Source organism: Nomascus leucogenys, chromosome 10, assembly GCF_006542625.1.
Source record: "Nomascus leucogenys isolate Asia chromosome 10, Asia_NLE_v1, whole genome shotgun sequence".
Lineage (NCBI taxonomy): Eukaryota > Metazoa > Chordata > Mammalia > Primates > Hylobatidae > Nomascus > Nomascus leucogenys.
The window spans coordinates 3,750,048-3,891,134 of NC_044390.1; the positions used below are offsets into that span (position 1 = coordinate 3,750,048).

Genomic DNA, 141,087 nt, shown 5'->3' on the forward strand with positions numbered 1-141,087 from the left:
TGGGATTACAGGTGCCCACCACCATGCCTGGATAATTTTTGTATTTTTAGTGGAAACGGGGTTTCACCATGTTGGCCAGGCTGGTCTTGAACTCCTCACTTCAAGTGATCTTACCTGCCTCGGCCTCCCAAAGTGCTGGGATTACAAGCGTGAGCCACTGCACCCAGCTGCAACTGGGGTTTCTGCAGAGGCAACACTGAAGCCATGGGGACCTCCACAGGCCTTGACCCCAGAGCAGTCCAGTGCCATTACCACAGCCCCAGCAGAGGCCACAGGCACCTGCCCTCACTCCACAAGGCTCAAGGCCAGTTTCCAGCACAGTGGCCCAGCTTCTGCCTGAACTCTGCTGGGGGCCGTGGCTCCATGCTTCCCTGGAAAGCACCCAGATGGTGAAGTGAGTGACCCCACCCACCCCTGCCACTTGCAGCCAGAGGGGCCAGGCTTGCTGGGTCTTCCAGCACTGCAGACCCCCTTCTGCCTCAACTCTGTGGGGTGTGCAGCTCTGTGTTTTTCTTTTCTTTTCGTTCTTTTTTTTTTTTTTTTTTTTTGAGATGAAGTCTCACTTTGTTGCCCAGGCTGGAGGGCAGTGGCATGATCTCGGCTCACTGCAAGCTCTGCCTCCCGGGTTCACGCCATTCTTCTGCCTCAGCCTCCCGAGTAGCTGGGACTACAGGTGCCTGCCGCCACGCCCTGCTAATTTTTTTTTGTATTTTTAGTAGAGACGGGGTTTCACCATGTTATCCAGGATGGTCTCAGTCTCCTGACTTCGTGATCTGCCCGCCTCGTTCTCCCAAAGTGCTGGGATTACAGGTGTGAGCCACCGTGTCCCGCAGCTCTGTGTTCCCCTGGGAAGCACTGAGATGGCAGATCAGGTGGCTGCAACCACCTTTGCTGAGAAGGACTCACCATGTTAGCTGGTGACCGAGCCGTGAGAAGCCCTCATACTCAGAACGCTCAGAGGGGCTGAAACACCTGATTCCATCAGCTTGCGGAGGAGCGCGGTGCTCCTCCCTCCATAGGGCTGGCTGGGGAAGGGTACAGCCTGTCTGCCCACCATGCCCTGCCTGAGGGAGCCCCGTGGGCAGAACAATCCTAACAAAGGAAACGGTGGGTGCAGAGCCAGTGACTGTAGGAGGCTCCTCCAAGGCCCAAGAATGGACCAGGTGAGGGAGTCACCCCTCCCCACAACCACAGAGCACTACTGCCGACGTTGTCCAAATAGAAGAGTTAGAGAGCCAAGGCAGGCAGATCGCTCGGGCCCAGGAGTTTGAGACCAGCCTGGTAAACATGGTGAAACCCCATCTCTACAAAAAAAAAAAAGAAAAAAATTACAAAAATTTTCTCTTTATGGTGGCGTGTGCTTGTAGTCCCAGCTACTCAGGAGGCTGAGGCAGGAGAATCACTTAGCCTGATAGGTAGAGGCTGCAGTGAGCCGAGATTGTGCCACTGCGCTCCAGCCTGGGCGACAGAGCAAGACCCTGTGTCAAAAAACAAAACAGAAAACAAAACGAAACTACAAAAGAGGCTTGTGGCTAAGATCCTGTATGCTGGCCACCCCTTTTAAGTGCCACCTACTGGATCACACTTCAAAATACAACACTGAAATATTTTGCCAGTATACAACGAAGGGAAAAATCCAGCCACAAATAAAGACTTTGTGCAGAGTCCTGGCATCTGAAAACACCCAGAAATGAAGCCAAGTGACTGTACTCAACTGACATCACAGTTAAAGGAACACCAGCCCTCACACAAGAGAAAGAATCAACACCAAGCCCGGGCGCGGTGGCTCACACCTGTAATCCCAGCACTTTGGGAGGCCAAGGTGGGTGGATCACCGGAGATCAAGAGCTCAAGACCAGCCTGACCAACGTGACAAAACCCGGGCTCTACTAAACATACAAAAATTAGCTGGGTGTGGTGGCACACACCTGTAATCCCAGCTACTCGGGAGGCTGAGACAGGAGAATCGCTTGAACCTGGGAGGTGAAGGTTGCAGCAGTGAGCTGAGATCACGCCACTGCACTCCAGCTGGGGCGATGGAGTAAGACTCTGTCACAAAAAAGAAAAAAAAAGAAAAAAAAATCAACGCAAGAACTCTGGCAACTCGATAGTCCCCCGGAAATCTGTTTCTTAGCTACATTGAGATGAATGAAATGAGGAATATAGAATTCAGAATCTGGATGGCCGGGAAGCTCATCGAAATTGAGGAGAAATTTGAAACGCAATCCAAGGAGTCCGTGGTGGGGACAAACTGGCTTTTTGGGTTTCCAGAATTCTTTTCCATGTGTGGGGGCCTGGTCATTATGCCACAGCCATCAGACAGAGAGGAGTCCAGTCTCTCTTCCCTGTGAGCCCCACCCCCACTTTACCAGGCACAGCCCCCAGCTCGGGACTGTAGAGCAGCTGCCCTGCCCTCAGCATACTCACTGGTGGTGGCTTCGTGTTTCCCTGCGGAGTGGCTCCCAGAGGCAACTGACAGCCCCTCTGCCACTGCCATGGCAAGGGTTCTGCTGCCCATGATCTGGGGAAGAAGCAAGGAGCCTGGGGGCTTCATTCATGCTTCTATTTATTTATTTATATTTATTTATTTGAGACGGAGTCTCGCTCGTCGCCCAGGCTGGAGTGCAGTGGCACGATCTCCGCTCACTGCAAGCTCCGCCTCCCGGGTTCACGCCATTCTCCTGCCTCAGCCTCCCAAGTAGCTGAGACTACAGGCACCCGCCACCACGCCCAGCTAACTTTTTGTGTTTTTAGTAGAGACGGGGTTTCACCGTGTTATCCAGGATGGCCTCAATCTCCTGACCTCGTGATCCGCCCTCCTCGGCCTCCCAAAGTGCTGTAATTACAGGCATGAGCCACCGCGCCCGGCCAATATACATGAATCTTAAATGTGATTCATCACATAAACAGAACAACCCCCCCGCCCCACCACATAATTATCTCAATAGAACTTTTGAAAAATTAAACATCCCTTTATGCTAAAAAACCTTGACAAACTAGGCATTGAAGAAACATATTTCAAAATAATCAGAATGATGTATGACAAACTCACAGTCAGCATCATACTGAATGGGCAAAAGCTGGAAGTATTCCCCTTGAAAACTGGCACAAGACGTGGCTGCCGTCTCTCACTACTTCTGTTCAACATAGTACTGGAGGTCCTAGCCAGAGCAATCAGGCAAGAGAAAGAAATCAAAGGCATCCAAAGAGGAAGAAAGGAAGTCAAACTATCCCTGTTTGCAGATGATATGATTCTATACCTAGAAAACCACAGTCTCTGCCCAAATACTTCTTAATCTGATAAACAACTTTGGCAAAGTTCCAGGATGCAAAATCAATATACAAAAATCAGTAGCATTCCTGTACACCAAAAACATCTAAGCTGAGAGCCAAATCAAGAACAGAATCCATTCACAATTATCACAAAAAGAATAAAGTACCTGGGAATACAGCTAACCAGGGAGGTGAAAGATCTCTGCAAGGATAACTACAAAACACTGCTCAAAGAAATCACAGACGACACAAACAAATGGAAAGACATTCCATGCTCATGGATAGGAAGAATGAATATTGTTCAACACACAAATAATTCCGGCATTAGAAGGAGCTGGAAGAGAGAAGACATGGATGGATATGGGGCTCACACCCACTAGGAGGCTAAGGCAGTAGTAGTTGGGGTGGCAGAATATTCAGTAGTACACTAAGACTACTTCGTGCTTAGTACTGCAGTAGTACTATAGAATGCTAGAGTGTTCAGTAGAGTTAGACTATGGCAGCGTCCTTTAAAATGAAGTGACGGGAGGAAGTAGTTGCTAAAACAAAATAGAATCAGCATAAGGAAAGATGTTGGGCAGATGACTCCTGACTTCCTTATTCTTGCAGTTTTGAGCATTCAGTAAATTACAGATCCTTCATGGACAGTCTAACACAGGCAAGGACTAACTATAAATCCAGGCCTGAGTGTTAATGAGTCTGAAGGGTTTGGAGATAACAAAGTGAGCTAGAAATTATGCAAGAGAAGCACAGCAGAAACAGCTAGAATGGGGACTAAAATAACAATCTGTGTTTCAGGCTATTCCTCAATTTCTTTATCCTAGAGCTTCTAAGAGGGTCTAAAGGGGCTGGGAGAGATTTACAGGACACTTACCTTCCTGTGCCTGAATCCTCTGGCCCAAACAGAGCACTGGAAGAGAGAGATTTATGAAAAATCAAGCTTCCATTTCCAACCTTTATGACAAATCACCCTCTGTAATGACAGACCAGAAAAAGACCAGTACCAGATGGATTCACAGCTCAATCCCACCAGATATAAAAAGAAGAGCTAGTATTTTTTTTTTTTTTTTTTTTTGAGACAGAGTCTCGCTCTGTTGCTCAGCCTGGAGAGCAGTGGCATGATCTTGGCTCACTGCAAGCTCCACCTCCCAGGTTCATGCCATTCTCCTGCCTCAGCCTCCTGAGTAGCTGGGACTACAGGCACCTGCCACCACACCTGGCTAATTTTTTTGTATTTTTAGTAGAGACAGTGTTTCACCGTGTTAGCCAGGATGGTTTTGATCTCCTGGCCTCATGATCCGCCCGCCTCGGCCTCCCAAAGTGCTGGGATTACAGGCGTGAGCCACTGCACCTGGCCAAGAAGAGCTAGTAATATTCCTACTGAAACTATTGAAAAAAATCCAGGAGGAGGGACTCCTCCCCAACTCATTCTATGAGGCCAACATCATCCTGATAACAAAATGTGGCAGAGATACAACAAAAACAGAAAACTTCGGGATAATATCTTTGTTGAACATAAATGCAAAAATCTTCAACAAAATACTAGTAACCATATTTCTATATGGGGTTCAATCATGTTTTCCTTCCATAACAATCCCAGTTTTGAGGCTCATTCTTTATTTTTACCTTTCAGATGCCAGCCTCTAAGTCTCTCCTTGATAGGAACCTTGGAACCATCGTGAATCCCAGATAACACACGATAGGTTTAATAAAAATATTAAGCCTTGAGCCCCACAGGCTAGCTTGGGCTTGGGTAGAGACAAAGTTATAGATATATTGACAAAGACGGCCTTTCCACTAAGGAGATCAGAATCTCCTTGGCAGCCACTAAAATCTCCTAGTCACACTGTTAAGAGACACCCTGATTATTTTGGGATTTCCCTATCTTCCCCTCTAACCCACTTTTACTCTGAAACTCACCAAGACACAGGAGGGTGGTCTCTTTGGGGTCCATCGTGCTGACACGGCCTCAGCCCCGTTGGTCTCCTTTTGATGCACATTAGTAGGATGACAGATACTCTTACGACAATAAGCTCCACAGGAAGTATGAGGACAGAGCCCCTCGTCAGGGAATTTCCACATCTATTGCCTCACAGCAAAGTGGAACAGTTCGTTCCCTAATAACTTAGTTCCAGGTTGCTCTTGGGTGGAGCCCAAGAGAAGACATATATATGTATATTTTTTTAAATAGAGATGGGGTCTTGCTATGTTGGCCAGGGTAGTCTCTAACTTTTGGCCTCAAGAAATCCTCCTTCCTAAGACCTACATTTCTATTTATGTTTCAAACGAGAAGCGAATGAGAAGTGAATTTTCATCAAGCCAGTGTCTAATGGTGTTCAAATCCATCTTTAAACCAGATCCTACATCCAAATGGAAGGGCTTGGGACAGAATATAAGGTGGTGGATAGCATACAGGCAGAGATTGTCTTCACTGGGCCATTAGTCAAAAGCTCTATGGCTTTGTCTGTTTGGAACCTATGTTTCATCTCTGAGATTCATGGTCTGAGTATATTTACTTGGGCTTGACCAGGCATGCAGTACACCCTTATCCTGGACATGATCTCAATGCCAGAATGTGGAGGCATTTTCTCTGGCGCTTTTTGTCATCTCTAAAGAAAGAATCTACTATTTTATTATACTTTTTAAAAAATTTGTATAAATTTAAGGAGCGCAAGTGAAATTTTGTTACATGGATATTTTGTGTAGTGGTGAAGTCTGGGCTTTTAATGTAATTATCCTCAAATAATGTACATTGTCACTCATTAAGTATTTTTTAACTTTTATTTTCGGTTCAAGAGTACATGTGAAGGTTTGTTATACAGATAAACTTGTGTCATGGGGGTTTGTTGTACAGATTATTTCATCACCTAGGTAATAAGCTTGGTACCTAATAGTTACTTTTCCTGCTCCTTTCCTGCCTCCCACCCTCCACCCTAAAGGAGACCCCATTGTCTGTTGTTCCCTTTTTTTGTGTTCATGAGTTCATTATTTAGCTTCCACTTATAAGTGAGAACATGCTGTATTTGGTTTTCTATTCTTGTATAGTTTGCTAAGGATAATGGCCTCCAGCTCCATCCATGTTTCCACAAAAGATATGAACTCATTCTTTTTTATGGCTTCAAATTAATTTTATTTTTATCTTATTATTTATGTTATTTTGATTGTAGACTCCTGGTTATCACGAATTCTTCAAGTATGGAGAGCGAAATATTCCAAATTAAACCTTCTACTATTTTATTTTATTTTATTTATTCTTTTTTTTTTTTGAGACGGAGTCTTGCTCTATCGCCCAGGCTGGAGTGCAGTGGTGGGATCTCGGCTCACTGCAAGCTCCACCTCCTGGGTTCACGCCATTCTCCTGCCTCAGCCTCCTGAGTAGCTGGGACTACAGGCGCCCGCCACCACGCCCGGCTAATTTTTTTGTATTTTCAGTAGAAACCGGGTTTCACCGTGTTAGCCAGGATGGTCTGGATCTCCTGACCTCGTGATCCATCCACTTCGGCCTCCCAAAGTGCTGGGATTACAGGCGTGAGCCACCGTGCCCAGCCTTTATTTTCATTTTAATATATCATAACTTAGGCCTTCCAATGCCGAAGTATTTTGAAGTCCTGAGCTTGTCCTATATTTCAGAAAGCAGATCAACTTCCATGTTGGCTGTTTCATTTGTGCAAATTTAAGTGACCTTTTGTTTCGCCACATTTTGTTAATTTCCACATGCATATTTACGTTCAGGAAATTTGGAAATATTACGTTCTGGAAATTTGGTGTTGATGATTGCATGAAATTGACCACATTCTAATTTTCTTTTTTTGTTGCTGTTGTTACTTATGCCTTATTTATTTATTCCTTTGTTCTCACTTGAATGGGACTTTGGGTGAAAGACAAATAATGGCTGTACTCTTAGTTGAGTTTTTAAAATGCAGAGATTGTAAAGGCAGGATGACCTAATTAAAAATACTATTGTTGGCTGGGTGCAGTAGCTCACGCCTGTAATCCCAGCACTTTGGGAGGCCAAGGCAGGTGAATCACTTGAGGTCAGGAATTTAAGACCAGCCTGGTCAACGTGGTGAAACCCAGTCTCTACTAAAAATACAAAAAATTAGCTAGGTGTGGTGGCGGGTGCCTGTCATTCCAACTACTCGGAAGGCTGAGGCAGGAGAACCGCCTGAACCCGGGAGGCAGAGGTTGCAGTGAGCCAAGATCACTGCACTCCAGCCTGGGACACACAGAGCGAGACTATGTCTCAAAAAAAACAAAAAAACTATTGTTATGGTTTACAAATGACATGGCTTTCTATTGGGAGAGGAGATACTTACTAATCGGTTGAATTTCAGGAACTTCAGTGGCCAATATTTACTAATGGGCCGGAACAGATTGTGTCAACTTACCACAACGTTTGGTGTGGTTTTGTTCTTTCGTTTCCTCCTTTTGTGGAACAGGAATGGTAACGTAGCCGTGGGGTGCTGAGATATTTGGTTCAATATTATTCTGTGTGTGTCTGTGGGGGTGTTGCTGAATGAGATTATCGTTGGAATTAGTGTAATTTATAAAGCAGATTGCACTCCCTCATGTGAGTCGGCCTCATTCAGTCAGGTGAGACCTGAATAGAACAAAAAACTGAACTGGTAATGTAAGATGGAGTTCCTTTTGCCTGGACGTCGGTCTTTTCTGGCTCTTGAACTCTCACTGAAACATTGACTCTTTAGATGTTGAGCCTGGCAGCTTTTTTTTTTTTTTTTTTTTTTTTGAGATAGAGTCTCACTCTGTCGCCCAGGCTGGAGTGCTGTGGTGCGATCTCGGCTCACCGCAACCTTCACCTCTTGGGTTCAAGCAATTCTCGTACCTCAGCCCCTGAGTAGCTGGGATTACAAGCGAGCGCCACTATGCCCGGCTAATTTTTGTATTTTTAGTAAAGGTGGGGTTTCGCCATGTTGGCCAGGCTGGTCTTGAACTCTGACCTCAGGTGATCTGCCTGCCTTGGTCTCCCAAAGCCATCCCAAAGATGGCTCACAGGTGTGAGCCGTCGTGCCCCGCATGAGTCTGCCAGCTTTTGGACTGTTATGTATACCACTGACTCTCCTGGTTCTCAGACTTTTGCACGTAGACCGGAACTACACGTGGACTCCCCTGGGTCTCCAGCTTGCAGATGGCAGATCATAGGGGCAGATCATGGGACCTGTCAGTCTACATAGTTGCATAAGCCAATATATAAATACCCTATCTGGGTATCAATCATTATATATCTGTCATTAGCCATCTATCTGTCTATCATTATTTGTGATATATTATATATCTATCATTATTTGTCTATCAATCAGTATCTATATATCTATCATTATTAGTATTGATTTTTTTTTTCTGGAGAACCCTGACTACTGTAGCTTCCATGTTCCTATCTCAACTGTCACCAGTCCCCTTAGCAGAGGGCCTATCATAGCCATTCTACGGCCCAAGGAATTACAAACCACATAACTACAGGAGTCACAGTGACCCAAGGATTTAGATGGAAACACAGAAGAACTGAGGCATCTATTGGTCTCTGCATGTTTTGGGATTTGGGATTTCCCAGTAGGGAAATTTGCCTTGAATCTGTCTAACTGGTCACTAAGAGTTGATTGGTAAGTTCCATTCTCCGTGCACAGCATAAACCCTAATAAGCCCAAACTGTGACTGGCATTGGAGGCCCTCAACCCTCATGGGACTGAACTGTGACTGGCAGTGGAGACCCTCAACCCTCAGTGGGAATAAACTGTGACTGGCAGTGGACACCCTCAACCCTCAGTGGGAATAAACTGTGACTGGCAGTGGACACCCTCAACCCTCAGTGGGAATAAACTGACTGGCATTGGAGACCCTCAACCCTCAGTGGCACTAAACTGTGACTGGCAGTGGAGACCCTCAACCCTCAGTGGGAATAAACTGACTGGCATTGGAGACCCTCAACCCTCAGTGGCACTAAACTGTGACTGGCAGTGGAGACCCTCAACCCTCAGTGGGAATAAACTGACTGGCAGTGGAGACCCTCAACCCTCAGTGGGAATAAACTGTGACTGGCGATGGGGACCCTCAACCCTTAATGGGACTTTACAGTGCTCAGCTGCACCTGTGTGGAGAATTTGTCCCAAACGCCTCAGAAGGAAGGAGGCCTTGGTTTCGAGGAAGAAGAAGGGGAGCTGCTTCTCTATCCACTGACCTCAGAGGTACCGGAGAGTGGCCAGCGAGCGCCTTAACTCTCTGCGGTTTTTTTTTTTTTTTTTTTTTTTGAGATAGAGTCTCACCCTGGCACCCAGGCTGGAGTGCAATGGCACGATCTCGGCTCACTGCAACCTCTGCCTCCTGGGTTCAAGCAATTCTCCTGTCTCAGCCTCCTGAGTATCTCAGACTTACAGGTGCTTGCCACCATGCCCAGCTATTTTTTGTATTTTTAGTAGAGACGGAGTTTCACCATGTTGGCCAGGCTGATCTCGAACTCTTGACTTCATGATTCACCTGCCTCCGATTCCCAAAGTGCTGGGATTATAGGTGTGAGCCACTGCACCCAGCTACTCTCTGCAGTTTTAAAGGCCATTTCCATGAATTAGAGTATACTTAGGCACTGAGGTAAGCATGGCACAGCTTTCTGAAAATAAAGTTGAAACTTAGAGGTTTCTTTCAGCTGTATTGAGATATGATTGACAAATGGAAATTGTATATATTTAAGGTGTATTACACTTGATGTTTTGATGTATGTATACATGGTGACATGGTCATCGCAGTTAAGCTAGTTTTTTTTTGTTTGAGACGGAGTCTCGCTTTTTCACCCAGGCTGGAGTGCAGTGGCTCAATCTCGGCTCACTGCAAGCTCTGCCTCCCGGGTTCACGCCATTCTCCTGCCTCAGCCTCTCCGAGTAGCTGGGACCACAGGCGCCCGCCACCACGCCCGGCTAATTTTTTGTATTTTTAGCAGAGACGGGGTTTCACCGTGGTCTCGATCTCCTGACCTCGTGATCCGCCTGCCTCGGCCTCCCAAAGTGCTGGGATTACAAGCGTGAGCCACCGCGCCCGGCCAAGCTAGTTAACATATCCATCATTTGGCAGGGTTATTGTTTCATTTCTTTTTCTTTTTTGTTTTGTTTTCGAGAGGGAGTCTCACTCTGTCTCCCAGGCTGGAGTGCAGTGGTGCGATCTTGGCTCACTGCAACCTCCGCTCCCAGGTTCAAGCGATTCTCGTGCCTCAGCCTCCTGAGTAGCTGGGATTACAGGCTTGTGTCACCATGCCCGGCTAATGTTTGTATTTTTAGTAGAGACAGGGTTTCACCATGTTGGCCATGCTGGTCTTGAACTCCTGACCTCAAGTGATCTGCCCGTCTTGGCCTCCCAAAGTGCCGGGATTACAGGTGTGAGCCAGCGCGCCAGGCCTATTGTTTATTTCTTTTTTTTTTTTTTTTTGTGGTGAGGACCCTTAAGATCTACTCTCCCATGCTCGCCTTGGCAGCACATATACTAAAATTGGAACGATACAGAAAAGACTAGCATGGCCCCTGCACAAGAATGACAGGCAAATTCGTGAAGTGTTCCATATTTTAAAAAAACTACTCTCCGGGTAAATTTCAAGTATAGAGTACGGTATTGTCAACTATAGTGGCAAAGCTGTACGAGCGATCTTCAGACCCGTTCCTCCTGAATACCTAAAACTTTGTATCCTTTGATCAACATCTCCCAGTTCCCTCCCCCACACTGTCCCTCTAGTTCTAGTGAGTTCCCCAAACTCTGAGGTCTCAATTTCATTTAGTCATTTTCCTCCAGAAACATCTACCCATTCCTACTGCATCTTATCATCCTGAGCCTTGGGGGCAGTTTCTGTGCCTAGTGGAAATGTGGAAATGAGATACTACGAAGAAAAATCTTTGCCCACCTAGACATGGATCTGATATTTTCCAAGATGAAACATGATTACATGTTGAAATGATAATATTGTGAGTCTATTTGGATAATAAATAATATTTTGGATCTATTAGGTTAATATTTTGGGTCTATTGGGTTAATAATATTTTGGGTCTATTGGGTTAACTTAAATCAATTTTATCTGTTTCTTGTTAGCTTTTTAATTTGGATACTAGCAAATTTAAAAGAACGTATGTGGTTTGCATTATGTTCTATAGGACAGAACTTATCTGTAGATTTAACGGAGTCACAACAAAATTACAAGCATTGTTTTTGGTGGAAATGAGAAAAATGATTACAAATTTACATGGAAAAGCAGGTAGCCAATAATAATAATAATGGCAATCTTAAAGAGGAAGGAGAAATTTGAGGATTCAGGCTACCAAATTGTAAGGGGTTCTATAAGGCTACATAAAGTGCAGCATCCTCATGAGAGTGGACACAGACAGCCACTGAGCAGAAAACAGTGTGTAAAATACATCTGTGCACACACAGTCCCTTTGTAGTTGACAGAGGCTGCCGTGTGGATTAAGGTGGAATAGAATGTCTTCTCAATAAATGACACTGGACCAGAGGGTTACACATAGGAAAAAATAAATCTAAGCTTATTTTCACACCGTAAAAACACTGCTTATTTTTTATCTTATTATTTTGATGATTTATTTCTAAAATTGATGAATAAAAATTATATACAGTTGTCCTTCACTATTCATGGGTGATTGGTTCCATGAAAACCCCCTCCCTACCAGACACCAAAATCGGCAGGTGTTCAAGCATCTTGCATGAAATGGCACAGCGTTTGCATATAACCCATGCACATCCTCCTGTATACATGAAATCATCTCTTGATTACTTGTAATTCCTGATACAGCCTACACACCACCTCACTTGTGTCCATACAATATAGTTTTGCTTTTTGGAACTTTGTGGATTTTTTCTTTGACTATTTTTGATTTATACTTGGTTCAATAAACACCTGTAAACCCCACAGATATGGAGGAGCGACTGTATATTTCTAGTATGAAAGATGATGTGTTGATATGTGTCCCCGTGGAGATGAGACTAACAAGGCCTGTGACTCTACAAATGTTTCATGGTGGAATGACTCTGCCAGCTTTCCAGGTCTGCAGAGAGTAAGAATATCACTTGTTCATCTGATTCACGATCCTTGGAACCTCCTATGTGCTGCATCTTTGGAAGGAAATTGGAGTCCCAGAGACAAATCAGGCTCCACCCTGCTTCCAGAGGCTCAGAGTCCAGGGGTGAGAACCCAGTGGAGAACATATCGGGTTATATGGACATAGTAATGATAACACCGGTTTCTTTCAGCCAAAAAAGAGTCCCATTACCGAAACCATGAGGGCAGACATGTTTATTTGAAGAGGAGAGAGCTACATTGAAATTATAAAAAAATTTATAAATTTTACTGATGACAGAAGACTGAAAGATAGTCTGAGGAAAGGTGGAACAGCATGAGGGAAGGTGGAACAGCACGTGTCTAAGTGCCATGTTAAGAGGGAGCCTCTTGTGTGTTTGGAATTGTGAGTTCCTCAGTGTGATCGCAGCCTCAAGTAGGACTAGGAAGTAAGCCAGTTAGGTTGGAGAGGTGGGCAGGGGTCAAGTGAAATAGAGAATTGTGGGCTAAGCAAAGGAGTGTGTTTTCTCTGCAGCAGGCAGTGGGAACCATAGACATTTGTAAGCAAGAGAGAGACACCAGATTTGTGGTGTGAGGAAGAGCAATCCCCTAAGATGAAGACTGATGCCTTCAGATTCCAGCTGCTGGTACATGGGAGCTGGCAAGCTGGGTTTGAGACAGGGCTGTTGTCTCCCTAGAAAACCCCCTCAAGGCCTGACTGTGGTGCTTGTGGGCAGGAGACAACTTTGGATCTGGGATCAGCATTTGGAAGTTCCGTGTACACGATGGTATCTGTTGGGGGTGTCTTGGGCCTCTGAGAAGGGCGAGTGATTTTTCTCTGTGTGAAAACGCAGTGATCCAACTGTGCGTATGTCACCTCCTGAGGGTCTTGTTCATCAGAATCCTGGAGAGAGGGAAATGCTGAGTGAGGGAGGGTGCTCACATTTTTCAGGACTATTAGGGAATAAGACTGTATCCATGAGGCTGGGCTGAGGAGGACCTACCCCTGTGTTCACTGTTCTGTCCCCCGCAGGCTCTTGGTCCATTACAGCAGCATCTGTAGGAGACAGAAGTCATCAAAACAGCTTGGAGGGCACTTCTGGGTCCCCATTTCATGAACAGATACCAACACACAGGGGGAGGCTGTAGGTGCCTGATGTCCCTCAGCTGCCAACAGCCAGACTCAGACATGCCATCTCTCTGAGTGTAAGACCCCATTCCATGAATAGCTGTCAGTTCCCATCCCATTGATTCTGTCTCCCACTTTCTGCCTGTCATGGAACCTTCTTCTGGATGTGAGTGGCTGCAGGGGACATGAGGATACAATTCAGAACCAGGCAATGGTCTGTGAGTTGAAGGCAGGGGCAGGGTGTCTGGTGCTCTCTCTGGAAAGCCCCGCCTCTGTGGCTCCTGCTATGGGCCAGGGACCATCGTGCTAGTGAGGAACTCACACCTGCCTGCTCCTATCCTGCTTCCCCAGGCAGCCCTGAGGTCTCTGGCCTCTGCTTCGTGAAACTTACTGTTTTTGTTGGAGCACCAGCGATGAAGGAGAAAGAAGAGGAGGAGGATGAAGAGGATGATGACCACCGAGGTCCCAGTCAGAACGTGCAGGTGTCTGTGGATACCTGGAGGAAGATGGGAATCCCATAAGAAGCTAATCATAGCAATTCCTCTTTATGGATTGTCTCTCATTTCTTGATTGTCAGGTAACCACATGGAATGTCTCCTTAGGACGAGCAGCCTGATGGCGGGAGACCCAGCTTTCTCCTGCTTTCTCAGTTATAGCTCTCATAGAAACCATAGAATGTGCTGAAGATACAACTGCTTTAGTTTAGATGTTTGACCCCTTCAAACCTCATGTTGAAATTTAACCCCCAGTGTGGGAGGTTGGGCCTATGCGAAGGTGTTTGGGTCATGGAGGTGGATCCATCATGAACAGATCAATGCTGCCCCACACGACGGGGTTAGCAAGTTCTCCCTCTATTAGTTCCTGGAGAGCTGGTTGTTAAAAAGAGCTTGGAAGCTCCATTGCTCCCCCTCCCCCTTGCTCCCTCTCTTGCCCTGTGATCTCTGTGGTCTCTGCACAGACAGACCCTCCTTCCCTTCTGCCAGAGTGGGAGCAGCCTGAGGCCGTCACAGGAAATAGATGCCGGTTCCATGCTTCCCGTACAGCCTGCAGAACTGTAAGGCAAACAAATCTCTTTTCTTTAGACGTTACCCAGGCTCAAGTGTTCCTTTATAGCAACACAATTGGACTAAGACAGCAATGTCCTGAGATCAGGAGGAATGTCCCAGAACAGCCTGGGCTGTCTTCCTATTCTTCCTAGAGGAGGATGTCATGCAATGCTTTAGCTGAGTGCTTCCTGCGGCTCCAGGGTACAAAACCCAGGCTGGGCTGCTTTTTGTGTTCCCCCAGATACACTGCAAATTGGGTGAGTCCATATGTCCCGAGCAGCTTTTCTGAGCCTTGGGGGACTGGCTCACATTGAAATGTAGGCTTCTGTTGTCACCTGCTGCTTATCTGTTAGTAATGAACCTGCCTATGTCATGTATTCCCTGTGTGTTCTGTCTCCCTGGAGTGACGGTGAGTGATAGGAATTGGCATAGCCCTGGGTGCAGTACAGGAGGTGTTTAGAGTCTTCTCTGGGAAGACTGGACTGGGATTGATACACAGCGAATGTGCTTTACAGTTTCTACATCCACAACCCTCTTGACTCAGACAATTTACATTCTCTAAGAAAAGGACACAAAAGTGAAATCAAGATCAAAAAAGCAAAGTTGAATTCTCTTATGTCAGACAGCCAGGAAATAGTGTTGAAGCCCGTGTGAAACGTGCTACTCTTTGTGATCTCGGGAGACACATGTGAGGCTGCTGTTCTACCCGAAAGGCCGGGGAAAGGACAACCCCCTCCATTATCTATTGCTTCAATGCCACCTGTCCTCCTGTGAATTAGTAGGAAAGGGGAGCAGGAGCTAGTGCTGGCGCTGATCTCTGATTCCAACATCTGAACTCACTCCAAGGAGTATTAGTGTTTACCTCCCCATGGTCTATCTGAATCTCCACAGGGGATTGGAAGTAGGGGTGAGGTGGGGGATTTGGGTGAAGGGGCAAGTTTTATGCCATGAACAGAGCACTTTCTCTATTCCAGGACCTGTGCCGGTGGGTTCACGGGGCTTTCATATTTTCCACATGATCTCATGTTCACAGAAAGCCAAATAGGGAAGAGGTTTTAGGCTGATTTTCTAATGGATAAGATAAAGGATCAAAGAAGCGATTATAGAGAAATAGAAAAATGATGACTGGAATTCAGGTGCCTGCATCATTTGTGTTTGTTATGTTTATGTATTCTTTATTTTTATTTTTTGAGATGGAGTGTCCCTGTGTCACCCAGGCTGGAGTGCAGTGACGCACTCTCAACTCACTGCAACCTCTGCCTCCAGGGCTGAGGTCATTCTCCTGCTTCCTCCTCCAAAGCAGCTGGGATTACAGTCAGGCACCACCACCACACCGGCTTAATTTTTGTATTTTTAGTACAGATAGGGTTTCCGCATGTTGGCCAGGCTGGTCTCGAACTCCTGACTTCATGTGATCCACCCGCCTTGGCCTCCTGCAGTGCCGGGTTACAGGCGTGAGCCACCATTCACAGCCTTGTATATTATGCTATAATAGGTCCCTTCATTTGCACCACCCCTCATCTATCTCTCACTCCTCTGCCAGGTATTGATTTAGATGCAAGAGAAATAAATCTCAGAAATAAGTTAATGAAGCAAGGATTAAACTACCAGGAAAAATCAAACCCAGCAAGCCTTTCCAGCCAATGATTCTATCTCATGAACATATCTTGTATCCATCTACTTCATTCATTTAGTGTCTAAATCAGCACCACATTTCACCAGTGGGGCGGGAATTGCCTTTTCCACGGTCTCCTAGATTCCAGTTACGCACCTGGGCCTCCCTTATTTTCATGTCAGTCACTATTAATCATGTAGGGATTCCTGGTTACCCCGAGGTGAGTCCAATGGCTGTGAGTATAAAACACACACTCCTTGTTCCTCCTTAGTTTCCTGTGTACCCAGTGTGCTCTCCGTCTCTCTACAGTCAACTTGCCATTCTCCCCATCTCATTCCCAGCATTTCAGGCAGAGCCTCTTCCTTCAACATCAGATTGTTTTCACCTTTGTGCCTTCACGGCTGACAGCTGTGTGGAAAATCCTTCCACCAGTCTTCCAAGGGTTCAATCCATTTTTTTCATTAACATCACAAGTATGTGATTAGTGAGAACTTCTCTGTCACCTGAAATTATACACTCAGCATTATCTATTATTGATTTGAAAATTTGGCTCGGCCCTGTGGCTCATGCCTCTTATCCCAGCGCGTTGGGAGGCACAGGCTGTTTGATCACTTGAGGTTGGGAGTTTGAGACCAGCCCGGCCAACATGGTGAAACATCCTCTCTACAGAAAATATGCAAAAAGAGTTAGCAGGGCATGGTGGTGGTTGGCTGTAATCCCAGCTACTGGAGAGGCTGAGGGAGGAGATCACTTCAGCCTAGGAGGTGGAGGTTGCAGTGAGCCGAGATCATGCCACTGCACTCTAGCCTGGATGACAGAGCAAGACTCCGTCTCAATAAATAAGTAAGTAAGTAAACAAATGAATAAACTAATAGATTTCATGCACAGATGCTTCTCAATGGATCATTTATTTATGGGTCCACTTGTGCATACATTTTCTGTCCTCCCATTTAACCATCTGCAATATCAGTGTCCCAAGAACAGAGGCCAAATGCATCTCGTTTACTATTTGTGGAAGAAGAATGCCACCCCACCCCAAAAATGTCCATGTCCTCGTCTCCATAGCTTGTGAATATGTTATTTTACATGAAAGGGGGGATGAAGATTGCAGATGGAATTACGGTTGCTAATCAGCTGAACTTAAAACAAGGGTATCCTGGATGATTTCCAGGAGATTATGATGGATTTTTATCTTGGTGAACCCAATAGAATCCCCAAGTTTTCAAAAGAAGGGGAAGAAGGGAGAGCAGCATTCCGAGAAAGAGGTGTGGTAAGGAAGAAGGGTCTGAGTGATGCCATGTGAGTTGTGACCAGCCTTTTTGGGCTTTGAGGAAGGAGGAAGGGGACCAGGAGCCAAGGAATGTGGGAGCTTCTAGAAGCTGGGAAAAGTGACAAGCAGATTCTTGCCTGGAACCCTCAGTGGGAAGGCAGCCTTGCTGTCACCTTGATTTTAGCCCAGTGAGATGCACTTCATACTTTGAGCTACCCCACTGTAAGATAATTAAATAACTGTTTTGTTTTCACCCACGAATCTTGTGGAAATTTGTTATGGCAACAATAGGAAAAGGTTCCACACTGCACAGTCTGAGCATGGGGCCGTGGCTGAATGAGTCAGTGAGTCGAAGTGTGTGTGCATGAGCTCTGTTCTCTGTTACGTCAAGGCTCTTGCTCTGCTGAGTCAGCCAGGGTTGCCTCATGACCAACAGTAATTCATTCCTTGGCAAGTGGAACTTCTCTAAAACACCTCACCCTCATCAGATGTTCCCTTCCCTTCCCTCTCTAAGCCCCCAGGAATTTATCCTCCAGTTAGGAATGCAGGCTGAAAAAACACTGCATTTTTCCTGAGAAGGATGTCAGATTTGCAATTATTCTTCTAGCTTGTAGGAGGTCTCAGCTGCAGAAAATGAAAGATTAAGAGACTTCAATGAGCCCTTTGGTGGCCCCAGATCCCTTTCACCGTTGGAGTGTCTGGAGTTCAGAGATGATGGAAGACAGGCCCTCATTCACAGAGCTGGGAGGTTTGAGCCAACGCTTTCATCCAAGGCTTCCACCTCCCCAGGTTTCCAAAAGCAGAGATAAGAGGAGTCCTTTACTCACCAGATTTGGAGCTTGGTTCTGTGGGTGAAGGCCAACTACTTGAAGGGTTTCCTAGAACATGGGACAGGAGAGATATGAGGAAATGAGGGTGCTTGTCCTCTACTCAATGGAAATCTTTGAGGTTGGTTCATGGCCAACACTCTGTTTTCTAATGTTGGACCCTGGGAGTCTTGGGATCCTCTTCTCCATAATTTTTGTGTGTGATGCCCACTGTCTTGAGACTTCAAGGTATAAAGAGAAAACAGGAGCATCACACTAACTGACTTAGAAATATGTTACAGAGCTGTAGTAAGCAAAACACCATGACATTGGCATAGAGAAAGGCACATAAAAAATGGAACAGAATGCAGAACACAGATATAATCCATGCGTTTACATCCAATGGCATTTTGTGTGTGTGTGTGTGTGATGGAATCTTGCTCTGTCATGCAGGCTGGAGTGCAGAGGTGCAATCTCAGCTCAATGCAACCTCCACCTCCTGGATTCAAGCAATTCTCTTGCCTCAAACTCTCAAGTAGTTGTATTACAGGCACTGATCACCATGCTCAGCTAATTTTTGTATTTTTATTAGAGACGAGGTTTCTCTCTGTTGGCCAGCCTGGTCTTGAACTCCTGGCCTCAGGTGATCCACCCGCCTCGGCCTCCCAAAGTGCTGGAATTGAAGGTGTGAGCCACCATGCCCAGTCCATTTAATGGACTTTGACAAAGGTGCCAAGAACTTACAATCAGGAAAGGACAGTCTTTTCAATAAACAGTGCAGGGAAAACTGGATATCTACATGCAGAGGAATAAAACTGCACCTCTACCTGTCACCATACAGAAAAATCAAATGAAAATAGATTAAAAACACGAGTCTAAGGCCTGAACCTATGAAACACATAGAAGAAAATATTGGGGAAGACATTTGTCTGAGGAAAGATATTTTGTTTGAAACCTTCAAAACACAAGTGATCAAAGCAAAAAATAGACCACTGGGATTACATCAAACTAAGCAACTTCTGCACCACAAAAGAGAAACCAACAAAGTGATAAGACAACCCACAAAATGGGAGCAAATATTTGCAAACTATTCATCTGAGATGGGATTAATAACTAGAAATATAAGAAGCTCAAACAACTCAGTAAAACAAATAATTTAATTAAAAAATGAGCAAAAGACATGAGGAGACATTTCTCCACAAACAAAACATACAAATGGCAATCACGTATATGAAAAAGTGCTCAGCATCACTCATCATCACAGAAATGCAAATTAAAATCGCGATGAGTTTTCATCTCATCCCATTAAAATGCCTTTTAGGCCAGTGGCTCACGCCTGTAATCCCAGCACTTTGGGAGGCGGAGGTGGGCAGATCACCTGAGGTCGGGAGACCAGCCTGACCAACATGGAGAAACTCCGTCTCTACTAAACATACAAAAATGAGCCAGGTGTGGTGGCGCATGCCTGTAATCCCAGCTACTTGGGAGGCTGAGGCAGGAGAATCACTTGAACCTGGGAGGTGGAGGTTGCAGTGAGCCGAGATCACACCATTGCACTCCAGCCTGGGCGACTATGAGCGAAACTCCATCTCAACATAAATAAATAAAATAAAATAAAATAAAGTAAAATAAAATGGCTTTTATGTGCAAGACAGGCAAAACAAGTGCTGGCAAGGTGGTAGAGAAAGGAGAACCCTGGTTCCCTGTTGGTAGGAATGTAAATTAGTACAACTATTATGGAGAAAATTATGGAAATTCTTTAAAAAACTAAAAGAGGCTGGGCATAGTGGCTTACGCCTGTAATTTCAGCACTTTGGGAAACCGAGGCAGGCACCTCACTTGAGGTCAGGAGTTTGAGAGCAGCCTGGCCAAAATTGGGAAATTCTGTCTGTGCTAAAAAATACAAAAATTAGCCAGGCATGGTGGCGTGCACCTGGAATCACAGCTACTAGGGAGGCTGAGTCAGGAGAATCATTTGAACCTGGGAGGCAGAGGTTGCAATGAGCCAAGGTCGCACAACTTTGACTCCAGCTTCGGCTAAGGAGGGAAACTCCTTCTCAAAAAAAAAAAAAAAAAAAAAAAAAAAAGCTAAAAAGAGAACTTGCATAGTATCCAGCAATTTCACTACTGGGTTTATATCCAAAGGAAAGGACATCAGTGTATCGAAGTGATATCTGCACTCCCATGATTGGTGCAGCACTGTTCACAGTAACCAAGATGTGGAGTCAACCTACCTGCCCGTCAGTGGGTGAATGGATAGAGAGAATGTAGTACACACACAGTGGAGACTACTCATCCATAGAAACAATAACACCCTGTCATCTGCAGCCACATGGATGGAACTGGAGGTCATTGCAAAGATTCCCATTTCTCACCCATATGCAGGAGCTAAAAGGTGGATCTCATGAAGGTAGACAATAGAATGGTGGCTACCAGAGGCCAGGAAGGGAAGGGTGGAGGGTAACAAAAAAAAGGAATATAGGTGTATTTATTTATTTAGAGACAGAGTCTCTCTCTGTCTCCCAGGCTGCAGTGCAGTGGCATGATCTCGGCTCAGCACAACCTCTGCCTCCTGGGCTTAAGTGCTTCTCCTGCCTCAGCCTCCCAAGTAGCTAGGACTACAGGTGCATGCCAGCAGGCTTGGCTAATGTTTCTTGTCTTTTTAGTAATGATGAATTTCCCACATGTTGGCCAGGCTGATCTCGAGTCCCTGATTTAGAGGGACTCTAAATCAGTCCCTGATTAGAGGCCACTTTCCTTGGCCTCTCAAAGCGCCGAGATTACAACCGTGAACCACCTCACCCAGCATATAAAGGTATTTATGACCACTGGATTTTACTTTTAAAAATGGTAAAGGTGGTAAATTATATAGTTACATTTAACCTCAATAAATATTTTTGAAAATGAAAAGAAAAGGGTGTAGGGGTTGCTGGTGATGACATCTCTGTGCGGGTGAGAGACCAGGATGGGCTTCTGGGAAATGGGTAAGATTGAGGGGCTGAGGGAAACTCTGATCTCCCCAAACTGAGCCCAGTCTCCCCTCCTCTGGGTCTGTCCTGACTGGTTTGTCCATCTGCCTGGGTGCATGGAGCCCTGACCGCGGGCATCCATGCAGGCCATGCAGGAGGGTTTGGAGGTGCCTTGTCTGCCATCCTGTGCCCTGACCCCACCCTCACACCCAGGCTGCGTGTTCTCTCTGCATCTGTCCATGCTTCTCCCATCATCAGCAGGAAGCTCCTGAGCTAAGGCTCTAGGATCATAAGACATGGGACAGGTATGGGGTTTCTCACCTGTGACAGAAACAAGCAGTGGGTCACTCGAGTTTGACCATTCGTAGGGAGAGACACGGAAAGAGCCGAAGCATCTGTAGGTCCCTCCTTGGGTGGCAGGGCCCAGAGGAAAGTCGGCCTGGAATGTTCCGTTGACCTTGGTCACTGCAAGGAAGCTAAGTTCACGTTCACGGGCCTCCCCCTCCCTGGATAGATGGTAGATGTCGTAGGAGCTCCTGGAGCTGCAGGACAAGGTCACATTCTCTCCTGCCTGAACCGTGGGGCCCGGCTGGGCTGAGAGAGAAGGTTTCTCATATAGACCTGGAAGCAGAAGAGGCAGTTTCCTCAGGGAGGTTCTTCCTTGTCACAGCTGCCTTCACCTGAGCTGAGAACTCACTCCCCTGCTCTATGGCCTAATGCTCTCTGTCTCTCTCTCACCCTCCACCCCATCTCTCTTCATGTCTATTTCCTCCTTCCACCTTGTCTGTCTCTCTAGGTCTCTGACCACACTTTCCCACCACGAGGTATGTTTTCCCTTTTTGGATTGTTTTATTCTCTCTGACCCTCCTTGGATTGGTTGACTTGATCTTCCTTTTTCTTTAATTTTGAGTCTCTCACTTTCTGTGTTGTTCATAACTTTCTGCACATTTCTATCTATTATCTATCAATCTATCTATTTATCTATTTTGTGTCTATCTACAAATTATCTATCACCTATATTTATGTATCATTTATCTATCTCTCTATCAGTTGTCTGTCTATCCATCAATCATCTCTTATCTATATATGTATCATCTCTCTCTCTATTACCTCTTTATCTGCCTCTCTGTCTCTGTCTATGTATCTATGTATATATCAATGTGTCTATCATCATCATCATCATCATCATCATCATCATCTCTAGGTATCGTCTATCAATCATCATCTATGTATCTATAACCAATACATTATCTATCATCTACCTATTTATCATCTATCTATATCTATCTATCCATCTATCATCTCTCTCTCTCCACCTCCTTGTCTTTCTCTGCCTCTCAGTCTCTCTAGTTCTATTTGGAATCTCTGCAATCCATCCCCATATCTTTATCTTTCTCTGTCTTTGTGTCCCTCCCTCAGCGTTCTGATTTTGGGGCTTTTCTCTCCTCCTTTCCATCATTCTCTCCACTCCTCTGCCCTCTTTTCTTTCTTTTTATGTGTCTGTGGATCTCTTAATCTCCTTCTTCTGGCTCATTTTGTGTGTGTTTATGTCTTTGCTTTTTGGTGTCCCTGATTTTTCTCTGTGTCTCTCAGAGATCCTATCGTATGTGGGATTATTTGGAATATGAGCCTCAGAATCCAGTCTGGGGACCCCAAGTTCACACGGCATACAGGGGTTGGTGTTCTGGGGCCATGATATCCTGGGACGATTACTTTCCATTGCATGGAAGGTGGAGGTGTCAGTATAAACATGGCATCTGTAGGTGCCACAAGGCTGAGGCCACAGGGCCCAACTCAGGTCAGAAATATGAGTGTCCTTGGGTTCTCCTGGTAGACAACACTTTGTGGAGGTAAAACAGAAATGAACCTTCTAACCTGTGCCAGGTGTCTGAGCAAAGTCAGCATGGAAGGACACCTCTCTCTGGAACACGTCTGTCTGTCTGTCTCCTTTACCTCTTTCTCTCTTTTCTACCTCCCTGTATGGCCCCTGTGTCTGTCCTCTGTTATGACACCTGGTCTGTACTTGTGTCTCCTGTTTCTCTGTCTCTGTTGGTACAGACCTCACCAAGTCAGTCTCTCTCCATAAGAATCCCACGCTCATCTTCCTCATGACCACCTGGGGGTTCCAAGTCCTGGATCATTCACTCTGTGTCCCAGTGACAATGAGAAGAATGTCCGGACACTCTCACCTGTGATCACGATGTCCAGGGGGTCACTGGGAGCTGACAACTCATAGGGGGAGTGAGGAAGAGAACCGTAGCATCTGTAGGTCCCTGCAAGGTCTTGCGTCATGGGACCGATGGAGAAGTTGGCCTTGGAGACCCCATCATGGAGCTCTCCAATGAGATGCAAGGGATCCTCAGAGATCCCCTTTCTGTGCAGAAGAAAGTGCTCAGACATGACATCTGACCAACATTGTAGGATGACTGTCTCATTTGATTTCACCAGGGGACCTGGGAGGGCCAGGAGGGAAGGTTTTCTGTGGACTCCTAGAAAGAGAGGTTGTGAGTTTAGAAGGCGTCTCTCTTTATCATCCCATCCATGGCACCTGGAATGAGGGAGGGTTCCCCTCTCAGGTGTGTGTCTCTCTCCTCCCTCTCTGGGCCTCCGTGTCTTTTCTGTGCCCATATCCCCGGTGGAGGTCCTTCCATCTGTCTTCCTCCCTCTTCTCTGTCCCTCTGTCTCCAGTAGCCCCTGACTCCCTTCCCACTGTGAAGACAGCCTCATCTCTTGGGCTGTTGTATCTGTTTCCCACGAATCTCTTTCCTGCTCTCTATGTGGGGGTGGAAGAAGACAGGCTGCATGTCCAGGCTCTTAGCAGCCTGAATCAATCTCTTTTGAACAAATTGGAGTCTGTGGCAGGAGGTATAAACTCATCAGTAAGGCAGACATCAGTGTCCACACACCCTGTTCCTGATGGGGATGGGGAGACTCTCCTGCCATGTCTGTGCCTTCTCCGTGGCCCCAGCTTCCATAGGGTGGCCCCTGGTGCTGGTTCCAGGAGCATCAAGCCCTTCCTATGTGGATGGAGCCTGGTGGTGGCATCAGCATCCCGCTCTTGCTGATCTCAGGGTAGCCAACCTTCTCCTTGCTTGGTTTCTTTAATTAATTGATTAATTAATTTATTTTTCAGACAGTCACTTTTTCACCCAGGCTGGAGTGTAGTGGTGTGGTCTTGGCTCACTGAAACCTCTGCCTCCCCGGTTCAAATGATTCTCTTGCCTCAGCCTCCCCAGTCGTTAGATTTCTCGCGCCCACCACCACGCCCGGCTATCCTTGTTTGGTTTCCTAACTTGTCCTTGACCTGGGTTCCTGTGTTGGTTTCCTGTTGCTGCTGCAGAAAATTATCACAAACACAGCAGCAGGAGAGAACACACTGACCCCTTCCACTTCTGGAGACAGAAATTGGATCCAGTTCTCCCTGCACTAATATCAAGGCGTCTACAGGGCTGCGTTCCCTTTGGAGACTCAGCGAATCAGTCTCTTGACTTCTCCAGCCCTTAGAGACCACCTGCATTCTGTGACTAGTGGCCTTCCTCCACCTTCAAAGCCTGCAGTGGCTGGTGGAGTCTCCCTCCCACTAGGCTGCTCTAACCCACACTCCCCTCTTCCTCCTCTTCTCATGTGGACCCTTGTGATTACACTGAGCCCAGCGGGACAGTCCAGGCCGTCTCCCCATCTCAAGGTCAACTCATCAACAACCTGAGTTCCACCTTCCCCTTCAGTCCCCTGTCCTATAACATAAATAGTCACAGGCTCCAGGGATTACAATGTAGCCATCGTTGGGGACAGTTATTCTTTCCACCACAGTGCCCATATCCCCTGTATTCAATCCCCCTTTATCCCAAATACAGTCAGGGCCTGGGTGATGGGACCCTGATGGACACCCTGACCAGAAGCTCTGGGATTCAGGAGGTGGGACAGTGAGAAGCCCAGACAGAAAGCCTCTGACCTGTGACCATGATCACCACGGGGTTGCTGGGTGCCGACCACCCAGTGGGGGAGTGCGGGTGTGAACCCTGACATCTGTAGGTCCCTGCATGTGCTGGGGTCACAGGGCCCATGATGAAGCTCTTCTGGAATATTTTGCCGTGGAAGATGGGAACGTGGATTTCGTCTTCTTTGTACAGCGTGAAATTGTTAAACCCACCACGATAGTGACACCGAAGAGTCACGTGTCCTCCTTGAGGCACCACAGTGCTGGGCCAGGCAGACAGGAAGGGTTCGTCCTGACCACCTGGGGGAGAAGGAGGCACCGCCTTAGAAAGGAGGACGTGGAGCTGCCCCTCACTCCCAGTGCTCAGAAGATTCACCGCCTTCCACGTTTCTAAGCCTCCTAACACACCTGGGTGCCCAGGACTACGGGAAGGACCCATCCCGCATAGACATGGTGTCTCCCTACAACAAAAGTGTCAGCTGAGAACTTTGAGCAAGTGACAATTAAGTGACTCTTACTAGATCTTAATACTGCAAGATTACTCACATAAAACAACTCAAAGTAGACATGGCATGGAGGGCAAGTCCTATGTGAATGGAATATCAGCCAGCTCATGAAGTGACCCCCCATCAGAGGATTTGGAATGTCAGGGCCATGGCTGTGGTTTCCCCACCTCTTAGGTAGAATGACAGCAGCCACACTGCAGCCCCTACCGCCACGGAAACGCTGGAGGGTGTGAGTTACACCTTTGTCCTCAGAGGACCTGCTGTTCCTAGCACTGCTTCCCTCTCTTTCTCTGCTGCTGACACCACTTCCTCACTGCACACCCCAGCTTGCAGCACCCCAATCTTACCCCGGTCTTCATAGAGCTTGACTCAGGAAAGGGAAAGAGAGACTGGAGAGGGCGAGGTCAGAACTGTGGGCCGCGCATCTGAGGGTCCCCTCTTCCTAGCTTATGTGAGACTCCCCGACAGGACTGCCCTCCCGTTTCAGGAAAATCCTCTTATGTGGGGAGATGACACCCTAAGGTTTGGGGAAGGACTCACCCATGTGTGGACAGGCCCTCTGGACCAAGAAGAACCCTGGAAAGAGAGATCATGGTGGACCATCCATCTGCGCGCAAACCAGGGCACCCAGCTCCCCCACTGGGCTGTGCGTCTTGGTAGCGAGGCCCTTGCTGGGCTGAAGTTAACCTCACCCTCGCTGCCTACCTGCCCCCAGGAACAAGGATCTCGGCTGTGCAGGGACTCAGCCTCCCGGCCCAGATCTACACAACAGGCCCAGATCTCCACCTCCAGGCTTGTATCTCTGCTCCGGGTCTGTATCTCCACCCCAGGCCCATATCTCCACCTCTAGGCCCATATCTTTACCTCCAGGTCCGGATCCCCATCCCCGCACTCCCTCCCTCGATTCCCTTCCAGGACTCACCAACACACGCCATGCTGACGACCAGGAGCGACATGGTGCTGCCAGTGCAGACAGGCGGCCGCGCCCCAGCTCAGCTCAGCAGCGCACAGGATGTTATCTGGCGCCCTGCCCATGCAGTTTACATGCTGACCACATCATGGGAGGGTGACGTACGCAGGCTCTTTCTACCTTGCATGAGGCCCAGTGGGTGCTCGCTCAAGTGCGGAAAATGGCTTCCTGGAAATTGTTCTCACTAGAATTGACATCTAGTGTCCTTCACTATGACCAACTCAAAACACGTCTCAGATCCAACCTCGCGAACACGAGATGCGTAAAATCCGTGCTGACTTGAAAGACTTCTCATGTATTTTTATTGTTTTTATCTGAGATTCAAACGTTTCTTCATATGTAATATGCAAACTATCTAATAGGTATTATTAAGGTTTTCAGAGTAATTGTGACTAATAAACCATTAGAATGTTTCATGCTTGTATTTCTAGTATTACAGCAGAACCAGTTTAAATGATTTAAATTCCCAGGGAAGGATTATGCAATTGTTGACAATCTTAGAATTGTACTTTATCAGCAAAAATCACAACATGTAAATTCTGGATTTTTGTAGTTTTATCTAGAATTTGTCTCATGACCCAAGATTCCAGAGTCCCAACTCATGGTTTGCTCTCTCTCTGTCTCTCTGCCTCCCTCATTTTAAATTTTACAGAAATATCCAGTAACATAATGCTATAGAAAATCAATTTCCCCAGCACTTTGGAAGCCGTGGTGGGCGATCCACCGAGGTCAGGAGTTTGAGACCAGCCTGGCCAATATAGTGAAACCACGTCTCTGCTAAAAATACAAAAATTAGCCATGCCTGGTAGCAGGCACCTGTAATGCCAGCTATTCAAGAGGCTGAGGCACGGAATCCCTTGAACCTGGGAGGCTGAAGTTGCAGTGAGCTGAGATCATGCCACTGCACTCCAGCCTGGGCAACAGAGCAAGACTCTGCCTCAAGAAAAATAAAAAAAGCATAGCAAGCAGCCTATAATAAAAAACTAGAGGACTCCAGCTACCAGATTTAAGGGGTTGTATAAGGCTGCATAAAATGCAGCATTCTCAAGAGAGTGGACACAGAGAGAGCCATTGAGCAGAAAACAGTGTCTAAAATACATCCGTGTACACACAGTCCCTTTAGGGTTGACAAAGGCTGCTGTGTGGTTTAAGGTGTAATAGAATGTCTTCTCAATAAATAACATGGGCCCAAGGGTTACACATAGAGAAAAATAAATCTAAACGTATTCTTACACTATAAAACACTTGTTTCTTTACCTTGTTATTGTAATTTTTTATGATTTATATTTAAAATTGAGAAATAAAAGCTATATGCAGTCATCCTTCACTATTCGTGGGTGATTGCTTTCAGGATCTCCACTCAGAAACCACCATCTGCAGATGCTCAAGCCTCTTACATGAAATGTCACAGCGTTTGCAAATAACCCACGCACATCCTCCTGTGTACGCGAAATCGTCTCTTGATTACTTATAATTCCTGATACAGCCTACACACAGCTTCATTTGTGTCCATTCAACATAGTTTTGCTTTTTGAAACTTTGTGGATGTTTTCTCTGAATATTTTTGATTTATAGTTGGTTCAATAAACACCTGCAAACCTCACAGATATGGAGGAGCGACTGTATATTTCTAGTATGAAAGATGATGCTTTGATATGTGTCCCCGTGGAGATGAGACTAACAAGGCCTGTGACTCTACAAATGTTTCATGGTGGAATGACTCTGCCAGCTTTCCAGGTCTGCAGAGAGTAAGAATATCACTTGTTCATCTGATTCACGATCCTTGGAACCTCCTATGTGCTGCATCTTTGGAAGGAAATTGGAGTCCCAGAGAAAATCAGCCTCCACCCTGCTTCCAGAAGCTCAGAGTCCAGGGGTGAGAACCCAGTGGAGAACAGATGGGGTTATGTGGACATGGTAATGATAACAACGGAAACTTTCGGCAAAAAAAGAGTCACCTAAGGAATGAGGGCAGACACGTTTATTTGAAGAGGAGAGAAATACATTGAAATCATAACAAATTTTTGTAAGGTTTGCTGATGACAGAAGGCTGAAAAATAGTCTGAGGAAAGGTGGAACAGCACGTGTCTAAGTGCCGTGTTAAGAGGGAGCCTCTTGAATGTTTGTGAATCCTCAGTGTGATCGCAGCCTCAAGTAGGACTAGGAAGTAAGCCAGTTAGGTTGGAGAGGTGGGCAGGGGTCAAGGGAAATAGAGAATTGTGGGTTAAGCAAAGGAGTGTGTTTTCTCTGCAGCAGGCAGTGGGAACCTTAGACATTTGTAAGCAAGAGAGAGCCATGTTCACATTCGTGGTGTGAGGAAGAGCGATGCCCTAAGATGAAGACTGACGCCTTCAGATTCCAGCTGCTGGTACATGGGAGCTGGCAAGCCGGGTTTGAGACAGGGCTGTTGTCTCCCTAGAGGGGCCCCTCAAGGCCTGACTGTGCTGCTCGTGGGCAGGAGACAACTTTGGATCTGGGCTCAGCATCTGGAAGTTCCGTGTACACGCTGGTATCTGTTGGGGGTGTCTTGGGCCTCGGAGAAGGGCGAGTGATTTTTCTCTGTGTGAAAACGCAGTGATCCAACTGTGCGTATGTCACCTCCGGAGGGTCTTGATCATCAGAGTCCTGGAGAGAGGGAAATGCTGAGTGAAGGAGGGTGCTCACATTTTTCACATTTCACTATTAGGGAATAAGACTGTATCCATGAGGCTGGGCTGAGGAGGACCTACCTCCCTGTTCACTGTTCTGTCCCCCGCAGGCTCTTGGTCCATTACAGCAGCATCTGTAGGAGACGGAAGTCATCAAAACAGCTTGGAGGGCACTTCTGGGTCCCCATTTCATGAACAGATACCAACACACAGGGGGAGGCTGTAGGTGCCTGAGGTCCCTCAGTTGCCAACAGCCAGACTCAGACATGCCATCTCTCTGAGTGTAAGACCCCATTCCATGAAGAGCTCTCAGTTCCCATCCCAGTGATTCTGTCTCCCACTTTCTGCCTGTCATGGAACCTTCTCCTGGATGTGAGTGGCTGCAGGGGTTGTGAGGATACAGTTCACAATCAGGCAATGGTCTGTGAGCTGAAGGCAGGGGCAGGGTGTCTGGTGCTCTCTCTAGAAAGCCCTGCTTCTGGCTCCTTCCTTGGGCCAGAGACCTTCCTGCCAGTGAGGAACACACACCTGCGTGCTCCTATCCTGCTTCCCCACATGGCCCTGAGTTCTCTGGCCTCTGCTTCATGAGGCTTACTCTTTTTTTCTGGAGCAGCAGTGATGAAGGAGAAGGAAGAGGAGGATGGCGAAGAGGATGATGGCCACTGAGTTCCTAATCACAGTATGCAGGTGTCTGGCGATACCTGGAGGAAGACGGAAATCCAATAAGAAGCTAACCATAGCAGTTCCTCTTTGTGGATTGGCTCTCATTTCTTGGTTGCCAGGCAACCATAAAACACCTCTTTAGGACAAGCACCCACGTGGCGGGAGACCCAGCTTTGTCAGTTATAGTTTTCATAATGACAATAGAATGTGCTGATGATACAACTGCTATAGTTTCAATGTTTGACCCCTCCAAACTCCACTTTGAAATTTAATCCCCAGTGTGGGAGGTTGTGCCTATTGGGAGGTGTTTGGGTCATGGAGGTGGATCCATCATGAATAGATTAAATGCTCTCCCCAGAGGACGGGGTTAGCAAGTTCTCCCTCTATGAGTACCCTGGAGAGTTGATTCTTAAGAAGAGCCTGGAAGCTCCTTCACACCCGCTTTCTCCCTCTCTTGCCATGTGATCTCCTTGGTCTCTGCACACGCAGGCCCCCCTTCTCCTCTGTCAGAGTGGGAGCAGCCTGTGGCCGCAGCCAGAAATAGATGCTGGTGTCCTGCTTCTAGTACAGCCTGCAGATCAGTGAACCAAACACATCTCTTTTCTTTAGAAGATACCCAGGCTCAAGTGTTCTTTTATAGCAACAAAAATAGACTAAGACAGCAACATCCTGAGATCAGGAGGGACGTCCCAGAACAGCCTGGGCTGCCTTCTTGTTCTCCCGGAGGAGGACGTCATGCAGTGCTTTAGCTGAGTGCTTCCTGTGGCTCCAGGGTACAAAACCCAGGCTGGGCTGCTTTCTGGGTTCCCCCAGCTACAGTGCACATGAGGTGACTCCATGCGTCCTGAGCAGCTTTTCTGAGCCTTGGGGAACTGGCTCACCCTGAAAGGAAGGTTTCTGTTGTCACTTGCTGCTTATCTATAAGTAATGAACGTGTGTATGTCATGTGTTCTGTGTGTGTTCTGTCTCCCTGGAGTGACGGCGAGTGACAGAAATTGGCCCAGCCCCAGGTGCAGTCAGGAGGTGTTTAGAGTCTTCTCTGGGAAGACTGGACTGGGATTGATACACAGTGAATGTGCTTTACAGTTTCTACATCCACAACCCTCTTGACTCAGACAAAATACCTTCTCCAAGAAAAGGAAAAAACAGTGACATTGAAATCAACAGAAGTGAGGTTGAACTGTCTGATATCAAACAGCGAGGAAATAATGATGAAGCCCGTGGGCAACGTGCTACTTTTGTGATCTTGGGAGTCGGATATTAGGCTGCTGTTCCACCCAAGGGTCTGGGGAATCGACCACCCCCTCCCTTATCTCTTGCTTCACTATAGTCTGTCTTTCTGTGAATTAGTACAAAAGGTGACCAGGAGATAGTGCTGGCACTGGTCTCTGAGTCCAAGATCTTAACGCCAAAGAATATTAGTTTTTACCTCCCCATGATCTATCTGTATCACTTAATGTGATTGAAAGTAGGGGTGAGGTGGGGGATTTGGGTGAAGGGGCAAGTTTTATGCCATGAACAGATCATGTTCTCTATTTCAGGAGCTGTGCTGGTGAGTTTCACATTTTCCATATGATCTCATGCTCACAGAAAGCCAAATAAGGAAAATGTTTTCACCTGATTTTCTTATGGATAAGATAAAGGATCAAAGAAGTCATTATAGAGAAATAGAAAAATGATGATTGGAATTGGTGTGCCTTTGTCATTCGTGTATGTTATATTATATTTATGTATTTTTTATTTTTATTTTTTGAGATGGAGTCTCACTCTGTCACCTAGGGTGTAGTCCAATGACACAATCTTGGCTCACTGAAACCTCTCCCTCCCTGGTTGAAACCATTCTCCTGCTTCAGCTTCCCGAATAGCTTGTATTACAGGCATGAGCCACCACGCCCAGCTAGTTTTTGTATATTTAGTAGAGATGGGGTTTGACCATGTTGTCCAGGCTGATCTGGAACTCCTGACCTCACTTGATCCAGCCTCCTCAGCATCCCAAAATGTTGGGTTACAGATGTGAGCCACCGTTCAGAACCTTGTGTGTTACATGATAATAGGTTTTTTTCTTTGCACCACCCCTCATGTATCTATCACTCCTCTGCCAAGTATTGATTTACATGTAGGAAAAATCAATCTCAGAAAGAAATTAATGAAGTGAAGGTTAAACAGTTAGGAAAAATCAAACTAGACAAGCCCTCCCTGCAAATTACTCTATCTCACAAACACATCTTGTGTCCATCTTTCATTCATTTAATGTCTAAATCAGCACCACATTTCACCAGTGGGTCAGGAATTGCCTTTTCCACGGTCTCCTAGATTCCAGTTACGCACCTGGGCCTCCCTGATTTTCATGTCAGTCACTATTAATCATGTAGGGATTCCCAGTTAGCCCCGAGGTGTGTCCAACGGCTGAGTATAAAACACACACTCCTTGTTCCTCCTTAGTTTCCTATGTACCCAGTGTGCTCTCCATCTCTCTACAGTCAACTTGCCATTCTCCCCATCTCATTCCCAGCATTTCAGGCAGAGCCTCTTCCTTCAACATCAGATTGTTTTCACCTTTGTGCCTTCACGGCTGACAGCTGTGTGGAAAATCCTTCCACCAGTCTTCCATGGGTTGAATCCATTTTTTTCATTAACATCACAAATATGTGATTAGTGAGACCCTCTCTGTCACCTAAAATTATACACTCAACATTATCTATTATTGATTTGAAAATTTGGCTCGGCCCTGTGGCTCATGCCTCTTATCCCAGTGCGTTGGGAGGCAGAGGCTGTTTGATCACTTGAGATTGGGAGTTTGAGACCAGCCCGGACAACATGGTGAAACATCCTCTCTACAGAAACTATGCAAAAAGAGTTAGCAGGGCATGGTGGTGGTTGTCTGTAATCCCAGCTACTGGAGAGGCTGAGGGAGGAGATCACTTCCACCTAGGAGGTGGAGGTTGCAGTGAGCTGAGATCATGCCACTGCACTCTAGCCTGGATGACAGAGCAAGACTCCGTCTCAATAAATAAGTTAGTAAGTAAGTAAACAAATAAATAAACAAATAGATTTCATGCACAGATGCTTCTCAATGGATCATTTGTTTATTGGTCCACTTGTGCATACATTTTCTGTCCTCCCATTTAACCACCCGCAATAGCAGTGTCCCAAAAACAGAGGCCAAATGCATCTTGTTTACTATTTGTGGAAGAAGAATGCCACCCAACCCCAAAAATGTCCATGTCCTCATCTCCATAGCTTGTGAATATGTTATTTTACATGAAAGGGGGAATGAAGATTGCAGATGGAATTACGGTTGCTAATCAGCTGAACTTAAAATAAGGGTATCCTGGATGATTTCCAGGAGATTATGATGGATTTTTATCTTGGTGAACCCAATAGAATCCCCAAGTTTTCAAAAGAAGGGGAAGAAGGGAGAGCAGCATTCCGAGAAAGAGGTGTGGTAAGGAAGAAGGGTCTGAGTGATGCCATGTGAGTTGTGACCAGCCTTTTTGGGCTTTGAGGAAGGAGGAAGGGGACCAGGAGCCAAGGAATGTGGGAGCTTCTAGAAGCTGGGACAAGTGAGAAGCAGATTCTCGCCTGGAACCCTCAATGGGAAGGCAGCCTTGCTGTCACCTTGATTTTAGCCCAGTGAGATGCACTTCATACTTTGAGCTACCCCACTGTAAGATAATTAAATAACTGTTTTGTTTTCACCCATGAATCTTGTGGAAATTTGTTATGGCAACAATAGGAAAAGGTTCCCTACTGCACAGCCTGAGCATGGGGCCGAGGCCGAATGAATCAGTGAGTCGAAGTGTGTGTGCATGAGCTCTGTTTTGTGTTACGTCAAGGCTCTTGCTCTGCTGAGTCAGCCAGGGTTGCCTCATGACCAACAGGAGCTCATTCCTTGGCAAGTGGAACTTCTCTAAAACACCCACTCTCATCTGATGTTCCCTTCCCTTCCCTCTCTCAAGCCCCCAGGAATTTATCCTCCAGTTAGGAACGAAGGCGGAACAAACATTGCATTTTTCCTGAGAAGGATGTCAGATTGGCAATCATTCTTCTAGCTTGTAGGAGGTCTCAGCTCCATAAAATGAGAGATTAAGAGATTTCACTGAGCCCTGTGTTGGGCCCAGATCCCTTTCGCTGTTGGAGTATCTGGAGTTCAGAGATGGTTGAAGACAGGCGCATGATGTCAGAGCTGTGAGATGCTGAGTCAATGCCTGAATCCAAGGCTTCCACCTCCCCAGGTTTCCAAAAGCGGATATAAGAGGGTTCTGTACTCACTGGTTTTGGAGCTTGGTTCAGTGGGTGAAGGCCAACTGTTTGAAGGGTTTCCTAGAACATGAGACAGGAGAGATGTGAGGAAATGAGGGTGTCTGTCCTCTACTCAATGGAAATCTTTGAGGTTGGTTCATGGCCAACACTCTGTTATCTAATATTGGGCCCTGGGAGTCCTGGGATCCTTTTTTCCATAGCTTTTATATGTGATGCCCACTGTCTTGAGACTTCAAGGTATAAAGAGAAAACAGGAGCATCACACTACCTGATCTAAAAATATGTTACAGAACTGTAGTAAGCAAAACAGCATGACATTGGCCTAAAGAAAGGCACATAGAACAACGGAGCAGAATGAATAACACAGATATAATCCATGCATTTACATCTAATGGTTTTTTATTTTTTCTTTTGAGATAGAGTCTCGCTCTGTCACCCAGGCTGGAGTGCAGAGGTGCAATCTCGGTTCACTGTAAACTCAGCCTCCTGGGTTCAATCAATTCTCTCGCCTCAAACTCCCGAGTAGTGGTATTACAGGTGCTGACCACCATGCTCAGCTAATTTTTGTATTTTTAGTAGAGACAGTATTTCACCATGTTGGCCAGGCTGATCTTGAACTCCTGGCCTCAGGTGATCCACCCGCCTCGGCCTCCCAAAGTGCTGGAATTGCAGGTGTTAGCCACCATGCCCAGCCCATCCAATGGACTTTGACAAAGGTGCCAAGAACTTACAATCAGGAAAGGACAGTCTTTTCAATAAACAGTGCAGGGAAAACTGGATATCTACATGCAGAGGAATGAAACTGCACCTCTACCTGTCACCATACACAAAAAATCAAATGAAAATGGATTAAAGATGTGAGTCTAAGGCCTGAACCTATGAGACACGTAGAAGAAAATATTGGGGAAATGTTCCAGGACATTTGTCTGAAGAAAGACATTTTGTTTTAAACCTTCAAAACACAAGTAATCAAAGCAAAAAATAGACCGTTGGGGTTACATCAAACTAAGCAACTTCTGCACTGCTAAAGATAAACCAACAAAGTGAAGAGACAACCCACAGATTGGGAGCAAATATGTGCAAACTATGCATCTGAGACAAGATTAATAACTAGAAATATAACAAGCTCAAAGAACTCAATAAAACAAATGATTTAATTGAAAAAGGAGCAAAAGACATGAAATTTCCCTGCATATGAAAAAGTGCTCAGTATCACTCATCATCAGAGAAATGCAAATTAAAATCAAAGTGAGTTTTCATCTCACCCCATTAAAATGGCTTTTAGGCCGGGCGTGGTGGCTCACATCTGTCATCCTAGATCTTTGAGAGCCGAGGTGGGCAAATCTCCTGAGGTCGGGAGTTTGAGACCAGCCTGACCCACATGGAGAAACACTGTCTCTACTAAAAATACAAAAATTAGCCGCGCGTGGTGGCCTGTGCCTGTAATTCCAGCTACTTGGGAGGCTAAGGCAGGAGAATCACTTGAACCTGGGAGATGGAGGTTGCGGTGAGCCAAGATCGCGCCACTGCACTCCAGCCTGGGTGACAAGAGCAAAACTCCATCTTAAAATAAATAAAATAAAATAAAATAAAATAAAATAAAATGGCTTTTAGCTGCAAGACAGGCAAAACAAATGCTGGCAAGGTGGTAGAGAAAGGAGAACCCTGGTACCCTGTTGGAAGGAGTGTAAATCAGTACAGCCATTACGGAGAAAAGCATGGAAGTCCTTTAAATAACTAAAAAGAGGTTGGGCGCGGTGGATCATGCCTGTAATCCCAGCACTTTGCGAGACCGAGGCGGGCACCTCAGTTGAGGTCATGAGTTTGAGAGCAGCCCAGCCAACATGGGGAAACCCCATCTATACTAAAAAATACAAAAAGTAGCCAAGGATGGTGGCGTGCACCTGTAATGCCTGCTTCTAGGGAGGGTGAGGCAGGAAAATCATTTGAACACAGGAGGCGGAGGCTGCAATGAGCCAAGATCACATCACTTTTACTCCAGCCTGGGCACAGAGGGAAACTGTCTCAAAAATAAAAAGAAAACAACAAACGAAAAACTAAAAAGAGAACTTTCATAGTATCCAGCAATTTCACTACTGGGTTTATATCCAAAGGAAAGGAAATCAATATATCGAAGTGATATCTGCACTCGTATGACTGTTCCAGCACTGTTCACAGTAGCCAAGATGTGGAGTCAACCTACCTGCCCGTCAGTGGGTGAATGGATAGAGAGAATGTAGTACACACACAGTGGAGACTACTCATCCATAGAAACAATAACATCCTGTCATTTGCACCCACATGGATGGAACTGGATTCCCATTTCTCACCCATACACAAGAGCTAAAAGGTGGATCTCATGAAAGGAGAGAGTAGAATGGTGGCTACCAGAGGCCAGGGAGAAAAGGGTGGAGGGTAAAACAAACAAACAAACAAACAAACAAACAAACAAACAAACAAATGTATGTATTTATGACCACTAGGCTTTACACTTAAAAATGGTAAACGTGGCCGGGCGCGTTGGCTCATGCCTATAATCCCAGCACTTTGGGAGGTGGGTGGATCACCTGGTCAGGAGTTCGAGACCAGCTTGAACAACAGGGTGAAACCCCCCCTACTAAAAATAAGAAAGTAAGCTGGCATGGTGGTGTGCACCTGTGGTACCAGCTACTCAGGTGGCTGAGGCAGGAGAATCGCTTGAACCCAGGAGGCAGAGGTTGCAGTGAGCTGAGATTGTGCCACTGCACTCCAGCGTAGGGGACAGAGCTAGACTCCACCTCAAAAAAAAATGTTAAAGGTGGTAAGCTATATAGGTATATTTAATCACAATAAATATTTTTTCAAACAAAAAGAAAAGGGTGTAAGGGTTGCTGGTGATGACATCTCCGTGTGGGTGAGAGGCCACGATGGGCTTCTGGGAAATGGGTAAGGTTGAGGGGCTGAGGGAACCTCTGATCTCCCCAAACTGAGCCCAGTCTCCCCTCCTCTGGGTCTCTCCTGACCGCTTTCTCCATCTGCCTGGGTGCCTGGAGCCCTGACTGCGGGCATCCATGCAGGCCGTGCAGGAGGGTTTGGAGGTGCCGTGTCTGCCATCCTGTGCCCTGACCCCGCCCTCACACACAAGCTTCGTCTTCTCTCTGCATCTGTCCATCCTTCTCTCCATCATCAGCAGGAAGCTCCTCAGCTAAGGCTCTAGGATCGTAGGACATGGGACAGATATGGGGTTTCTCACCTGTGACAGAAATAAGCAGTGGGTCACTTGGGTCTGACCACTCGTAGGGAGAGTCACGGAAAGAGCCGAAGCATTTGTAGGCCTCTCCGTGAGTGGCAGGGCCCAGAGGAAAGTCTGCCTGGAATGTTCCGTTGACCTTGGGCACTGCAGAGAGCCTACGTTCATGGCCCCCCTCCTCTCTGGATAGATGGTACACGTCATAGGAGCTCCTGGAGCTGCAGGACAAGGTCACATTCTCTCCTGCCTGAACCGTGGGGCCCGGCTGGGCTGAGAGAGAAGGTTTCCCATATAGACCTGGAAGGAGAAGAGGCAGTTTCCTCAGGGAGGTTCTTCCTTGTCACAGCTGCCTTCACCTGAGCTGAGAACTCACTCCCCTGCTCTATGACGTAATGCTCTCTCTCTCACCCTCCACCCCCATCTCTCTTCGTGTCTATTTCCTCCTTCCACCTTGTCTGTCTCTCTAGGTCTCTGACCTCACTTCCCCACCTCTAGATATGTTTTCCCTTTTTGGATTGTTTTATTCTCTCTGACTCCCCTTGGATTGGTTGACTTGATGTTACTTTTTTAAATTCTGAGTTTCTCACTTTGTGTCCTGTTCATAACTTTCTGCATATTTCTATCTATTATCTATCAAGCTATCTATTTATCTATTTGGTGCCTATCTACAAATTCTCTACCTCTCATCTGTATCTATATATCATCTATTTATCTATCAATTGTCTATCCATCCATCAATCATCTATTATCTATATCTATGTATCATCTCCCTCTCTCTATGATTCTCTCTTTGTCTGCCTCTCTATCTCTATGTATTATCTATCTATCTTCATCATCATCCTCTCTATGTATCATCCGTTAATGAATCCATCAATCATCATCTATGTATCTACAACCTATTATCTATCATCTACCTGCCTATCATCTATCTATATCTATCCATCTATCATCTGTCTTGCTCTGTCTCTCGGTCTCTCTAGTTCTCTTTGGAATCGCTGCAATTCGTCCCCACATCTCCATCTTTCTATGTCCTTGTGCCTCTCCCTCAGGGCTCTAATTTTAGGGCTTTTCTCTGCTCCCTTCCATCATTCTCTCCACTTCTCTGCCCTCTTTTCTCTCTCTTTGTGTGTCTGTGAGTCTCTCAATCTCCTTCCTCTGGCTCATTCTCTGTCTGTTTATGTCTTTGCTTTTTGGTGTCCCTGATTTCTCTCTGTGTCTCTCAGTGATCCTCTCATATGTGGGATTATTTTGAATATGAGCCTCAGAATCCAGTGTGGGGACCGCAAGTTGACACGGCATACAGGGGTTGGTGTTCTGGGGCCACGATATCCTGGGAAGATTACTCTCCATTGCATGGAAGGCAGAGGTGTCAGAATAAACACGGTATCTGTAAGTTCCACAAGGCTGAGGCCACAGGGCCCAACTCAGGTCAGAAATATGAGTGTCCTTGGGTTCTCCTGGTAGAGAACACTTTGTGGAGGTAAAACAGAAATGAAACTGCTAACTTGTGCCAGGTCTCTGAGCAAAGTCAGCATGGAAGGACACCTCTCTCTGGGACATGGCTGTCTGTCTGTCTCCTTTAACTCTTTCTGTCTTTTCTAACCCCCGGTATGGCCCCTGTGTCTGTCCTCTGTTATGACACCTGGTCTGTACTTGTGTCTCCTGTTTTTCTGTCTCTGTTGGTACAGACCTCACCAAGTCAGTCTCTCTTCATAAGAACCCCACGCTCATCTTCCTTACAACCACCTGGGCCTCCAAGTCCTGGATCATTCACTCTGTGTCCCAATGACAATGAGAAGAATGTCCGGACACTCTCACCTGTGATCACGATGTCCAGAGGGTCACTGGGAGCTGACCACTCATAGGGGGAGTGAGTAACAGAACCGTAGCATCTGTAGGTCCCTGCAAGGTCGTGCCTCATGGGACCGATGGAGAAGTTGGCCTTGGAGACCCCATCATGGAGCTCTCCAGTGAGGTTCAAAGTGCCCTCAAACTTCCCCTCTCTGTGCAGAAGGAAGTGCTCAAACATGACATTTGACCAACATTGCAGGATGACTGTCTCTTCTGATTTCACCAGGGGACCTGGGAGGGCCAGGAGGGAAGGTTTTCTGTGGACTCCTAGGAAGAGAGGTTGTGAGTTTAGAAGGCGTCTCTCTTTATCATCCCATCCATGGCACCTGGAATGAGGGAGGCTTCCCCTCTCTGGTGTCTGTCTCTCTCCTTCCTCTCTGTGTCTTCATGTTCTTTTCTGTGCCCATAACTCCCAGTGCAGGTCCTTCCATCTGTCTCCCTCCCTCTTCTCTGTCCCTCTGTCTCTAGTAGCCTCTGATTTCCTTCCCACTGGGCTCAGCCTCATCTCTTGGGCTGTTGTATCTATTTGGCACTAATGTCTTTCCTGCTGTCTATGTGGGGGTGGAAGAGGAACCAGGATAGGCTGCACGTCCAGGCTCTTAGCAGCCTGGTTCAATCTCTTTTGGATGAACTGGAATCCTTGGCAGGAGGTATGAACTGATCAGCAAGGCAGGCACCAGTGTCCACACACCCTGTTCCTGGCGGGGACTGGGAGCCACTCTCGCCATGTCGGTGCCTTCTCCATGGTGCCAGCTTCCATAGGCTGGCTCCTGGTGCTGGTTTGAGGAGGATCAACCCCTCCCTATGTGGATGGAGCCTGGTGGTGGCATCATCACCCCACCCTTGCTGATCTCAGGGTAGCCAACCTTCTCCTTGTTTGGTTTCTTTAATTAATTAATTAACTTTGGAGACAGAGTCTCACTCCGTCGCCCAGGCTGGAGTGAAGTGGTGTGGTCTCGGCTCACTGCAACCTCTGTCTCCTGGGTTCAAGTGATTCCCCTGCCCTCAGCCTCCTGAGTCGCTAGGATTACATGTGCCTGCCATTACGCCCGGCTATCCTTGTGTCGTTTCTTAACTTGTCCTTGACCTGGGTTCCAGTGTTGGTTTCCTGTTGCTGCTGTAGAAAATTATCAGAAGCATGGCAGCAGGAGAGAACACACTGACCCCTTCCACTTCTGGAGACACAAATCGGACCCTGTTTTTCCTGGGCTAAAATCAAGGCATCTGCAGGGCTGCGTTCCCTCTGGAGACTCAGGAGAATCAGTTCCTTGACTTTTCCAGCCTCTACAGGCCACCTGCATTCATGGCTCGTGGCCTTCCTCCACCTTCAAAGCTGATGGAGACTCCCATTGCGCTGCTCTAATCCCCACTCCCCTCTTCCTCCTCCTTTCATGTGGACCCTTGTGATTACACTGTGCCCAGAGGGACAGTCCAGGTTGTCTCCCCATCTCAAGGTCAACTCATCAACCACCTGAGCTCCATCTTCCCCTTCAGTCCCTTCCCCTATAACATAAATAGTCACAGGTTCCAGGGATTAGAATGTAGTCATCACTGGGGACAATTATTCTTCCCACCACAGCACCTCTTTCCCTGTATTCAATGCCCCTTTCCCCCAAATACAGTCAGGGCCTGCGTGATGGGACCCTCAAGGACACGCCCACCAGGAGCTCTGGGACTTAGGAGGTGGGACAAGGAGAATCCCAGACAGGAGCCCTCTGACCTGTGACCATGATCACCAGGGGGTTGCTGGGTGCAGACCACACAGTGGGGGAGTGTGGGTGTGAACCCCAACATCTGTAGGTCCCTGCGTGTGCTGGGGTCACAGGGCCCATTAAAAGGCTGTTCCAGAATATTCAGTTGTAGAGCTCAGGGACAGGCACCCCGTCTTCCTTGTACAGACTGAAGTTGTTAAACCCAAGATAAGAATGACACCAAAGAGTCACATGTCCTGGAGGCACCACAGTGCTGGGCGAGGCAGACAGCAAGGGCTTGACCTCACCACCTTGGGGAGAAGGAGGCACTGCCTTAGAGAAGAGGATGTGGAGCCGCCCCTCCCTCCCTGTGCTCAGAAGATTCTCCCCACTTTCCACCTTTCTAAGGCCCCTACCACACCTGGGTGGCCAGGGCTACAGGAAGGACCCACCTGGGATAGACTTGGCGCCTCCCTACAACAAGTGTCAGCTGAGAACTTTGAGCAAGTGCTGAATAAGCGACTCTTACTAGATTTGAATACTGCAAGATTACTCACAGAAAACAACACAAATAGACATGGAGTCGAGGGCATGTCCTTTGTGAATGGAATATCAGCCAATGCGTGAACCACAATACACAACTGAGCCCCCATCAGAGGATTTGGAATGTCAGGGCCATGGCTGTGGTTCCCCCACCTCTTAGGTAGAATGACAGCAGCCACACTGCAGCCCCTACCGTCACGGAAACGCTGGAGGGTGTGAGTTACACCTTTGTCCTCAGAGGCCTGCTGTTCCTAGCACTGCTTTGCTCCCTTCCTCTGCCGGTGACACCACATCCCCCCCGCACAGCCCAGCTTGGGGGACCCCAGTCTACCCTCCCGGGTTCCCACAAAACCTGACCCAGCCAAGGGAAAGGAAGGCTGGGGAGGGCAAGGTCAGAACTGTGGGCTGAGCGCCCCCAGGTCTCCTCATCCTTGTTCATAAGAAAATCCCCCACTGGGCTTCCCTCCTGTTTCAGGAAAATCCTCTTATGTGGGGAGATGACACCCTAAGGTTTGGAGAAGGACTCACCCTCATGTGGCCAGGCCGCCTGCAGCAAGAAGAACCCTGGAAAGAAAGATCATGATGGAGGATCCATCCCATCCGCACGCAAAGCAGGGCACCCTGCTGCCCCGACTGGGCTGTGTGTCTTGGCAGCCAGGCCCTTGCTGGGCTGAAGGTAAACTTAGCCTCGCTGCCTACCTGCTGCCAAGAACAGGGCTCTCGGCTGTGCAGAGACCCAGGCTCCAGGCCCAGATCAACACTTCCTGTCCCACATCTCCACTTCAGGCCCAGAACTCACTCCAGTCCCATATCTCCACATCAGACCCAGATCTCCCCTCCAGGCCCATATCTTTACCTCCAGGATGAGATCCCCATCCCCGCACTCCCTCCGTCGATTCCCTTCCAGGACTCACCAACACATGCCATACTGACGACCATAAGCGACATGGTGCCGTCTGTGCAGACAGGCGGCCGCGCCCCAGCTCAGCTCAGCAGCACACAGGATGTTATCTGGCGCCCTGCCCATGCAGTTTACATGTTGACCACATCATGGGAGGGTGATGTACGCAGGCTCTTTCTACCTTGCATGAGGCCCAGTGGGTGCTCGCTCAAGAGCGGAACATGGCTTCCTGGAAATTGTTGTGACTACGATTGCCACCTTGCGTCATTCACTATGACCAGACTCAAAAGACGTCTCAGAGCGAACCTCTCATACACAAGATGATTGAATTCTGTGCTTACATTAAAGACTTTTGATGTATTTTTGTTTTTATCTGAGATTCAAACTCTTCTTCATGTGTAATGTGCAAGATATCTAAGAGGTATTATTAGCATTATCAGAGGAATTGTGACAAAAAGCCATTCTAATTTTCCTGCTTCAGTGTCTAGTACTAAACCAGAGGCACGAGAATTGCTTGAACCTGGGAGGCGGAGGTTGCCCTGAGCTGAGCTCAAGCCACTGAACTCCAGGTTGGGTGACAGAGGAAGAGTCTGTCTCAAGAAAAAAAAAAAGCAAACTAAATAACTTATAATAACAAATCAGAGGACTCAGGTTACCAAATTTTAAGAGGTTCTATAAGTTTATATAAAATGCAGCATCCTCATGAGAGGGGATACAGAGAACCACTGGGCAGAAAACTGTGTCTAAAATACATCCGTGGATACACAGTCCCTTTATAGTTGACAAAGGCTGCCATGTAGTTTAAGGAGGAATAGAATATTTTCTCAACAAATAACACAGGACCCTAGGGTTACACGTAGGAAAAAATAAATCTAAACTTATCCTCACACTATAAAAACACTTCTTATTTTTTATCTTGTTGTTGTAAATTTTTTATGCTTTATTTTTAAGATTGACAAATAAAAATTATATACAGTGGTTCTTCACTATTCCTGGGTGATTGGTTCCAGGATCCCCATTCAGATACCAAAGTCTGCAGATGCTGAAGCCTCTTGCAGGAAATGGCCTAGTGAAGCTGGGCGCCGTGGCTCACGCCTGTAATCCCAGCACTTTGGGAGGCTGAGTTGGGTAGATCACAAGGTCAGGAGTTCAAGACCAGCTGGTCCAACATTCTGAAACCCCGTCTCTACTAAAAATACAAAAAAAAAAATTTATCTGTGCATGGTGGCACGTGCCTGTAATCGTAGGGGAGGCTACTGGGGAGGCTGAGGCAAGAGAATCACTTGAACCTGGGAGGTGGAGGTTGCAGTGAGCTGAGATCGCGCCACTGCACTCCAGCCTGGGTGAGAGAGTGATACTGTCTCAAAAAAAAAAATAGCATAGCAATTGCATATAACCCATGCACATCCTCCTGTATACATGAAATCATCTTCTTGATTACTTATACTTCCTGACACAGCCTACACACCACTCAATTTGTGTCGATTCAACATAGTTTTTCGCTTTTCGAAACTTCAGGGATTTTTTTCTCAAAATATTTTTGATTTATTGTTGGTTCAATAAACACCTGTAAACCCCACAGATATGGAGGAGCGACTGTATATTTCTAGTATGAAAGATGATGTGTTGATATGTGTCCCCGTGGAGATGAGACTAACAAGGCCTGTGACTCTACAAATGTTTCATGGTGGAATGACTCTGCCAGCTTTCCAGGTCTGCAGAGAGTAAGAATATCACTTGTTCATCTGATTCACGATCCTTGGAACCTCCTATGTGCTGCATCTTTGGAAGGAAATTGGAGTCTCAGAGAAAAATCAGGCTCCACCCTGCTTCCAGAAGCTCAGAGTCCAGGGGTGAGAACCTAGTGGAGAACAGATGGGGTTATATGGACATAGTAATAATAACACCGGAAGCCTTAGGCAAGAAAAGAGTCCCATTACCGAAACCATGAGGGCAGACATGTTTATTTGAAGGAGGGAAAACTACATAGAAATTATTAAAAAAAATTTATAAGTTTTACTGCTGACAGAGGCTGAAAGATAGTCTGAGGGGAGGTGGAACAGCATGAGGGAAGGTGGAACAGCACGTGTCTAAGTGCTGTGTTAAGAAGGAGCCTCTTGTGTGTTTGGAGTTGTGAGTTCCTCAGTGTGATCGCAGCCTCAAGTAGGACTAGGAAGTAAGCCAGTTAGGTTGGAGAGGTGGGCACAGGTCAAGGGAAATGGAGAATTGTGGGCTAAGCAAAGGAGTGTGTTTTCTCTGCAGCAGGCAGTGGGGACCTTAGACATTTGTAAGCAAGAGAGAGACACCAGATTTGTGGTGTGAGGAAGAGCGATCCCCTAAGATGAAGACTGACGCCTTCAGATTCCAGCTGCTGGTACATGGGAGCTGGCAAGCCGGGTTTGAGACAGGGCTGTTGTCTCCCTAGAAAACCCCCTCAAGGCCTGACTGTGCTGCTCGTGGGCAGGAGACAACTTTGGATCTGGGCTCAGCATCTGGAAGTTCCGTGTACACGCTGGTATCTGTTGGGGGTGTCTTGGGCCTCTGAGAAGGGCGAGTGATTCTTCTCTGTGTGAAAACGCAGTGATCCAACTGTGCATATGTCACCTCCTGAGGGTCTTGTTCATCAGAATCCTGGAGAGAGGGAAATGCTCAGTGAGGGAGGGTGCTCACATTATTCACATTTCACTATTAGGGAATAAGACTGTATCCATGAGGCTGGGCTGAGGGGCACCTACCTCCCTGTTCACTGTTCTGTCCCCCGCAGGCTCTTGGTCCATTACAGCAGCATCTGTAGGAGACAGAAGTCATCAAAACAGCTCGGAGGGCACTTCTGGGTCCCCATTTCATGAACAGATACCAACACACAGGGGGAGGCTGTAGGTGCCTGAGGTCCCTCAGTTGCCAACAGCCAGACTCAGACATGCCATCTCTCTGAGTGCAAGACCCCATTCCATGAAGAGCTCTCAGTTCCCATCCCAGTGATTCTATCTCCCACTTTCTGCCTGTCATGGATCCTTCTCCTGGATGTGAGTGGCTGCAGGGGATGTGAGGATACGGTTCACAATCAGGCAATGGTCTGTGAGCTAAAGGCAGGGGCAGGGTGTCTGGTGCTCTCTCTACAAAGCCCTGCCTCTGGCTCCTTCCTTGGGCCAGAGACCTTCCTGCCAGTGAGGAACACACATCTGCGTGCTCCCATCCTGCTTCCCCACATGGCCCTGAGTTCTCTGGCCTCTGCTTCATGAGGCTTACTCTTTTTTTCTGGAGCAGCAGCGATGAAGGAGAAAGAAGAGGAGGATGGCGAAGAGGATGATGGCCACTGAGTTCCTAATCACAGTATGCAGGTGTCTGGCGATACCTGGAGAAAGATGGGAATCCAATAAGAAGCTAACCATAGCAGTTCCTCTTTGTGGATTGGCTCTCATTTCTTGGTTGCCAGGCAACCACATAAAACACCTCTTTAGGACAAGCACCCACGTGGCGGGAGACCCAGCTTTCTCCTGCTTTCTCAGTTATAGTTTTCATAATAACAGGAGAATGTGCTGATGATACAACTGCAATAGTTTCGATGTTTGACCCCTCCAAACTCCACTTTGAAATTTAATCCCCAGTGTGGGAGGTCGTGCCTATTGGGAGGTGTTTGGGTCATGGGGGTGGATCCATCATGAATAGATTAAATGCTGTCCCCAGAGGACGGGGTTAGCAAGTTCTCCCTCTATGAGTACCCTGGAGAGTTGATTCTTAAGAAGAGCCTGGAAGCTCCTTCACACCTGCTTTCTCCCTCTCTTGCCATGTGATCTCCTTGGTCTCTGCACACGCAGGCCCCCCTTCTCCTCTGTCAGAGTGGGAGCAGCCTGTGGCCGCAGCCAGAAATAGATGTTGGTGTCCTGCTTCTAGTACAGCCTGCAGATCAGTGAACCAAACACATCTCTTTTCTTTAGAAGATGCCCAGGCTCAAGTGTTCTTTTATAGCAACAAAAATAGACTAAGACAGCAACGTCCTGAGATCAGGAGGAAGGTCCCAGAACAGCCTGGGCTGCCTTCTTGTTCTCCCGGAGGAGGACGTCATGCAGTGCTTTAGCTGAGTGCTTCCTGTGGCTCCAGGGTACAAAACCCAGGCTGGGCTGCTTTCTGGGTTCCCCCAGCTACAGTGCACATGAGGTGACTCCATGTGTCCTGAGCAGCTTTTCTGAGCCTTGGGGAACTGGCTCACCCTGAAAGGAAGGTTTCTGTTGTCACTTGCTGCTTATCTATAAGTAATGAACCTGCTTATGTCATGTATTCTCTGTGTGTTCTGTCTCCCTGGAGTGACGGCGAGTGACAGAAATTGGCACAGCCCCAGGTGCAGTCAGGAGGTGTTTAGAGTCTTCTCTGGGAAGACTGGACTGGGATTGATACACAGTGAATGTGCTTTACAGTTTCTACATCCACAACCCTCTTGACTCAGACAAATTACATTCTCCAAGGAAATGAAAAAACAGTGACATTGAAATCAACAGAAGTGAGGTTGAACTGTCTTATATCAAACAGTGAGGAAATAATGATGAAGCCCGTGGGCAACGTGCTACTTTTGTGATCTTGGGAGTCAGATATTAGGCTGCTGTTCCACCCAAGAGTCTGGGGAAAGGACCACCCCCTCCGTCATCTCTTGCTTCAATACAGCCTGTCTTTCTGTGAATTAGTACAAAAGGTGACCAGGAGATAGGGCTGGCACTGGTCTCTGAGTCTAAGATGTGAACTCCAAAGAATATTAGTTTTTACCTCCCCACTTAATGTGATTGGAAGTAGGGGTGAGGTGGGGGATTTGGGTGAAGGGGCAAGTTTTATGCCATGAACAGATAACGTTCTCTATTCCAGGACCTGTGCTGGTGGGTTTCACATTTTCCATATGATCTCATGCTCACAGAAAGCCAAATAAGGAAGATGTTTTCACCTGATTTTCTTACGGATAAGATAAAGGATCAAAGAAGTCATTATAGAGAAATAGAAAAATGATGATTGGAATTGGTGTGCCTTTGTCATTCGTGTATGTTATATTTACGTATTTTTTATTTTTATTTTTTGAGATGGAGTCTCACTCTGTCACCTAGGATGTAGTCCAATGATGCAATCTTGACTCACTGAAACCTCTCCCTCCCTGGTTGAAACCATTCTCCTGCTTCAGCTTCCCGAATAGCTTGTATTACAGGCATGAGCCACCACGCCCAGCTAGTTTTTGTATATTTAGTAGAGATGGGGTTTGACCATGTTGTCCAGGCTGATCTGGAACTCCTGACCTCACTTGATCCGGCCTCCTCAGCCTCCCAAAATGTTGGGTTACAGGTGTGAGCCACCGTTCAGAACCTTGTGTGTTATATGATAATAGGTTTCTTCCTTTGCACCACCCCTCATGTATCTAGCACTCGTCTGCCAAGTACTGATTTACATGTAGGAAAAATCAATCTCAGAAAGAAATTAATGAAGTGAAAGTTAAACAATTAGGAAAAATCAAACTAGGCAAGCCCTCCCTGCAAATTACTCTACCTCACAAACACATCTTGTGTTCATCTTTCATTCATTTAGTGTCTAAATCAGCACCACATTTCACCAGTGGGGCGGGAATTGCCTTTTCTACCGTCTCCTAGATTCCAGTTACGCACCTGGGTCCCCCTGATTTTCATGTCAGTCACTATTAATCATGTAGGGATTCCCAGTTAGCCCCGAGGTGAATCCAATGGCTGTGAGTATAAAACACACACTCCTTGTTCCTCCTTAGTTTCCTGTGTACCCGGTCGACTTGCCATTCTCCCCATCTCATTCCCAGCATTTCAGGCAGAGCCTCTTCCTTCAACATCAGATTGTTTTCACCTTTGTGCCTTCACGGCTGACAGCTGTGTGTGGAAAATCCTTCCGCCAATCTTCCAGGGATTGATCTATTTTTTTCATTAAGGTCACAAGTATTATTTGATCAGCGAGAACTTCTCTGTCACCTGAAATTATACACTCATCATTATCTATTATTTATTTTAAAATACGGCTCAGCACCGTGGCTCACGCCTCTAATGTCAGCACTTTGGGAGGCTGAGGCGGGCGGATCCCTTAAGGTTGAGAGTTTGAGACAGCCTGGGCAACATGGTAAAACCTTGTCTGTACTAAAAAAAAATACCAAAAAAAATTTGCCAGGCATGGTGGGACATGGGTGTAATCCCAGCCTCTCGGGAAGCTGAGTGAGGAGAATCACTTGAACCTGGGAGGTGGAGGCTGCAGTGGGCCGAGATCCCGCCACTGCACTCCAGCCTGGGGCACAGAGGGAGACTCTGTCTCATAAAAACAACCAATCAATCAATCTCATGCACAGATGCTTCCCAGTGGATCATTCATTTATTGGTCCACTTGTGCATTCATTTTCTGCCCTCCCATTTAACTCTTTGCAATATCAGGGTCCTAAGAGCAGAGGCCACATGCATCCTGTTTACCATTTGTGGAAAGGAGGAGAATGCCGCCCCACCCCAAAATGTCCATGTCCCAGTCTCCACATCTTGTGAATATGTTATTTGACATTAAAGGAGGAATGAAGATTGCAGACGGAATAACGGTTGCTAATCAGCTAAACTTAAAAGGAGGGTATCCTAGATGATTTTAGGGAAACTATGATGGATTATCTTGGCGTTTCCAATAGAATGCCAAAGTCCTTAAAAGATGAGAAAGAAGGCAGAGTAACATTCAGAGAAAGAGGTGTGGACAGGGAAGAAGGGTCTGAGTGATGCCGTGTGAGCGACGTGACCAGCCTTTGTGGACTTTGAGGAAGGAAGACGGGGACCAGGAGCCAAGGAACTTGGGAGCCTCTAGGAGCTGGGAAAAGTGAGGAAGCAGATTCTTGCCTGGAACCTTCAGAGGGAAGGCAGCCTTGCTGTCACCTTGATTTCAGCCCAGTGAGATGATGCATTTCATACTTCTGAGCTACAGCACCGTGAGATATTTTTTGAAAACGTGGTTTCCATGTATGAAGGTTGTGGAAATTTGTTATGGCAACATAGGAAAAGGTTCCACACTGCACAGTCTGAGCGTGGGGCAGTGGCTGAACGAGTAAGTGGAAGTGTCACGTGCATGGATGAACTATGTTCTCTCTTACCACAAAGCTCTTGTTTTGCTAAGTCAACCAGGGTTGGATCATGACAGACAGGAGCTCATTCCTTGGCAAGTAGAACTTCTCTACAAACACCCCACCCTCAGAAATTTTCCCCTTCCTTCCCTGTCTCAAGCCCCCAGGCATTTGTCCTCCAGTTAGGGATGCAGGCAGAACAAACACCGCATTTTCCCTGAGAAGAACGTCTGATTTGCACTCATCTTTCTACCCTGAGGTCTCAGCAGCAGAAAATTAAAGATTAAGAGAATTCACAGAGCCCTGTGCTGGGCCCAGATCCCTTTCGCTGTTGGAGTGTCTGGGGTTCAGAGATAACGGAAGACAGGCCCACAGTCACAGAGCTGGCAGGTGCTGAGCCAATGCTTGAATCCAAGGCTTCCATCTCCCCAGGTTTCTAAAAGCAGAGATAAGAGGGGTCCTTGACTTACCAGTTTTGAAGCTTGGTTCGGTGGGTGAAGGCCAACTACTTGAAGGGTTTCCTAGAACACAGGACAGGAGAGAGGTGTGGCAATGAGGATGCCTGTCTTCTACTCAATGGAAATCTTTGAGGTTGGTTCATGGTCAACATTCTATTATCTAATGTTGGGCCCTGGGGCTCCTGGCATCCCCTTCTCCATAATCATTGTACGTGATACCAACTGTCTTGAGACCTCAAGGTATAAGGAGAAAACAGGAGCATCACACTACCTGACTTAAAAATATGTTACAGAGCTGTAGTAAGCAAAACAGCATGACACTGGCATAAAGAAAAGCACATAAAACAATGGAGCACAATGAAGAACACAGATGTAATCCACCCATTTATATCCAATGGACTTTGACAAAGGTTCCAAGAATCTACAATCTGGAAAGGACAGTCATTTCAATAAATGGTGCAGGGAAAACTGGATATCTACATGCAGAGGGATGAAACTGCACCTCTACTTCTCACCATACACAAAAATCAAATGAAAATGGATTAATGACTTAAGACCTGAATCCATTAAACGTCTAAAAGGAAACACTGGGGAAATGCTCCAGGACATTTGTCTGAGGGAAGACATTTTGTTTAAAACCTCAAAAACACAAGTAATCAGAAAAAAAAAAATAGACCATTGAGATTATATTAAACTAAGCAGCTTCTGCACCACAAAAGAAGCAACCAACAAAGTGAAGAAGAGACAACCCACAGAATGGGAGCAAATATTTGCAAACTATGCATCTGAGAGGGGATTAATAACTAGAATATAAAAGAAGCTCAAACAGCTCAATAAAACTAATAATTTAATTATAAAATTAGTAAAAGACCTGAACAGACATTTCTCAATGAACAAAACATACAAATGAACATGGCATATATGAAAACGTGCTCAGTATCACCAATCATCAGAGAAATGCAAATGAAGTCACAAGGAGCTGTCATCTCACCCCATTACAATGGGTTTTATCTCAAAGACAGACAAAACAAATGCTGGCAAGGTGGTGGAGAAAGGAGAACCCTGATCCACTGATAGGAATGTAAATTAGTACAGCCATTACGGAGGAGAAGAATATGGAAGTTCCTCAAAAAATAAAAAGAAGTTAGGCACTGTGGCTCACACTTGTAATCCCAGCACCTTAGGAGGCTGAAGTGGGCAGATCACTGGAGGTCGGGAGTTCAAGACCAGCCTGGCTAACGTGGTGAAACCCCGTCTCTACTAAAAATACAAAAATCAGCCAGGCGTGGTGGCAGGCGCCAGTAATCCCAACTACTCGGTAGGCTGAGGCTGGAGAATCGCTCGAATCCAGGAGGTAGAGGTTGCAGTGAGCCCAGATGGTGCCACTGCACTCCAGCCCGGGCAACAAGAGTGAAACTCCATGTCAAAAAAACAAAAAGCATAAAACAAAACCTAAAAAGAGAACGTCCAGAGGATCTAGCAATTCCACTAGTGGGTGTAAATGCAAAGGAAAGGACTTCAGTGTATCGAAGTGATATCTGCACTCCCATGACTGTTCCAGTACTGTTTGCAGTAGCCAAGATGTAGAGTCAACCTACCTGCCCATCAGTGGATGAATGGATAGAGAGAATGTAGTACACACACAGTGGAGACAACTCATCCATAGAAAGAGTAACATCCTGTCATTTGCAGCCATATGGATGGACCTGGAGGTGATTACAAAGATTCCCATTTCTCACTCACATGCAGGATGTAAAAGGTGGACCTCATGAAGGTAGAGAGTAGAATGGTGGATACCAGAGGTTAGGAAGGAAGGGGTGAAGGGTAACAAAAAAAGAATATAAGTGTATTTATTTATTTATTTAGAGACAGAGTCTCTCTGTGTCACCAGGCTGCAGTGCAGTGGCATGATCTCAGCTCACTGCAACCTCCGCCTCCTGGGTTTAAGCGGTTCTCCTGCCTCAGCCTCCCAAGTAGCTGGGATTATAGGCGCATGGCACCATTCCTGGCTAATTTTTTTTTTTTTTTGTCTTTTTAGTAAAGATGGGTTCCCTCATGTTGGCCAGGCTGGTCTCCAGCCTCTGATTTTAAATGATCCACCTGCCTTGGCCTCTCAAAATGCTGAGATTACAGGTGTGAGCCACCGCACATAGCATATAAAGGTATTTATGATCCCTAGATTTTACACTTAAAAATGGTGAAGTTGGTAAATTATATAAGTATATTTAACCTCAATCAGCATTTTTTCAAAGGAAAAGAAAAGGTGTAGGGGTTGCTGGTGATGACATATCTTTGTGGGTGAGAGGCCACGATGGGCTTCTGGGAAATGGGTAAGGTTGAGCGGCTGAGGGAACCTCTGATCTCCCCAAACTGAGCCCAGTCTCCCTCCTCTGGGTCTGTCCTGACCACTTTCTCCATCTGCCTGGGTGCCTGGAGCCCTGACTACGGGCCTCCATGCAGGCCACGCAGGAGGGTTTGGAGGTGCCCTGTCTGCCATCCTGCACCCGGATCCCGCCCTCACACAGGCTGAGTGTTGTCTCTGCATCCGTCCATGCCTCTCCCATCATCAGCAGGAAGTTCCTCAGCTAAGCCTCTAGGATCATAGGACATGGGACAGACATGGGTTTTCCTCACCTGTGACAGAAACAAGCAGTGGGTCACTCGGGTCTGACCACTCGTAGGGAGAGACACGGAAAGAGCCGAAGCATCTGTAGGTCCCTCCGTGGGTGGCAGGGCCCAGAGGAAAGTCGGCCTGGAATGTTCCATTGACGCTGGGCACTGCAGGGAGCCTAAATTCATGGGCCTCCCCCTCCCTGGATAGATGGTACATGTCAAAGGAGCTGCAGGAGCTGCAGGACAAGGTCACATTCTCTCCTGCCTGAACCATGGGGCCCGGCTGGGCTGAGAGAGAAGGTTTCCCATATAGACCTGGAAGGAGAAGAGGCAGTTTCCTCAGGGAGGTTCTTCCTTTTCACAGCTGCCTTCACCTGAGCTGAGAACTCGCTCCCCTGCTCTATGGCCTAATGCTCTCTCTCTCTCTCTCTCACCCTCCATCCCCGACTCTCCCTGTCGATCCCTCCCTATGCGGCTCCAGCCTGGTGGTGGCATCAGCAGTGCACCCTTGCTGATCTCAGGGTAGCCAACCTTCTTGTTTGGTTTCTTAACTTGTCCTTCACCTGGGTTCCTGTGTTGTTTCCTGTTGTTGCTGGAGAACATTATCAGAAACATGGCGGCAGGAGAGAACACACTGACCCCTTCCACTTCTGGAGACAGAAATCAGACCCTGTTCTTCCTGGGCTACAATCAAGGCATCTGCGGGGCTGCATTCCTTCTGGAGACTCGGGAGAATCAGTTCCATTGACTTCTCCAGCCCCTGTAGGCCACCTGCCTTTGTGGCTCGTGGCCTTCCTCCACCTTCAAAGCCCGCAGTGGCTGGTGGAGTCTCCCACTACCCTGCTCTAATCCCCACTCTCCTCTTCCTTCTCCACTCCTTTGGACCTTTGTGATTACACTGAGCCCAGTGGGAGAGTCCAGGCCATCTCCCCATCTCAAAGTCAACTCATCAACAACCTGAGCTCCATCTTCCCCTTCAGTCCCCTGCCCTATAACATAAATAGTCACAGGCTCCAAGGATTACAATGTGGCCATCAGTGGGGACAGTTATTCTTCCCAACACAGCACCCATTCTCCTGTATTCAATCCCCCTGTACCCCAACTACAGTCGGGGCCTGGATGATGGGACTCTGGTGGACACCCCCACCAGAAGCTCTCGGATTCAGGAGGTGGGACAAGGAGAAGTCCAGACAGGAGCCCTCTGACCTGTGACCATGATCACCAGGGGATTGCTGGGTGCCGACCACTCAGTGGGGGAGTGCGGGTGAAAACCTCGACATCTGTAGGTCCCTGCGTGTGCTGGGGTCACAGGGCTAATGAGGAAACTGTTCCAGAATATTCTGTTGTAGAGCTCAGGGACAGGGACCCCATCTTTCTTGTACAGCGTGAAGATGTTAAGCCCACGACGGTAGTGACACCGAAGAGTCACGTGTCCTCCTTGAGGCACCACAGTGCTGGGCCAGGCAGAACAGAAGGGCTTGTCCTGACCACCTTGGGGAGAAGGAGATGCCGCCTTAGACAGGAGTATGTGGAGCCGCCCCTCCCTCCCTGTGCTCAGAAGATTCTCCCCATTTCCACTTTCTAAGGCTCCTACCACACCTGGGTGCCCAGGGCTACAGGAAGGAGCCATCCCGCATAGACATGGCGTCTCCCTACAACAAAGGTGTCAGCTGAGAACTTTGAGCAGGTGCTGAGTAAGGGATTCCTACTAGATTTCAATAATGCAAGATTAGTTACACCAAACAACACAAAGTAGACACGGGGTGCAGGGTATGATCTTTGTGAACGGAATATCAGCTAATGCCTGAACCACAATGAACAACTGAGCTCCATCAGAGGATTTGGAATGGCAGGGTCGTGGCTGTGGTTCCCCCTCCTTTTCTGGTAGAATGACAGCAGCCACACCGCAGCCCCCACCGTCACGGAAACGCTGGAGGGTGTGAGTTATGCTCTTGTCCTCAGAGGACCTGCTGTTCCTAACGCTGCTACCCTTCCCTCCTCTGTCGGTGACACCACATTCCCCCACACACCCCAGCTTTGAGCTCCTCAGTATCCCGCCTGGGCCACACAGAGCTCAACTCAGCCATGGGGAAGAAAGACTGGGGAGGGCTAAGACAAAACAGAGGGCTGAGCATGCCAGGATCTCCTCTTACTAGTTCATGAGAGACTCCCCCTAGGCCTTCCCACGGTGAGTCCATCAGCCCACCCTCTGTGCTGCCTCCCTCCCATTTCTGGAAAATTCACTTGTATTGGGGTGAGGATGGCAACCCATCATTTGGGGAAGGACTCACCTACGTGTGCCCACACGCTCTGGTCCAAGAAGAACCCTGCAAAGAAAGATCATGATGAACTATTCATCTCGCCACCAACCTGCCCTTTCCTCCTGAGCCATTGGGCGCCATGCTGGACTGAAAATTAACTCAGCCTCACCACGCACTTGCTTCAGAACATGGCTCTCTGCTGGGGAGACACCCAATCTACAGGCCCATAGTGTAATCCTAGTGCTCCTTCCCTTCCAGGACTCACCAAGACATGCCAGGATGACGACCGTGGGTGACATGGACATGGTGCAGCTTCTCTGCCAGGACGCAGTGACTCCGCTCGACTGACTAGTGCAGAGGATGTGGTGAGGGGCCTGGATCGTGCAGTTGACACATTGACCACAACATGTGAAGGGGACATAGGTAGGCTTCTTCTACGTCATATGAGGTTCAAGTGGGGAGTCCAGTCAAGGGAGGAATGAGGGTTTCTGAACACTGCAGACTAGACTTGTCACTTCACATCATGTACAACGGCCAGACTCAAAACACATCTCAGACTCACTTACCCCTGCACAGGACGATTGAATTCTGCACTCACAGGAGGAACTTTTGACGTATTTTTTTTGTTTCTACCTGAGATTCAAACTCTCCTTGATATGTAATATGCAAAATACCTAATAGGTTTTATCAACATTATAGAGTAATTGTATTAAATAAATCATAATTTTCCATGGTTGTATTTTTCCTGTTAAGCCAGAAACAGATAAAATGATTTAAATCTCAGTAGAAAAGACTATATAGTTATTTAGCATCATAGAATTCCACCTTATTAGCAAAAACACAATATGTCAATTGAGGGTCTGGTCGTGTTATCTAGAATTTGTCTTATGATCCAAGAGTCCAAATTCACAGTTCCCTGTCTCCCTTTTTGTCTCTCTGTAACGTGTACTTCTTTTCTCCCTGTGTTGTTTGTGTCTTTCTTTCTCTCTCTCATTTGAGGAAAAAATATCAGACTGATAACATCGTCCAACTTGATATTGGAACATTGCAGTAACTGCAGGTTGAATCTGCACATTTAATGTGCTGTCATTCTTACAAATGTCTCTTATTTACACCTACCTTTCTGGAGTTTGTAAGAACTTTTTCACTATGCATTTTAAATTTGCAAAACTCCTAATTTTTAAAAAGAGATGTTTCTCACTGTTTGCCCAGGGTGGCCTTTACTCATTCTGTAAGGCTGGCATCACCCTGATACTAAAGACAGAAAAGAACATTAAACAAAAGAAAACTACATGCCAATATTCCTGATGAACATAGATGCAAAAATCCACAAAAAATACTAAGAACTGAATCCTGCAGCATATCAAAAAGCGAATCCACCATGATCAAGTCGACTTTATTCTTAGGATGCAAGGTTGGTTGAACATACACAAATCAATACATGTGATTCATCACCTAAACAAAACTAAAAGCAAAAACCACACGATCTTCTCAACACACATGTAGAACATACTTTTAACTAAGCATTTCTTCACGTTAAAAGCCCTCAACAAGCTAAGCATTGAAGAAACATAACTCAATATAATAAGAGCCGCCTATGACAGACCCACAACCAACATCATACTGAATGAGTAAAAGCTGAAAGAAGTTCCCTTCATAAGTGAAACAAGATAAGAATGCCTACTCTCACCATCCTATTCAACATAGTAATTGAAGTCCTAAACAGAGCAATCAGGAAAGAGAAAGAATTATAAGGCATCCAAGTAAGAAGAGAGTAGTTGAGAGAGGTAATCAAATTACTTCTGTTTGAAGATGAGATAATTTCTATACCTAGAAACCCCATAGTCTCTGCCCAAAGGCTCCTACATCTGAGAAACAACCTTCAGCATAGTTTAAGGGTAGAAAGTCAATGTACAGGCTGGGCATGGTGGCTCAGCCTGAAATCCCAGCACTTTGGGAGGGTGAAGCAGGTGGATCACCTGAGGTCGGGAGTTTGAGACCAGCCTGGCCAACATGGCGAAACCCTGTCTGTACTAGAAACACAAATATAGCTGGATGGGGTGGCGCACAACTGTAGTCCCAGCTGCTTGGGAGGCTGAGTCAGGAGAACTGCTTGAACCTGGGAGATGGAGGTTGCAGTGAGCGGAGATCATGCCATTGCACCTCAGCTTGGGCAACAGCAGCGAAACTGCATCTCAAAAAAAAAAAAACAACAAATTTAATTAATGAGGAAAAGGGTATTTGTGGTGTACATCAAGATGTTTTCATATAGGTACACATTGTGGAATGGATGAAACAACCTCTTCATCATATTTATTTCTTCACATACTTGTATGTTTTGTGTGCGTGGTGAGAACACTTAAAATCTAATCTCTTAGTAATGTTCAAGACGCCATATGTCGCTATTAACTGGAGTCACCAAGACATACAATGGATCTCTTGAACCGATTTCTTCCAACTGAAATTTCGCATCCTTTGACCAACATCTCTTCAATCCCTCTCCTGCCCAGGTTCTTTCGATGATCATTTTACTGTTTCTCTGGATTCCACTTCTTACACTCCACACATGAGATCATGTGGCATTTGTCTTTCTATGCCTGGATTGTTTTCCCCTAACATAATGTCCTCTAAGTTTATTCACATTGTCACATATGACAGGGCTTCCTGCTTTGTTGTAAAGGTTGTATAGTACTTCATTACGTTCCTATTGTATACCACGTTTTCTTTGTCCATGCACCCATAGATGGGCAGTAAGGGTGATTCCACATCTTGGCTGTTATGAATAATGCCGCTGTAAACATGGGAATGCAGATATCTCTTCAACGCACTGATTCCACTTCCTTTGGATACATGCGAAGTAGTGGGATTGCAGAAACATAGGGGAATTCTGTGTTTAATTTTTTCAGGAACTTCCAGACTGTTTTCCATAATGGTTGTACTAATTTACATTCCCATCAACTGCATACAAATGTTCCCCTTTCTCCACATCCTCATTAACCCTTGTTATTTTTTATGTTTTTGATAATGGTCTTTTTTTTTTTTTTTTTTGGAGACTCAGTCTTGCTCTGTCACCCAGGCTGGAGTGCAGTGGCACAATCTCGGTGTACTGCAACCTCTGCCTCCTGGGTTCAAGCGATTCCCCTGCCTCAGTCTCTAGAGTAGCTGGGACTACAGGTGCGTGCCACCAAACTCTGCAAATTTTTGTATTTTTAGTAGAGATGGGGTTTCACCATATTGGACAGGCTGGTTTTGAACTGCTGACCTCAGGTTATCTCCCTGCCTCGGCCTCCCAAAGTGCCTGAATTACAGGCATGAGCCACCATGCCCAGACCATTAATGGTCATTCTAAGAGGTGTGAGGTGATATCTCATTCTAGTTTTAATTTTTACTTAGCTGATGTTTAGTAATGCTAATCATTTTTTCATATACCTTTTGGTGATTTGTCTTATTCTTAGAAATGTGTATTCAGATACTTTGCCCATTTTTTTTAATTGGGTTATTTGATTTCTTACCATTGAGTTGTTTGAGTTTCTTATGTATTTTGGATATTAATTCCTTATTAGATGTATGGGTGCAAATATATTCTCCCATTCCATAGGTTGTCTTTCCACTTGTTGAGTTTTTTTTTTCTTTGCAGAAACTTTCAATTTGATATAATGTCATTTGTCTACTTTTGCTTTTGTTGCCTGGGCCTTTGGGATAATATCCCAAAAGGTTTTGCCCAAGCCAGTGGAGTTTTCCCTTGATTTCTTTTAGTAGTTTTTTTTTTTTTTTAAGATGGAGTCTCACTCTGTTGCCCAGGCTGGAGTGCAGTGGTGTGATCTCGGCTCACTGCAACCTCTACCTCCTGGGTTCGAGTGATTCTCCTGTCTCAGCCTCCTGAGTAGCTAAGATTACAGGCACCCACAACCACACCCAGCTGTTTTTTGTATTTTTATTAGAGATGGGATTTCACCATGTTGGCCATGCTGGTCTTGGAATCCTGACCTTAGGTGATCTGCCTGCCTTGGCCTCCCAAATTGCTGGGATTATAGTCTTTCATCTTACATTTAAGTCATTAATCTATCTTGAGTTGACTTTGTATGTTTTGTGAGACAAATGTCCACTTCCATTCTTCTGCATGTGGACATGCAGTCTCCCAATCCCATTTATTAAAGAGACTGTTCCTTCTCCATTGTTGGTTCTTGACAACTTCCCAAAAATTGTTTGACCCTAAATGCATGCATTTTCTTCCTGTGCTATGAATCACTTCCATTGGTCTATGCGTCTGTTTTTATGCAAGTACTGTGTTGTTTTAATTACTATAACTTTGTAATGTAGTTTGTGTTTAGGTAATGTAATGCTTCCAACTTTTTTCCTTTCCCTCTAGATGGCTTTGGTTATTTGAGGTCTTTTGTGGTTCCACATGAATTTTAGGACTGTTTTTTCTATTTCTGTAAAAAAAATTACATTGCATTTTTGATAATGGTTGCATCGAATCACTTTGGATAGAATGGGCATTTTAACAACATTAATCCTTCTGATCCATGAACATGGAATATCTTTTGATTTATTTGTTTTTTTCTTGAGTTTTTTCATCAATGTTTTATAGCTTTTGTGTACAGATCTTTCTACTCCTTGGATGAATTTATTCCTGCATGTTTTGTTTTCTGTAGTTATTGTAAATGGGCTTATTTTCTTGTAAACTTTTTTGGGTAGTTTGTTGTTAATGTATAGAAACTTTGTTGTTGTTGTTGTTTTGATGATACCCATCCTAAGGGGTATGAAATGGCATCTGGTGTAGTTTTAGTTTGTATTTCCCTAATGATTCGTGATGCTGAATATCTTTTCATGTGTATGTTCTTTGGAGAAATGTCTGTTTAAGTACTTTGCCCATTTTTGAATTGAGTTTATTGTGGTTGAGTTTTAGGAGTTGTCTGTATATTCTGGATGTTAATCCCTTACAGGTGATATGATTTGAAAACATTTTCTCCCATTCTGTGGGTTGTCTTTTTACTTTGATAATATTGTCTTAAAAGTTCTTTTTCCTTGGCATGTGAAGTAACTGATGTTGTCTTTTTAGTCACAATATTTCAAAATTTTCATGAAGTCTAACTTGTTTATTTTTTCTGTAGTTGCCTGTGCCGTTGTTGTCACATCTAAAGAATCACTGCCAAATCCAATGTTGTGAAGCTTTCCCTTGTGTTTTCTTCTAAGAGTTTAATTAAATTTTATTTGTCAATATTTAGGACTGACAAAAGCTTTTTAACATTCCTGGCACCATCTCAGTTATTGATCTACTCCCAAGATGGATCATTTCAATTAAAACATGTAAAGCATGACCTCACCTGAATGTGTTTGAACTTGCTCTTCTCCCTTTCAAATCAACTCCCTCACTTACATAGTTTGTGTTCAAATGTCAACAAATAAAACATAAAAAGAAATCAATCTTTTCATAGACCCTTTATCTAAAACAGAATAGTAGGTGCCGTGACATTTCATCTTCTCATCTTGAATTATTTACTTTTATACATGAACCAATCCATTCTTCTGTGTGCGTGTGTGTGTGTGTGTGTGTGTAGTTTATCTGTCTACATATAATGTAAACACCATAAAATAACAGACATTTAGTAATTTTCAAATGAGACTTCAGGATTTAACAATGGCTTGCCATTTTTAGTGTGTTATTATTATTATATTTAGATGAACAGAATCGCCTCAGGAACATGGCCAGGGGCTCATAGTCCAGGAGAACTATGGCCTGACTCAGGTACATTTTACCTGCAATAACAGCAATTGCAGGTCACTGGAGTCCATCACAATTGGCTGGAGACAAATGTAAGACAAGAATATTTGCAGTTTCCCCAGACTGACACAGTTGCAGGTTCCCCAAAGTAATGAGTCCTGAGACACCTCCAACAAGAGCTAGAAAAGGTATCACTTCATGAGGAGTTGCAGCCTACCCATTTGAGACAAGTGGAGCAAAATTACAGTATCACATCTTTTCCTTTCTCCTTCGTAGAGTCTGGATGAACAGAACAAAAAGAGTTAATAGAATATAAGATTTCAATTCTCTGGCATGAGAAAATGGACAAGGAAAGGAAGATTCATCTTCATCACATCTCAGACATGCTTGGACACAGAGTCCAAGCACGAAAGAGAAACACATACTTCTTCCCATCCACAGTGGGATCCAGGGTCTTCTCCCTCCTCTCAGGCCAGAACTGAGTCTCCACTCCCTACTTGTAGTTCCCAGAGATGAAGCCCAATTCTCCTCTGTCGCAAGCTTTGAAGGCCAGCTTTAGTGTGTTCACCATGGATGAATGAAGGTGAGGTCAGAGGTTTGGGAAATGGTCAAGAACTGAGGTGAGAAGAGAGCTGTGGAAGCATGGCCCCGGGGAGCTTGGTGTCCCCCATATCCAGAGCCTGTCTGGTCCAGGAGAGTTCCCAACCCTGTGGGCACCAACTCCGGATATTCTGGGCAGTGACCCAAGGGACAGCCTCTTATGAATACAGGCTGTTTTCCTCCAGTGTCTGCTGTGAAACCAGGATGTCCAACATGACCACGTTCAACCCATCTATGGGCTTAGGATTTTGCTGTACACCAAAACAGTGTCCAATTTCCACTCTGTTTACGTGGAAAAAGAAGGGGTTTGTTCCCATACATCTCACTCCTGTGTTCCTCTTGCAGTCTCAAAGCTCAGATGAAAACAATGAGTGTCACTTATTGTCAATCCTCTTCCCTGCCTTTTCCACACTCATCAGTATTACCGTTTACGTTGAAACTAAAGATGGCCAATCACCACTTTTCTTTGGAAAAATCAACCTGATGTTGTACCTACTTTTTTAGAGGTGGAATCAACCTACCCTAAGATGCCGGCTACATTTTACTGAATGGACTTTTGTGGATCCCCTCGATGTATATAGTGGCACCTTGAGGTATCATCCCTGTCTTTAGCAAATTAATATTATCCCAAGGACAATGTTTCTTCACAATTATTTGGGATGGATGAGTGGGTATTGTGGTAGCAAAAACATTACAAAAAGTCACAGCTGATACAACACACTTGAAATCCATCTGGCCAATCTCCCACAGACAGAATGTCTAGATTTCTTCACTTTGAAAATTATTTCTTAGGAGACTTGTTTAATGTGTTCTGCAGCCATTTCTGAGTTGTAATTATCTTATTTACAAAAGGTGAAATTGTTCTGATGTATTAATTTGCAAGTATTTTTATATCAGATTATTTGCAGCATAAAAAGTCTCGAAGATTTTACTACCTAGTTTCCTGTGAACGAGTACTGGCTACAAAGTATTTTTCTGCAGATGGACTGAGAAGGTACCTACACTACTTAAGACTTGAGTTCTCTCTCTTAATGTATTAAGACTCCAAAACTATGTTCAAAATGTTCAAAATTTAAAATTAACTGCAAAGAGTGTAATTTATACTGGAGTAGTAAGGAGATGTAACAGGTCAATGTATAATAAGAAGCCTTGAGACTACAAAGAAGGCAAAAAATTCACTATTTTAATCATGGCCTCAGAACAAAGCTGTGTTTGAAATACCATGACATTTAAACAACTCACTAATAAAAATAGTAATCTATTAAGTTCATGGTGTTTCAAAAATTATTTCTTCTAAATTTGGAATATGTACATTAAAGGACATACGAGTTTCAAAAGATTTGATAAAACCTGTAACACAGAAGTTTGACACTTCTTTAAAGATTTTAACTTTGTGGTTGTCTCTCTGGTGATAAGTGTCATTGCTACAGAAAGTAACATTTTAAATTTGGGCTATTTTAGACATTTGAGTTTATATATATAGAAAGTAGATCACAAAGGTTAACACAAGGCAAACTGTGAGAAGAAAAGCCAAACGTTAAAGAGAATAAGCTGAGAAAACAAGTCAAAAGTTAAAGGAGCAGAAGAAAGAGAAGAAAAGGAAGAAAGAGAAGAAGGAGAGAATGGAGAGGAATAAAACAGAAGAAGAAGGAGGACAAGGGAACATGAATAAGAACGACAACAAAAAAACCACACACGTAGAGTGGTAATTCGATGTAATAGTGAGGAGAATGGAGAAGATACGTAGTCCAAGATCCCACAGAGACCTGGAAGGAATTTTAGGTGTGTTGTCTGTGAGTGGATCCAGGTGTGTCATTGAGAGTTCTCCTGTGTCCTTCACCTATCCTCTTTGACCTTTCGAAAGTGTTCCCTGAATATTTAAGAAAGGGATTCCTTGTATATTTTGCAGAGCTTCCACAAAGACTTGGGTCTCTGTGCATTTCAGATCCGCGTTGGCAATGGTTGCAGTGGGGGTTGCAGCCAGAATCCGTTCAGTAGGAGTCTGCCATTCACTCCGGCCAACTTCAGTCATGGTTATTCCATTTCCACCTGTGGCCCCTCATGGCTCCATCAGGTCTTAGCCAGCATTGCCAAAAGAGCCAGGAAGACCAGACCAGCCACAGCCATCCTGATGGAATTCTCCACAGTATAGTCCTGGAGAACAGGGACTGGAGGGTGGGGGTAAGATCAGAGACCTTTCCATGTGGGCCAGGCCCCTCCCTCCCCAGAAGCTCTGAAATGGAGCTATTTCCCCATCTCACCTTCATAAAATTCTTCCTGTCCAGAACCCCTCTTCTCACTATATCATCATGAGCACCTTCGGAAGCCTTTTGCCACAAACAGAAATTTCTTTTGAAGATATACATTTTTTGTACATTTCAAAAATGTTCCCAAACTAATTCTCCAAAGCAATAAATGTTTGTGTGTATTGCTGTGTAGGTTATGCATACAAGGAAAGGAAGCATAGTGAGTCTGATTTGGCAGAGGAAACATATGTGGAAATTATATCATTTACTCTCTTTACAAAATTAAGTAGAAAATTGCAAACACTGGTAAGAAAGAATGAGCTATAGAGAAAGAAAACATCTGAGATGCTTGTTTCCAAGATGGCTGACTAAATGCTTTTTCGGCATGTCTCATCCACTTAGAAGAACGAGCAGAATCCAGAACAACAACCATATGGTCATCTCAACAGACATAAAGAAAAGCATCTGTAAAAAAAAAAATTCAACGTCCCTACCTGATGAAAACCCTCAAAAAATTAGGCATAGAAAGAACACACCTCAAAGTACTAAAAGCCATAGATGACATATCTAGAGTCAACATCATACTGAACAGGGAAAAGTTAAAAGCACTCCTCTGAGAACTGACACAAGACAAGGACACAGACATCCACCACTCCCTGTCAACATAGGACTGGAAGCCTTGTCAGAGCTATCAGGCAACAGGAAGAAATAAAACGTATCTAAATTAGAAAAGAGGAAGCACAATTATTTCTATTGCTGATGCTATGATCTTAAATCTGGAAAATCCTAAAGACCCTGCCAAAAATTCTTATGATTGATAAATGAACTCAGTAAAGTTTCAGAATACAAAATCAATATGTAAAAACCGGTAGCATTTCTCTACACCTATAATGATGTTGCTGAGAACCAAATCAAGAAGGCAATGCCGTTTACAATAGATACGCAGAATTAAAACACTCAGGAATACATTTAACCAAGGTGGTGAAAGATCTCTACCAGGAAAAGTGTAAGACACCAATGAAAGCAATTACAGATGATACAAAAAAAAAGAAAAAAAATTCCACGCTCATGGATCATAAGAATTAATATTGTTAAAATGACCATACTGCCTAAAGCAATCTACAGATTCAGTGCAATAATTATGTGAAAATAGTAACACCAGTTTTCACAGAATCAGAAAAAGGAATCCTAAAATTCATACAGAACCAAACAAGATCTTAATAGACAAAGCAATTCTAGGCGAATGTAGAAACCTGGAGGCATCATGCTATCTGACTTCAAGCTGTGCTCTGAGGCTACAGTAACTTAAATAGCACGGTGCTGGTATAGACACAGAAACAGAGATCAATAGACCAGAATAGAGAGTCTAGAAATACAGCCTCCTATCTACAGTGAATAATCTCTGACAAAGTTAACAAAACATACACTGGAGAAAGATATCCTTTTAAATAAATGTTGCTGAGAAAACTAAATAGCCATATGCAGAAGAATAAAACTGGACCCGTATCTGTCATTATATACATAAATTAACTTAAGATAATTAACAGCTTAAATGTAAATCCAGAAGTATAAAATCACTGGTGGAAACTCTTCTGGACGTTGGTCTAGGCAAAGAATTCATCACTAAGACCTCAAAAGCACAGGCAATAAAAATAAAACTAGACCAATGGGACTTAATAAACGAAAGAGCTTCTGCCCAGCAAAGGAAATAACAGCAGAGTGAACAGACAACCTGCAGAATGAAAGAAAATGTTTGCAAACTGTGCATCCAACAGGGAACTAACATCCAGAATTTCTAGGCAACTCAAACAACTAAACTAACCCCTCAAATAATAGCATTAAAAAGTGGGCCAAGGGATATTCATACACATTTTTCAGAAGAAGACATACGACTGTCCAAACAGCACATGAGCAAATGTTCAACATCGCTGGTCATCAGAGAAATGCAGACTGAAACCACAACGAGATATCATCTTACGGCAGTCAGAATGGCTATTATTAAAAATGCTGGTGGGGAGTGGTGGCTCACGCCTGTAATCCCAGCACTTTGGGAGGCCGAGGTGGGTGGATCACGAGGTCAGGTGTTTGAGACCAGCCTGACCAACAGAGTGAAACCCCATCTCTACTAAATATACAAAAAATTAGCTGGGCATGGTGGTGTGGTCCTGTAATCCCAGCTACTCAGGAGGCTGAGGCAGGAGAATCATCTGAACCCGGGAGGTGGAGGTTGCAGCCTGTGGAGATGGTGCTACTGCACTCCAGCCTGGGCGACAGTGGAAGACTCCATCTCAAAAAAAAAAAAAAAAAAACCTGGGAGCGGTGGCTCACGCCTGTAATCCCAGCACTTTGGGAGGCCAAGGCGGGCGGATCACGAGGTCAGGAGATCGAGACCACGGTGAAACCCCGTCTCTACTAAAAATACAAAAAAAAATTAGCCGGGCATGTTGGCGGGCGCCTGTAGTCCCAGCTACTCGGGAGGCTGAGGCAGGAGAATGGCGTGAACCCAGGAGGCGGAGCTTGCAGTGAGCGGAGATCGCGCCACTGCACTCCAGCCTGGGCGACAGAGCGAGACTCAAAAAACAAACAAACAAACAACAAAAAAATACCAAAAAAAAAAGAAAAGAAAAAGTGAAACATATAACTGGTGTTGGCAAGGATGCAGAGAAAAGGAAACTCATGCACTATTGGCTGGTATGTAAATTAGTATAGCCTCTATGAAAGACAGTATGGAGATTTGGCAGAGAACCAAAAAAAGAAACACCATTCGATCTAGGGGTCCCACTGCTGGGTATCTACTAAAAAAATACCTGCACCTGTATGTTTATTGCAGCACTGTTTGCAATAGCAAAGATATGAAATCAATCTAAGTGTCTGTGAATGAATGATTGGATTAAAAAAAGGATGCGTGTATACACAACGAAATACTATTTGGTCATAAAAAATAAAACCATGTCTTTTGCAGCAACATAGATGGAGCTGGACCCCATTATTTTACATAAAACAACTCAGAAAGACAAATACCACATCTTCTCGCTCTACGTGGGAGGGGAGTAATGTGTACATAGAGTGTGGAATGATGGACAGTGGAAGCTTGGAAGGCTGGAGGGTGGCGGGAGGTGGGTGAGTGATGAGAATTTGCTTAATGAGTACAATGTACAGTATTTGGGTGATGGATATAGTAAACGTCCTGACTTCACCACTCTGCAATATATCCATGTCACAAAATTACACGTGTACCTCATAAATTTATACAAATGGAAAAGAAAGTCTGTACACAGTAATCAATTTTGATATGTAGATAAAGTCTATATTAAATTTAAACCAGAATAACTAGCTAAAATGTTGTGTACACAACAGTGAAGAGAGTATTTATCATCTACGACAGAGGAAACTCTCAATATTAATGCACAGGAAAAGAAAATAACTGAAACAAGAAAGTGCAGTTTTGTGACAGGGTAAAAATTGACAACAGTTTTAGAATGCTCCTAACTTGAGTTCAAAAAAGAAAGAACGAGAAAACAGGTCAGAAGCAATCTTTAAAGAGGCAATTGCTGATTATATGGAGGAAGTAGACACATCCATCAATCCACGGGTTCAAGAAATCCAGTGAATGCCAGGCAGAATGAAGTAAACACACCTCACGTTCAACATTACAGAAAAGCTGCATAAAAGCACAACCAACCCTTAAAATGAGCCAGAGGAAAAGGATCAGCTGGTAAGGATTTATAGGGAGCCAAGCATTGTCTTCCCCACAGAAAAAAGGAAAACATAAGCCAGTCGAATAGCATCTTTACCCAGCTAAGATACCATCGCCAGCCACCGACAATTCCTTACATTGCACAGCTACTGTCCAAGATCAACACAAGAAAGAAACAGAACTGAAAGACAAAAGTGCAAAGAAAGCTTTTCTCACTGACCCTAAAGGAAATTCTCATGACCATGCCTCAAAGATAAAGAAAGTGAAACCAGATGGGGTGTCAAAGATTCTGACAATAACCAAGAGCAGAGGAAGAACTAAAAATATGGCTATGCCAAAAATGAATATGGACCATACAATAGTGTATGAAAACATGCCCCTGTGTAATTTCTGAAAAAGATAGAATTATGTAGACTACAAAACAAAACATCATGTAAGTAAATACAAACATATGTACTAAATATGCTCTAAAATCCTGTTCTTACACAGGAAGAGTGGAAATATGTTTTTGTATTTGCAGTTTAATCTCTGAAATGATTAATTTCAATGTTAAAAATATGTAACAACTTCAGGATGAGCACACCATATATGTATTCCTAAATGACGGAGATAAAAAATAGAATGCTTGAAATATAAAACCACAAAAGAAATCAGTGGGAAAAAAAGGGAATCAGGGAAACACAACGTAATAACTACAAAAATATGATTGGAAAAACTGCCCTAACATAAACAAAAGATTGTCAGAAAGTCTTAGTTTTTAAGGCAAATTGTTTGAAATTTACAAAGGACACATCTCAATGTTAACAATTCTCAGAGTTTGAAATTAAACAATGTAGAAATACACCAAGCAATCACTAAACTGTTAGAAATGTGGTATAACTGGCCAGGCGCGGTGGCTCACGCCTGTAATCCCAGCACTTTGGGAGGCCGAGGCGGGAGGATCACGAGGTCAGGAGATCGAGACCACAGTGAAATCCCGTCTCTACTAAAAATACTAAAAAATTAGCTGGGCGTGGTGGCGGGCGCCTGTAGTCCCAGCTACTCGGAGAGGCTGAGGCAGGAGAATGGCGTGAACCCAGGAGGCGGAGCTTGCAGTGAGCCGAGATCGCGCCACTGCACTCCAGCCTGGGCGACAGAACGAGACTCCGTCTCAAAAAAAAAAAAAAAAAAAAGAGAAATGTGGTATAACTATATTAAAATTAGACAAAATTAGTCTTTGGGAAAAATCAGTGGAAAACATTAAGCATAAAATTTAGGAAAAAAGGAGGTAAATTTATAGTATTTTTAATTTACCAGGAATATATAATCAGTTTACACTTAACCACTCCCAGTAACATTCCTGCAAATATACATGGAGGAAGTGTCGCTGAAACAAATGGACAGGTAGGCAAGCCCACGGCCACAGAGGAGTGTTTAACACTCTTCTCTTAGTTGTTGATAGAAGGGTTCAGGCAATTGGAGAGGATTTAGAAAGACAATTGCTGGACCTGACCTAAGGTACACGTCCACTCGCAACCACAGGACTCACATTCCTTACAAGCACAAGGGCATTTAGAAATCTGTCTGGATTCTGACCAGCCCTCACCATACGGCAGGTCCATGGACTTCTTGGAACTCACCAAGCTCATGCTCACATTAGGGTCATCCCTAATGTCCTAAGACTATGAAAGTTCCTTTCAACACACACCAGGGCTCACTCCCTCTTTTCTCTAAGATCGGAGCTTAAATGTGATCTCCCTGGTGAGGTCTCAGTGAGATGTTCCCTCCTGTGCACTCCAAATGACAACGTTCCATGTTCATTCATTTCATTCTGTGCACGGCACTTTCACCAAGTGCTAAGGATTCACTCATTCATTCATTCATTCACTCATTCATTCATTCATTCACTCATTCCATCATTCACTCATTCATCCATTCACTCATTCATTCATTCACTCACTCATTCATTCATTCTCTCACTCATTCATTCACTCATTCATTCATTCTCTCATTCATTCATTCTCTCATTCATTCATTCACTCATTCATTCATTCTCTCATTCATTCATTCATTCATGTTCTGCCTCTCTCTCCCACCCCACAGCAATGTGAGCATCATGAACGGCCAAGGAGCTTGGCCGTGCTGTTTACTCCTGGCCATGAAACAGAGAGAATTGATGGTAGGTGTGAAATAAATATTAGATGAATCAGTTAGTGAAGGGGTCATTTACTGGGTGAGTTCAGTTCTCTCTACTCTAATGCCCTCCCTCGGCTGACTTCCCTGAGTTGCCCCCCTTAGCTGAATGAAGTCCCTTCACTGGCAAATGGAACCTCAGCCAGCAGCACCTAGATGGTCCCATACTTTGCTCTTTCCCTCTCCTCTTGCTCCCTAAGGATTATCAATCTCCATAACAGGGCTGGAGAGCAGACAAGCCACACATTCTTTCTGGGGAGAGAGTACAAGGCATTCCACATTTAGGAAGATAACTCAGTTATGGAAGGTCAGAAATGAAAAGTTCCTACAGACCAACACCCAGGTTGGTGGCCACAGCCCTAAATGCTGATAGAGAATCACTGGAAGTCTGTAGGGAAGATGTCTGGCTTGAGGCCACTGAGCGGAGAAGTGGCAGATCCTTCTCAGCCTTCAGTGCTGAGCCTCTGTTCCCTCAGGCATCCACTGACCAATGAGAAGAGCCTCTTCTCATCTCCTGGGATGGAGCTTGGGGCCCCTGGTGAAGGAATGGGCCTGTTTCCACCTGTCACGTTGTCATCTAGCTTGGAAATCCTGCAAGTCCTGGGGAGGCCCTCCCCAAGTCCCCAGAGAAGACTCCTCCACTGAGTCTCCAAGGTGTGGAGAGAGCAGGAGACATCCAGGGTGGAAAATGCCTCCCATCAAGAGATATTGGGGCTCCCCCAAAGATGGTCACATTTGTGCCCCCCACGTGGAAATCACTCTTTAGTGAGAGACGGGGGCTTCTGGAAACGGGGAATGGTGGGCGGCCAATGCTACTTCTAGTCTTTCCAATCTGAGCCTGGCCTTTCATGCTCCTGAGTCAGCACTGATGCTGTTTAGATGCTTCCCAGATGGGCCTCTGTACGAAGACCGGGAAGTGGTTTATGTGGCCTGTGCTCTATCTGCAAGCTTCAGGTAGGGTGGCAGTTACCACCCCAAATCCTGATGTGATCTGTCTACCTCGCTCTGTCTGTCTGTCTATGTCTCTTTCTGTATGTTTGCTTTATGTCTCTTCTATCCAGCATCTCTGGCTGACACCCCTATGGCCACCCCCTCCATCTGAGGCTCCCCTGAATGTGGCCATGGTAGTCCGTCTGAGTCCCACTATTTGGGGAACAGACTGGTTTCCTCACCTGTGACAGAAACAAGCAGTGGGTCACTCGGGTCTGACCACTTGTAGGGAGAGTCACGGAAAGAGCCGAAGCATCTGTAGGTCCCTCCGTGGGTGGCAGGGCCCAGAGGAAAATCTGCCTGGAATGTTCCATTGACCTTGGGTACTGCAGAGAGGCTAAGTTCACGGGCCCCCCCGTCCCTGGATAGATGGTACATGTCATAGGAGCTCCAGGAGCTGCAGGACAAGATCACGCTCTCTCCTGCCTGAACTGTGGGGCCCGGCTGGGCTGAGAGAGAAGGTTTCCCATGTAGACCTGGAAGGAGAAGAGGCAGTTTCCTCAGAGAGGTTCTTCCTTGTCACAGCTCCCCTCACACCTGAGCTGAGAACTCACTCCCCTGCTCTATGACGTAATGCTCTCTCTCTCTCTCACCCTCCACCCCATCTCTCTTCATGTCTATTTCCTCCTTCCACCTTCTCTGGGAGCGGTGGCTCACGCCTGTAATCCCAGCACTTTGGGAGGCTCTGACCTCTCTTCCCCACCTCTAGATATGTTTTCCCTTTTTGGATTGTTTTATTCTCTCTGACTCTCCTTGGATTGGTTGACTTGATGTTACTTTTTTTGATTCTGAGTTTCTCACTTTGTGTCCTGTTCATAACTTTCTGCATATTTCTATCTATTGTCTATGATCTATCTATTTATCTATTTGGTGTCTATCTACAAATTCTCTACCTCTCATCTGTATCTATATATCATCTATTTATCTATCAATTGTCTATCCATCCATCATCTATTATCTATATCTATGTATCATCTCCCTCTCTCTATGATTCTCTCTTTGTCTGCCTCTCTATCTCTATGTATTATCTATCTGTCTTCATCATCATCCTCTCTATGTATCATCCGTTAATGAATCCATCAATCATCATCTATGTATCTACAACCTATTATCTATCATCTACCTGCCTATCATCTATCTATATCTATCCATCTATCATCTGTCTTGCTCTGCCTCTCGGTCTCTCTAGTTCTGTTTGGAATCGCTGCAATTCGTCCCCACATCTCCATCTTTCTATGTCCTTGTGCCTCTCTCTCAGGACTCTAATTTTAGGGCTTTTCTCTGCTCCCTTCCATCATTCTCTCCACTTCTCTGCCCTCTTTTCTCTCTCTTTGTGTGTCTGTGAGTCTCTCATTCTGGCTCATTCTCTGTGTGTTTATGTCTTTGCTTTTTGGTGTCCCTGATTTCTCTCTGTGTCTCTCAGTGATCCTCTCATATGTGGGATTATTTGGAATATGAGCCTCAGAATCCAGTGTGGGGACTGCATGTTGACACGGCATACAGGGGTTGGTGTTCTGGGGCCATGATATCCTGGGACAATTACTCTCCGTTGCATGGAAGGCAGAGGTATCAGAATAAACATGGCATCTGTAGGTGCCACAAGGCCTGAGGCCACAGGGCCCAACTCAGGTCAGAAATATGGGTGTCCTTGGGTTCTCCTGGTAGAGAACACTTTGTGGAGGTAAAGCAGAAATGAAACTTCTAACCTGTGCCAGGTGTCTGAGCAAAGTCAGCATGGAAGGACACCTCTGTCTGGGACATGCCTGTCTGTCTGTCTCCTTTAACTCTTTCTGTCTTTTCTAATTCCCTGTATGGCCCCTGTGTCTGTCCGCTGTTATGACACCTGGTCTGTACTTGTGTCTCCTGTTTTTCTGTCTCTGTTGGTACAGACCTCACCAACTCAGTCTCTTTCCATAAGAATCCCATGCTCATCTTCCTCATGACCACCTGGGCCTCCAAGTCCTGGATCATTCACTCTGTGTCCCAATGACAATGAGAAGAATGTCCGGACACTCTCACCTGTGATCACGATGTCCAGAGGGTCACTGGGAGCTGACCACTCATAGGGGGAGTGAGTAACAGAACCGTAGCATCTGTAGGTCCCTGCAAGGTCGTGCCTCATGGGACCGATGGAGAAGTTGGCCTTGGAGACCCCATCATGGAGCTCTCCAGTGAGGTTCAAAGTGCCCTCAAACTTCCCCTTTCTGTGCAGAAGGAAGTGCTCAAACATGACATTTGACCAACATTGCAGGATGACTGTCTCTTCTGATTTCACCAGGGGACCTGGGAGGGCCAGGAGGGAAGGTTTTCTGTGGACTCCTAGGAAGAGAGGTTGTGAGTTTAGAAGGCGTCTCTCTTTATCATCCCATCCATGGCACCTGGAATGAGGGAGGCTTCCCCTCTCTGGTGTCTATCTCTCTCCTTCCTCTCTGTGTCTTCATGTTCTTTTCTGTGCCCATAACTCCCAGTGCAGGTCCTTCCATCTGTCTCCCTCCCTCTTCTCTGTCCCTCTGTCTCTAGTAGCCTCTGATTTCCCTCCAACTGGGCTCAGCCTCATCTCTTGGGCTGTTGTATCTATTTGGCACTAATGTCTTTCCTGCTGTCTATGTGGGGGTGGAAGAGGAACCAGGATAGGCTGCACGTCCAGGCTCTTAGCAGCCTGGTTCAATCTCTTTTGGATGAACTGGAATCCTTGGCAGGAGGTATGAACTGATCAGCAAGGCAGGCACCAGTGTCCACACACCCTGTTCCTGGTGGGGACTGGGAGCCACTCTCGCCATGTCGGTGCCTTCTCCATGGTGCAGCTTCCATAGGGTGGCTCCTGGTGCTGGTTTGAGGAGGATCAACCCCTCCCTATGTGGATGGAGCCTGGTGGTGGCATCATCACCCCACCGTTGCTGATCTCAGGGTAGCCAACCTTCTCCCTGTTTGGTTTCTTTAATTAATTAATTAATTTTGGAGACAGAGTCTTACTCCTTCACCCAGGCTGGAGTGAAGTGGTGTGGTCTCGGCTCACTGCAACCTCTGTCTCCTGGGTTCAAGTGATTCCCCTGCCCTCAGCCTCCTGAGTCGCTAGGATTACATGTGCCTGCCATTACGCCCGGCTATCCTTGTGTCGTTTCTTAACTTGTCCTTGACCTGGGTTCCAGTGTTGGTTTCCTGTTGCTGCTGTAGAAAATTATCAGAAGCATGGCAGCAGGAGAGAACACACTGACCCCTTCCACTTCTGGAGACACAAATCGGACCCTGTTTTTCCTGGGCTAAAATCAAGGCATCTGCAGGGCTGCGTTCCCTCTGGAGACTCGGGAGAATCAGTTCCTTGACTTTTCCAGCCTCTACAGGCCACCTGCATTCATGGCTTGTGGCCTTCCTCCACCTTTAAAGATGATGGAGACTCCCATTGCGCTGCTCTAATCCCCACTCCCCTCTTCCTCCTCCTTTCATGTGAACCCTTGTGATTACACTGACCCCAGCAGGACAGTCCAGGCTGTCTCCCCATCTCAAGGTCAACTCATCAACAACCTGAGCTCCATCTTCCCCTTCAGTCCCTTCCCCTATAACATAAATAGTCACAGACTCCAGGGATTAGAATGTAGTCATCATTGGGGACAATTATTCTTCCTACTGCAGCACCCATTTCCCTGTATTCAATCCCCCTTTACCCCAAATACAGTCAGGGCCTGCGTGATGGGACCCTCAAGGACAAGCCCACCAGAAGCTCTGGGATTCAGGAGGAGGGACAAGGAGAATCCCAGACAGGAGCCCTCTGACCTGTGACCATGATCACCAGGGGGTTGCTGGGTGCCGACCACACAGTGGGGGAGTGCGGGTGTGAACCCTGACATCTATAGTTCCCTGCGTGTGCTGGGGTCACAGGCCCATGAGGATGCCCTTCCAGAATGTTTTGTTGTAGAGCTCAGGGACAGGCACCCCATCTTCTTTGTACAGACTGAAGATGGTAAACCCAAGAGGAGAGTGACACAGAAGAGTCACATGTCCTCCTTGAGGCACCACAGTGCTGGGCCAGGCAGACAGCAAGGGCTTGTCCTGTCCACCTGGAGGAGAACGAGGCACCGCCTTAGAGAGGAGGACGTGGAGCTGCCCCTCCCTCCCATTGCTCAGAAGATTCTCCCCACTTTCCACGTTTCTATGGCAACTACCACACCTGGGTGCCCAGGGCTACAGGAAGGACCCACCCCACAAAGACATGGTGTCTCCCTACAACAAAAGTGTCAGCTGAGAACTTTGAGCAAGTGCTGAGTAAGAGACTCCTACTAGATTTGAATACTGCAAGATTACTCACATAAAACAACACAAATAGACATGGAGTCGAGGGCATGTCCTTTGTGAATGGAATATCAGCCAATGCGTGAACCACAATACACAACTGAGCCCCCATCAGAGGATTTGGAATGTCAGGGCCATGGCTGTGGTTCCCCCACCTCTTAGGTAGAATGACAGCAGCCACACTGCAGCCCCTACCGTCACGGAAACGCTGGAGGGTGTGAGTTACACCTTTGTCCTCAGAGGCCTGCTGTTCCTAGCACTGCTTTGCTCCCTTCCTCTGCCAGTGACACCACATCCCCCCCGCACAGCCCAGCTTGGAGGACCCCAGTCTACCCTCTTGGGTTCCCACAGAACCTGACTCAGCCAAGGGAAAGGAAGGCTGGGGAGGGCAAGGTCAGAACTGTGGGCTGAGCACCCCCGGGTCTCCTCATCCTTGTTCATAAGAAAGTCCCCCACTGGGCTTCCCTCCTGTTTCAGGAAAATCCTCTTATGTGGGGAGATGACACCCTAAGGTTTGGAGAAGGACTCACCCTCATGTGGCCAGGCCGCCTGCAGCAAGAAGAACCCTGGAAAGAAAGATCATGATGGAGGATCCATCCCATCCGCACGCAAAGCAGGGCACCCTGCTGCCCCGACTGGGCTGTGTGTCTTGGCAGCCAGGCCCTTGCTGGGCTGAAGGTAAACTTAGCCTCGCTGCCTACCTGCTGCCAAGAACAGGGCTCTCGGCTGTGCAGAGACCCAGGCTCCAGGCCCAGATCAACACTTCCTGTCCCAGATCTCCACTTCAGGCCCAGAACTCACTCCAGTCCCATATCTCCACATCAGACCCAGATCTCCCCTCCAGGCTCATATCTTTACCTCTAGGACGAGATCCCCATCCCCGCACTCCCTCCGTCGATTCCCTTCCAGGACTCACCAACACATTCCATGCTGACGACCATAAGCGACATGGAGCTTTCTGTGCAGACAGGCGGCCGCGCCCCAGCTCAGCTCAGCAGCACACAGGATGTTATTTGGCGCCCTGCCCATGCAGTTTACATGTTGACCACATCATGGGAGGATGACGTACGCAGGCTCTTTCTACCTTGCATGAGGCCCAGTGGGTGCTCGCTCAAGAGCGGAACATGGCTTCCTGGAAATTGTTGTGACTACGATTGCCACCTTGCATCATTCACTATGACCAGACTCAAAAGACGTCTCATATCCAACCTCTCATACACAAGATGATTGAATTCTGTGCTTACATTAAAGACTTTTGATGTATTTTTGTTTTTATCTGAGATTCAAACTCTTCTTCATGTGTAATGTGCAAAATATCTAAGAGGTGTTATTAACATTATCAGAGGAATTGTGACAAAAAGCCATTCTAATTTTCCTGCTTCAGTGTCTAGTACTAAACCAGAGGCACGAGAATTGCTTGAACCTGGGAGGCGGAGGTTGCCCTGAGCTGAGCTCAAGCCACTGAACTCCAGGTTGGGTGACAGAGGAAGAGTCTGTCTCAAGAAAAAAAAAAAGCAAACTAAATAACTTATAATAACAAATCAGAGGACTCAGGTTACCAAATTTTAAGAGGTTCTATAAGTTTATATAAAATACAGCATCCTCATGAGAGGGGATACAGAGAACCACTGGGCAGAAAACTGTGTCTAAAATACATCCGTGGATACACAGTCCCTTTATAGTTGACAAAGGCTGCCATGTAGTTTAAGGAGGAATAGAATATTTTCTCAACAAATAACACAGGACCATAGGGTTACACGTAGGAAAAAATAAATCTAAACTTATCCTCACACTATAAAAACACTTCTTATTTTTTATCTTGTTGTTGTAAATTTTTTATGCTTTATTTTTAAGATTGACAAATAAAAATTATATATAGTGGTTCGTCACTATTCCTGGGTGATTGGTTCCAGGATCCCCATTCAGATACCAAAGTCTGCAGATGCTCAAGCCTCTTGCAGGAAATGGCCTAGTGAAGCTGGGCGCCGTGGCTCACGCCTGTAATCCCAGCACTTTGGGAGGCTGAGTTGGGTAGATCACAAGGTCAGGAGTTCAAGACCAGCCGGTCCAACATTCTGAAACCCCGTCTCTACTAAAAATACAACAACAAAAAAAATTTATCTGTGCATGGTGGCACGTGCCTGTAATCCTAGGGGAGGCTACTGGGGAGGCTGAGGCAAGAGAATCGCTTGAACCTGGGAGGCGGAGGTTGCAGTGAGCTGAGATCGCGCCACTGCACTCCGGCCTGGGTGAGAGAGTGTTACTGTCTCAAAAAAAAAAAAAAAAAATAGCATAGCAATTGCATATAACCCATGCACATCCTCCTGTATACATGAAATCATCTCTTGATTACTTATACTTCCTGACAAAGCCTACACACCACTCAATTTGTGTCGATTCAACATAGTTTTTCGCTTTTCGAAACTTCAGGGATTTTTTTCTCAAAATATTTTTGATTTATTGTTGGTTCAATAAACACCTGTAAACCCCACAGACATGGAGGAGCGACTGTATATTTCTAGTATGAAAGATGATGTGTTGATATGTGTCCCCGTGGAGATGAGACTAACAAGGCCTGTGACTCTACAAATGTTTCATGGTGGAATGACTCTGCCAGCTTTCCAGGTCTGCAGAGAGTAAGAATATCACTTGTTTATCTGATTCACGATCCTTGGAACCTCCTATGTGCTGCATCTTTGGAAGGAAATTGGAGTCCCAGAGACAAATCAGGCTCCACCCTGCTTCCAGAAGCTCAGAGTCCAGGGGTGAGAACCCAGTGAAGAACATATCGGGTTATGTGTACATGGTAATGATAACACCGGAAGCCTTAGGCAAGAAAAGAGTCCCATTACCGAAACCATGAGGGCAGACATGTTTATTTGAAGGAGGGAAAACTACATTGAAATTATTAAAAAAAATTTATAAGTTTTACTGCTGACAGAGGCTGAAAGATAGTCTGAGGGGAGGTGGAACAGCATGAGGGAAGGTGGAACAGCACGTGTCTAAGTGCCGTGTTAAGAGGGAGCCTCTTGTGTGTTTGGAATTGTGAGTTCCTCAGTGTGATCGCAGCCTCAAGTAGGACTAGGAAGTAAGCCAGTTAGGTTGGAGAGGTGGGCAGGGGTCAAGGGAAATGGAGAATTGTGGGCTAAGCAAAGGAGTGTGTTTTCTCTGCAGCAGGCAGTGGGGACCATAGACATTTGTAAGCAAGAGAGAGCCATGTTCACATTCGTGGTGTGAGGAAGAGCGATGCCCTAAGATGAAGACTGATGCCTTCAGATTCCAGCTGCTGGTACATGGGAGCTGGCAAGCCGGGTTTGAGACAGGGCTGTTGTCTCCCTAGAAAACCCCCTCAAGGCCTGACTGTGCTGCTCGTGGGCAGGAGACAACTTTGGATCTGGGCTCAGCATCTGGAAGCTCCGTGTACATGATGGTATCTGTTGGGGGTGTCGTGGGCCTCTGAGAAGGGCGAGTGATTTTTCTCTGTGTGGAAACGCGGTGATCCAACTGTGCATATGTCACCTCCTGAGGGTCTTGATCATCAGAGTCCTGGAGAGAGGGAAATGCTGAGTGAGGGAGGGTGCTCACATTTTTCAGGACTCTTTGGGAATAAGACTGTATCCATGAGGCTGAGCCGAGGGGCACCTACCTCCCTGTTCACCCTTCTGTTCCCTGCAGGCTCTTGGTCCATTACAGCAGCATCTGTAGGAGACGGAAGTCAACAAGACAGCTCAGAGGGCACTTCTGGGTCCTCATTTCATAAGCAGATACCAACATACGGGGGAGGCCGTAGGTGCCTGAGGTCCCTCAGTTGCCAGCAGCTGACTCAGACATTCTATCTCTCTGAGCTCAAGGACCCATCCCATGAATAGCTCTGAGTTCCCATCCCATTGATTCTGTCTCCCACTTTCTGCCTGTCATGGAACCTTCTCTTGGATGTGAGTGGCTGCAGGGGACGTGAGGGTACAGTTCAGAATCAGGCAATGGTCTGTGAGCTGAAGGCAGGGGCAGGGTGTCTGGTGCTTTCTCTAGAAAGCCCTGCCTCTGTGGCTCCTGCCTTGGGCCAGGGGCCATCCTGCAGGTGAGTAACCCACACCTGCGTGCTCCCATCCTGCTTCCCCACATGGCCCTGAGCTGTCTGGCCTCTGCTGCGTGAGACTTACTCTTTTTGTTGGAGCACCAGCGATGAAGGAGAAAGAAGAGGAGGATGGCGAAGGGGATGATGACCATTGAGGTCCCAATCAGAACGTGCAGGTGTCTGGGGTTACCTGGAAGAAGATGAGACACCAATAAGAAGCTAATCATAGCAGTTCCTCTTTATGAATTGTCTCGCATTTCTTGATTGACAGGTAACCACATACAGTGTCTCTTTAGGACAAGCACCCAGATGGTGGGAGACCCAGCTTTCTCCTGCTTTCTCAGTTATAGCTCTCATAGTAACCATAGGAAGTGCTGAGGATACAACTACTTTAGTTTAGATGTTTGACCCCTTCAAACCTCACATTGAAATTTAACCCCCATTGTGGGAGGTTGGGCCTCTTGGGAGGTGTTTGGGTCATGGCAGTGAATCCATCATGAACAGATCAATGCTGTCCCAAGGAGACGGGGTTAGCAAGTTCCCCCTCTATTAGTTCCTGGAGAGCTGGTTGTTATAAAGAGCTTGGAAGCTCCACTGCTCCCCCTCCCCCTTGCTCCCTCTCTTGCCCTGTGATCTCTGTGGTCTCTGCACAGACAGACCCTCCTTCCCTTCTGCCAGAGTGGGAGCAGCCTGAGGCCGTCACAGGAAATAGATGCTGGTGCCATGCTTCCAGTACAGCCTGCAGAACTGTGAGGCAAACAGATCTCTTTTCTTTAGAAGTTACCCAGGCTCAAGTGTTCTTTTTTTTTTTTTTGAGACGGAGTCTTGCTCTGTCGCCCAGGCTGGAGTGCAGTGGCGCAATCAGGGCTCACTGCAAGCTCCGCCTCCCAAAAATGGACTAAGACAGCAATGTCCTGAGATCAGGAGGAATGTCCCAGAACAGCCTGGGCTGTCTTCCTATTCTTCCTAGAGGAGGATGTCATGCAGTGCTTTAGCTGAGTGCTTCCTGTGGCTCCAGGGTACAAAACCCATGCTGGGCTGCTTTCTGGCTTCTTCCAGCTACACTGCAAATGGGGTGACTCCATATATCCCGAGCAGCTTTTCTGAGCCTTGAGAGACTGGCTCACAGTGAAAGTAGGCTTCTGTTGTCACTGCTGCTTATCTGTTAGTAATGAATCTGTCTATTTAATGTATTCCCTGTGTGTTCTGTCTCCCTGGAGTGACGGTGAGTGATAGGAATTGGCATAGCCCCGGGTGCAGTACAGGAGGTGTTTAGAGTCTTCTCTGGGAAGACTGGACTGGGATTGATACACAGCGAATGTGCTTTACAGTTTCTACATCCACAGAATTCTTGAGTCAAACAACTTGCATTCTCCAAGAAAAGGAAACAAAAGTGAAATCAAGATAAAAGAAGCGAAGTAGAATTCTCTTATGTCAGACAGCCAGGAAATAGTGTTGAAGGCGGTGTGAAACGTGCTACTCTTTGTGATCTCGGGAGACACATGTGAGGCTGCTGTTCCACCCGAGAGGCTGGGGGAAGGACCACCCCCTCGACCATCTGTTGCTTCCATACCATCTGTCCTCCTGTGAATTAGTAGGAAAGGGGAGCAGGGGCTAGTGCTGGCGCTGATCTCTGATTCCAACATCTGAACTCACTCCAAGGAGTATTAGTGTTTACCTCCCCATGGTCTATCTGAATATCCACAGGTGATTGGAAGTAGAGGTGAGGTGGGGGATTTGGGTGAGGGGGCAAGTTTTATGCCATGAACAGAGCACGTTCTCTATACCAGGACCTGTGCCGGTGGGTTCACTGGGCTTTCATATTTTCCACATGATCTCATGTTCACAGAAAGCCAAATAGGGAAGAGGTTTTAGGCTGATTGCCTAATGGATAAGATAAAGGATCAAAGAAGTAATTATAGAGAAATAGAAAATGATGATTGGAATTCAGGTGCCTGCATCATTCGTGTGTGTTATGTTATATTTATGCATTTCTTTTTTTTATTTTTTGAGATGGAGTCTCCTTGTGTCACCCAGGCTGGAGTTCAGTGATGCGATCTCGACTCACTGCAACCTCCACCTCCTGGGTTGAAGTCATTCTCCTGCTTCATCCTCCAGAGTAGGAGCTGGGATTACAGGGATGCACCACCATGCTCGGCTAATTTTTGTATTTTTAGTAGAGATAGGGTTTCCCCATGTTGGCCAGGCTGGTCTCGAACTCCTGACTTCATGGAATCCACCAGCCTTGGCCTCCTGCAGTGCTGGGTTACGGGAGCGAGCCACCGTTCACAGACTTGTATATTATGCTATAATAGGTCCCTTCATTTCTACCACCCCTCATATATCTGTCACTCCTTTGCCAGGTATTGATTTATGTGTAGGATGAATAAATCTCAGAAAGAAATTAATGAAGCAAGGATTAAACAACTAGGAAAATCAAACCCAGTAAGCCTTTCCAGCCAATGATTCTACCTCACAAACATATCTTATATCCATCTACTTCATCCACTTGGTGTCGAAATCAGCACCACATTTCACCAGTGGGGCGGGAATTGCCTTTTCCACAGTCTCCTAGATTCCAGTTACATACCTGGGCCTCCCTTATTTTCATGTCAGTCGCTATTAATCATGTAGGGATTCCTAGTTACCCCGAGGTGAATCCAATGTCTGAGTATAAAACACACACTCCTTGTTCCTCCTTAGTTTCCTGTGTACCCAGTGTGCTCTCCGTCTCTCTACAGTCGACTTGCCATTCTCCCCATCTCATTCCCAGCATTCTCTGTCACCCAAAATTATACACTCAGCATTATCTATTATTTATTTTGAATTCTGGCTGGGCACAGTGGCTCACGCCTGTAATCCCAGTACTTTGGGATGCTGAGATGGTTGGATCATTTGAGGTTGGGAGTTTCAGACAAGCTTGGCCAACATGGTGAAACATCCTCTCTACAAAAAATGTACAAAAAGAATTAGCCGGGCGTGGTGGCAGTTGCCTGTAATCCCAGCTACTCAAGAGGGTGAGGCAGGAGAATCACTTGAATCCAGGAGGTGCAGGTTGCAGTGAGCCAAGATCGTGACACTGCACTGTAGCCTGGAAGACAGAGGGAGACTCTGTCTCAATAAACAAACAAACAAACAAACAAACAAATAGATTTCGTGCACAGATGCTTCCCAATGGATCATTCATTTATTGGCCCACTTGTGCATTCATTTTCTGCCCTCCCATTTAACCATCTGCAATATCAGTGTCCCAAGAGCAGAGGCCAAATGCATCTTGTTCACTGTTTGCGGAAGGCAGGAGAAGGCTGTCCCACCCCAAAATGTCCCTGTCCTAGCCTCCATAGCTTGTGAATATGTTATTTTACATGGAAAGGAGGAATGAAGATTGCAGATGGAATTACGGTTGCTAATCAGCTGAACTTAAAACAAGGGTATCCTGGATGATTTCCGGGAGATTGTGGTGGATTTTCATCTTGGTGAACCCAATAGAATCCCCAAGTTTTCAAAAGATGAGGAGGAAGGGAGAGCAGCATTCCGAGAAAGAGGTGTGGTAAGGAAGAAGGGTCTGAGTGATGCCATGTGAGATGTGACCAGTCTTTGTGGGTTTTGAGGAAGGAGGAATGGGACCAGGAGCCAAGGAACATGGGAGCCTTTAGAAGCTGGGACAAGTGAGAAGCAGATTCTCGCCTGGAACCCTCAGTGGGAAGGCAGCCTTGCTGTCACCTTGATTTTAGCCCAGTGAGATGCACTTCATACTTTGAGCTACCCCACTGTAAGATAATTAAATAACTGTTTTGTTTTCACCCATGAATCTTGTGGAAATTTGTTATGGCAACAATAGGAAAAGGTTCCACACTGCACAGCCTGAACATGGGGCCGCGGCCGAATGAGTCAGTGAGTCGAAGTGTACGTGCATGAGCTCTGTTCTGTGTTACGGCAAGGCTCTTGCTCTGCTGAGTCAGCCAGGGTTGCTTCATGACCAACAGGAGCTCATTCCTTGGCAAGTGGAACTTCTCTAAAACACCTCTCCCTCGTCAGATGTTCCCTTCTCTTCCCTCTCTCAAGCCCTCAGGAATTTATCCTCCAGTTTGGAATGAAGGCAGAACAAACACTGCATTTTTTCCTGAGAAGGATGTCAGATTGGCAATCATTCTTCTAGCTTGTAGGAGGTCTCAGCTCCATAAAATGAGAGATTAAGAGATTTCACTGAGCCCTGTGTTGGGCCCAGATCCCTTTCGCTGTTGGAGTATCTGGAGTTCAGAGATGGTTGAAGACAGGCACACGATGTCAGAGCTGTGGGATGCTGAGTCAACGCCTGCATCCAAGGCTTCCACCTCCCCAGGTTTCCAAAAGCAGATATAAGAGGGTTCTGTACTCACCGGTTTTGGAGCTTGGTTCAGTGGGTGAAGGCCAACTGTTTGAAGGGTTTCCTAGAACACGAGACAGGAGAGAGGTGAGGAAATGAGAGTGTCTGTCCTCTACTCAATGGAAATCTTTGAGGTTGGTTCATGGCCAACACTCTGTTATCTAATATTGGGCCTGGGGAGTCCTGGGATCCTTTTTTCCATAGTTTTTATATGTGATGCCCACTGTCTTGAGACTTCAAGGTATAAAGAGAAAACAGGAGCATCACACTACCTGATCTAAAAATATGTTACAGAGCTGTAGTAAGCAAAACAGCATGACATTGGCATAAAGAAAGGCACATAGAACAATGGAGCAGAATGAATAACACAGATATAATCCACGCATTTACATCTAATGGTTTTTTATTTTTTCTTTTGAGATAGAGTCTCGCTCTGTCACCCAGGCTGGAGTGCAGAGGTGCAATCTCGGTTCACTGTAAACTCAGCCTCCTGGGTTCAATCAATTCTCTAGCCTCAAACTCCCGAGTAGTGGTATTACAGGTGCTGACCACCATGCTCAGCTAATTTTTGTATTTTTAGTAGAGACGGTGTTTCACCATGTTGGCCAGGCTGATCTTGAACTCCTGGCCTCAGGTGATCCACCCGCCTCGGCCTCCCAAAGTGCTGGAATTGCAGGTGTTAGCCACCATGCCCAGCCCATCCAATGGACTTTGACAAAGGTGCCAAGAACTTACAATCAGGAAAGGACAGTCTTTTCAATAAACAGTGCGGGGAAAACTGGATATCTACATGCATAGGAATGAAACTGCACCTCTACCTGTCACCATACACAAAAAATCAAATGAAAATGGATTAAAGATGTGAGTCTAAGGCCTGAACCTATGAGACATGTAGAAGAAAATATTGGGGAAATGCTCCAGGACATTTGTCTGAAGAAAGACATTTTGTTTTAAACCTTCAAAACACAAGTAATCAAAGCAAAAAATAGACCATTGGGGTTACATCAAACTAAGCAACTTCTGCACTGCTAAAGATAAACCAACAAAGTGAAGAGACAACCCACAGATTGGGAGCAAATACATGCAAACTATGCATCTGAGACAAGATTAATAACTAGAAATATAAGAAGCTCAAAGAACTCAATAAAACAAATGATTTAATTGAAAAAGGAGCAAAAGACATGAAATTTCCCTGCATATGAAAAAGTGCTCAGTATCACTCATCATCAGAGAAATGCAAATTAAAATCAAAGTGAGTTTTCATCTCACCCCATTAAAATGGCTTTTAGGCCGGGCGTGGTGGCTCACGTCTGTCATCCTAGATCTTTGAGAGCCGAGGTGGGCAAATCTCCTGAGGTCGGGAGTTTGAGACCAGCCTGACCCACATGGAGAAACACTGTCTCTACTAAAAATACAAAAATTAGCTGGGCGTGGTGGCGTGTGCCTGTAATCCCAGCTACTTGGGAGGCTAAGGCAGGAGAATCACTTGAACCTGGGAGATGGAGGTTGCGGTGAGCCGAGATCGCGCCACTGCACTCCAGCCTGGGTGACAAGAGCAAAACTCCATCTCAAAATAAAATAAAATAAAATAAAATAAAATAAAATAAAATAATAAAATAAAATAAAATAAAATAAAGGCTTTTAGCTGCAAGACAGGGAAAACAAATGCTGGCAAGGTGGTAGAGAAAGGAGAACCCTGGTACCCTGTTGGTAGGAGTGTAAATTAGTACAGCCATTACGGAGAAAAGCATGGAAGTCCTTTAAATAACTAAAAAGAGGTTGGGTGCGGTGGATCATGCCTGTAATCCCAGCACTTTGCGAGACCGAGGCAGGCACCTCAGTTGAGGTCATGAGTTTGAGAGCAGCCCAGCCAACATGGGGAAACCCCATCTATACTAAAAAATATAAAAAGTAGCCAAGCATGGTGGCTTGCACCTGTAATGCCTGCTTCTGGGGAGGGTGAGGCAGGAAAATCGTCTGAACCCAGGAGGCGGAGGTTGCAATGGGCCAAGATCACATCACTTGCACTCCAGCCTGGGCACAGAGGGAAACTGTCTCAAAAACAAAAACAAAAACAACAAACGAAAAACTAAAAAGAGAACTTTCATAGTATCCAGCAATTTCACTACTGGGTTTATATCCGAAGGAAAGGAAATCAATATATCGAAGTGATATCTGCACTCGTATGACTGTTCCAGCACTGTTCACAGTAGCCAAGATGTGGAGTCAACCTACCTGCCCGTCAGTGGGTGAATGGATAGAGAGAATGTAGTACACACACAGTGGAGACTACTCATCCATAGAAACAATAACACCCTGTCATTTGCACCCACATGGATGGAACTGGAGGTCATTACAAAGATTCCCATTTCTCACCCATATACAGGAGCTTAAAATTGGATCTCATGAAGGTAGAGAGTAGAATGGTGGCTACCAGAGGCCAGGAAGAAAAGGGTAGAGGGTTTAAAAATATATATATATATAAAAATGTATTTATGACCACTAGACTTTATACTTAAAAATGGTAAATGTGGCCCGGCGTGGTGGCTCATGCCTATAATCCCAGCACTTTGGGAGGCTGAGGCGGGTGGATCATGTGGTCAGGAGTTCGAGACCAGCTTGACCAATATGGTGAAACACCTTCTCTACTAAAAATACAAAAAGTAGCCTGGCGTGGTGGTGCATGCCTGTAGTACCAGCTACTCAGGTGGCTGAGGCAGGAGAATTGCTTGAACCCAGGAGGCGAAGGTTGCAGTGAGCTGAGATTGTGCCACTGCACTCCAGCATAGGGGACAGAGCTAGACTCCACCTCAAAAAAAAAAAAAAGTTAAAAGTGGTAAGCTATATAGGTATATTTAACCGCAATAAATATTTTTTCAAACAAAAAGAAAAGAGTGTAGGGGTTGCTGGTGATGACATCTCTGTGTGGGTGAGAGGCCAGGATGGGCTTCTGTGAAATGGGTAAAGTTGAGGGGCTGAGGGAACCTCTGATCTCCCCAAACTGAGCCCAGTCTCCCTTCTCTGGGTCTATCCTGACTGCTTTCTCCATCTGCCTGGGTGCCTGGAGCCCTGACTGCAGGCATCCATGCAGGCCGTGCAGGAGGGTTTGGAGGTGCCGTGTCTGCCATCCCGTGCCCTGACCCCGCCCTCACACCCAAGCTTCGTCTTCTCTCTGCATCTGTCCATCCTTCTCTCCATCATCAGCAGGAAGCTCCTCAGCTAAGGCTCTAGGATCGTAGGACATGGGACAGATATGGGGTTTCTCACCTGTGACAGAAATAAGCAATGGGTCACTCGGGTCTGACCACTCGTAGGGAGAGTCACGGAAAGAGCCGAAGCATTTGTAGGCCTCTCCGTGAGTGGCAGGGCCCAGAGGAAAGTCTGCCTGGAATGTTCCGTTGACCTTGAGCACTGCAGAGAGCCTACGTTCATGGCCCCCCTCCTCTCTGGATAGATGGTACACGTCATAGGAGCTCCTGGAGCTGCAGGACAAGGTCACATTCTCTCCTGCATGAACCGTGGGGCCCGGCTGGGCTGAGAGAGAAGGTTTCCCATATAGACCTGGAAGGAGAAGAGGCAGTTTCCTCAGGGAGGTTCTTCCTTGTCACAGCTGCCTTCACCTGAGCTGAGAACTCACTCCCCTGCTCTATGGCCTAATGCTCTCTGTCTCTCTCTCACCCTCCACCCCCATCTCTCTTCATGTCTATTTCCTCCTTCCACCTTCTCTGTCTCTCTAGGTCTCTGACCTCACTTCCCAACCTCTAGATATGTTTTCCCTTTTTGGATTGTTTTATTCTCTCTGACTCTCCTTGGATTGGTTGATTTGATGTTACTTTTTTAAATTCTGAGTTTCTCACTTTGTGTCCTGTTCATAACTTTCTGCATATTTCTATCTATTATCTATCAAGCTATCTATTTATCTATTTGGTGTCTATCTACAAATTCTCTACCTGTCATCTATATCTATATATCATCTATTTATCTATCAATTGTCTATCCATCCATCAATCATCTATTATCTATATCTATGTATCATCTCCCTCTCTCTATGATTCTCTCTTTGTCTGCCTCTCTTTCTCTATGTATTATCTATCTATCTATCTTCATCATCATCCTCTCTATGTATCATCTATTAATGAATCCATCAATCATCATCTATGTATCTACAACCTATTATCTATCATCTACCTGCCTATCATCTATCTATATCTATCCATCTATCATCTGTCTTGCTCTGCCTCTCGGTCTCTCTAGTTCTCTTTGGAATCTCTGCTATTCGTCCCCACATGTCCATCTTTCTATGTCCTTGTGCCTCTCTCTCAGGACTTTAATTTTAGTGCTTTTCTCTGCTCCCTTCCATCATTCTCTCCACTTCTCTGCCCTCTTTTCTCTCTCTTTGTGTGTCTGTGAGTCTCTCAATCTCCTTCCTCTGGCTCATTCTCTGTGTGTTTATGTCTTTGCTTTTTGGTGTCCCTGATTTCTCTCTGTGTCTCTCAGTGATCCTCTCATATGTGGGGTTATTTGGAATGTGAGCCTCAGAATCCAGTGTGGGGACCGCAAGTTGACACGGCATACAGGGGTTGGTGTTCTGGGGCCACGATATCCTGGGAAGATTACTCTCCATTGCATGGAAGGCAGAGGTGTCAGAATAAACACGGTATCTGTAAGTTCCACAAGGCCGAGGCCACAGGGCCCAACTCAGGTCAGAAATATGAGTGTCCTTGGGTTCTCCTGGTAGAGAACACTTTGTGGAGGTAAAGCAGAAATGAAACTGCTAACTTGTGCCAGGTCTCTGAGCAAAGTCAGCACGGAAGGACACCTCTCTCTGGGACATGCCTGTCTGTCTCTCTCCTTTAACTCTTTCTGTCTTTTCTAACTCCCGGCATGGCCCCTGTGTCTGTCCTCTGTTATGACACCTGGTCTGTACTTGTGTCTCCTGTTTTTCTGTCTCTGTTGGTACAGACCTCACCAACTCAGTCTCTCTCCATAAGAATCCCACGCTCATCTTCCTCATGACCACCTGGGCCTCCAAGTCCTGGATCATTCACTCTGTGTCCCAATGACAATGAGAAGAATGTCCGGACACTCTCACCTGTGATCACGATGTCCAGAGGGTCACTGGGAGCTGACCACTCATAGGGGGAGTGAGTAACAGAACCGTAGCATCTGTAGGTCCCTGCAAGGTCGTGCCTCATGGGACCGATGGAGAAGTTGGCCTTGGAGACCCCATCATGGAGCTCTCCAGTGAGGTTCAAAGTGCCCTCAAACTTCCCCTCTCTGTGCAGAAGGAAGTGCTCAAACATGACATTTGACCAACATTGCAGGATGACTGTCTCTTCTGATTTCACCAGGGGACCTGGGAGGGCCAGGAGGGAAGGTTTTCTGTGGACTCCTAGGAAGAGAGGTTGTGAGTTTAGAAGGCGTCTCTCTTTATCATCCCATCCATGGCACCTGGAATGAGGGAGGCTTCCCCTCTCTGGTGTCTGTCTCTCTCCTTCCTCTCTGTGTCTTCATGTTCTTTTCTGTGCCCATAACTCCCAGTGCAGGTCCTTCCATCTGTCTCCCTCCCTCTTCTCTGTCCCTCTGTCTCTAGTAGCCTCTGATTTCCTTCCCACTGGGCTCAGCGTCATCTCTTGGGCTGTTGTATCTATTTGGCACTAATGTCTTTCCTGCTGTCTATGTGGGGGTGGAAGAGGAACCAGGATAGGCTGCACGTCCAGGCTCTTAGCAGCCTGGTTCAATCTCTTTTGGATGAACTGGAATCCTTGGCAGGAGGTATGAACTGATCAGCAAGGCAGGCACCAGTGTCCACACACCCTGTTCCTGGTGGGGACTGGGAGCCACTCTCGCCATGTCGGTGCCTTCTCCATGGTGCCAGCTTCCATAGGCTGGCTCCTGGTGCTGGTTTGAGGAGGATCAACCCCTCCCTATGTGGATGGAGCCTGGTGGTGGCATCATCACCCCACCGTTGCTGATCTCAGGGTAGCCAACCTTCTCCCTGTTTGGTTTCTTTAATTAATTAATTAATTTTGGAGACAGAGTCTCACTCCGTCGCCCAGGCTGGAGTGAAGTGGTGTGGTCTCGGCTCACTGCAACCTCTGTCTCCTGGGTTCAAGTGATTCCCCTGCCCTCAGCCTCCTGAGTCGCTAGGATTACATGTGCCTGCCATTACGCCCGGCTATCCTTGTGTCGTTTCTTAACTTGTCCTTGACCTGGGTTCCAGTGTTGGTTTCCTGTTGCTGCTGTAGAAAATTATCAGAAGCATGGCAGCAGGAGAGAACACACTGACCCCTTCCACTTCTGGAGACACAAATCGGACCCTGTTTTTCCTGGGCTAAAATCAAGGCATCTGCAGGGCTGCGTTCCCTCTGGAGACTCAGGAGAATCAGTTCCTTGACTTTTCCAGCCTCTACAGGCCACCTGCATTCATGGCTCGTGGCCTTCCTCCACCTTCAAAGCTGATGGAGACTCCCATTGCGCTGCTCTAATCCCCACTCCCCTCTTCCTCCTTTCATGTGGACCCTTGTGATTACACTGTGCCCAGCGGGACAGTCCAGGTTATCTCCCCATCTCAAGGTCAACTCATCAACCACCTGAGCTCCATCTTCCCCTTCAGTCCCTTCCCCTATAACATAAATAGTCACAGACTCCAGGGATTAGAATGTAGTCATCACTGGGGACAATTATTCTTCCCACCACAGCACCCCTTTCCCTGTATTCAATCCCCCTTTACCCCAAATACAGTTAGGGTCTGGATGATGGGATGCTGGTGGACACCCCCACCAGAAGCTCTGGGACTCAGGAAGTGGGACAAGGAGAATCCCAGAGAGGAGCCCTCTGACCTGTGACCATGATCACCAGGGGATTGCTGGGTGCCGACCACCCACTGGGGGAGTGTGGGTGTGAACCCCGACATCTATAGGTCCCTGCGTGTGCTGGGGTCACAGGGCCCATAAAAAGGCTGTTCCAGAATATTCAGTTGTAGAGCTCAGGGACAGGCACCCCATCTTCCTTGTACAGACTGAAGTTGTTAGATCCAAGATAAGAGTGACACCGAAGAATCACATGTCCTGGAGGCACCACAGTGCTGGGCCAGGCAGACAGCAAGGGCTTGTCCTGACCACCTTGGGGAGAAGGTGGCGCCGCCTTAGAGAGGAGGATGTGGAGCCGCCCCTCCCCCACTGTGCTCAGAAGATTCTACTCGCTTTCCACGTTTGTATGGCTCCTACCACACCTGGGTGCCCAGAGCTAAAGGAAGGACCCATCCCACAAAGACATGCTGTCTCCCTACAACAAAAATGTCAGCTGAGAACTTTAAGCAAGTGCTGAGTAAGAGACTCCTACTAGATTTTAGTAGTGTAAGATTACTCACACAAAACAACACAAGGCAGACATGGGGTGGAGGGCATGTCCTTTGTGAATGGAATATCAGCCAATGCCTGAACGAAAATAAACAACTGAGCCCCCATCAGAGGATTTGGCATGGCAGGGTGGTGGCTGTGGTTCCCCCAGCTCTTAGGTAGAATGACAGAATGACAGCAGCCACACTGCAGCCCCTACCTTCATGGAAACGCTGGAGGGTGTGAGTAACACCTTTGTCCTCAGAGGCCTGCTGTTCCTACCACTTCCCCGCCACACACCCCAGCTTTGAGCACCCCAGTCTAACCCTGGTCCCCAGAGAACTTGACTCTGCCAAGGGAATGAAAGGCCAGGGAGGCGAGGTCAGAACTGTGGGCCGAGCATCCCAGGGTCCCCGCTTCCTAGTTTATGAGAGATTCCCCGACAGGACTTCCCTCCCGTTTCAGGACAATCCTCTTATGTGGGGAGATGACACCCCAAGGTTTGGAGAAGGACTCACCTTCATGTGGCCAGGCCACCTGCAGCAAGAAGAACCCTGGAAAGAAAGATCATGATGAACGATCCATCTGCACGCAAACCCGGCCTCCCTTGCTGCCCCCACTGGGCTGTGAGTCTTGGTAGCCAGGCCCTTCCTGGGCTGAAGGTAGCCTCACCCTCACTGCCTACCTGCACCCAAGAACAGGGCTGTTGGCTGTGCAGAGACCCAGCCTCCAGGCCCATATCCCCGCCCCAAGCCCATATCTCCACTCCAGGCCCATATCTACAGTTCCAGGCCCATATCTCCACCCTAGGCCCATATCACCAATCCAGGCCCATATGTTCACCCCAGACCCATATGTCCACCCCAAACCCATATCTCCACTCCAGGCCCATATCTCTAATCCAGGCCTATATCTCCACCTCTGGGCCCAGATCTCCATCCCCGCACTCCCTCCCTCGGTTCCCTTCCAGGACTCACCAACACACGCCATGCTGACGACCATGAGCGACATGTTGCTGCCGGTGCAGACAGGCGGCTGCGCCCCAGCTCAGCTCAGCAGCGCACAGGATGTTATTTGGCGCCCTGCCCATGCAGTTTACATGCTGACCACATCATGGGAGGGTGACGTACGCAGGCTCTTTCTACCTTGCATGAGGCCCAGTGGGTGCTCGCTCAAGAGCGGAACATGGCTTCCTGGAAATTGTTCTCACTAGAATTGACACCTAGTGTCCCTCACTATGACCAACTCAAAACACGTCTCAGATTCAAACTCCCAAACACGAGATGCCTAAAAGCTGTGCTGACATGAAAGACTTCTCATGTATTTTTATTATTTTTATCTGAGATTCAAACTCTTCTTCCTGTGTAATATGCAAAATATCTAATAGGTATTATTAATGTTTTCAGAGTAATTGTGACTGATAAACCATTAGAATGTTTCATGCTTGTATTTCTAGTATTACAGCAGAATGAATTTAAATGATTTAAACTCCCGGGGAAGGATTATGCAATTATTTACAATCTTAAAATTGTACTTTATCAGCAAAAACCACACATGTAAATTCTGGATTTTTGTAGTTTTATCTAACATTTGTCTCATGACCCAAGATTCCAGAGTCCCAACTCATGGTTTGCTCTCTCTCTGTCTTCCTCCCTCCCTCATTTTAAATTTTACAGAAATATCCAGTTACATAATGCTGTAGAGAATCAAGTTTCCCCCAGCACGTTGGGAAGCCTAGGTGGGCGGACCAACTGAGTTGAGGAGTTTGAGAGCAGCCTGGCCAACATAGTGAAACAGTGTCTCTGCTAAAAATTGAAAAATTAGCCATGCCTGATGGCAGGCACCTGTAATGCCAGCTACTCAAGAGGCTGAGGCATGAGAATCGCTTGAACCTGGGAGGCGGAGGTTGCAGTGAGCTGAGATTGCACCACTGCAGTCCAGCCTGGGTGACAGAGCAAGACTCCACCTCAAGAAAAGAAAATAGCAAATAGCCTATAATAAGAAATGAGAGGACTCTGGCTACTAAATTTAAAGGGTTCTATAAGACTACATAAAATGCAGCATCCTCAAGAGAGTGGACACAGAGAGCCTCTTAGCAGAAAACAATGTCTAAAATACACATCTGTGTACACACAGTCCCTTTATAGTTGACAAAGGCTGCCATGTGGCTTAAGGTGGCATAGAACGTCTTCGCAATAAATAATATTAAACCAAAGGGTTACACGTAGGAAAAAATAAATCTAAACTTATTCTCACACTATAAAAACACGTCTTAGTTTTTATCTAGTTATTGTACATTTTTTATGATTTATATTTAAATTTGAGAAATAAAAGTCATATACAATCATCCTTCACTATTCGTGGGTGATTGCTTTCAGGATCTCCACTCAGATACCAAAATCTGCAGATGCTCAAGCCTCTTACATAAAATGGCACAGCATTTGCATATAACCCATGCACATCCTCCTGTGTACACGAAATCATCTCTTGATTACTTATAATTCCTGATACAGCCTACACACAGCTTCATTTGTGTCCATTCAACATAGTTTTGCTTTTTGAAACTTTGTGGATATTTTCTCTGAATATTTTTGATTTATATTTGGTTCAATAAACACCTGTAAACCCCACAGATATGGAGGAGCGACTGTGTATTTATAGTATGAAAGATGATGTGTTGATATGTGTCCCCGTGGAGATGAGACTAACAAGGCCTGTGACTCTACAAATGTTTCATGGTGGAATGACTCTGCCAGCTTTCCAGGTCTGCAGAGAGTAAGAATATCACTTGTTCATCTGATTCACGATCCTTGGAACCTCCTATGTGCTGCATCTTTGGAAGGAAATTGGAGTCCCAGAGACAAATCAGCCTCCACCCTGCTTCCAGAAGCTCAGAGTCCAGGGGTGAGAACCCAGTGGAGAACAGATGGGGTTATATGGACATGGTAATGATAACAACGGAAGCATTAGGCAAGAAGAGTCCCATTACTGAAACCATGAGGGCAGACATGTTTATTTGAAGGAGGGAAAACTACATTGAAATTATTTCAAAAAATTTATAAGTTTTACTGCTGACAGAGGCTGAAAGATAGTCTGAGGGGAGGTGGAACAGCATGAGGGAAGGTGGAACAGCACGTGTCTGTGCCGTGTTAAGAGGGAGCCTCTTGTGTGTTTGGAATTGTGAGTTCCTCAGTGTGATCGCAGCCTCAAGTAGGACTCGGAAGTAAGCCAGTTAGGTTGGAGAGGTGGGCAGGGGTCAAGGGAAATGGAGAATTGCGGGTTAAGCAAAGGAGTGTGTTTTCTCTGCAGCAGGCATTGGGGACCTTAGACATTTGTAAGCAAGAGAGAGGCATATTCAGATTCGTGGTGTGAGGAAGAGCAATGCCCTAAGATGAAGACTGATGCCTTCAGATTCCAGCTGCTGGTACATGGGAGCTGGCAAGCCGGGTTTGAGACAGGGCTGCTGTCTCCCTAGAGGACCCCCTCAAGGCCTGACTGTGGTGCTCGTGGACAGGAGACAACTTTGGATCTGGGCTCAGCATCTGGAAGTTCCGTGTACACAATGGTATCTGTTGGGGGTGTCTTGGGCCTCTGAGAAGGGCGAGTGATTTTTCTCTGTGTGGAAACGCGGTGATCCAACTGTGCGTATGTCACCTCCTGAGGGTCTTGATCATCAGAGTCCTGGAGAGAGGGAAATGCTGAGTGAGGGAGGGTGCTCACATTTTTCAGGACTATTAGGGAATAAGACTCGATCCACGAGGCTGGGCCGAGGAGGACCTACCTCCCTGTTCACTGTTCTGTTCCCTGCAGGCTCTTGGTCCATTACAGCAGCATCTGTAGGAGACGGAAGTCAACAAAACAACTCGGAGGGCACTTCCGGGTCCTCATTTCATAAGCAGATACCAACATACGGGGGAGGCCGTAGGTGCCTGAGGTCCCTCAGTTGCCAACAGCAGACTCAGACATTCTATCTCTCTGAGCTCCCATCCCATGAATAGCTCTGAGTTCCCATCCCATTGATTCTGTCTCCCACTTTCTACTTGTCATGGAACCTTCTGGTTGTGAGTGGCTGCAGGGGATGTGAGGATACAGTTCAGAACCAGGCAATGGTCTGTGAGCTGAAGGCAGGGGCAGGGTGTCTGGTGCTCTCTCTAGAAAGCTCTGCTTCTGTGGCTCCTGCCTTGGGGCAGAGACCATCCTGCTGGTAAGGAACACATACCTGCCTGCTCCCATCCTGCTTCCCCACACAGCCCTGAGGTCTCTGGCTTCTGCTTCGTGAGACTTACTCTTTTTGTTGGAGCACCAGCGATGAAGGAGAAAGAAGAGGAGGATAGCAAAGGGGATGATGACCACTGAGGTCCCAATCAGAACGTGCAGTTGTCTAGAGTTACCTGGAGGAAGACAAGACACCAATACGAAGCTAATCATAGCGGTTCCTCTTTATGAATTGTCTCGCATTTCCTGATTGACAGGTAACCACACACAACGTCTCTTTAGGACAAGCACCCAGATGGCGGGAGACCCAGCTTTTTCCTGCTTTCTCAGTTGTAGTAACCATAGAAAGTGCTGAGGATACAACTGCTTTAGTTTAGATGTTTGACCCCTTCAAACCTCACATTGAAATTTAACCCCCAGTGTGGGAGGTTGGGCCTCTTGGGAGGCTTGGGAGGTGTTTGGGTCATGGAGGTGGATCCATCATGAACAGATCAATGCTGTCCCAAGGAGACGGGGTTAGCAAGTTCCACCTCTATTAGTTCCTGGAGAACTGGTTGTTAAAAGAGCTTGGAAGCTCCATCGCTCCCCCTCCCCCTTGCTCCCTCTCTTGCCCTGTGATCTCTGTGGTCTCTGCACAGACAGACCCTCCTTCCCTTCTGCCAGAGTGGGAGCAGCCTAAGGCCATTACAGGAAATAGATGCTGGTGCCATGCTTGCAGTACAGCCTGCAGAACTGTGAGGCAAACAAATCTCTTTTCTTTAGACGTTACCCAGGCTCAAGTGTTCTTTTAGAGCAACAAAAATAGACTAAGACAGCAATGTCCTGAGATCAGGAGGAATGTCCCAGAACAGCCTGGGCTGTCTTCCAGTTCTTCCTGGAGGAGGACGTCATGCAGTGCTTTAGCTGAGTGCTTCCTGTGGCTCCAGGGTACAAAACCCAGGCTGGGCTGCTTTTTGAGTTCCCCCAGCTACACTGCAAATGGGGTGACTCCATATGTCCTGATCAGCTTTTCTGAGCCTTGGGGAACTGGTTTACATTGAAATGTAGGCTTCTGTTGTCACTTGCTGCTTATCTATAAGTAATGAACCTGCCTATGTAATGTATTCTCTGTGTGTTCTGTCTCCCTGGAGTGATGGTGAGTGACAGAAATTGGCATAGGCCCAGGTGCAGTACAGGAGGTGTTGAGAGTCTTCTCTGGGAAGACTGGACTGGGATTGATACACAGCGAATGTGCTTTACAGTTTCTACATCCACAACCCTCTTGACTCAAAAAAATTACATTCTCCGAGGAAAGAAAGAAAAAATGAAATGAAGATCAAAAAAGTGAAGTAGAACTGACTTAAATCAAACAGCCATGAAATAATGATGGAGCCCGGGAACAACATGCTACTTTTTGTGATCTCCTGAGACATATATTAGGCTGCTGTTCCACCAGAGAGGCACGGGGAAGGACCACCCCCTCCATCATCTATTGTTTCAATATAGCCTGTCCTTCTGTGAGTTAGTACGAAATGTGACCAGGGGCTGGTGCCGGCACTGGTCTCTGAGTCCAAGATCTGAGCTCACTCCATAGAGTATTAGTGTTTACCTCCCCATGATCTATCTGTATTTCCACAGGTGATTGGAAGTAGGGATGAGTTGGGGGATTTGGGTGAAGGGGCAAGTTTTATGCCATGAACAGAGCACGTTCTCTATTCCAGGACCTGTGCTGGTGGCTTCAGGAGGCTTTCACATTTTCCATATGATCTCAAGCTCACAGAAAGCCAAATAAGGAAGAGGTTTTAGCCCGATTGTTTAATGGATAAGATAAAGGGTCAAAGAATTTAATACAGAGAAGTAGAAAAATGATGGTTGGTATTCAGCTGCCTTTGTAATTTCTGTGTGTTATATTATATTTATGTATTTTTTATTTTTATTTTTTGAGACAGAGTCCCCCTGTGTCAGGCTGGAGTGCAGTGATGTGATCTCAGCTCACTGAAGCCTGTGCCTCCAGGGTTGAAGCCATTCTCCTGCTTCAGCCTCCCCAGTCGCTGGGATTACAGGCACGTGCCATTGCACCGGGCTAATTTTTGTATTTTTAGCACAGACAGGGTTTCACCATGTTGGCCAGGCTGGTCTCAAACTCCTACCCTCAAGTGATCTACCCGCCTTGGCCTCCCTAAGTGTTGGGTTACAGATGTGAGCCCCCATCCACAGTCTTGTATATTAGATCATACTAGGTCCCTTCATTTGCGCCACCCCTCATGTGTCTATCACTCCTCTGCCAGGTATTGATTTAGATGTAGAAAAAAAACACATCTCTGAAAGAAATTAATGAAACAAGGATTAAACTACTAGGAAAAATCAAACCCAGCAAGACCTGCCTGCAAATGATTCTACCTCACAAGCATAGCTTATAACCATCTTTCATTCCTTTAGTGTGTAAATCAACCCTACGTTTCACCAGTGGGGCGGGAATTGCCTTTTCCATGGTCTCCTAGATTCCAGTTACGCACCTGGGCCTCCCTTATCTTCATGTCAGTCACTATTAATCATGTAGGGATTCCTGGTTACCCCGAGGTGAATCCAAGGGCTGTGAGTATAAAACACACACTCCTTGTTCCTCCTTAGTTTCCTGTGTACCCAGTGTGCTCTCCATCTCTCTACAGTCGTCTTGTAACTCTACCCATGTCATTCCCAGCATTTGAGGCAGAGCCTCTTCCTTGAACGTAAGAATGTTTCCACCTTTGTGCCTTCACCACTGAGAGCTCATTGTGGAAAATCCTTCCACCAGTCCTCCAAGGGTTGAATCCATTTTTTTCATTAAGGTCACAAATATTATCTGATCAGTGAGACCTTCTCTCTCACCTGAAATTATATACTCGCATTATCTATTATTTATTTTAAATCCTGGCTGGGGGCTGGGCACGGTGGCTCACGCTTGTAATCCCAGCACTTTGGGAGGCCAAGGCGGGCAGATCACGAGGTCAGGAGATCGAGACCACCGTGAAACCCCGTCTCTACTAAAAATACAAAAAAATTAGCCGGGCGTGGTGGCGGGCGCCTGTAGTTCCAGCTACTCGGAGAGGCTGAGGCAGGAGAATGGTGTGAACCCGGGAGGCAGAGCTTGCAGTGAGCCGAGATCGTGCCACTGCACTCTAGCCTGGGTGAAAAGCGAGACTCCGACTCAAAAAAAAAAAAAAAAAAAAAAAAACGAAATCCTGGCTGGATGCAGTGGCTCACACCTGTAATCCTTGCACTTAAGGAGGCTGAGGCGGTGGGATTACTTGAGATTGGGAGTTTGAGACAGCCTGCATAACATGGTGAAACTTCATCTCTACTAAAAAATATACCAAAAAAATTAGCCAAGTGTGGTGGTGCGTGGCTGTAATCCCACCTACTCAGTAGGCTGAGGCAGAAGAATTGCATGAATCCAGGAGGCAGAGGTTGCAGTGAGCTGAGATTGTGCCACTGCACTCCAGCCTGTGGGACAGACCGAGACTCTACTCAAAAAAAAAAAAAAAAAAAAAAAAACCAAACCCAGATTTGGTGCACAGATGCTTCCCAATGGATCATTCATTTATTGGTACCCTTGTGTATTCATTTTCTGCCCTTGCATTTAACCATCTGAAATATCAGCATCCCAAGAGCAGAGGTGAAATGCATCCTGTTTACCATTTGTGGAAGGCAGGAGAATGCTGTCCCACCCCAAAATGTCCCTGTCTTAGCCTCCATAGCTTGTGAATATCTTATTTTACAGGAAAGGAGGAATGAAGATTGCAGATGGAATTACGGTTGCTAATCAGCTGAACTTAAAAGGAGGGTATCCTGGATAATTTTAGGGAGATTATGATGGATTATCTTGGGGACCCCAATAGAATCCCAAAGTCCTTAAAAGATGAGGAAGAAGGCAGAGCAGCATTCAGAGAAAGAGGTGTGGGTAAAGAAGAAGAGTCTGAATGATGCCATGTGAGACATGACCAGCCTTTGTGGGCTTTGAGGAAGGAGGAAGGGGACCAGGGGCCAAGGAACGTGGGAGCCTCTAGGAGCTGGGAAACATAATCCAAGCAGATTCTTGCTTGGAACCTTAAAAAGAAATTCAGGCTTACTGTCCCTTTGATATCAGCCCAATGAGATGCATTTCATACTCCTGAGTTACAGCACCGTGAGATAATTAAGAAAAACATGTTTTCATCCATGAAGCTTGTGGAAATTTGTTGTGGCAACAATAGGAAAAGATTCCACACTGCACAGCCAGAGCATGGGGCATTGGCTGAACGAGTGAGTGAGTGGAAGTGTCGTGTGCATAAATAAACTAAATTCTCTCTTACTCCAAGTCTCTTGCTCTGCTGAGTCAACCAGGGTTGCATCTGGTACACTGTTGATAAGAATATAAATTAGTACAGCCATTACGGAGGAGAAGAGTCCCAAAGTTCCTTAAAAAATAAAATGAGGTCGGGCACGATGGTTCATGCCTGTAATCCCAGCACATTGGGAGGTCGAAGTGGGTAGGTCACTTGAGGTCCGGAGTTGAAGAGCAGCCTGGCCAATGTAGTGAAACTCCGTCTCTACTAAAAATATAAAAATTAGCTGAGTGTGGTGGTGGGAGCCAGTAATCCCAGCTACTCGGGAGGCTGAGGCTGGGGAATCTCTTGAATCCTGGAGGTGGAGGTTGCAGTGAGCCCAGATGGCACCACTGCACTCCAGCCTGGGCAACAAGAGTGAAACTCTGTCTAAAAAAAAAAAAACAAAAAAACAAAAACCATAAAACAAAACGTAAAAAGACACTTCCAGAGGATCTAGCAATTCCATGACTGGGTGTAAACCCAAAGGAAAGAACATCAGTGTGTTGAAGTGATATCTGCACTCCCAATGACTGTTCCAGCACTGTTCACAGTAGCCAAGCTGTGGAGTCAACCTACCTGCCCATCAGTGGATGAATGGATAAAGAGAATGTAGTACACACACAATGGAGACAACTCATCCATAGAAAGAGTAACATCCTGTCATTTGCAGCCACATGGATGGAACTGGAAGTCATTACAAATATTTCCATTTCTCACTGATATGCACGAGCTAAAAGGTGGACCTCACAAAGGTAGAGAGTCAAATGGTGGCTACCAGAGGCCAGGAAGGGAAGGGTGGAGGGTAAAAAAACAAAAGAATACTAATTAATTAATTAATTAATTTTGAGAGAGTGTCTCTCTCTGTTGCCCAGGCTGCAGTGCAGTGGCATGATCTCAGCTCACTGCAACCTCGACCTCCTGCAATTAAGTGCATCTCCTGCCTAACCCTCCCAAGTAGCTGGGACTACAGGCATGTGCCACCATGCTCTGCTAATTATTATTATTATTATTATTATTATTATTATTATTATTTTGTATTTTTAGTACAGATGGATTTTCCCTATGTTGGCCAGGGTGGTCTTGAGCCCCTGATCTCAAATGATCCACCTGCCTTGGCCTCTCAAAGTGTTGGGATTACAACTGTGAGCCACCGTGCCCAGCCTATAAATGTATTTATGAACAGTAGACTTCATACTTAAAAATGGTAAAGGTGGTAAATTATATAGGTATATTTAACCTCAATAAATATTTTTTCAAATGAAAAGAAAAGGGTGTAGGGGTTGCTGGTGATGACATCTCTGTGTGAGTGAGAGGCCACGATGCGCTTCTGGGAAACGGGTAAGGTTGAGGGGCTGAGGGAACCTCTGATCTCCCCAGGCAGAGCCCAGTCTCCCTCCTCTGGGTCTGTTCTGACTGCTTTCTACATCTGCCTGGGTGCCTGGAACCCTGATCAAGGGCCTCCTTGCAGGCCATACAGGAGGGTTTGGAGGTGTCCTGTCTGCCATCCTGCGCCCTGACCCCACCCTTACACCCAGGCTTTGTCTTCTCTCTCGGCATCTGTCCATCCTTCTCTCCACCATCAGCAGGAAGCTCCTCAGTTATGGCTCTAGGATCACAAGACATGGGACAAGCAGGGTGTTTTCTCACCTGTGACAGAAACGGGCAGTGGGTCACTCGGGTGTGACCACGCGTGGGGCAGGGCACGGAAAGAGCCAAAGCATCTGTAGTTCCCTCCGTGGATCACAGGGCCCAGAGGGAAGTCAGCCTGGAATGTTGCCTTGACCCTCGGCACTGCAGGGAGCCTAAGTTCATGGGCCGTCCCCTCCCTGGATAGATGGTACATGTCAAACAAGCTCCGGGAGCTGCAGGACAAGGTCACATTCTCTCCTGCCTGAACCATGGGGCCTGGCTGGGCTGAGAGAGAAGGTTTCCCATATAGACCTGGAAGGAGAAGAGGCAGTTTCCTCAGGGAGGTTCTTCCTTGTCACAGCTGCCTTCACCTGAGCTGAGAACTCACTCCCCTGCTCTATGGCCTAATGCTCTCTCTCTCTCACCCTCCACCCCATCTCTCTTCATGTCTATTTCCTCCTTCCACCTTCTCTGTCTCTCTAGGTCTCTGACCTCACTTCTCCATCCCTAGCTATGTTTTCTTTTTTTGTACTGTTTTATTCTCTCTGACCCTCCTTGGATTGGTTGACTTGATCTTCCTATTTCTTTAATTCTGAGTCTCTCACTTTGTCTTGTTCATAATTTTCTGCATATTTCTATCCATTATCTATTGATCAATCTATCATTTATCTATGTATCTATCATCTATCATCATCTGTGTATCTATGACCTATCTCTGTGTTATCTATCATCTATCAATGTATGTATGTATGCATCTATCCATCTATCACCATGTGTTTATCTGTCTATCTCTCTATGTCTATTTATATATCATCTGTCTGTTTTTCTGTCTATCTACTTATCTATCTATATCATCTATCGGTCATTCATCATCTATTTATCTATCACCTATCTCTCTATTATCTATCCTCTATCTTTTATCTTTCATCTATCTATATCTATCTATCCATCTATCATCTGTCTCTCTCCATCTCCTTGTCTTTCTCTGCCTCTCAGTCTCTCTAGTTCCCTTTTGGAATCTCTGCAATCCATCCCCACATCTTTATCTTTCCCTGTTTTTGTGCCCCTCCCTTAGGGCTCTGATTATAGGGCTTTTCTCTGCTCCCTTCCATCATATGCTCCACTTCTCTGCCCTCTTTTTCTATCTCTTTATGTGTCTGTGAGTCTCTCAATTCCCTTCTTCTGGTTCATTCTGTGTGTGTGTTCATGTCTTTGCTTTTTGGTTTCCCTGATTTCACTCCATGGCTCTCTGTGGGCTTTTGTTCTCGGTAATCCTATAACATGTGGTGTTATTTGAACATGAGCCTCAGAATCCAGTCTGGGGACTCCAGGATCTCACAGCATACAGGGGTTGGTGTTCTGCTCCCTCACCTGGGGCCATGGTGTCCTGGGACGATGACAGCTCCACTGCATGGAAGGCAGAGGTTTAAGAATAAACATGGCATCTGTAGGTGCCACAAGCCTGGGGCCACAGGGCCCAACTCAGGCTAGATAGATGTGTCTGTTTGGGTTCTCCTGGTAGAGAACACTTTGTGGAGGTAAAACAGAATGGAACCTTCTAACCTGTGCCTGGTCTCTGAACAAAGTCAGCATGGAAGGACACCTCTCTCTGGGACATGTCTGTCTCTCTGTGTCTTCTTTACTTCTTTATCTCTTTTTCTAACACCCTGTATGGCCCCTGTGTCTGGCTTCTATGTTATGACATGTGGTCTGTACTTGTGTCTCCTGTTTCTCTGCCTTTGTTGGTACAGATCTCACCAAGTCACTTTCTCTCCATAGGAACCCCACACTCATCTTCCTCATGACCACCCGGGGCTTCCAGTCCTAGATCATTCACTCCCTGTCCCAGCGAGGGTGAGAGGCAGATCTGGATTCTCTCACCTATGATCACGATGTCCAGAGGGTCACTGGGAGCCGACAACTCATAGGGTAAGTGAGTGACAGAACCAAAGCATCTGTAGGTCCCTGCAAGGGCAGGTGTCATGGGACCCATGGAATAGTTGGCCTGGGAACCCGCATCGTGGAGCTCTCCAACGAGGCGCAAAGGGTCCTCAGTGATCCCCTCTTTGTGCAGAAGGAAGTGCTCAAACCTGGTATCTGACCAACATTGCAGGATGACCATCTCTCCTGATTTCACCAGGGGACCTGGGTGGGCCAGGAGGGAAGGTTTTCTGTGGACTCCTGAGAAGAGAGGTTGTGAGTTCAGAAGGCGTCTCTCTTTCTCATCTCATTCATGGGACCTGAAATCAGTGAGGCTTCCCCTCCATGGTGTCTGTCTCTCTTCTCCCTGTCCGTGTCTCCGTATTCTTTTCTGTGCCCATAACCCCTGGTGCAGGTCCCTCCATCTGTCTCCCTCCCTCTTCCCTATCTCTCTGTCTCTAGTAGCCCTGATTCCCTTCCCACTGTGCTCAGCATCATCTTTTAGGCTGTTGTATCTGTTTCCCACTAATCTCTTTCCTGGTGTTTATGTGGGGGTGGAAGAGGAACCACGACAGGCTGCATGTCCAGGCTCTTAGTAGCCTGAATCAATCTCTTTTGGACAGATTGGAAAGGCCGGCGGGAGGTATGAACTCATCAGTAAGGCAGGCGTCAGTGCCCCTGTTCCTGATGGGGACTGGGAGCCTCTCCTGCCATGTCTGTGCCTTCTCCGTGGCCCCAGCTTCCATAGGGTGGCCCCTGGTGCTGGTTCCAGGAGCATCAACCCCTCCCTATGTGGATCGAACCTGGTGGTAGCATCAGTATCCCACCCGTGCTAAAATCAGTGTAGCCAACCTTCTCTTTGTTTGGTTTCTTAACTTGTCCTTGACCTGGGTTCCTGTGTTGGTTTCCTGTTGCTGCTGGAGAAAATTATCACAAACATGGTGGCAGGAGAGAATACAATGACCCCTTCCACTTCTGGAGAACAGAAATCGGACCCAGTTCTCTCTGGGCTAAAATCAAGGCGTCTTCAGGGCTGTGTTTCCTCTGGAGACTCAGGGAAGAATCAGTTCCCTTGACTTCTCCAGCCCTTAGAGGCCACCTGCCTTTGTGGCTCATGGCCTTCCTCCATCTTCAAAGCCCGCTGTGGCTGATGGAGTCTCCCTCCCACTACGATGCTGTAATCCCCACTCTCCTCTTCCTCCTCCTCTCATGAGGACCCTTGTGATTACACTGAGCACAGCAGGACAGTCCAGGCCATCTCCCCATCTTAAGGTCAACTCATCAACAACCTGAGCTCCATCTTCCCCTTCAGTCCCCTGCCCTATAACATAAATAGTCACAGGGTCCATGGATTACCATGTAGCCATCATTGGGGACAATTATTCTTCCCACCATAGCACCTATTTCTCTGTACTGAATCCCCCTTTACCCCAAATAGAGTCGGGGCCTGGATGATCGGACCCTGATGGATGTCCCCACCAGAAGCTCTGGGATTCAGGAGGTGGGACAAGGAGAAGCCCAGACAGATAGCCTCTGACCTGTGACCATGATCACCACGGGGTTGCTGGGTGCCGAACACCTAGTGGGGGAGTGTGGGTGAAAACCCCGACATCTGTAGGTCCCTGCATGTGCTGGGGTCACAGGGCCCATGAGGAAGCTGTTCCAGAATACTCTGTTGTAGAGCTCAGGGACAGGCATCCCGTCTTCCTTGGACAGACTGAATTTGTTAGACCCAAGACGACAGTGACACTGAAGAGTCACGTGTTCTCCTTGAGACACCACAGTGCTGGGCCAGGCAGAGAGGAAGGGCCTGTCCTGACCACCTGGGGAAGAAGGAGGCACTACCTTAGAGAGGAAGATGTGGAGCTGCCCCTCCCTCCCTGTGCTCAGAAGATTCTCCCCATTTCCATGTTTCTAAGGCTCCTACCACACCTGGGTGCCCAGAGCTACAGGAAGGACCCATCCCGCATAGACATGGCATCTCCCTACAACAAATGTCAGCTGAGAACTTTGAGCAAGTGCTGAAGAAGCGACTCTTACTAGATTTGAATACTGCAAGATTACTCACAGAAAAGAACACAAAGTAGACACAGGATGGAGGGCATGATCAGCTAATGCATGAACCATAATAAACAGCTGAGCCCCCATTAGAAGATCTGGAATGTCAGGGTCATGACTGTGGTTCCCCCACCTTTTCTGGTAGAATGACAGCAGCCACACCGCAGCCCCTACCGTCATGGAAACGCTGGAGGGTGTGAGTTATGCTCTTGTCCTCAGAGGCCTGCTGTTCCTAGCACTGCTTCCCTCCCTTCCTCTGCTGGTGACACCACTTCCTCCCTGCACACCGCTGCTTTGAGCACTTCAGTCTCCTCCTGGGTCCCCATAGACTCAGCCAAGGGAAAGAAAGGCCGGGGAGGGCTAGGACAGGACTGTGGCTAAGCTTCCCATGACTTCCTTTTCCTAGTTCATGAGAGATTCCCACATGGCTTCCCATGGTCAGCCCATCAGTCAACCCCCTGTGCTGCCTGCCTCCTGTTTCCGGAAAATCATCTTACGTGGGGAGATGACAACCTAAGGTTTGGGGAAGGACTCACCCACATGTGGCCAGGCCCCCTGCAGCAAGAAGAACCCTGGAAAGAAAGATCATGATGGAGGATCCATCTGTACATCACTTCCAGGCCCATGTCTCCACCTGCAGGCCCAGATCTCCGCTCCAGGCCCATATCTACAGTTCCAGGCCCATATCTCCACTCCAGGCCCATATCTACAGTTCCAGGTCCATATCTCCACTCCAGGCCCATATCTCCACTCCAGGCCCCCCCCCCCCCCCCCCCCCCCCCCCCCCCCCCCCCCCCACTCCAGGCCCACATCTACACTCTAAGCCCATATCTACAGTTCCAGGCCCATATCTACAGTTCCAGGCCCATATCTCCACTCCAGGCCCATATCTACAGTTCCAGGCCCATATCTCCACTCCAGGCCCATATCTACAGTTCCAGGCCCACATCTCCACTCTAGGCCCATATCTACAGTTCCAGGCCCATATCTCCACTCCAGGCCCATATCTCCACTCCAGGCCCATATCTACAGTTCCAGGCCCATATCTCTACTCCAGGCCCATATCTACAGTTCCAGGCCCATATCTCCACTCCAGGCCAATATCTACAGTTCCAGGCCCATATCTCCACTCCAGGCCCGTATCTCCACTCCAGGCCCGTGTCTCCACTCCAGGCCCAGATCTCCATTCCAGGCCCGTATCTACAGTTCCAGGCCCGTATCTCCACTCCAGGCCCATATCTACAGTTCCAGGCCCATATCTCCACTCCAGGCCCAGATCTCCACTCCAGGCCCAGATCTCCACCCCAGCACTCCCTCCCTCGATTCCCTTCCAGGACTCACCAACACACGCCATGCTGACGACCATGAGCAACATGGTGCTGCCTGTGCAGACAGGCGGCTGCGCCCCAGCTCAGTTCAGCAGCACACAGGATGTTGTGAGGGGCTCATGCACTTTACCTGCTGACCACATCATGGGAGGATGACGTATGCAGGCTATTTCTACCTCGCATGAGGCCCAGTGGCTGTTTGGTCAAGAGCGGAACATGGCTTCCTGGAAATTGTTCCGACTAGAATTGACACCTTGCATCCTTCACTATGACCAACTCAAAACACATCTCGGATCCAGTCTCTCATACAGGAGATGACTGAATGCTTGGCTTACATTAAAGACTTTTGATGTATTTTTGTTGTTTTTATCTGAGATTCAAACTCCTCTTCATGTGCTGTTTTCCCCAGGCTGGTCTTTGACTTCAGAGTTCAAGCAATCCTTCTGCCCCAGCGTTTCTAGCAGCTGGCAGTACGTCACAATCTGCCACACCCAAGTCACAACTTTTAGAACATTTTTTTTTTGAGATGCAATCTCACTTCATCACCCAGCTAGGAATGCAGTGGTGAGACCTTGGCTCATTGCAGCCTCCACCTCCCAGGTTCAAGCAATTCTCGTGCCTCAGCCTCCTAAGTAGCTGGATTTACAGGCACCCACCACCACGCCCACCTAATTTTTGTACTTTTAGTAAAGAGGAGGTTTCTCCATGTTGGCCAGGCTGGTCTTGAACTTCTAACCTCAAGTGATCTGTCCACCTCAGCCTCCCAAAGTGCTGAGATTACAGGTGTGACCCACCATGCCTGGCCAGGACATTCTATATGTGTGTGTATGTGTGCGTTTATATCCATATGGTTATACACACACACACACACACACACACACACCCAAGCACTCACATATATAGTTGTTTCAAATTTTTAAAAATATAAATTTTGTATTTTTCTTTCTTTTTCTCACATTTATGTTTCTATGACACCATATACATATTGAATTTTATAGCTCTATTTTATTCTTTTGGATTGCAATTTAATAGTCCATGCATAACTTTATCAACATGTAATTATCCATTCTTTTTATCATGGGCATTTGCGTTGTTTCTGGATTTTCTGTTTTATAACTCGGGCCTTGATAATCATGTTTCTGTGTGATCCCTTGCATACATATGCCGAATTAATTAGATATATTTACCTATAAATGAAATTATTGGTATTGGGTGCAAGTTGGTGTTGAGCTTAACCAGGAAGTGCCAAAATATTTCCATCATGACCAAATGTGGCCTGGAAATTTGTTTTTGGTCAATTTTCCTGTTTCTTCTAAGGAATAAAATTGACGTCACTGATTTTTCTGTCCTGTTTGGCATTTATGAATGTATGTACATATGCATGTATATATTTGCTTGCCATTTTATGTTTTTCCTCGATGTTACTTTGGAATTAATTTGCTGATGTGTGGTATTTCTGCAAGTGAAAGTTACATATTTACTCAGCTCTTCCTTCTTTTCTAACATAGACATTTGAGGCTAATTGTCCCTTAACACTGTTCTATCTGTATCCCCAGTCATTTGCTGAGATGTGTTTTCCTTTTTAATTGATACAAAATATTTTCCACTTTTCTTTGAAATGTTTTTCTTCACTCATTCTTTATTGCTATGCGTGTTTATTAATTTTCAAATATTTGATAATTTCCCCAGCATTTCCTTGTTGTGTATTTATAATTTAATTCAACTGTTTCATCTATCATATTACCTATGATTCAGCATTTAAAAATTTATTTTAGTGAATGTTCCAGGGGTGTTAGACAAGTTTATGGATTAGGAAGATTTGAGGTGATGTTTTCTAAATGTCAATTAAGAAAAAAAGTCATTCAAATGTTTTTCTTTATTTAAAAAAAATAGAGATGGAGTCTTGCTATGGTGCCCAGGCTGGTCTCAAACTCCTGGCCTCAAGTGATCCTCCCATTTTGGCCTCCCAAAGTGCCAGGATTACAGGCATGAGCCACCACCACCTACACAACTGTTTTTCAAGTCTTTCATATGCTTAATAATTTTCTGTGTACTTGTTCTGGAAGTGAGGTGAATGTTGCTATCTCTAGCTGCAATTTTGGATGTGACTGATTATGTTTTGAATTATGCCTTTAATTTAATGTGTTTTGAGGTTCCAGCTTTAGGTGTGTAGGCATTTAGGATGATTACATCTTATTTATGAATTTGTCTCTTCGTCATTATGAAGTACCCCTCTTCATATCTCCATATTTCCTCTTCTTTGTATGCGCATGCTGAAATATTTCATTCTTTGAGTTAAGAAACTTCTATTGAGGAATACTTTTTATTACAAACATTTACCTATTCTATGTATACAACTGACTATAAGCATATTTTGCATTGGGCATTATCATGACAATGTAATGTCATTCTTTCAATATTTACATCTTGTGGATTAGTGTTTGAAGTGCCGCTTATGTAGACAGCATAAGGTTGGGTGTTGATATGAAACATTTAATAATTTCACATGTATTTGCCTCTTGTGATACTTCCACTTTTTTGAAATTCAAGTTACTAAATGGTGTCATTAATCTTTTCCTTCAAGAGCTTAACATTTGTTGTAGAACAAAGCTTCATGTAATAAATTGTGAGACATTTTTAATGGCACCTTTATTGCAGAAAAATGTTTTTCTTTTCGAGTTGAAAGATTCTAGTTTGAAATATTTTCTTGTAGCACTTTAAAAATGTTGGTCCTCATAGTTTTGAATACAAAGTTTGCTGTCATTCTTATATTTCTTCTTCTGTTTTTTATTTATTTATTTTTGACAGAATATCTTGCTGTCTCACCCAGGCTGGAGTGCAGTGGCATGATCTTGGCTCACTGCAACCTCTGCCTTCCAGGTTTAAGCAATTCCTGTCTCAGCCTCCTGAGTAGCTGGGACTACACGCATGCACCACCATACCCAGCCAATTTTGTGTGTGTGTGTTTTTTTTTGTAGAGATGAAGTTTTGCCATATTGGCCAGAACTCCTGACCTCAAATGATCCAACTGCTTTGGCCTCCCAAACTGCTGGAATTACAGGTGTGAGCCACTGTGCTCGGGCTATTTCTTCCTTTTTATATAATATGAGTTCACATTCATACATACTAGGGGTTAGGATTTCAACAAACGTTTCTGGGGGAGACCACTCAAAACACAGCACTCATCCTTGGTTATTTCCAGCTGTGGAGCCTGTATCAACATCCTGGTGAATTATCTAAGCTGTCCACCTACTTACCCCAAATCCTCATTGTCACATAAAAGGCTAGTATAGTATAATAGTTTCTTTCCCTGATTATCTACAGTGATGAAGAAGCTAATATTCAAAGGGAAAAATCTTAGCTTTAGGTATAGGGTAATTCTTCTTCCTGTTTTTAAATAATTTCAACCTTTATTGTAGATTAAAGGTACGCGTGCAGGTTTGTTACATAGGCATATTGTGTGACTCTGAGGCTTGTGGTTCCAACAGTGCCATCACCCAGGCAATGAGAATAGTACCCAACAGGTGTTTCTTCAGCCTATACCTCCCTACTCCTCCCCCGATCTATAGTCCTCGGTATCTGTTGTTTCCATCTTTATGTTCACGTGTATTCAATGTTTCGTTCTCAGTTATAAGTGATAACATGTGGTATTTGGTTTTCTGTTCCTGGGTTAGTTCACTTAGGAGATTGACCTCCTGCTACATTCATGTTGCTGCAAAGGACATGATTTCATTATTTTTATGGCCATGTAATATTCCATGTGTATATGTAGCACATTTTCTTTATCTAATCCACTATTGGTGAGCACTTAGGTTGATTGCAAATCTTTGCTATTCCGAACTGCACAGCAATGAATATACTAGTGCATGTGTCTTTTTGACAGAGTTAATTACCTTCCTTTGGGTATATACCCAGTAGTGGGATTGCTTGATTGAATAGTAGTTCTATTTTATGTTATTTGAGAAATCTCCAAACTGCTTATCACATTGGCTGACTACTTAACATTCCCACCAAGAGTGTATAAGTGTTCCCTTTTCTCCACAGTCTTGTCAGCATCTGTTATTAAAAAAAAACAAAAAACTTTTTAGTAATTGCTTCTGCTTCTCTGACTGGTGTGAGACGGTATCTCATTGTGGTTTTAATTTGCATTTCTCTGATGATTACTGATAATAAGCATTTGTTCATATGTTTTTTGGCCATGTGTACATCTTCTTTTGAGAATTGTCTGTTCATGTCATTTTTAATTAAGGTTTTTTGGTTTTCTGCTTGTTGATTTGTTTACATTCCTTATAGATTCTGGATATTAGAACTTTGTCAGAGGCATAGTTTGCAAATATTTTCTCCCAGTCTGTAGGTTATCTGTTTACTCTGTTGATACTTTCTTTTGCTGTGCAGAAGCTCTTCAGTTGAGTTAGGTCCCAATTTCTGTTTTTGTCACAATTAGTTTTGGGGAGTTAGCCATAAATTATTTGCCAAAGTTTATCTTGAGAAGGGTATTTCCTAGGTTTTCTTCTAGAATTTTAATATTTTGAGGTTTTATATTTAAATCTTTAAGCTTTCTTGGGTTAATTTTTGTATATGGTGAGATTTAGGGGTCCAGTTCTATTATTTTGCATATGAGTAGTCAGTTATCCCAGAACCATTTATTGAAGAAAGGGTACTTTCCACATTGCTTTTTTTGTCAATTTTGTCAAAGATGGTTGTAGGTATGTAGCCTCATTTCTGGGTTCTCTATTCTGTCTCACTGGTCTATGTGTCTGTTTTTGTAGTAGTATCATGCTGTTTGGGTTACTATAGCCTTGTAGTCTAGTTTGAAGTTGGGTAATGCAATGCCTGGGCTTTGTGCTTTGTGCTTAGGATTCCTATGTGTATTCAGGTTCCTTTTTGGTGCCAAATACATTTTAGAATAAATTTTTATAATTTTGTGAAAAATGACATTGTATTTTGAAATGGATGGCATTGAGTCTGCAATTTGTTTTTGAAAGTATGGTGATTTTAACTATTGGTTTCCCTAATTCATGAGCATGGAATATTCTTCCATTTGTTTGTATCATTTCTTATTTCTTTCAGAAGTGTTTCATAGTTCTTGTAGAGACTTTTCACCTTCTTGGTTAGATGGATTCCTAGGTATTTTGTTTTCTTTGTGGCTAGTGTAAATGGGATTATGTTCTTCATTTAGTTCTCAGCTAGAATGTTAGTGGTGCATAGAAATGTTACTAATTTGTGTACATTTTTTTAATCCTGAAACTTTATTGAATTTGTTTATCAGTTTCAGGAGCCTTCTGACAGAGTCTTTAGGGTTTTCTATGTATAAAATTATCTCATCAGCAAAGAGAGATAGTATTACTACTTCTTTTCCAATTTTAATGTCTTTTATTTCCTTTTCTTGCCTGATTGCTTTGGCTAGGACTTCCACTATCATGTTGAATTAAAATGGCGAGAGTTGTCATCCTGGTCTTGTTTCAGTTCTCAAGGGGTATGGTTCCAGCTTTTGCCCATCAATATGATGTTGGCTGTGGGTTTGTCATAGACGGCTCTTAACACTTTGAGGTATGTTCCTTTGATGCCTATTGACAGTTTTTATCATGAAGGGATGTTGGATTTTATGGAAAGCTTTTTCTGCATCTATTGAGATGATCATATAGTTTTTGTTTTTAATTATGTTTATGAGGGGAATCACATTCATTGACTTGTGTAAGTTGAAACAACCTTGCATCCCAAAAATAAAGCTTACTTGATCATGTGAATTAACTTTTGATGCACTGACAGATTCAATTTGCTAGTATTTTGTTGAGGATTTTTGTGTCTATGTTCATTAAGGATATTTAGTTGTAGCTTTCTTTTTTCATTATGTCTTTGACAGATGTTGGTATCATGGTGATAATGGCTTCATAGAATGAGTTAGGAAGAAGCCCCCACTCCTTGATTTTTTCCAAAAGTTTCAGTAGGATCAGTATCAGTTTTTCTTTGTATGGCTGTTGGATTTCGGTTGTGAATCCATCTGGTCCTGGGCTATTTTTAGTTAGTAGGGTTTTTATTACTGATTCAATTTCTGAACTTGTTATTGGTCTGTTGAGGTTTTCACTTCTTCCTGGTTGAAATATGAGAGATTTTGTGTTACCAGGAATTTATCCATTTCTTCTAGGTTTTCTAGCTTGTGTGTATAGAGGTGTTCATAATAGTCTTTGATGATCTTTTCTATTTCTGTGGGATCGTTCATAACATTGTTTTGTCAGTTCTATTTGTGCTCATTTGGATCTTATCTCTTTTTCTTTGTTAGTCTAGCTAACAGTCTATGAATTTTGTTTATTTTTCTTCAAAGAAAACTCTTGGTTTTATTTATCTCTTATATGGACTTTTGGGTCTCAATTTATTCAGTTCTCTCTGACTTTGGTTATTTCTCATCTTTTGCAGGCCTTGGGTTTGGACTGTTCCTTTTTTTTAATAGTTCCTCTAGATGCAGTGTTAAGTCACTAATTTGAGATCTTTCTAAACTTCTGATGAGGCATGTATTGCTATAAATTTTCCTCTTATCACTGCTTTAACTGCATCCCAAAGGTTTTGGTAAGTTTGTTTCTATTTTTATTAATTTTAAATAATGTTTTGTGATTTCTGCTTTAATTTCATTGTTCACCCAAGAGTTCTCAAGGGGTATGGTTCCAGCTTTTGACCATTCAATAGGATGTTGGCTGTGGATTTGTCATAGATGGCTCTTAATATTCATTCAGAAACAAGTTGTTAAATTTCCATGTTTTTCTGTAGTTTTGAGAGATCATCTTGGTATTTTTTTTCTATTTTTATTGTGTGCCTTGTTATGATTTTGATTCTTTGAATTTATTGAGACTTGCTTTGTGGCCAGTCTTAGAATATGATATGTTTTTTGTGTGTGCAGATAAGAAGAATCTATATTCTGCAGTTGTTAGGTAGAGTGCTCTGTAGATTAGATGTCTATTAGGTCCCATTGGTCAAGCATTGTCTTTAAGACCAGAATTTCTTTGTTAGTTTTCTGTTTTAGTGATTCATCTGACGTTGTTAGTGGGATACTGAAGTCCCTTACTATTATTGTGTGGCTGTCTAACTCTTTTCATAGGTGAAGAATAACTTGTTTTATGAATCTGGGTGCTCCAAAGTTGGGTGCATATATATTTAGAATAGTTAAGTCTTCTGTCAAATTGAACCCTTTATCATTTTGTAATGCCCTTCTTTGTCCTTCCTGATTGCTGTTGATTTAAAGTGTGTTTCATGTGATATAAGAATAGGTATGCCTTCTCTTTTTTTGTTTGCTGGTTGCCTAGTAAATGTTTCTCCATCCTTTTACTTTGAGCCTGTGGGTGTCATTACATGTGAGATGGGTCTCTTGAAGACAGCAGGCAGTTGGCTCTTGGCTTTTTATCCATGTTGCCACTCTATGCCTTTTATGTGGGGAATTTAGGCCATCTACATTTATTCTCCTGATATATCCTTTTTATATTTTTACGATTGCCTTTTAAAATATATTGAATGGTTGTAATTCCAGGGAAATGTCTTTCAGAACAGTATTTATTCTTATCTACATATTTTGGAGAGTGCACTAGGGGACATTGAAGTTTATTTCCTGAAAAGAGTTTAATTTTAAAATGTATTTTATTTAATAACTCAATGATTCAGGAAATGTCTAGGTATTTCAGAGATTGTTTTAGACAATTTGTTTTCTTGTGATATGTGACCACTTCATCTAGGCTGAATACTGTCTTCATAATGTCCACTTAGAATCTTTTGAATTCTGTAGGATCTGTACTGATGTCAATGTTTCCTTTCTGATATTCGTAATTTTCCTGGGGTAGGATTCTTATCTCCTCCTGAGGGCCTGCCTCTAAAATTCAGGGAACAGTGAGTCGGATTAGTACTCTGATTTCAAAGGGAAAGCTGATCATCTACCATTTTTTGTTTATGTAAATGGACACATTAACATCCCTTGTCTGAGCCTTAGTTACCTTGTTTGGAGCATTTTGCTATAAATCTCACTTCTCAGAGTGGTTGTGGGGCTTGATGTGGCTGGGGTGTGGGATGAGCTCAAACATAATTTATTTCCAGACCAGGTTAAGGCATGAAGGGGTTGGGACTTGCTAGAATCCTGTTGTTGGACTCCACAGTAAGGGTAGACATTTGAGGCACCCAATCAAAAACCTCAGTTGTTCCCAGCACTGAGAAATTTGATAGAACATTTCTAAAACATTGTTCATGGTCTAATGCACAAAAAGTAAAGTGATAGCCCTGGAAGTAGACAGGGAACCATAAGAAAAAAAGAGAGAGCAAAGCTCAGTGGTTACTAGTACCTGGGACCATCAAGGGGTTATTAAAGAGGAAGTTTCCACCTCTGCGTGGAACACAAGAGGCTCCCTAGGGTCCTCACACACAGGGAGTGAGCCAAGACTCTGGGCGAGGCTGGAAGCTCTGGTTCTCCTTCTCTGGGATTTTTTTTTTTTTTTTAAGATGGAGTCTTGCTCTGACGCCCAGGCTAGAGTGCAATGGCACTATCTCAGCTCACTGCAACCTCTGCATAAAGTGGTATGTATTTAAGGCACGCATTAGACAAATTACTAAGTATTTACTAGATAAGAAAAAATTATATCTGAATCTTTTCAAATTGCCGTCTTATGCATTATATTCTCTTTTTATAGTGCAATTTCTTAATAGTTAATGCCAAAAGATTTTTTTTCTTTTTCTTTCTTTTTTTTTTTTGAGACAGAGTCTCACTCTGTTGCCAGGCTGGAGTGCAGTGGCACGATCTTGGCTCACTGCAACCTCCGTTTCTTGGGTTCACGCCATTCTCCCGCCTCAGCCTCCTGAGTAGCTGGGACTACAGGCACCCCCTACCATGCCCAGCTAATTTCTTTTTTTGGATTTTTAGTAGAGACGGGGTTTCACCATGTTCGTCAGGATGATCTCCGTCTCTTGACCTCGTGATCCACCCGCCTTGGCTTCCCAAAGTGCTGGGATTACAGGCATGAGCCACTGCACTTGGCCACCAAAAGATATTGTTAAAAACCTACATACCACTTGAAATGAATGAGACCCTCAATAATTCATGGGATATACATGTGAACTTATGACATATGATGAAATAAGCAGGTTACAAAATTGTAATATATCAAGAAAGGTAGAAAGCCATGGCAGAAAAAGAGACAAGCATTTTCAAGATCAGGAATGAAAGAGGGGAAACAGTACTATTGATTTTACAGATTTTACAAAGATATCTTAGGGTGTTTTCCTAAATAATAAATGTACCCTCCTTTTGACCTTTATGTAATGAAATAACCATGCATACATTTTCAAAATAATATTTCATTTACTTGACTTTATGCTTGAAAATTGAAGTATGGTGTTGTTTGTTATTTTCATTTATGCATTTTACTACATTGTAATATTCCACTCAGTCTATTTACCACCCTATGTTTATTATTTTCATAGGTGGACTTTGGTATTTTATAGCTTTGGCTAATAGGAACAGCATTCCTATAACAGTTGTGAGTGTATCATGACACATAAGTAGACATTTATCTCTAGGGTACATAATTAAGTACACAATTAAGGGTCACGGCTGTGTGCCTCCTCTTTTTAACTAAATAATTCCAATATACTTCCTTAATTGATTAAAGCAATTTGTACTCTTACTATTAATCTATTAAATTCTACATGTTTAATATTATTTCCAAAAAACAGTTTTGCTACTTTTTTCTTTTTTTGAGACTGAGTCTTGCTGTATCACCCAGGCTGGAGTGATCTCAGCTCACTGCAACCTCCACCTCCTGGGTTCAAGCGATTCTCATGCCTCGGCCTCCCGAGTAGCTGGGATTACAGGCAGGCACCACCACGTCTGGCTAATTTTTGTATTTTTAGTAGAGATGGGGTTTCACCGTGTTGGCCAGGCTGGTCTCGAACTCCTGACCCCAAGTGATCCTCCTGCCTCAGCCTCCCAAAGTGTTGGGATTAAAGGCATGAACCACCACGCCTGGCCTATTTTTTTTCTTTTCCCTCCATTGTGCTATGATTTCGACATTACAATTTTATTGAAACTGCACCATAAGAACGAAGCAGAAATTATTATAACCTTTAAATAAACTTTACAACTGGTTCATACTCATGTGTGAACGACAATTCTTTTGACTACTTCCCAACTGTGCATTCAGTGGTGTCATATGGGCACCTTGAAGTTGGCCATAAAGGACGTATTTATACCACACTAATCAGCAAATACTATAAATCAGGGGCTTTATATGTTCAGAGTTTTCTTAAGAAAATAGTTTTTTCAGAGATCCGGTTTAGCAGCATACCATGAGGCTAAGCCTTCAAGCATTAGTGTGCTAATTCTGAGAGATGATATTTCTGGACAAAGTACACAGGTATCATCTGATGAAGAGTGAAGGGAATTCAGGGTCCAGAGACGGTGCTAGGACATCATTTCAGACTCATATTTCCTTTTTTTTTGGAGATGGAGTCTTGCTCTGTTACCCAGGCTGGAGTGCAGTGGCAAGATCTTGGCTCACTGCAACCTCCGCCTCCCGGGTTCAAGCTATTCTCCTGCCTCAGCTTCCCGAGTAGCTGGGATTACAGGTGCTCACTGCCACACCCAGCTAATTTTTGTATTTTTTAGTAGAGACAGGGTTTCACCATGTTGGCCAGGTTGGTCTTGAACCCCTGACCTCAAGTGATCCGCCCACCTCAGCCTCCCAAAGTGCTGGGATTACAGGTGTGAGCCACTGTGCCTGGCCTCAGACTCATGTTTCAAAGTCCCAAATACAAATTTGCCCACCTGTTCCAGTTATTTAATTCAGATCTATGCTCAGAACTGAAGAGATGTAGAATCAATAGTTCACTTCAGGGAATGTGGTAGTTGGAAACAAAGAAAAATATATTACATGACAGGGGACCAGAGCACGCGATCTCAGGGGTGTGGATGCAAACCCACCACGGGGGATGTGCCTTCACGTCACAGAGAGCAAAAGCAAGGGAGGGGCAGGCACGGAGGGTCCACAACAGCAGGATGGAAAGCACTGCCGTTTAATGGAGGTTTAATAGAGGAAGCGTTCTCTACAGGCACCCAGGCATCTTCCTGCACCTGACCCAAGCCTCCCCTTCTCGACTTTCTCAGTAGACAGTTTCCTGAATGATGGTCCAGACTTTCTTCCAGAACCTCCTAGGACTATCAGATTCATTGCCAAAGCTCTAGCACACTCTGAAGGGTGCATTGTTTTCTCTTGTGTTTACCTCCTGGCTGCATCTTGGGGGCTTCTCTGGCTGTGCCAATCCTAAAACAGCAGAATCCCGAGGACCACCAGGACCAAGCCAGCCACGGCCATGCGGATGAGATTCTCCACTGTGTAATCCTGAGGGTGTGAGGCTGGGGAGGGTGGGCAAAGAGGCCACAGAGGTCAGGGCAGATCAACTTCACCCAGGACCCCTGAATGCCCACCCAGGGCACCCACCTCCCCTTCACAGGACCTGACCCTCTGTGCCAGCCCCATCACTGAGAGCATCTCCTCACGCACCAGTCTTGGGGTCTGAATTGTTTTGTGATGGGCTGAGGGTCTCAGCTGCTCCTGAGAATCAACCAAAAAAGGGGGGAGGTGTGTGAGGAGTTGAAGAGACTTAAGCCAACATGTCCCTCAGTTGCTGCATTCCTTTGTGTCTACACTTGTCATAACTGTTCCGTAGCTATGCGATAGACCCTTTCCCTGCTGTCGCAGAGGTACATTCGCATACGTATATACATATATGCATAGGTGTAAATATGTGTGTATACATAATTGAGATATAATAGTGTGTATATGTAAATATATAATGCATAATATGTATTATAAGATACATGATAGCGTGTGTATATATAAATATATAATACATAAAATATATTATATATTACTGTGTGTATACATATAAATATGTAATAAGATATATAATTGTGCATATATAAATATATAATACATAATATATAATAAGATATATAATACAGTGTGCATACATAAATATCTAATACATAATATATAAGATATATCATTGTGTATATATAAATATATAACATAATATATTTAAGATATATAATAGTGTGTAGATATAAATATATAACACATTATATATTATAAGATATATAATTGTGTGTATATATAAATATATAACACATTATATATAAGATAGATAACAGTGTGTATATATAAATATATAATACATAATATATTATAAGATATATAATAGTGTGTGTATATATAAATATATAATATATATAAGATATATGTGTGTATATATAAATACATAACACATTATATATAAGATGTATAATAGTGTGTGTATATATACATATAATATGTAATATATAATAAGATATATAATAGTGTATATATAAAAATATATAATACCTAATATATATTATAAGATATATAATAGTGTGTGGGTATATATATAAATATGTAATACATAATATATAATAAGATATATAATTGTGTGTATATATAAATATAAATACATGATATATAAGATATATAATAATGTATATATAAATATATAATACATGATATATAAGATATATAATAGTGTGTATATATAAATATACAATACATAATATATATTATAAGATATATAATAGTGTGTGGGTGTAAATACATAAATATATAATACACAATATACAATAAGATATATAATTGTGTATATATAAATATATAATATATAATACATAAAATGTAATAAGATAGTAGTGTGTGGGTATATATAAATATATAATACATAATATACGTTACAAGATATATAATAGTGTGTAGGTATATATAAACACATACATATATATTTGAAGTGAGAAGAGTATTATAAAATTTAGAAACAAGTTCGTCCTCCATTTTCTTGCGGTTAATGTAATTATTATCAATAAATCAGAAGAGATCATTTGGGAAAGGATTGAAAGGGAGTGTGTCTGTGGTAAGCCAATAGGAAGTAAAATCAGCATACTCAAACCAATAGCTTTCTCATCTATACTTAACTAATTTTAGAAGATAGAAAGGAATCAAAGACTTTCAAATTATTCAAGTAGTAAAACAATGCTTAAAATTCACAGTGTCCACAATTTTTATGAATACAACTTCAAGCGTCTGCTGATATGTGTATAAAGTTTAATTTTAAATGTATTGGATAAAGACATTATTAATGAGAAGTTATTCTCCATCATGAATGCACATATTTAATTTAATCCCAAAGAAAATCAGAGCACAGTTATTTTACATCATAACGCTACCTAACAAATTAAATGTGTAAATTATAAATGCCAGCATTGCTTTGAAATCTTCAGAAACAGAAAGAGAAACTAGATAGGTGGACATAAAAAACAAAGGACAGAAAGGCATTGCACGTGAGGTTTGCTGCTGAATATTTGCCTGCATTGCTGCAGTGAGCAGGTGCACGATCTCCCCCTCATCTCAGGTATGCACTGAGTATTACGGGGTCGCCAGGGGAGCCCAGGTGGGGAGTGGGTGGGGCCTCCATCTTCTACCCTCAGTCTAAGCATGATTCCCCCCAGGCGCCTCCATATCTCCTTTCAGACCTCCCTGGCCTTTAGCCCCATCTGAGGTCTCTGGGGTGGGAGCCCAGGATCAGGAGGTCTCTGACTATTTCCACCCTCCCATGGGCTGGGCCCTCCCCTGCGGACCCTCCCCCTTTACTCCCCTCTTTCCTTAGTGTCCTGAGCTCTCCTGGAGGCACGGCCTGAGCTGAGCCTTTGAGCTCAGAGAGGACAGGGTCAGGGGCCTCACCTGAGACCACGAGCTCCAGGGGGTCACTGCAGTGAGACAGCAAGTAGGGGAAGAATGTGCGTGAGCTGAAGCACCTGTAGGTCTCCGCGTGGGCTGAGGTCACAGGACTCATGGGGAATTCAGCCTGGTGCTGCTGAGCTCGGTGCTCTGATCTCAGACGCAGCGGGTGATGGGCTGCCCCATCCTTGGTCAGAAGGAAAGTGTCCATCCAGCCCCGTGACTGACACAGCAGGGTCACATTCTCTCCTGAGGCCACCGTGGGGCCCGGCTGCACTGAGAGGGAGGGTCTGTCAGGGATCTGTCCTGGAGAGAAGAAGGATGGGTGAGGGGCTGCCCCACCTTGTTCTGAGCTGACACCTCCCCAGGCCTCTCTCTGGGACCCTCAATCTCTCTGTCTCTGTTTTCTCTGAGTTTCCCCCTCCCCGCCCATCCCCTGTCTCTGTCTGTCTCTCCCTCCCTTGGGACCCCACCCCTCATCCCGGCCATCACCACCTGGGCTCCCCGGCAGGGCCTGTGCAGAACCTGGGTCCCTGACTGAACCCGCTGGGCTCCTCACCTGCGATCAGGATGTCCAGGGGGTCACTGGGGGCCGACCACTCGGAGGAGACGTTGTGTGCACTGGAGCATCTGTACTGGCCGCCGTGGGAGCCCCTCACAGGGCCCAGGGTGAAGTTGGCCTGGGAGAGCCCAGCCTGGGGCTGCCGGCCAGGGCGCTGGAAGAGGTCATGTCCCCCCTCCTTGTACAGAGCGAATCTGTCGTAGCCGACATCAGAGCCACACTGCAGGGTCAGGTTCTCTCCAGGGACCATGACAGGGCCCTGCAGGGTCAGGAGGGAGGGCTTCCTAGACACGCCTGGAGGGAAAGAAGAGTCGGGACTCGGAGGGCTGGTTCCTCCCGCGCCCCTTCCTTCTCCCGTCCTGGCCCTGCAGGTCCCACTGTGTCTCACACTCCGTGTCTCTGGGCTCAGGAGTCCCTAACTTCCCTTGTTCCACCCTCCTACATGGGGCTTCCTGAGAGTAAGTTCTCAAAAATAAATAGGGCAAGGAGGAAGACGTCCGTACCTAAGACCAGGATCTCCGTGGTATCACTGGGTTCCGACCAACCCAGGGGATGTCCGTGTAATACCCATAACATCTGAACATCCACCGGTGACTGGCGGTCACGGGGCCCACAGGGAACAGGACCAGGGACAGCCCCTTGGAGGGTTCCTGTGAGTCCAGCGTCCAGGAGAGCTTGTTTTCTCCTTCCTCAATCAAAAGGAACCTGTGAAACCCCACCCTTGAGCTACACTGGATGGTCCCGTTCTCTCCTGAGGCCACCACAGGGCTCGGCAGGGCTGAGAGAGTGGGTGTTCTGTAGGCTCCTAGGAGAGAGGGAGACATTGTCTTAAATGGGGCTCACGCCTCCCACATCATACCCCAGGGCTGAGTTATTAGAACAGAGATGCCCTTGAGAGCCGACCCCCTTCCTGCAGGCAGAGCCTGGGGCTGGGACCCCTGGGTGTCCTCTTACCTGTCACCACCAGCTCCAAGGGGTCACTGCGCTCTGACCAGTCTGCAGGGCTGCGATAGTGACAGCGGTATCTCCCTGCGTGGTGCTCTCTCATGGATGGGATGAAGAAGTCGGTCTTGTTGCTGGGCTCTGGTGGGCTCTGTTGGTACCAGGTCATGGGGCTTCCTTCCTTGGTGAGATGGTAACCCTGGGTACCCAGGGTCCCCTGGCACCAGAGGGTCATGGGGCTCCCCCAGGTAATCACAGAGCCTGGCTCAGCCCAGAGGCTGGGTTTGGGGAGGGTCCCTGGAAGAAACCACAGCTGGGGTCCACAGACCTCCCCCGCCCCTCATTCCCAGCTCAGGTCACAGACCCTCTTGATTTTCTCACCCTCAGCTGAGAAGCCCCTGAGATGAGAGTCCAGGTGCTGAGTGTGAGGTAGGGCGTGGGAGCTTAGCAGAGACTCACCTGCAGGTGCTCCGGCTTTCTGGCCCAGACTCAGCCATGGAGAAGAGTTTCCTGTGGGGGATTTGGAATACAGAGGTGTGGCTGCTTCCCCTCCCCCTGGAGCACCAGTAGCCACTGGAGCCCTGAGGCTCTCTGGTGAACAAGGCTGCTGTGGGACCCCCTCCACCCCAGCCCAGTGCCCCTCCTGTCCCTCGTCTCTCCACCACTGACTGAGGCACAGAAGAACAGTGAGGATGGACACCATGATGCCTGCTCTGCGTGCTCCAGCTGTGGGACAGGTGACCGCATGGCCCTCCATGACAGACAGATGCACGGATGTGGTTAAGTCAGAGCTTGCTGCCGCCTGCCTGGGTCCCCACAGCTGTGAACTCACAGGAAGTGGACGGCCCGTGGCTAGGCCTGTCTCTGATTCCCCCCAGTGCGGGGGCTCAGGGGGACCCAGGCCCTCTGCATACATCTCAGCCCAGACCTGAGGTGTCCCCTGATTGCCAGGGTTCCTTTGTCTGACAACCTGCCCTTGGAGGGTAGACCCAACATCACATCCAGGTCAGCTCCCGACTTAGCATGGGTCTAAACTGAAAACACTGCCCTTATTTTCTCAGAGCCTCCACTCAGGACATCGACTTTCTTTTTCCCCACCGATGCAAAGACAAATATTTCCCCAGCAGAAAGTCATCCTGATCTGGAGAGACCCATTTCCTGCGTTCAGTAAATAAAGTCAGTTTCATTAGGGGAGGCTCTGGAAAAATAAGGGGATGCAGATTAGCAGAAGATGAACATTCGGCAACTTGTTTCTTAATTAATTAATTTATTACCAAAGAGAGAGAAGTGGAAACATGAGAATAGGGACCATGACTAGAATGTGGTTGAGGGAATGGCTTCTATCTTATTCCCTGGCAGAGAACCAAGGGATAAGAATGAGAAAGCTGGCTGGGCCCAGTGGCTCACACCTGTAATCCCAGCACTTTGGGAGGCCGAGGCAGGAGGATCACAAGGTCAGGAGTTCAAGACCAGCCTGACCAACATGGTGAAACCCCTGTCTCTACTAAAAATACAAAAACTAGCTGGGTGTGCTGGCATGCACCCGTAATCCCAGCTACTAGGGAGGCTGAGGTGGGAGAATCGCTTGAACTCGGGAGGTGGAGCTTGCAGTGAGCCGAGATCACGCCACTGCACTCCAGCCTGGGCAACAAAGCCAGACTCTGTCTCAAAAAAAAAAAAAAAAAAAAAAAGAAAACTCAGTGAGAGGTGGTTGTGAGAACACACCAAAGAGGAAAGATAGTCCAGGGCTGGGAGTGGTGGCTCCCGCCTGTAATCCCAGCACTTTGGGAGGCTGAGGCAGGCAGATCACAAGGTCAGGAGTTTGAGACCAGCCTGACCAACATGGTGAAACCCTGTCTCTACTAAAAACGCAAAAATTAGCTGGGTGTGGTGGCGGGCGCCTGTAATCACAGCTACTTGGGAGGCTGAGGTGGGAGAATCGCTTGAACCTGGGAGACGGAGGTTGCAGTGAGCTAAGATCGCACCACTGTACTCCAGCCTGGGCAACAAAGCCAGACTCTGCCAAAAAAAAAAAAAAAAAAGAACAAGAAAGCTCAGTGAGAGGTGGTTGTGAGAACACACTAAAGAGGAAAGATCATTCAGGGCTGGGAGTGGTGACTCATACCTGTAATCCCAGCACCTTGGGGGGCCGCAGGCAGGTGGATTACCTGAGGGCAGGAGTTCGAGACCAGCCTGGCCAACATGGTGAAACCTCGTCTCTACTAAAAATACAAAAATTAGCTGGGTGTGATGGCAGGTGCCTGTAATCCCAGCTACTTGAGAGGATGAGTCAGGAGAATCTCTTGAACCCAGGAGGCAGAGGTTGCAGTGAGCTGAGATCGTGCCACTGCACTCCAGCCTGGGTAACAGAGCAAGGCGCTGTCCCAAAAAAATAAAAATTAGAAAGAAAAAAGGAGAAGAGGAAGGAGACGGAAAGGAGAGGAAACATGCCTGAGGTGGAACATTACATGTAACATGGAGTAGGCAGAGAATCCGATAGAGCACTGAAACTCTCACTGGGTGCAGTGGTTCACGTTTGTAATCCCAGCAATTTGGGTGGCCGAGGTGGATGGATCACCTGACGTCAGGAGTTTAAGACCAGCCTTAGAGGCCGGGTGCGGTGGTTCACGCCTGTAATCCCAGCACTTTGGGAGGCCAAGGCAGGCGGATCACGAGGTCAGGAGATTGAGACCATTCTGGCTAACACGGTGAAACCCCATCTCTACTAAAACTACAAAAAATTAGCCAGGCGTGGTGGCGGGCGCCTGTAGTCCCAGCTACTCAGAGAGGCTGAGACAGGAGAATGGCATGAACCCGGGAGGCGGAGCTTGCAGTGAGCCGAGATCGCGCCACTGCACTCCAGCCTGGGCGACAGAGCGAGACTCCGTCTCAAAAAAAAAAAAAAAACAAAAAAAAAACTCAAAGCCATTTCTTGGATGGATACACAATAATCGATAACAGTTTGGCCCAAGTGTTGTAGAGGATGGGGAGAAAAATAAGAGAATAAGAAAAGAATATGAATTTCATATAGGATGTGCACATGAACCTGTTGAAAAATTTTCTTGGAAAGAAAATATTTTATAACAACAACTAGAATATACTTAGCAAATTTATATCAGAAATCAACCAACCAACAAATACAAGTTAGAGAAAGAGGTATGTTGCCCATTAAGTCATAGAGAAAACATACAAATAAATTTAAATTATACCAGATAAATCATTTAAGCAGGAGGGAGAATGACACAATTATGGTAAATAATGGAGACAAGAAAGTATCTGTGAATCCTAGACCCGTCACGATTATGGGCCCCATATGTCCTTCAGTAACTACAATCATTTATGAAAAAGTAAATACTAGCCTTTGTTTCTTTTATGAAATTCTTCGTTTTTCTTGTGGAAACACAATTACGAAATAATGAGGCTGTATTTTACTTTCTGGGATGGTGACAGGAAATTCCTCACCTCACAGCTCCTGTGGCTGGGATCTCAGCTGTCAGAACAGACCAAGCATTCACTGCTTAAGGGCTGAGAGGAAGAACGGTTTCAGAAAGCTTTGGCTTCAGAACCCAGTGGATGTGGAGCAGATGAAAAGGTTTGGGAACTATGAAAGCGCTTTTAAATATGGTTAAGGATCAGAGTTGCATTTATTAGACATGAACATCCATACAGTCCCTGATTATTCCTGCTCTCTAAGCCTTGACAACTCTTAGTCACATCTTGTAAAAGGGAGATTTACATTTTCCTAATGAAAGATATAATTTACCTTCTTCACACTGATCTGAGAAATTGTCTATAGACATATATTACTGGTGAAATCTAGTGCATCCGGCTCCCTGGAACCCATAAGAAAGGAGATGAAAGTGTACCGTTTTGCAATCATCACAGAAAGTTTTCAGAGATGTACAGCCATTGCCAACCAAAGCACAGCATGCAACCACCAGAGATATTTCAAATATCCTAAGTAGCAGTTAATTATGGGTATTATTTTATAATTAATTATTATAAAAAAGAAAGAAGAGAAAAGAAAAAGAAAAAGAAAAATCAAACCCAGAATTATAATAATAGCAGTTAAAGGTGGATATTAGACAGTACCTATTAGAGAAATAGATAGAGAGACAGAGGATAGGTATACACATAAATAAACATCTGATTGGTTCTATTTCTCTGAAGAACTCTTGCAAAAACAGATTTTAGTCTAAGGGATAATCGCACTCAAACTTTATTGCACTCATAATATACACTCACAAGCAACTGAGGAAACTCAGTATTCTGTATGACCAGGGAAGTTCCAGGGTGCTTCCCTCTGGTCTGCCTACCCTGGTGTAGAGTACAAAAATAATTGCCTATTTAGATAGCAACATTCCATGGTCCAACTAGACGTCATCTACCTCTTGAGCTTCCCCACATCCTGTTCAATTTTGGCTCCTATTCAAGGTCTCCAACAGACCTGGCCCTGTATCTAGACACTCTTCCTATTTCCTCTATCAGGCCCCAGCCCCAGGAGAATGGTTCCTGCGGTTGCTGTTCACAGCACTGACTGGGACGTTGCCATGAACTCTAGTTTCAGCACCATGGTCAGAGTCCAGGAGGTAACATGGCTTCCTCTGTTTTCTGGTGTGTTAGTTGATACATTTGTAAAAGCTGGGCCCCCTCTTAGAGACTCCTAGAGATTCCCTGAAGGAGGCTAATAAATATTTAGCGAATGCATCAGAATAAATTGGAAAAAGACATATCCACTCCATGGATTCTGAATAGGAATGGAATTCAGAAGCTTATGATATTGGCTGCTCACCCAGCAGGACAACCACTAGCACGGCCCAGGGTGGCAGTTAGAGTTGGTTCTTCCTCATCCACCTCAGGTCATCTCTTTCCAGACCAGGTTCAGGAAACCAGTTTATAGGGTATTGACTAAAAAGCAACACGCTTGGGGCCGGACACAGTGGCTCACGCCTGTAATCCCAACACTTTGGGAGGTTGAGGAGGGCTGATCACGAGGTCAGGAGATCAAGACCATCCTGGCTAATATGGCGAAACCCCGTCTCCACCAAAAATACAAAAAAAAAAAAATTAGCCAGTCATGGTGGCAGGCGCCTGTAGTCCCAGCTGCATGGGAGGCTGAGGAAGGAGAATGGCGTGAACCCGGGAGGCAGAGCTTGCAGTGAGCTGAGATCACACCACTGCACCCCAGCCTGGGCGACAGAGCAAGACTCCGTCTCAAAAAAAAAAAAAAAGCAACAGGCTTGGAGTTACATCACAGTATTTTCAAAACCTACATCTGCCTCTTGCTATCTCTGTCTCCTTGGGAAAATCACTTTGCCTCCCTGAGGCTCACTTTGGTTTTCTATAAAATTGCAATATTAAAAGTGTCTTCTTTGTAAGGATATTTGGTGGGTTGACAATCAGAGATTATTATATTCTACCTCTCATAGGAAGCAAGCAGTTGAACTAATAGGGAAGACTCTGGAGCCAGGAAGCCTGAGATTTGATCACGGCTCTGTCCCTTTTAACTATGTGACTTAGGGAAAGTTACCCACATTACTATTGTGTCATATATAAACTTAGTATAGTGCCAGTATCTACCTTATATGGTTTTGGTGGGGAACTACATAATTAATACATGTGATGTACAAAGTGAAATTCTACCATGTTCTTAGCAGTCACTCAATAATGTAAGCTATTTTTTACTATTATTATTATTATTATTTTCATTATATGCTTAGAAATAACCTGATAAACTATGCTCAGTAAATGACAGCTGCTTTTATGAAGAATTGCTAGAATTGCTGTGAAGGTCCTTAGGCATCTGACACATTCCCTGGTTTATGTTCTAACATTCTAGACTCTCCATCTGAGGTTTATAGACTCTTTATCAGCCCTGAGGGATGCAGGTATTTGTTTATTACTAGATTCATTCAGAAAACATCTCCTGGGTCTCTGGCGTGCCACATCCTGTGCAGGGAATGGGTGATGTGAAAGATAGATATTAGAAGCTTAGAATATCTTAGCTTAGAAGATATCTTAGAAGATTATAGCCTAGATAGCTTAGAAGCTTCTAAGCTTATTAGAAGATAGCTTAGAAGCTTATCTAGCTTAGATGGCTTAGAAGAAGCTTAACCATCTTCTTAGCTTAGCTTAGAAGATAGCTTAGAAAATAGCTTAGCTGCATTTTTTAACAAATAGCTTAGAAGGTATATAAGCTCTGGGAAACTTTGTAATTTTGAGTTGGTCTGGCAATATTTTCCAGGCCTTCTCCCTGTAACCCATTACAGAAACAAAAACTCTCTTCCTCCCCAGTTCATCCACATCTCATTATTGGGCCATGAGAAATAGCAGCCCAGCCCTCAGTTTGGTCTGGGAACACTTTGGGGGTAAGATTAGGACTGTAACCCGCAAGTGTTCTTCGGGCAAACACGGTCACTCTCTGTCAAAACATCTGAGTCATTTCTGCTTCCTTACTACCTCTTTTCTTCCCTGCTCACAGCCCTCAGCTGATAGCATGGATTCTGTCTCCATGCTTCGGGCAAGAGTGATCCCTGGAGGAAATGACAGGTGTGAATGTAAGACGTGAGGGTGGACTTTACTGATGGTTGACCTTGATCATGTAACACCTCTTTCCCATTTTCCTCCTTGTAGAAGAAGATAATGACCCGTATCTCAGGGTTGGTTTGAGGATGAGTATTGCCTGAGACATGTAAGGCTCTCAATCTCATGTAATTTTTTTTTTTTTTGAAACGGAGTCTCGCTCCGTCTCCCAGGCTGGAGTGCAGTGGTGCGATCTCAGCTCACTGCAAGCTCCGCCTCCCGGGTTCACGCCATTCTCCTGCCTCAGCCTCCCGAGTAGCTGGCACTACAGGCGTCTGCCACCACGCCCGGCTAATATTTTGTATTTTTAGTAGAGACACGGTTTCACTGTGTTAGCCAGGATGGTCTCGATCTCCTGACCTCGTGATCCGCCCGCCTCGGCCTCCCAAAGTGCTGGGATTACAGGCATGAGCCACTGCGCCCGGCCTCATGTAATACCTTTTACCAGATCCAGACGCATGGTGTAAGAGCCTTTATGTTCAAAAGGTAAGTCAGGAACAATCCGTCATCACGGGTGAAATGGTAGAGTGTCAGAAAAAGTTACAGGCTGCAGGAATCCTGGAGCTCATCCTGAATTCTGTACTCAGGCACATTAGAATTTAAGATGTAAGGTGAAGAGATCAGCTTCATGTCTTAACACTATGGGACTTAGGACATCTCTCACCTGTTACAAATCCTACCTCACATTAAAAAAGACAAAAACAAAAACAAACAACAAAAAAAACCCTGGGTCATGTTGCAACTTCTTAAGATGAAATCTGCATAGAACCGTGCTCTTTTTTCTTAAATTTCCGTTTATTAAAGTAAAATACAGATAATGTAAAATTGGCCCTTTAAAAGTATACAACTCTAGGCTGGGCGCAGTGGCTCATACCTATAATCCCAGCACTTTGGGGGGCCGAGGCGGGCTGATCACCTGAGGTCAGGAGTTCAAGACTAGCCTGGTCAACATGGTGAAACTCCGTCTCTACTAAAAATACAGAAAAATTAGCCAGGTGTTGTGGTGGGCACCTGTAATCCCAGCTACTTGGGGGGCTGAGGCAGGCGAATCGCTTGAACCTGAGAGGTGGAGGTTGTAGAGACTCGAGAACGCACCATTGCACTCCAGCCAGGGCAATAAGAGTGAAACTCCGTCTCAAGAAAAAAAAGTATACAACTCTGGCATTTAGTAGATTTTCACTGTTGCAACTGCCACCTCTAGTTCCCAAAGATTTTCATCACCCTGAAAGGAACCCCATTCCACGGGGCAGTCCCTCTCCTCTCCCCACCCTTCCTCAGCCCCAGGCAACCATCAGTCTGCTTTCTGTGGATTTCCAGCTGCTGGACATTTTATATCAATGTAATCATACAGTACGTGACCTTTGGGTCAGGCTTCTTTCACTTAGCTTCATATTTTGAATCTCCAAATTGTAGCATGCATCAGTCTTCATTTTTATGGATGAGTAAATTTCTAACATATGGATGCAACACATTGGTTGGTGGACATTTGTGATACTTTTATCTTTCATTGTGAATAATGCTTCTATAAACACGTGGGTACAAGTGTTTGGATATTGTCCAACGAGACAAGTCTCTGTCATTTCAGGAGATTTATTTGCCAAAGTTAAAGATGTGCCGGGGAGACAGATCTATGCCTTTCTCTGAAGATGATTTTGAGGGCTCCAAATTTAAAGGGTAAAGGGAGAGATATTGAGAAGTACACAATTTTCATGTCAGAGGAGGCTAAGGAAAAATAGTTATGCATGCCTTTATCTAGCTCAGTGAATCTGTATTTTTTTTACAAATAGTCATTCATGCCTTTGTTTGGCTCAGTGAATCTGCACTTTTTACATCAGACGACAAAAACAAATGGGGCAGAGGAAAAAAATGCAGTGAATTTGCATTTTACGTAAGATAAACATAGACAAAATTGGGCGGGGGAATAATCAGATATGCATTTGTGTCTGATGGGCTGGGGAGACTGTACCTGGAAAGATAAGCTATCAATATACATTGGAAAGATAAGCTATCAATATACACTGGAAAGATAAGCTATCAATATACATTGCCGTGGTGAAATTTTAACAGCTCACTAGGAATCTTCTTGTGGGCAAAACGTTGGGGAGGCGTGTAGCTTTTCATCTTGTAGCCATCTTATTTATGAACCAAAATGGGGAGGCAGGTTTGTGTGACCCAGTCCCCAGCTTGACTTTCCCTCTTAGCCAAATGAGTTTGGGGTCCCCAAATTTAATTTCCTTTCACAATATCTACTATCAGTCATTTTTTTTTATTGTGGTAAGAAGAGTTAATTCTCCTACCAATTTTTAACTTCATGATGCAGTATTGTTAATTAAAGACAAAATGTCGTAGGGTACATTGCCAAATTTCATTTGTCTTGTATAACCTAAACCTTTAGTCACATACCTAGAAGTGGAATTTCTAGATCATAGAGTAATTCTAGGTTTATTTTTTATTTTATTTTATATTATTATTTAATTTTATTTTATATTCAAAAGGTACCTGTGCTTGTTTGGTGTATATATATATATATATATATTTTTTTTTTTTTTTTGAGATGGAGTTTCACTCTTGTTGCCCAGGCTGGAGTGCAGTGGTGCAATCTCGGCTCACTGCAACCTCCACCTTCCGGGTTTAAGCAATCTCCTGCCTCAGCCTCCTGAGTAGCTGGGATTACAGGCATGCACCACCATGCCCAGCTAATTTTGTATTTTTACAAAATTATGGGTTTCTCCACGTTGGCCAGGCTGGTCTCGAACTCCTGACCTCAGGTGATCCACCCGCCTCTGCCTCCCAAAGTGCTAGGATTACAGGCGTGAGCCACCGCACCCAGCCCTAATATATTTTTTTAACCTCTTGCCCTCCTCCCACCCTTCCCCCCTTTCGGATTTCCCTGTGTTTTTCTCCATCTTTATGTCCATGAGTGCCCATTGCGTAGCTCCCACTTGTAAGTGAGATCATGCAGTATTTGGTCTTTTGATTCTGAGTTCACGTAGGACCATGGCCTCCAGCTCCATCCATGGTCCTGCAAAGGACATGATTTCACTATTTTTTATGGCTATGTTGTATTCTGGGTTATATATTTACCACTTTTACTTTATCCAGGCCATGATGGATGGGCATCGAGGATGGTTCCATGACTGCTATTGTGAATAGCACTGCAGTGAACATACGAGTGCGTGTCTTTTTTAATATAATTATTTCTTTTACAGTAGTGGGGTTGCTGGGTCAAACGGCAGTTCTGTATTTAGTTCTTTGAGAAACCTCTATGCTGTTTTCCATAGAAGTTGAGCTAATTTACCACCAGCAGCATATAAGCCTTCCTAGGTTCATCTTTTAAGGAACTGTCAAATCGCTTTTCTTTTCTTTCTTTCTTTTTTTTTTGAGATGGAGTCTGGCTCTGTCACCCAGGCTGGAGTGCAGTGGCACGACCTCGGCTCACTGCAACCTCTGCTCCCGGGTTCAAGCTATTCTCCTGCCTCAGCCTCCTGAGTAGCTGGGATTACAGGCACCCGCCACCGCGGCCCGGCTGATTTTTATACTTTTAGTAGAGAAGGGGTTTTGCCGTTTTGGCCGGGCTGGTCTCGAACTCCTGACCTGAGTTGATTCTCCCTCCTCGGCCTCCGAAAGTGCTGGGATTACAAGCGTGAACCACCATGCCCGGCCTCCAAACCACTTTTCACAGTTACTGAAAAATTTCGCCATCACGCTAGCAGTGTATGAAGGTTCTCTTTTCCGCACGCCCTTCCTGACATTTGTTATTTTTAAGAATATGGTCAATCCAGTGTGTGAAGTAGTGTCTCATTGTGGATTCATATGAATTTTTATAATAAGTAATGGTTTGGGTGTCTTTTGATGTGCCCACATTTAGTCCTATATCTTGGGAGGATGTTGACAGAGGGGTCCAAAATTCCGGTTTGACAGAATAACTTCCAGATCTATGGTATAACATGGGGACTACAGTTAATAACGATATATTCTATTCTTGAAAATCACTGGGAGAGTAGATTTAAGTGTTCTCAGTCCAAACAATAGTAAGTATGTGAACTAACGTGTATGTTTATTAGATCGATTTAGCCAACCCACAAATAGGAATGTTGCAATACCACGTGTTGTATACAGTAAAAATATACAATTTAAGTAAACATTTTTTTTTTTTTTTTTGAGACGGAGTCTCTCTTTGTCGCCCAGGCTGGAGTGCAGTGGCACGATCTTGGCTCACTGCAAGCTCCGCCTCAATTTAGGGAAACATTTTAAAAGCTGTGTTACTAACATGAAGTTCTACATTCACACATGACTCACGCCAGCTTCAATGGACATAGGTTGGAGGTTTCTCACCTGAGACCATGAGCTCCAGTGACATGGCTTTGGTTGACTAGGGTTTTTGGTCTCATGCCGGTTTAGATAAAACAATAAGGACACACGTGGAGTGGTTTTAAGGAGCGAAAAGTTTAATAGGCAAGAAAGAAGAAAGAAGAAAAGAGCTCCTCTGTACAGAGCCCAGGGAGGGGAGCTTGGAACAAAGAGAAAACTCCATGTGTGGCGGCAAAGCAGTTGCTAATATTGGGAGGCTGGAGGAGGCGGTGTCTGGTTCGCATAGGGCCCAGGGGATTGGTTAGATCAGGTGTGTCATTTACATAGCCCTGGAACAACCTTTTCCTCCCACCTTAGCCCTTTAATATGCAAATGTGGGCCACCATGATGCTTTGTGTGATTTGGAGGTGGCCATCAGGCTTGGCATAGGTGGTGATAAGAAGATGGCGGAAATTGCCATATTGCATGAACCTATGTTTTAATGGCCAGCATTTGCATTTTAAAGCTTGCCGGCCAGACCCTTTAAGACAGCTTCTCCGTTGGAAAAGAGATGGTTCAGGGGTTGTTTCTTATTACAGGAAAATTTCACCAAGACCCTTTACCCTTACTATCTGCCTAAAATAATTCCTTAGTAACTCCTGTATTATTCTTCCCCTTAAAGAGAGGCAAAGCTAACTGCTGTTAGTGCGTGTTGGGTCATGGTTCTTTCTGGCTACTTCCTGCTGAAAGGGGCTGTTGTGTGGGGGAACAGCAGTTGGGCCTTTTTCTGAGGTTGATTTAAGGTTTCTCAAAAGAATGGTGTGTCCATGTGTGGCTTTGCTTGCAGCACCATTTGGAGTTTAATTACTTTTAGGCAAAAACAGAAATTTTACAAGGAGCTTTAAAATATAGGGTTAGAATATGAGTATTAAGATTACCACCATTGGGGCTGGGTGCAGTGGTTCATGTCTGTAATCCCAGCACTTTGGGAGGCCGAGGTGGGCAGATCACCTGAGGACAGGAGTTCAAGACCAGCCTGGCCAACATGGCGAAAACCCGTCTTTACTAAAAATACAAAAATTAGCCAGGCATGATGGTGAGTGCCTGTAATCCCAGCTACTCGGGAGGTTGAGGCAGGATAATCACTTGAACCTGGGAGGCGGAGGTTACAGAGAGCTGAGATTGTGCCACTGCAGTCCAGCCTGGGCAACAGAGCAAGACTCTGTTTCAAAAAACAAAACAAAAAAAAAACAAAACCATCGTTAGTGGGAGTCCTACAGACCTTAAGTGACAGCGGAGTTTGACACCTGTTGGTTACATCAATGGATTGCAATACAGATTTTCCTCCACTAGATGTCGGTGTACATTACCAGAAACGTTACTATAAAAGTAACTTTTTCCTAGAGAAAAGCATACATTTCCTCCCTAACGTGCCATTAGAGAATAACTTTAGGCCTAGGCCATTTTTACAACTTGCAGTATGATTGGGAGAAATACATTATTGGGTGGCTAAAATAACTTTAGCGTTAATTTTGACTTTTTTAAATTATTAAATTTTTTATGACTTTCACAGACTCTCTTACAACATACTTAAACTTTTAGACTTGTCCTAAACATGCTTCCTTTAAACAACCAGTTATTTTCTTTTAGGACAAGTATTCACCATACAAAATCCTTTTTTTATGTAAAATTTTGTATAACCTTCTTTTTATAGCTTAGAGTGCATTATATTACCAACCTTTGGTAGAAAGTTTTATTACACTTAATGCTAGTTTTATAACTTTAATGCTTGCTTTTTATTCATTACTATTACTTCTGCTATAAGCAAAACAACTTCGGTTAAATTTTTTCTGCAATTATTAATTTGGTTATAAGGATGATAATCAGGCAAAATATTACCACAATTAGAATTTTACAATCAGAATGCTACATTGGGGGTGCCACAGAGTATAGTTTTATTGCAAATAGCAGCGTGACTACAACAATTTTCACAAGAATGGCTTTTTTTTTTTTTCTGGCCAGTAATTTTTGTTTAAAACTTTACTTGCCAGCCGGGTGCGGTGGCTCACGCCTGTAATCCCAGCACTTTGGGAGGCCGAGGCGGGTGGATCACGAGGTCAGGACATCGAGACTATCTGGGCTAACACAGTAAAACTTCGTCTCTCTAAAAATACACAAAATTAGCCGGGCGTGGTGGCGGGCGCCTGTAGTCCCAGTTACTCAGGAAGCTGAGGCAGGAGAATGGCGTGAACTCGGGAGGCGGAGCTTGCAGTGAGCTGAGATTGCGCCACTGCACTCCAGCCTGGGCAACAGCGTGAGACTCTACCTAAAAAAAACAAAAAACTTTACTTGCCAAGATACAACATTTTCCTTTGGGGATTCAGAAAGTTACAAATGCGATTTTGTGAATATTTAAATTTCGCTGCAAATATGTGTTAAAAAGAAGTTTTAATATTTGGCTGTGAACTTTGTGAGAAAAGGTTAGAAATAATAAAACATATTTGGTGGGTAGGAGTGGGACTAAGATGTGTAGCCCTTACTTAGTTACTTATCTTCTGTGATTTTTAGCTTAAGATCTTCTATTTTTTTACATTGGTATTTAGCATTTTTTTTTTTTTTTATTTTACTGTTAGGGGTTGCTTTGTTCGGTTTTTGGCTTTGACTTGAGTGTGATGCATTTAGAAGTTGATTCCTGTAACTTTTACTGCCGAGGAGGTTGCAAGAAGAACCGTGTGGGGCCCTTTGTAGCTTGGCTTAGGGAAGGAGACAGAGATGAGAGTTTTTACTAATACTAAATGTCCTGGGTTAAATAAAGGTGGTTTTATTTCCCAGGGCTGGGCTTCCGCTATTGTGTTAATTTTTGTTGGAAGTGAGCTAGAGAGGTTACGTGGTTAACCATTCTAGAGATTTCCTGTCTGAAAACAATGTTTGAGCACATTGGTAAGTTTTATTTTTTTCTAAGTGAAAAGCTTTGTGAAGGACTTTAAGGACTTCCTATTGGCTGGAGGCTGACCAATAAATTTGCTATCCTGACTGTAGCCATCCTGAGGGCTGAAAACTATGCCCTTGGGAAGTGGCTTATTCTATTTTTTCAGAGGAATACTGAGGTTTAATTTCTCTTATGGTACCTTTTTAGATTCGAAGGGTCTGGAAGTGCATTAAGGCCTTGAAGCTTTTATGCCTTTGACTTAGCTGCCCGGTTCGCTAATTTATTTCCTTCGGCTACCTTATTGTTTATTCTTTGATGTTTCTTACAATGCATCCCTGCTATTTTTTTGTGGAAGAAAAACTGAGGATAATAACTTGCTAATTTTTTGGTGATATTTTTACAGGAGATTTATTAGCAGTAAGAATATGTTTGTTTTAAATGGCAGCATGAGCATGGAGAACCAAGAAAGCATACTTGGAGTTAGTGTAAATGTTAGCTACCTTTTCCTTCCTTAATGTAAGCGCTTTTGTAAGAGCTATTAGCTCAGCTAATTGAGTGCTTGTGCCTGGAGACAGTGACTACTGCTTCTTCTGCCTTATGTACTTTTTGCTTTACGGGCTGTTTACCAGCTAAGAGCTCCCCCTAGAGGACAGTGATTCTGCTACATTATGTGGGCTGTAAACAGTTAAATTATTTTTATTTCCTAGGGTTAACTTGGAGGCTTTTCTGACTAGCAGAGCTATCATGACAATGGCTTCAATGGTTTGAAAGCATGTTTTTTGTTTGTTTGTTTGTTTGTTTGTTTGTTTTAGACAGAGTTTCGCTCTTGTTGCCCAGGCTGGAGTGCAATAGAGTGATCTCGGCTCACTGCAACCTCTGCCTCTCGGGTTCAAGCAATTTTCCTGCCTCAGCCTCCCAAGTAGCTTGGATTACAGGCATGTGCCACCAGCCCCAGCTAATTTTTTGTATTTTTAGTAGAGACGAGGTTTCTCCATGTTGGCCAGGCTGGTCTTGAACTCCCGACCTCAGGTGATCCACCCACCTCAGCCTCCCAAAGTGTTGGGATTACAGGCGTGAGCCACCATGCCTGACTGAAAGCATGTTTTAACTAAGGTTGAGAAAATATTGGATTAGACTTTTTCCTAAGACGCCCCTTACAGTTGTGCTGTGGGAAGAAGGGAGGCCTGGATTAGAGAAGAGAAGAGAGAGAGAGAGAGACTGGCTTTAGTGCTTAGGAGGAGGCCTACTTTCCTTCCATTAATTTCCAGAATTATCCATGGCTCCTGTGCTATAATGGCAGTTTGAGCTACTGGAGCCGAGGTTCAAGCACCGGGATCCATCAGTTTTGCTGGACCATCTGTGAGACTGGTTTTGAACTCAATGACCTCCACCTCTGGGAGCAGTTCTGTTTTCAGTGGTTTTTGCCACAGGCTGGACAGAGTGGAGGTTGCTTCATTTTGCTGACTGGACATTCTGGCCTGCTACACCAATAGCAACTAGAGGATGCATCTTGGTGATCCTGGACTTTGCAAGCCTGCAAAACTGCTGCTAGAGACTTTGTCCTTCTCCTGAGCTTTTTTCTTTCTTTTGGGACTCCTCCTGGTCCCTATTATAAAAGATCGAAGTGGCTACCTTCAGGAGGTTTTTTAAGGTGTTATTTGGTCTTATAGCTTGCTTTTGCAGTTTTCTTTAAATATTGGGAGCTGCCTGTGTAATAAATTTGTCCTTCAGGATGAGCTGTTCCTTAACTGAATTAGAGAATAAAAAGATATACTTTATTAGTGCCTCTTTTAGCCTTTTTATAAAGGCTACAGGATTTTTATTTGGCTTTTGTTCCATTATAGACAGTTTAGAGTAATTGAGAGGTTTGGCCCTGGTTTTCCATAGGCCTTTTAAAATGCATATTAAAAAGGGCCTTATTTTTCATTCATTTTCTGAGCTATGGGGTTAAGGTTGTTTGCCTGAACTGCTTCCCTCCCTGTTGGGTATGGTGTTTCTGCTATTTCTTTGCTTTCCCTATTTGTTTTCTTTTCCTTTTGGTGTATTATAGGATATATATTGCTTATTTTTAAAATTATTTGCTGCTTGCAGAGTTACCTGCATTTTAGCTGCTATTAGAGTTTGGTTTAGGAGCAACATAACATTTCTTCATGTGAGGTTAAACACCTGAGTTAAATTTTGGAAAGCTTATATAACATATCAGGGGTTTTAGAAAATTGGCCTAAGTTTCCCTTTATTTATCTAAGGTTCTGTAATGGAAGGGAATTTGAGGGAGACCCAAATAAGGGGGATTATTTGATGGTTCCCCTGAAAATTGCTTTTCTAATTTTGGAGAACTATTTTCCCTGGGCCTGTCTGTTATGATTGCTAAAAGAGCTGGGCTGATTTTAAAACACTTGCAAAGGTTTAGTAAAGTTGCCATGCCCTCGTGCATAAGAAAATGAGCCACTTCTTTTGAAAGTTTTGAGGTTAAAGAAGTTCCAGGGTTTAGAATGCACTCCAGAGGGGTGCAAGCTAAGGATAATTTATTACCCATTTAGAAAAAGAATTGAGAATAAAAGCGTTCTTTTAGTTTCTTTCCTTTCTGTATGACCCAGAGTGGAGGAGAGGACAGGAAGTGTCCTCTGACTTTTCCCCTTCCTGGTTTCTGGATCCCAAAACCATGTTAAATGTGTCTGCATTTATGGCATGGTTCTGCAAGCTATGGAACCGGATGAACCAAGTTATGGGACCAACCACGCTTAGCCATGCAACCTTAGCTTATTTGCCTTGTGTGATTTTCTTTTGACTTTCTAAACCTTTGTGACTTGCCTGGCTTCCAGAAAAATGGATTTCTGGAGAGACCATGTTGCCTTTGGACAAGACTCATTTAATGGAGGCAATGAGCTAGACTGCCTGTTATTATGGCCCTTGCCAAAGCATTTACCCTTAGAAAAATGGTTTTGGTTAACTTTTGAACTTAAAATTCCTTTACTAATTGAATATGGTCTTAATTTAAGACAGAATGGGAGCCTTAAAAGAACGTAGGCACCAAATGGATGGGACAATATTGGGACTAAAATTTAGATGTGGAAGACATTTTACTCCTAACTATTGAAAGCAGAGGTCTCCCATTTACAGAAGTAGCTTACAGCCTGGTTTTTAATGGTGTGAAAGGAAGCAGTGTAGAGCAAAGGACCAGCAATGTGTCTTATGAAGAGGATTTCTATTTCCACTAGGTACCACTTAGGAATACCATGTGCTCGCCAGAGAAACCATAGAGAGAGAGACATTTAATGAGTTACTGACTGCTGCAATTTGAAATTTTTTTAACAGACCTATTTTCCTGAGCTGTAAAGATTCCTGCACATTAGACATAGAGAGAGAGAGACCATGGATAGAGAGAGAAAGTTTGGTGACAGAACTGGAAGAGACCCTTGAGATTAAAGGACAGATTTAAGGTTGAGATTCACTCCATACTCACTAGTCTGATGAATGAATTCCCCTTCCTGGCCAATGCACCAAAATTATACTGCTTCGATGACTAGAGGAACACCAGGGTTTTTGGTCTCACGCCGGTTTAGATAAAATGACATGGACACACATGGAGTGGTTTTAAGGAGCAAAAAGTTTAATAGGCAAGAAAGAAGAAAGAAAGAAGAAAACAGCTCCCCATACAGAGACAGAGGCAGGGGAGCTTGGAACAAAGAGGAGACCCATGTGTGGTGGAAAAGTGGTTGCTTATATTGGGAGGCTGGAGGAGGTGGTGTCTGGTTTGCCTAGGGCCCAGGGGATTGGTTTGACCAGGTGTGTCATTTCTGTAGTCCACAAAAAAATCTGTCCCTCCCACCTTAGCCTTTTAATATGCAAATGTGGGTCACCATGATGTTTTGAACACATGGTGTTATCTGGAGGTGGCCATCACACTTGGCACAGGTGGTGACAAAGAGAAGACAGTGGAATCACCATATTGAGTGAACCCAGTTTTTTTTTTTTTGAGACGGAGTCTTGCTGTTTCACCCAGGCTGGAGTGCAGTGGCGCGATCTCGGCTCACTGCAGGCTCCGCCCCCCGGGTGAACCCAGCTTTTAATGGCTGGCATTTGCACATTAAAGCTTGCTGGCCGGGCCATTTAAGCTGTTGTTTCTGTTAGAAAAGAGATGGTTTAGGGATTGTTTCTTATTACTGGAAAATTTCCACCGAGAACCTCTACCCTTACTAACTGCCTAAAACAACTTCTTAGTAACTCCTGTGTTACCAGGAGGCCACTGGGGGAACAACAGGTTGGGGTAAACACTCTATGAGGCACAGCACCTGTAGGTCCCCGCATGGGCTGAGGTCACGGGACTCATGGAGAATTCAACCTCTACCACTGAGTAGGGTACTTTGATGTTAGATACGAGGGTGGGGTCTTGTCAGCTGCATCCTCCTCAGATGGAAGGAAAGTGTCTGTCCACCCACCTTTGCATCTGACACAGCAGGGCCATGTTCTCTCCTGAGGCCACCATGGGGCCTGGTTGCACCGAGAGGGAGGGTGTCTCAGGGGTCTGTCCTGGAGAGAAGAAGGATGGGTGAGGGGCTGCCCCACCTTGTTCTGAGCTGAGACTTCCCCAGGCCTCTCTCTGGGACCCTCAGTCTCTCTGTCTCTGTTTTCTCTGAGTCCCCCTGTCCCTGCCCAATCCATCCTCTCTCTCTCTCTCTCTCTCTCTCTCTGCCTCTCCCTCCCTTGGGACCCCCACCCCTCATCCCAGCCATCACCACCTGGGCTCCCCTGGCAGGGCCTGTACAGAGCCTGGGTCTCTGACTGAACCTACTGGGCTTCTCACCTGCGATCAGGATGTCCAGGGGGGTCACTGGGGGCCGACCACTCGGAGGAGAGGTTGTGTCCACTGAATAGCTGTACTGGCCCCCATGGGAGATGCTCACAGGGCCCAAAGGGAAGTCATCCTCAGAGAAGTTCTGGCCATAACTCTGGGGAAGGTGATGTATCTTTTTCTTGGACAGAGAGAATGTTTTGTAACCAACATCAGAGCAACACAAGAAGGTCAAGCTCTTTCCATGGGCCATGACAGGACCCTGTGGAGTCAAATGGGAGGGCTCCCTAGGCACACCTGGAGTGTGCAAGGAGCCAGGACTCAGAGGGCTGGTTCCTTCCAAGCCTCTTCTTTCACCAGGTCACCTCCAGGTATGGTCAGAATCTAGTGAGCTGCTGGAGCTCTTGGTCTCAGGTGCTAAAGTCTGCTAAACCAGACTGGTAAACCTCCACCTGCAGCTAGAAGTCATGGGGTCTACCAGGATCAGGGCTTGGAACTGTCCATTGGACTGTTTTTCGGGGTCCAGGTGGCAGAATAGCTTGTGTTCACCTTCCACAGTCAGAATGAACCTGTCAAATCCCAGCCATGGAGGACATAATGGGGTCACCTTGCCTCCTGAGGTCAGAACAGAGCTGGGTTGAGCTGATAGGGTGGGTTTGCTGTAGAATCCTAGGAGAGAAGACAGCACCACGTTAAATGGGGCTCACACTTCCCACATCATCCCCCAGGGCTGGGCTGTGAGAAGGGAGACACTCCTGAGAGCGGAACTCCTTCCCGAAGGCAGTGCCTGGGGCTGGGACCCCTGAGTGTCCTCTTATCTGTCACCACCAGTTCCAGGTGGTCACTGGGTTCTGACAAACCTGCAGGGCTGAGAAAGTGACAGCAATATCACTGTGCATAGTGCAGAAATGCAGGGAAATAGGGGAAGAAAACATAACTCCTCCACTGACCCTGGGTCGTGGGTGTTCTTTCTACCAAACAATTCTCTGCTTGGGCTTCCCTTTTTTTGTTACTATTTTCTAACAGTCTCCTCCACATCTCCCTGGAAACAGCCCTTGATTCATTTCTGCCTCCTCAGTGCCCCTTGTCTAGTTCTCAGAACCTTCCTCCTCCTCTTTCCATGGTCCTGCCCTGAAGCCTTAGGGACAGTGGGTGGGTTAGCACTTCAACTTTGAAAGGAAAGCTAATCTTTATTTAAATAATCATCTGTCATCCACTGTCTGTGGCCAGGACTTAGCAGCAAATACACCTGGTGCCTTCCTCAGTTGGACCCTTTTCAATGAGGCTGACTGAAGGCTGAGCACACACGTGTGTGAGAAGTGCTAGGAGTTCAGCCAGAGTGCAATTAGAACTGTCCTTTCTGAAGGAGGAGGACGGAAGAATCCTTGCTCAAAAGTATATGCTCTCACTCCTTCTATTCAGCATAGTAATAGAAGTCCTAGACACAGCAATTAGGTAATAAAAATACACAAA

General features: G+C 45.4%; 8 protein-coding genes, 1 long non-coding RNA gene and 1 other non-coding gene across 35 annotated transcripts in view; 2 read left to right on the plus strand and 8 right to left on the minus strand.

The window, feature by feature from the left end:
- Window positions 1-5,282, minus strand: part of FCAR (Fc fragment of IgA receptor) — an 11,763-nt gene extending 6,481 nt beyond the window's left edge. For 5 of the 8 annotated variants that reach the window (XM_030821821.1, XM_030821816.1, XM_030821814.1 and 2 more), the window contains exon 1: window positions 5,194-5,227. In XM_030821821.1, the coding sequence (XP_030677681.1) occupies window positions 5,194-5,227 (34 nt within the window). Of the gene's footprint in view, window positions 1-4,147; window positions 4,184-5,193 lie in introns of all 8 variants that reach the window. The other 3 variants (XM_030821819.1, XM_030821815.1, XM_030821813.1) reach the window with 2 other exon arrangements.
- A 5,449-nt stretch (window positions 5,283-10,731) lies between these two features.
- Window positions 10,732-10,838, plus strand: LOC115837195. Its single transcript, XR_004032212.1, has one exon. It is a non-coding gene; the product is annotated as a U6 spliceosomal RNA (small nuclear RNA).
- Window positions 10,839-12,550: 1,712 nt separating this feature from the next.
- KIR3DL2 (killer cell immunoglobulin like receptor, three Ig domains and long cytoplasmic tail 2) lies at window positions 12,551-26,628 on the minus strand. 11 transcript variants are annotated; one of them, XM_030819638.1, is made up of 9 exons: window positions 26,532-26,611; window positions 26,150-26,185; window positions 25,119-25,403; window positions 23,356-23,655; window positions 21,488-21,787; window positions 18,219-18,269; window positions 13,848-13,956; window positions 13,336-13,388; window positions 12,551-13,235 (listed from the first exon to the last, which is right to left on the minus strand). In XM_030819638.1, exons 1-9 carry the CDS (start codon window positions 26,563-26,565, stop codon window positions 13,228-13,230), a joined length of 1,176 nt encoding a protein of 391 aa, XP_030675498.1. In that variant the 5' UTR covers window positions 26,566-26,611; the 3' UTR covers window positions 12,551-13,227. The 11 variants fall into 11 exon arrangements, with proteins under 11 accessions (XP_030675498.1, XP_030675495.1, XP_030675499.1 ...); XM_030819635.1 differs by having other exon boundaries at window positions 12,554-13,235; window positions 13,852-13,956; window positions 26,532-26,628; XM_030819636.1 differs by having other exon boundaries at window positions 13,026-13,235; window positions 13,852-13,956; window positions 23,356-23,619; window positions 26,532-26,565.
- Window positions 26,629-28,930: 2,302 nt separating this feature from the next.
- On the minus strand, window positions 28,931-42,415 carry LOC100600482 (putative killer cell immunoglobulin-like receptor like protein KIR3DP1). Its single transcript, XM_030819646.1, is given in 10 exon segments — window positions 28,931-29,026; window positions 29,028-29,204; window positions 29,309-29,363; window positions 29,826-29,928; window positions 34,163-34,213; window positions 37,386-37,679; window positions 39,201-39,500; window positions 40,954-41,235; window positions 41,996-42,031; window positions 42,382-42,415. Coding segments are annotated over 10 exon segments (1,428 nt in total).
- A 2,310-nt stretch (window positions 42,416-44,725) lies between these two features.
- On the minus strand, window positions 44,726-75,484 carry LOC100595837 (putative killer cell immunoglobulin-like receptor like protein KIR3DP1). The gene is given in 12 exon segments (XM_030819647.1): window positions 44,726-44,839; window positions 44,841-44,999; window positions 45,104-45,156; window positions 45,604-45,723; window positions 49,917-49,967; window positions 52,539-52,832; window positions 70,391-70,684; window positions 72,228-72,527; window positions 73,980-74,090; window positions 74,093-74,263; window positions 75,026-75,061; window positions 75,412-75,484. Coding segments are annotated over 12 exon segments (1,737 nt in total). The 5' UTR covers window positions 75,446-75,484.
- On the minus strand, window positions 53,440-55,365 carry LOC100607343 (killer cell immunoglobulin-like receptor 2DL4). Its single transcript, XM_030819655.1, has 3 exons — window positions 55,044-55,365; window positions 54,809-54,844; window positions 53,440-54,008 (listed from the first exon to the last, which is right to left on the minus strand). The coding sequence occupies exons 1-3, from the start codon at window positions 55,081-55,083 to the stop codon at window positions 53,680-53,682; spliced, it is 405 nt and encodes a 134-aa protein (XP_030675515.1). The 5' UTR covers window positions 55,084-55,365; the 3' UTR covers window positions 53,440-53,679.
- Window positions 75,485-77,355: 1,871 nt separating the features above from the next.
- Window positions 77,356-91,607, minus strand: LOC100595499 (killer cell immunoglobulin-like receptor 2DS2). 7 transcript variants are annotated; one of them, XM_030819648.1, is made up of 9 exons: window positions 91,254-91,309; window positions 90,795-90,830; window positions 88,029-88,328; window positions 86,204-86,497; window positions 82,950-83,000; window positions 81,439-81,516; window positions 78,656-78,760; window positions 78,142-78,194; window positions 77,813-78,041 (listed from the first exon to the last, which is right to left on the minus strand). In XM_030819648.1, the coding sequence occupies exons 1-9, from the start codon at window positions 91,285-91,287 to the stop codon at window positions 77,832-77,834; spliced, it is 1,161 nt and encodes a 386-aa protein (XP_030675508.1). In that variant the 5' UTR covers window positions 91,288-91,309; the 3' UTR covers window positions 77,813-77,831. The 7 variants fall into 7 exon arrangements, with proteins under 7 accessions (XP_030675509.1, XP_030675512.1, XP_030675514.1 ...); XM_030819649.1 differs by lacking the exon at window positions 81,439-81,516 and having other exon boundaries at window positions 77,356-78,041; window positions 91,254-91,607; XM_030819652.1 differs by lacking the exon at window positions 81,439-81,516 and having other exon boundaries at window positions 77,356-77,975; window positions 91,254-91,316.
- On the plus strand, window positions 90,615-91,715 carry LOC115836904. The gene is made up of 3 exons (XR_004031907.1): window positions 90,615-90,657; window positions 90,742-90,938; window positions 91,247-91,715. It is a non-coding gene; the product is annotated as an uncharacterized LOC115836904 (long non-coding RNA).
- A 1,675-nt stretch (window positions 91,716-93,390) lies between these two features.
- On the minus strand, window positions 93,391-105,848 carry KIR3DL3 (killer cell immunoglobulin like receptor, three Ig domains and long cytoplasmic tail 3). 3 transcript variants are annotated; one of them, XM_030819656.1, is made up of 9 exons: window positions 105,765-105,798; window positions 104,960-104,995; window positions 103,904-104,188; window positions 102,327-102,626; window positions 100,438-100,757; window positions 100,327-100,361; window positions 94,563-94,657; window positions 94,058-94,110; window positions 93,748-93,957 (listed from the first exon to the last, which is right to left on the minus strand). In XM_030819656.1, the coding sequence occupies exons 1-9, from the start codon at window positions 105,796-105,798 to the stop codon at window positions 93,748-93,750; spliced, it is 1,368 nt and encodes a 455-aa protein (XP_030675516.1). The 3 variants fall into 3 exon arrangements, with proteins under 3 accessions (XP_030675517.1, XP_030675516.1, XP_030675518.1); XM_030819657.1 differs by lacking the exon at window positions 100,327-100,361 and having other exon boundaries at window positions 93,391-93,957; window positions 94,563-94,667; window positions 100,464-100,757; window positions 105,765-105,848; XM_030819658.1 differs by lacking the exons at window positions 94,563-94,657; window positions 100,327-100,361 and having other exon boundaries at window positions 100,464-100,757.
- Window positions 105,849-116,994: 11,146 nt separating this feature from the next.
- LOC100594449 (leukocyte immunoglobulin-like receptor subfamily A member 6) lies at window positions 116,995-140,513 on the minus strand. Its single transcript, XM_030820048.1, is given in 11 exon segments — window positions 116,995-117,131; window positions 119,521-119,823; window positions 120,077-120,373; window positions 120,583-120,624; window positions 120,627-120,884; window positions 121,034-121,318; window positions 121,481-121,689; window positions 139,262-139,352; window positions 139,627-139,876; window positions 140,093-140,183; window positions 140,440-140,513. Coding segments are annotated over 11 exon segments (2,037 nt in total).
- Between the last annotated feature and the right edge of the window lie 574 nt (window positions 140,514-141,087).

Coding starts and splice junctions, on each gene's coding strand:
- KIR3DL3 (XM_030819656.1), bottom strand. CDS start 105,798: ATGTTGCTCATGGTCGTCAGCATGGCGTGTGTTG. Junction 100,758..102,326: donor TCTGGACATCGTGATCATAG/GTGAGAGAATCC, acceptor TTCTCCTTCCAG/GTCTATATGGGAAACCTTCT. Junction 94,111..94,562: donor CTGGTGCTCCAACAAAAAGA/GTAAGTCTCACG, acceptor CGTCTCCTACAG/ATGCTGCTGTAATGGACCAA.
- LOC100607343 (XM_030819655.1), bottom strand. CDS start 55,083: ATGTCCATGTCACCCACGGTCGTCATCCTGGCATGTCTTG. Junction 54,845..55,043: donor CGTCATCCTGGCATGTCTTG/GTGAGTCCTGGA, acceptor CTTTCTTTGCAG/GGTTCTTCTTGGACCAGAGC. Junction 54,009..54,808: donor GAGCGTGTGGGCACACGTAG/GTGAGTCCTTCC, acceptor CTTCTCCCCAAG/GTGGTCAGGACAAGCCCTTC.
- LOC100595499 (XM_030819648.1), bottom strand. CDS start 91,287: ATGTCGCTCATGGTCGTCAGCATGGCGTGTGTTG. Junction 90,831..91,253: donor CGTCAGCATGGCGTGTGTTG/GTGAGTCCTGGA, acceptor CTTTCTTTCCAG/GGTTCTTCTTGCTGCAGGTG. Junction 78,195..78,655: donor CTGGTGCTCCAACAAAAAGA/GTAAGTCTCACG, acceptor CGTCTCCTACAG/ATGCTGCTGTAATGGACCAA.
- KIR3DL2 (XM_030819635.1), bottom strand. CDS start 26,565: ATGTCGCTCCTGGTCGTCAGCATGGCGTGTGTTG. Junction 25,404..26,149: donor GAGGGCCTGTCCACACATGG/GTGAGTCCTTCC, acceptor CTTCTCCCCCAG/GTGGTCAGGACGAACCCTTC. Junction 13,236..13,335: donor ACAGAACAGTGAACACAGGG/GTAGGTCCTCCT, acceptor CCCTCTCTCCAG/GATTCTGATGAACAAGACCC.